This window comes from Medicago sativa, chromosome 3, assembly GCF_051527215.1.
Source record: "Medicago sativa cultivar Bolivia chromosome 3, Bolivia_mono, whole genome shotgun sequence".
Lineage (NCBI taxonomy): Eukaryota > Viridiplantae > Streptophyta > Magnoliopsida > Fabales > Fabaceae > Medicago > Medicago sativa.
In genome coordinates this window covers 96,971,972-97,093,867 of record NC_140751.1, presented here as the reverse complement: position 1 = coordinate 97,093,867, position 121,896 = coordinate 96,971,972, and the positions used below count along the sequence as shown (strand labels likewise).

Below are 121,896 nucleotides of genomic sequence, written 5' to 3'. Positions count from 1 at the left end.
AGTTTGTTGTTATCGCAGGCGGTACGATAAAACAAGAGCTGAGGATATTGAAGAATGCAAAGAATGCATATAAACTAGTAAGACACATGGGTTATTTAAATGGGGCTTTTAAATCTTAAAAATTCATAATTATTTCTTTCATTCTTCAGTGTCGACTCTCGAAGTAGCAAATGCTTGATTGTTTCTTCCTGAGCACCACATCGAATACAAGTAGCATCAACTATTTTTAATAATTGTAAGGGACCAAATTGTCTTTCTATAGTTATTGTTAGAGGTCTAATTGTCCCTTTTGCGAGGATGTTTCATGTTTCAGGTAGTAGAGACCAAGTTGTCTCTATTATTTTCTTTTCTTGTGAACTAAAAGTTAGTTTCTATTTTTCTCAATGACTAAAAATAAATTGGGTTTTTGAAGTTTTTCTTATGAACTAAAATGAGTTTTAATTCTAAACAAAATATACAATGGTCCTACCTTTGTTAAGCATCAAATCAACCAATAAATTATCATTAGTGGCTTATACAACGATTTAACTTCAAACCTACAATTTACATGAAAAAGTGAATGGTTTAATGTGTTTTGTACCCACTTTATATATCTTCACCATATACTGTGTATCTTTATAACTTCAAATTTATTTCTAAATGATGACACCAAAGAGTTTTAGTTGGCATGGCTTGGAAAGGGTTTCATAGTGATTCATGCGAAAATAACAAGTTTTTAGGCAAGTATATGTGTGTGATTAATTGTTTAGCTTTTGCAATAACTAATTTAAGCATTGCATTAATTAAATTACTTCCCAGATAGTAATTTAAAGAGGCAAATAACAGGAAAAAAAAAACTTCTCTGATGGTCTAGAATTATGCTTGGAAGGGGTTCATATTGATGTAAGCAATGGATTGATTAAAGAGTTATGCTTGAAGAGCTAAAAATGGAATTAAAAAATAAGTTTTGAATTAAAAATATAATTTTTTTACTTTTAAAATATTGAGTGCAATTTCTGAATTTACTTCTTGTGATATCAAAGGAAACCGTACCGTACACTATAAAAGAATAAAAAACTTCTCAGATAACTATCTAACTACAGTTGAAATTTGATATCTATTCATAGTTCAAACATAATTCAAGGATGAATGATTACAACTTCCAAGTGTTGATTTAATTAGTGGATGGTGTGTGATACTTTCCATATACATTTTTTTTCCCTTATTCAAAGAGCTCATGTTGTTCCATGGTGCATTTAATGTTTAAACCATATATAAATGGCTATCTTTGGTAATGAGCATCTTGTTCTGTAATATATATTCTTCTGCTTTATCTTATAGTTTAAAGATGGTCAGGTTAGCTTGCAATGCAAGCCTACTGCCAACTGTTCCATCAAACTTTGTAGTTCTTATAGTTTCCTTCATTCTTTTGTTGCATTGTAGTTCATTTTTTTCTTTTATCTTTTGATGTAAAAAAAGCTTATACATCATCACTTATATGAAAAGCGCTTATGTCACAAGCACTTAATTAAGTTGTTAGATAGAGCTTAATGAGATTTGCTAACTCAAACTTGTGAACTTTATTCAACTGCTTCATTGTGGTTTTTATAAGGTGTAAGCAACAGAGGTTTTTCTTGTGGACAATGTTGGCCAAGGCTAGCTTGGACGGAGATATTACTGCAACTGAGATGACAGGGTCAACAAATCATCATCATCTACCAGTTTCAGGTCTTGAAAATGGCCAAGAAATGGCTGACATGCACCAAGATTCCAAGAAGAACAAGGTGAAGGATCAAAGTAACAAAGCAGTACCCTTTTACAAGCTTTTCTCATTTGCAGACTCTTGGGATTATTTGTTGATGTTTGTTGGGACTGTCGGTGCTGTTGGGAATGGAGTCTCTATGCCTTTACTGACTATAGTTATTGGAGATGCTATTGATGCTTTTGGAGGAAATGTTAACACTAACCAAGTAGTTCATCTAGTTTCCAAGGTAAAAACAACTAGCTCCCCTTCAACTAGAATTGATTTTATTTTTTTGGGGAACAATTTGGATTTCAAACTCTCCTATTTTCATTTCATAATTCTACATGGTTCATTTCATGCTCAGGTGTCTCTCAAGTTTGCAATCATGGGTGCAGGCGCCTTTTTTGCAGCGTTTCTGCGTAAGCATGCCAAATTTTCTTGCGTAGTATAATTCAACTTGCTATAACTAGAAAATTATATATATAGTTCACCTTAAGATTAAAATAACAAGAGTTACTTATGCATGAAATCTTGCAGAGGTGGCATGCTGGATGGTCACCGGGGAGAGACAAGCTGCAAGAATACGGGCCTTATACCTCAAAGCAATTTTAAGGCAAGATATAAGCTTCTTTGACAGGGAAACAAACAGTGGCGAGGTTGTTGGAAGAATGTCAGGTGACACAGTTCTTATTCAAGATGCCATGGGAGAGAAGGTATTTCTATTAATGCATAATCATTTGATCTAACTATGATAACAAAATTTAAAGATAATAGCTTATTCTTCCTTTTTTGGGTGATAACTTTTCAGGTAGGAAAATTCATACAGTATGTGTCATCTTTTTTAGGAGGTTTAGTTGTGGCATTCATCAAGGGTTGGCTTCTAAGTCTTGTCCTTCTATCTTCTCTTCCTCTTCTTGTCCTCTCTGGTTCCATAATGAGCTTTGCTTTCTCAAAGATGGCATCCCGTGGACAAGCAGCATATTCTGAAGCAGCAACTATAGTAGACCGGATAATTGGTTCGATTCGAACAGTACGCCAATCTACATAAAGAACTTTTTAATGTTTTTTATTCCTTTTCATATCTTTAGCTAACAGAATTACTTGAATACGCAAGGTTGCATCATTTACTGGCGAGAAGCAAGCCATAACTCAATACAATCAATCATTAACTAAATCTTACATGATTGGACTGCAAGAGGGATTGGCTATTGGTTTAGGCCTCGGCTTGGTTCGTTTATTTGTTTATTGTAGTTATGCTTTGGCTGTATGGTTTGGAGGGAAGATGATATTAGAGAAAGGTTATACAGGAGGGGAAGTCATAAGTGTATTTTTTGCAGTACTGACAGGTTCCCTGTAAGTTAAGTTAGTTTCTGCTATATATATCATGATCATCTACACCGTGTGTCCATACATTATTACATATCTTAAAATTAATAACTTGTGGAATTCTGGTGTCTCTGATATTTATTTTTCTGTCATTGTTAGTGCGATGTGAAATTGTGTTTTCTGGCTTGCCTAATTATCTGATAGTGACTTTATAGAGACGGTCATCTCCGGTTTTTCCAAACAAAATGCACTTACATACATCACTTTTCTGAGCTAATTTTATTTTTCAGGTCTCTAGGACAGGCATCTCCGAGCTTAACTGCATTTGCTGCTGGGCAAGCTGCCGCCATTAAAATGTTTGAGACAATAAAGAGGCAGCCAAATATTGATGCTTATGACACTGCTGGTAGGCAGCTAGATGATATTTCTGGAGATATAGAACTTAGGGAAGTTTGCTTTAGTTATCCTTCAAGACCAAATGAAATGATATTCAATGCATTTTCTATTTCAATATCAAGCGGCACTACCATGGCTTTGGTAGGACACAGTGGGAGTGGGAAATCGACGGTTATTAGTTTGATAGAGAGATTTTATGATCCACAGGGTGGTGAAATTCTCATTGACAATATCAACCTCACAGAATTTCAACTGAAATGGATCAGACAAAAAATAGGCTTAGTCAGTCAGGAACCAGTTCTCTTTACTTGTAGCATTAAAGAGAACATTGCCTATGGTAAGGATGGAGCAACAGATGATGAAATCAGAGCTGCAGCAGAACTTGCTAAAGCTTCTATCTTCATTGATAAATTTCCCCATGTGAGATCTGAACATCAATTTCAAATTATACAATACTGGAGACGATTTTTTAGTATATGTTTGTTCATTACATGTTATGTACCTTTTACCTTACTAGTTCATTAAAATTATTAATTTAGGGACTTGACACGACGGTTGGTGAACATGGAGCTCAACTTTCTGGAGGCCAAAAGCAAAGAATAGCTATAGCAAGAGCAATTCTGAAAGATCCAAGAATTCTACTCCTAGATGAAGCAACAAGTGCCCTTGACGCAGAGTCTGAAAGAGTGGTACAAGAGACGCTAGAAAGAATTATGATAAATCGAACAACGATCATTGTAGCCCACCGCCTAAGCACAATAAGGAATGCTGATATCATTGCCGTTATTCACCAAGGAAAAGTAGTAGAAAAAGGTATACTGCAGTAATTTTCACTAAAGTAGTAGAAAAATGAAACTCGGTATGGCAATTTGCTTTAAAGTCGTCATTTTTCCTTGACACTTGCAATGAAGCATTCATATATCTTCTAACTGATTGTTAGGTACACATGATGAGCTCACTAATGATCCTGATGGAGCTTATAGTCAGCTCATTAGGCTGCAAGAAATTAAAAAGGATTCATCAGAACAGCATGGTGCTAATGACTCAGATAAGCTAGAAACATTTGTAGAATCTGGAAGAGAGTCAAGGCCTACCACACTAGGAGTGTCTGAATTTCTTCCTTCAGCACCAGCATCACATAAAAGTAAGACTCCAGATGTCCCATTTCTTCGCCTCGCTTATCTTAACAAGCCTGAAATCCCGGCGCTACTCATTGGGACTCTAGCAGCAGCAGTAATTGGAGCAATGCAACCTATTCTGGGACTTTTAGTCTCCAAGATGATAAATACCTTCTTTGAGCCTGCAGATGAACTTCGTAAAGATGTGAATTTTTGGGCATTAATGTTTGTGTTATTTAGTGTGGCTTCGTTCGTTTTTCAGCCATTAAGGTCCTACTTTTTTGCTGTAGCTGGTTCTAAGTTGATAAAAAGGATCCGGTTAATGTGCTTTGAGAAAATAATTCGCATGGAAGTAGGCTGGTTTGATAAAGCTGAGAATTCAAGTGGTGCACTTGGTGCAAGGCTGTCAGCCGATGCTGCTTCGATTCGAACTTTGGTTGGGGATGCACTCGGTTTGCTTGTTCAAGATATTGCCACTGTAATTACAGCCTTGGTAATTGGCTTTGAGACTAGCTGGCAGCTTTCTCTCATCATTCTTGTTTTGCTACCTCTACTATTAGTAAATGGACACGTGCAATTCAAGTCCATGCAAGGATTCAGCACGGATGCAAGGGTTTGTGTCTAAATTTATTTAGTACATATTTTGCTTTATATATTTAATTAGTATTAATCTCCATTTGACATGATGTTACTGTGCTCTATATATGTTTGACAGAAACTGTACGAGGAAGCAAGTCAAGTAGCGAATGATGCGGTCGGGAATATCAGAACAGTTTCCGCTTTCTGTGCTGAAGAGAAGGTGATGGAGTTATACCAAAAGAAATGTGTAGTACCAGTACAGACAGGAAAAAGGCAGGGTATAGTTAGTGGAGTTGGTTTTGGCTTATCAATCTTCTTTATGTTCTGTGTTTATGCATGCAGTTTTTATGCTGGAGCCCAACTTGTTAAGAATGGTGAAACCTCAATATCAGATGTTTTTCAAGTAAGTTATTGTCCAAACTTGGATGCCATGTCACATATAGAGGACAAAGTTCAGAATTGTTGTACTTATACCTTCACTCCAGAGAAGTCAAATTTAAGTTTTTTACTTATGTCAATTGTTACTTACAAAGCATAAGCTAATTCTAAAACAGATCAATATGTTTTTCAAAAAAATATATACAAAGCAACAAGGATTTTTAAGAGCTAGATTCATCACATTGTTCTAGCATCAAGCATTTAATTTCTTAATTTTCAGGTATTTTTCTCTCTCACAATGGCAGTCGTCGCAATAGCTCAATCTGGATTCATGGCTGTAGGAGCTAGTAAAGCAAAAAGTTCTGTTGCTTCTATATTTGCTATTCTTGACCAGAAATCAAAAATAGACCCCAATGATGAATCAGGAATGACATTGGGAGATGTGAAGGGAGATATTGAGTTCCATCATGTCACTTTCAAGTATCCAACTAGACCTGATGTTCATATATTCAAAGATCTTTCTTTGACCATCCATTCAGGACAGGTAACTTAAAAAAATTATATATTAGTTTAATGCATTAATTCTCACAAGAACTCACTATCAAACAATCCATCTATTGAAATTTGAAAATCAGACAGTTGCTCTAGTAGGTGAAAGTGGAAGTGGAAAGTCAACAGTGATATCATTGTTGCAAAGATTTTATGATCCAAATTCAGGTCAGATTAAACTGGATGGAACAGAAATCCAAAAGCTACAACTTAAATGGTTTAGGCAGCAAATGGGCCTGGTAACCCAGGAGCCTGTGTTGTTCAATGACACCGTGCGAGCCAACATTGCTTATGGAAAAGGTGGCAATGCAACTGAGGCTGAAATTATAGCTGCAGCAAAACTTGCAAATGCTCATAAGTTCATTAGCAGTTTGCAGCAGGTAAATACACACAATCTATGAAATACCTACGTAAATACAGACACGCCTACACAATAGTAACACTGATACGTAGACCCTTGTAATAATTTAAGAAAATTAAAGTGATTGAATGTAATGTAACCACATGTATTAGTATAGTGTCGATGTCGAGCGCTGACACATGTCAGTCACTAAACACGTCTTCGATCTGAAGTCATGTCCAGTGTCACTGTCAGTGTCATAACCTTTTTGGTTTCTCTGAAATTATTATTGGTATTGACATGTTAGTGTCATGTCTTGTGTCAATGTTTCATAGTTTGCAACAAACATGTGAATTCCAATATTTCAAATAACTAGCTATTTAAGTAGCATGACTTATGAGGTTCTGAATTGTTGAAAAACAACATATGCAGGGGTATGACACAATAGTAGGGGAGAGAGGGATTCAACTTTCTGGAGGACAGAAGCAACGTGTGGCAATTGCAAGAGCCATAGTTAAGAATCCAAGAATATTACTACTAGATGAAGCCACAAGTGCACTTGATGCTGAGTCTGAAAAAGTGGTTCATGATGCACTTGATAGATTGAGGGTGGGCAGAACCACCATTGTGGTGGCTCATAGATTATCTACCATAAAGGGTGCAAATTCAATTGCAGTGGTTAAAAATGGAGTGATTGAAGAGAAAGGAAAGCATGAAACGTTGCTCAACAAGGGTGGTACCTATGCTTCTTTAGTAGCACTGCACACGACTAGCACAACAAGGGTGGTACCTATTGCAATAGAATTTAAGTGATTTTTTTAATGAGAAATGATATTTTGACAACCACTTTTTTACAACTTTTGGACAACTTTCTCTCTCATACTCACATGATGTTGTTATTCTCTCTCTTCTTTTTTCTCTCTCCATTGTTTTTGACCAATAAGAAGTGAGAAAAACAAGGTTGTCAACAAAGTTGTCATCAAATAGATGTCAAAATATCATTACTCTTTTTTAATTAAAGATTTGAATAATTTTATGAAAAACATAAAATTATTTATACAACAGTTCAAATAAAAGGTATAATTGAAGAAAAATATACACCAAATTCAAATATTTCTTTAATATATTGGTATTGATGTAGATTACATAGAAAAAATGAATGTAACATATATTTTCTTAATCTATATTCAATTAGTTGTTTTCTTATAATTAAGTTTCGATAAAATATAAAATAAGCTTTAAAGTCTAAACCAACAAAGCTGCAGACAATATGTAAATTCTAGAGGACATTTTTGTTTTGACAAATTCTAGAGGAACATTAAAGAACTAAAGACTTTTTTTTTGTAAACATCTTAAAATTGGTTGTACATCAATTTTTCCAAAGTGACATCAAACTCAATTAATTGCGGCCAGGCTAGTTGAACTAGTCCATTAGTCATCATTAAATATAAATTTCCCCTAAAAAACAACAAAAATTTGATAGTTTAATGGGAAAAAAACCTTTAAAAAAAAGGAGAAAAATCAAAGTGCAGAATTTCTAAGTTGTGCCTTATTTTTCTTTAAGCTAGCAGCCTTGGGGTATGACGGTTCTCATTTTTTATGGTGGGATACTATTTTTGTCAGCCTTTTTCAAGGATCGTTGTAATCTCCTGAATTTTCGCTTTTGTTAGCTTTCTTTTGTTTGTCATGTTTGGGGTTTTGGCCTAATACCCCTTTTGTATTTTTTTCTTTTTTTAAATAATATTTATGAGTGTTTGGCGGAGGATGAAGGGCTCTAAAGGGTGTCAACATAGTTAGGTTGTCTTACCGTCTCTGTGATGTCATGACACTCTTGATTCAGAAAGAAAAAAAAATAGGTATATTGTATCATTGTTGAATTTAAATATACTTCATTTACGTGTTTTGGGATCTCTTAAATAAGGAAGACCATTGGATCAAATTCTTTAACTTAGAAATTTATGATTGATTTATTGAAACCTCTCCGCTAATAATATTGAGTAGTCGTCATTTAAAGCTTTTGAAGAGATATTTTTTTAAAGAGCTTTTGAAAAGATCGTAAATTCTTAACTTACTCACTCACATTTGAAGGTAAAGTTGATATGAATATAGGCATTATGTGTTTCTTAAAAAAAAAAAAAAAAAAAAAAAATAATAATAATAATAATAATAATAATAATAAGGGTTTTGTTAACCAGTGTCCTCATGTTTCGCACACGAGGCTTTCCATGTCTTCGTGTTCCTCGTCGACTGCAGGTCGTGTGCATTGGCAAAGGTCGGCCCCTGGTCGTCTCAAGTGTAATATAGATGCTTCCTTTTTGCAATCTATGAATCTTATATGCATTGGTATATGTGTGTGTAACGATGATGGAGCTTTTGTTCTAACCAAAACAATTAATTTCTCTCCTTTATGTTTTGTTCCTGATGGTGAAGTTTTATGCTTGTTTAATACTATAGAATGGTTAAGTGACATGCAGATGGACAATGTAGACTTTGTGGTGGATTCTAAAACAATCAATGACGTTTTTAACTTCAACTGACCTGATGTTTCAGAATTTGGTCATATCATATGAGGGTGCAAGAGACTCATTCATTCACAGTTCACAAACTCTCGGGTGGAGTTCAACAAGCGACAATCAAATGCTCATGTTTTAGTTAGAGAAGCGTGTTATCAGCTAGTCCTACTATTTATTTTCATATCCTGCGTTGTAGTCCTGATATTATTATTAATGAAATGCTATAAAAAAGTTCTTAAAAAAATATAAAACTACATAATTGATTGTCCTGTTTTGTCAAAAAAAAAAAAAAAGATTAGGGGAGTAAGGAAAATAATTGATTGTCCTGTTTTTTATTGCTTTTACTTATACTACTAAAATTCTGATTCACACCGTGATTTCGTAGTAAGCGGCATCAATCATGACTTAGGATCTTCAAATAAATAATTGCACAATAATTGAACTGTGGAGTCAACCTAACTTTGTTGTTTTCAAATAAGCATCGAAACATACAGTAATACAGGCAATAGCATTAGCTGATGGACAATTTTGCATTGATAGAAGTTATACGAACATAGTACTATTCAGTTACAATATCACACAATTAGTCAATGTAATTTAAAAAGGGGGTAATTTGAAGAAAACAGGCTGTCCTCTTGGGAACAAAATCCATACAAATACTACTCATCTAAGTTCCTCTGCAGCGAGAGATCGCCATTTAAATAAGTTTCAGAGCAAAAAACTTGTCACGCTCCAATTCCTATAATGCCGCCATCTAAGTTCATTGCCTATTTCAAATTTTCAAACCCTGCACATGAAAAAATACCATATTTCAGTACCTAACTAGAAAAATATTGTTGTTTTCATAAACTCTTTTAACTTTTAGTAATTTTCAATCCTCTCGTTTTCACAATTTCATTTAAACAATTAACAAGTCCACCATTCAACATTTGATTTTTCAACAACTAACCAACTTGTGATGTGGAGTAATATAATTAATAGCTCACCAAAACACAACCAACACGGAAAATAAACAATAAATTAGTATAATAAGAAAGAGAAAGTAAACCTAATGATTCATCATATCATATGAATAATAATATAACTTACTGTTGGAATTCGATGTTTATCAAGGATGAAGAAACATTTGCAATGATCTGAAAGGCAGTGGTGGAAAGAACCATGGAAGTATCATCCGATGAAGGCCTAGAAACAGAAGATTGTGCTCTATCAACAATCTTAATCTGAATAGTTTGACCAGGAATGCAAGTCCGAGGAACAGCTGCACTTATACACCTCACCTCATACAGCCTCCCACACGCTGCACCATTGTCCCATATACCTTCTCCAGCTGAACCAAACATGTTGCTCGACGGAAATTGTGACGCATCTCCCCCAAAACACGCCGTCGCTGTCTTGTCACGTTCCACAAAACACAACAAATTTGTTAATTAATTAACTGTGTCACATTTTATGAGCTACTTTATTTTCAAACATACATCATTTACCGATGTTGCATCAGTGGTAAGAACCGTTGAGTTTAGACTTTAGAGAGAAAGATGATTCTCTTTTTAAATCTAACGGTTTCTACAACTGATAATGCGCCAAACGGCAGAGGATGTGGCTATTGTTGAGGCACAGGAGGGGGGCACTTACGTAAAAAGGGAGGGCTGTAATGGGAAGCAGTGCCAACGTCAGCTTGAGAGAAGTGGATGAACAGTGTTGAGAGGAGAAGGATGATGATTAGGTATTGGAAGGAAAGATATTGAGACTTGAACATGATTGCTGCTGCATAAAGTACAAATTAACTAATTGAAGAAACTATGAGGCAAAATTAGTTTATTTATTACAGTACATACCGTTTAGCCAAAGTCAACGCAGAAAAATCTGTGGTCTGCTTCGCGCCAACCCTGTTGCCTATCAATACTGTTACATAGAGACGGATCAAATTTTATGGGTTCTATTCTATCGAGTTTCTAGAGTATTTTATGGGTTAATTGTAGAATTTTATTAAATATTCGTTGACTAATAATAGAAGTACTATATTGCTATCCTCTCGATAAAAAAAATATACTACTAGTATATTGGTATCTAAGAACAGATTCTTTTTTCTGAGAGGAAGAACAAAGTACTCTTTTTTGAAGGGGGAAGAACAAGTGCTCATTCGTATGAGGGTATATTTTTATCAACGTTGACCATTAAAAAAATCTAAAAAAGCAGTCCCTTTGTGTAATTCCAAAAACAAATTCATGGATGCCCTCGTCGGTTTGTGGCAGTGGGATCAAAATTATGGGTCCCTTCATTTGTTATTATTTCCACACTTACGAGTTACGAACAGACAGGCAAGGTCCAAATTATGGGTCTCTGATGCCGGCCACCGCCCTTGGTTGGTAGTTACTGGTTGGCATCCATTTTTTAAATTATAAATATTCAAAGCTATTATTTGACGTGATAAATTATTCAAACTTAACTTCATTTTTCTTTTCTTCTCTCTTCTAATTCTCTATCTCTTTTGATTATATATTTCATTGTTTAATGAAGAGAGTGTAACTTTAATGAAGAGAGTTTAATGAGTTTAATGAAAGATATAAACTCAAAAAACAAAACTTAATTTACTCTGGAGTTTAATGAGATGGATCTGCAAAATTAAAGAAGAATCATGAAGCGCATAGACGTACCTGATGATGTGGTCACTTCAAAACTTTATAGCACTGTGCTGTATGAAATTGAAATTGCAGTGATGAGCAGATAAATAACAATTGATCAAGAAACAAGTAACTAGTAATTAATTGAGTCTTAAGACTTGAAAAAGCAAGCAATTACTTTACATTGTCGTTTTGTTCATTTTTCATCTAATAAATTTCTACTTTCAGGTGAAATTATTGATTTGGATCGCTGGAACACTCCATTTTAAGGATAATTTTAATGTGATTGATGTGTTTTTATACCGAAAATACAAATCTTTATTCATAAGTGAAATCAGACAAAAGTAAGCGATTTTGCCAATACGGCAAGATATGTAGATAAAATGGGTTATGTTTTGTTTGCTTGCAAGAGATGGGTTGCTTGAACAATTAATGCTTGGAATCTTATCACAAATTTGGGGTGTTCTTAATATTTTTGTTTAAACTTTTATACGGGCCTGTTTCTTTATTATAAAACTAAAAAACAAAAGTGATAATTATACAAAGCACCAAGAGCATCTACAATAGTGGTTCCCTAACAAGGACTCCTTAAATGGATCTCACATGACACATTACTTATTTATAATTTTTTTAATAAAAGTATCTATTAAGGACTAAATGACTCCAATGACAATACACTAATAAGGACTCCAATGAAAAGTACTTAAATGTCCCACTATCTTTACATATTAAATAAATATAATTTATCTATTACTCATTTTTACAAGTGGGACCAAGTAGTACACATTTTATTACTCTTTTATGCAAGTGGGACCAAATAGTACACATTTTATTACTTTTTTAAACGTGGGACCCGTTACTTACCCAGGAGAGAGAAGGTCCTTATATAGTTGTCCGTTCCTTAACGGGGACTCATTTTTTCTTCATCCAATGGAGGGTCCTTAACGGGGAGTGGTCCTTGTTAAGTAAGGACCTCCCATTGGAGATGCTCTAAGTTAAACTTTTTCTATATTTTTTGTAGAAAAAATAAAAAATTAAACTTTTACTATTTGTTTACTGTAAAAAAGGTCGGTTTAATGCATTTGTATTTGTAGGTCTAAAGTGAATTTTAAATTGAGGTCTTTTAAGTGTGTTGATAAAAAAACATAAAAATTAAGAACACAAAATATGTAATTTTATTTAAGGCATGTCATACGCTAAATATGAATATCGCTCCATATCAGAGTTTGGAACATTGATTTGTCAGGTTATGAGAGTCTAACTTCTTCCGTTAGACTCAACCCCAATAGTGCAAGAATTTCTTTAACCAAAAATTTAGTTTAGTTGATAATATATGTTGAAAAATAATATATAAAATAGACATTATTTAGTAATTGTTAAACTTTGAAATAACGAAGTAATATCGAAGTAATAGCGAAGTATTATCACAAATATAAATTACTTTTTTACTTTTGCATATTTTGGATGCATACAACCTGTCTTAATATATTTTCAACAACTAACATTATACTAATAGAAATCTAAAGAAGAAGAAAAAAAAAGAATTTCATATATGTGTAACCAATAAAATAAATATTTTTTGCAACATGAACTACAAGTCTACAACTCTCCAATTAACAATCAATCGAGTTAGACACAAAAATATTTAAAGAATTTGACTTGCAAAAATATATTTAAAGCAAAAAAGATTTAGAACCCTGATTTAAGCCTTAAAAAAATTGGAAGTCTAATTCCCTTGCTTTAGTGGCTGCCACTTGTATCGATCTTTTAACAAAGATTATTTCTCACTACAGTTAGATTATAATTTCAATTGCTCAAAAAAAAAAAAAAGTTTATAATTTCAAAACGTTATTAAGTATTCACCTTTCATCCCTAAAAAAAAAGTATTAACCTTTCAAAACAAGATCTTGCTTTCTATTCTATCTAATTATTCCAAATTGTCTAATAAACAAAAATTACTTCCATATTACCAGTCACTTTTAACTTTCATAAATCATTGTTTTTCTCCATGTTTTATACTTGAACGTTTAAAAAATGGATGTACACGGTTTAGGAGAAAATCTTGTGTGATGACAACCTCAAATAAACACACACAAAAAACTATTGTAGAAGAATAAATATTTAAATGACCTGTATTTTTGAAATAACTAAATTATGTGTATTTTTATATGTGTGTTTAAATAATATTTGTTTGGAATTGTTGGAGTTGTGACAAGACAAACATTTTTCCATTTTATGTTCATTTCTCAGAAGAAGTAAAAAGTCGCGTTTATGTAGTTTTGAGGTGTATAAAATCGCAATTACATCACCAATTCATTTTTTTCCCGTGAATTACATCACCAATTCTAGTGTGAGCTAATATATGGACTTGTATTGCACTTAAATTGCAGCAATGAAAGAAATAGAAAGCAACTCTGCTAAAAAAAATGAAAATTCTGCTAAAATTCAATGGTTACTCTGTTTAAATTTATGGTGATGGTAGAGACCAAAACCTAAACGTTTATAACTTACATGGTTTATTTTAGAACAAAAAAAAGATACAATGACGAAAACAAAAAACACACAAACTTATAGGACGAGTTTATATGAATTCCATTAAACTTGCATGCATTACTCCATATAAATTTATATGAATCATATCACTTACTCTTAAAGCTTATTAGGTCTGGCTAATCACTTAACCTAATTTTTCCCTCTAATCACCATGTAATTAATTGCTAATCACTTAACCCTAAAAATATTTCCCTCTTTCAATATGTTTGAATTTGAATTTCAAATTTTGCCTTGCCATTTGTTATTTTCCCTCTAATTTGTGTGTATTTACTGAGGCTTGATTATAGCATTGTTTGTTGGAACTTGCATTGCAAAGCAAAACGTAATATGCTTTTATTTCCGTCTTTTAGAATACCCTATGCAAACCATTCAGTTTTAAACCTACTCAGCAGACCTTTGGCTATTTTCAATGCATTTATATGTATCTCTTCACCCTCACTTCCTGCTATATACGTGGAAGCCGTAATGGATTGAAACAAAACCTTTAATCTTCGTTGAATCTTCCAAACCCAACATGGCTCAAAGAAATATTGAATCTTCTAAAACCTTTCAGCTGGTTCAAGGTAATTTTCCACATATCTGGATTGAGTTTGAGGCAATTTTCTGCATATTATGAGCTGGTTTTTGGCATGTGGATTGTTGTTTTGCCGCAAAGGTTTTTCATACTGCAGCCGGTATGCAGCGGCGTTTATTCGGCCCCTGGGTTCTCAATCCGTCTTTGTTATGCAATCAAGATTAGAGATGGGTTCTGCAATGTGGTTTACTGATTGACTCGCTTTATTTTTTTATTTCATCTTGGTAGACTATTGGTGATTTTGTATCGATTGTTGACATAGTTTAGGTTGCGTTACAATTATGACCTTTTCACAATGTAATTAATAGTAAGTAGTAACATAAGGAGCGAATGTAGAATTCTTACATATCATGGAAGCAAACTAAGGCTTTCTACACTGTCATTGAAGGATTTCTTGGTGTTGTCAAAAGCATGTTTATCTTGAGTAAATGTTTAGAATCATTTGTTGATTGTAAATTTTGTAAGTCCATGTCAATTGATTGCTTTACGGTTGTAGGCTAACTAGCAAACTTATCACTTTTTTTTTCTATGCGTCAAATGGGACGAAAATGGTTGTTCATCATTTGTTCGGTACACAACCATGTGAGGACATTCACGTCTTAATTTTTCTTGGGTGGACATTGCTCTTTTGATTACTGAATAATACATTTAGTAAATGTTTTATGTTGATATCAGTGACTCATAAGTATCTATTCAACATATGAGACTTTTTATCCTTCAATTAATATATAGAAAGCATTGGAACTAAACATATAGAGTGACTCATTATTAGTAGTATTACTGTGATACACCATTATAGATAACATGTATGTGCGTCTTTCATTTAAGTACATCAGTATTAAACAGATTCCTTGAGACGTTGCAAATTCCAGTAAGTTCTAACAATGTATACTTGAATGCTGCCAAAGGGAAAAATAATCACAATTATCTTAAGCAGGCTATAAGGTTACTCCAGTATATGTACACAGTTTCGGTATAAATATAAATAAAAAACGTTACTCAACTTTTACACTTTTAGTTGGAATAGTTGGTGTGATTTACGGGGATCGGACACTGAACCTCTTTCTTATACTCATTTAACATATCAACCATTTTTTTTTGACAACATATCAACCATTTAACTACTAGATTATACCTTCTGACTTCTGAGATATATATATAATTCTTATAAATAATAATTTCCTTGCATATCAGACCCGTGCGTCGCACGGGTCAAAGATCTAGTCATACTTATATTTAATCCTAACTAACATTACAAAAATCACTTCAAACCCTAACCCCAAAGCTTTAGGCGCCAACTAATTCTGGCCCTTGGATTGATCCATACTAATCTCCACACAAGCCTACTTCATCATAGCCCTTGATATCAAGCTTTAATGGTATGCACAAATCACAACACCCATTTCAAATTCAAAATTCCCTCCCATCCTTATTACACTTAATGCCTATCCATGTTCCTTTGGTTCATTTAATGGGAGTGTATTTCCCTATACATACGTGTGTTTCCAAAGTTTTGTGCTCACATAGCTGATGATATGCGTACGTGTATACATAGTACTTTTCCTATGTCCATCTATCACATATTCGTCTTCCAGACCCTTCATATCATCATGGCTAACAACAATATCCAAGTCTTGCTATCCTACCATTCTTTGATAGGTACGATATGTGCTAGCTTAAAGTTTGCTTTGTGTATCTTGGTTTGTGTATTGCTAATACTGATGTTTGTTATTGTATACGTGACAAAACCTTTGGATCCAAGTTGTAGATGAAAATACTCCATGTAGCAAGGCGAGTGGGAAGAGATATGTTGACAGTGTGGGACCACCTAAACTGAAGTCCATCAAAACTGAGAAAGATTAGTTATATTCAAGTCGATTTTGTTTATTTTATGTTGTCGTCGCTTTCTGAACTGTTTTGAAGTCTGATTGCGTGCCTTTCATCTTTCCATTTTATCTGTTTTTTTTTGTTGCGTGTTATGATCTCCTATGGATTGATATTTCTATTGGCTATTTTGTACCTGCTATATGTACGGTACTCGGAGTCTTCCGTTGATTTACTATGGATTAACTTTTGTTCCCTTTATACTGTCTGCAATATAATTCTTATTATTATTGTCAACATGTTTTTTGCTTTATAAGCATACAATGTGCAAAGTAGTTTTGAAAAAATCTATGTATGTGTCCTACCATCAAGAACAATCTAAAGTTATATAAGAGCACTATAATAAACATTGTTACTTTGATACAAATCAGAATGAAAAGCGTGAGTTTACAGGTCAAATATTTGCTATAAAACCAACTTTGATTGAATTTCGAAGGGACGCAGAAATTGACATTTAAATGATTTGTGTTCATTTTTGAAATTGCGACAATTACCGCAATTAAGAAAGACCCTATCAATCACAAAATTGACAGCAATTGATTTTTGAAATTGCGGCGATTATTTTGTCCAATCCAGCTATAGTTAGGATCCTCAAAAGAAGTGTTTTTCATTTTGTTTACTAGTTACTTGTCGCACAGATTGATACAATGTGTTTGTTTTAATCCAGTTCGGTTTGTTTTAGTAAAATTACAATTTGTAGAAAAATTTATAGTTGTGAACATGTCAATAAAGGTTGTTATTACAATAGAGATTCTACTAACTTTTGTTACTTTGATACAAAGTAGTATGAAAAAAGCGAGTTTACGGAATCATATATGTGTCAAAATGAAATTGATTTCATAATTTTTCTTTTCGTCGCGTTTATCACTTCCTTTCCATCAGTTATACTCATATGTTATTATGTGAAATGCTTGTGATATCACCATGAAATATGCGCCTCATGTATCAGCATAATAGGTAATAATATTTTACTGCAGTTTAGATATATTGTGCAAGTTTACATAATCATTTAATAGTCAACATGAAATTGATTTCAGCATATTTCACTTCTGTTCATCTAGAATTTGCTTTCCAACATTTTTATTCATCTGTTAGTATGTGAAACACTACTGATATCACCATAAAAGATACTTCGTATATATCGGCATAATTTATAGAAATCTTTGTCGCAATTTCGATATATAATGCAAGTTTACGTCATCAATAATTTCTGAAGATTAAACTGGTTTCTTTTTCTTGCGTCTATCATTTCTGATCTCACATCTTTATACATCTGTTATTGAGTAAAACCCTGTTGATATAACCTGTGCTATGACTAAGCATTGGAAACTACTATTGAAAAAGGAAAAAGATGTTTTATGACTAAGCATAATTTAAACCACATCTTTGTCGCAATTTCGATAGATAACTACTATTGGAAAAGGAAAAAGATGAAATGGTTTTTACCACAACCTGAGGTTATAATATTAAAAGGGAGCCAACCGGAGGTTATAAGATAATATTGAAACTGCAGTTGAGGTTATAAGATAATGGGTTAGGTGCTCAACTGTATTGGTTTCTCGAAAAAAATCAACGTAAACTAACTGTTTTTGAGACATTCAATGCAAGAAGAGGATGGTTTAATATCAAGTGCCACATTAAATTATGATTGTGGTAGTGTTTACTGTATGTCTAAACTAATGTAAAAGGCATTAAATGTTTGCGCTGCACAAGGTGAATTATGGTAATCAACTTCACAGCCTTAAAAAAAAAAAAACTCCAATTTTGTCTTGAGCCAAACAAACCCGTTTTCCAATGCCCATTGTGCAGCTTGGCTTTGTTTGGCAACATAATTGGTTATGGATATACTTCATGTTTGTGAACTTGCTGTCATAAGAAACTTCCACATACCTATTGATACTTGTTATACTCGCCCAAGGAAACACCTCATGATAATATAACTATGTGTTTTTCAGATCTAAACGAAACAATTAAACTGAAAGGAACCATTATGGTGCAAAATTCTGAATAACGTTACCATTGAACCACAGCAGTGTTCCATCTCTAATATAACGCGTGCCTTTTGGTGTTTACACTGTCAAGGAACAAAGCAAGAGGCGCAAAGTTAATCAACAGAGATCCCCACTGTGTGACATCACAAATGGTATAAAAATCCTTCAACCTATCCAAATCATGTTACGAGGCTTTAACTTCTTTTTTTTTGTATACGAGATATGACTTGCTCTTCCTATTTTGCATCGCAGTGCCTTCATCTTCCGTGTTTGAACCACAGAGGCTTACACCAATCTCACCTGGAAGATATGTTATGAAGCTTCGCAGAGATTCAATGAATGGTGACCATAGTTATAATAATGGTCGATGTTCAAACTATCAGCATGTCAGCTATATGGAGTGCAACGAGAATGTAGAAGACTCTTATGTCCCTGACAATAATCACGGTATGTGTTTGCGCATTGAATTTTTTAGTACAACAATTGCGTTTATGTTATATAAATGGTAGGCTTACATTTGAAACAAATCTATATATGTTGGTAGTGGCAGAGATCAACGACATTGTTCATGACGAAACTATGTCATCTGATATTATATTTGAGTTGGATGATAATCAAGACGTGGACGTAAATTGTGACGAAAATGGAAAAATAGATGACGTGCCTAATAATGATTCTGGTATGCCTTATATAATATCGTTTCAAATAAATTAATTAGTTGATTTTGTAGTTCACAAAGATTCTAGAGTTCCGATTAAAAATGGTTGATTTTTGTTATTAATTCAAACATGACAGATGATGAAGTCGGACAAGACGTCTCAGAAATGTAGTTGAGGAAGCGCCGTCAATAGGTAGTTTGCACGTCACCAGTTTGTTTTCGATCACCTTATGGTACGATTATTTAATGAAGTGTAATTGATATGGTTTATTGAACTTTATATAATTGCAGACTATTTTGATTTGGAAGAGCCCGCATTTGTTTGTCGATGAAAATGATTTCAGATTTTTTCCTTTCGTCGCATCTATCACTTCCTTTCCATCAGTTATACTCATATGTTATTATGTGAAACACTTCTGATATCACCATGAAATATGCCCCTCATGGATCGACACAATGAAGCATAATTGGTTTATTGAACTCTATATAATTGCAAACTATTTTGATGTGGGAGAGCCCGCGTTTGTTTGTCGATGGTGTAAGGCAGTCATCTGGTATGAGGAAAGAGTCTCCAAACACCATAACACATCTATTCCAGAGTTTTCCATGTGTTGTATGCAAGGGAGAATTGAGATTGCCCCTTTTTGTAAACTGTCGCATCCTTTGCAAGATCTATATTTCAAAAAAATAGGAAAATCAAGTTCTTTCTGGAAAACATTAGATCATTTAATAGCATGTTTGCCTTTACATCAATCAGTGCAAAGATGGATAAAACAAAGAATAATGGCAGTGCTCCACCCATCTTTGTTATGAATGGAGAGAACTATCATCAAATAGGAAGTTTGCTCCCCCGTCCGTGTCAGCAACCAAAGTTCGCTCACTTAAGCAAGTTGGCATATATCTTCCATAATCAGTGTTCTCGCATGGTCAACTATATGTTGCAATCTCATGTGTTACATCAAGGGATAGTCTGAAGATATTGTTAACTGATGATAACATGGATTGCATCAACACCACTTCAAATGTAGTATATAAAGATATTTTCCAAAATTTGTGAACATATATCATATTTCCTTCAGTATATTTTTTGCCAGACTGTTTTGTTGTTTATGTATGAATCATGTTGCAATATATATCCTTTTCCATTAATTTTGACCCGTGCGATAGCACAGATACACGATCTAGTTTTGTTAATATTCATATGAGTTTCATTGAATTTATATGTAACTCATTTGAATGGATGAGATCCATGTAAATTTTATGTCACAAAATACTAGAGTGCCTTGGAAAAGACAACAAAGATTGTAAATTAAATTTGCAAATGCAAAAAAACTTATCTCCTTGCTTCTCACAAAATTTAAGTGGGACCCATCTAGATTCTTGTTTTCCCTTAGTTTTGAACATTGTTCCAAACGATGGAAATGTTCTTTCTCTCTAGCTTCACTCCTTTGGTTTTTTTGTGAACCAAACACAGTGTTAACGAAAGTTTCAGCAAGAGCGAGTGATCAAAACAGATTATGGTCAATTTGTCGTCTCATACGGTCTCTTGCGTCGTTTTCTAACAATTCGTATTGGTTGTGAATTGTGAAGTTTGAAGATTTGAGTAATGATGGGTACTGTTTGTGCTAGATACCCATTTGTGATCCCTTTCCATTCCCAAACCCTAACTCGCAGATTGGATTGCTCAATCTCCCAATTTCCCCTTTCCAGAATCACCTTGTATTCTTCTTCTTCTAGAATCTTAATTCATCGAGTATGTGCACGACCTGATATTGATGATTTCTACTGGGAGAAAGTTCCAACACCCATTCTTGACACAGTTCAAAACCCTCTTTGCTTGAAGAACCTTTCTCAGCAGGAGTTGAAACAACTAGCTGCTGAAATCCGTTTAGAGTTGTCTTCTATTTTGTCGGGCACGCAAATATTACTGAATCCTAGTATGGCTGTGGTGGACCTCACAGTTGCAATACATCATGTTTTTCATGCTCCAGTTGACAAGATATTGTGGGATGTCGGTGATCAAGTAAAATTTTCCTGCTTCTCATTTCAAATTTTGCCCTTTGTAGTGGAAAGTTATGCAGATTATTAATATTGTTCTTTTCTAAGCATTCAATGAAAAAAACAAACCAACTTGTTTGTTATTTGTCTGCAGACGTATGCACATAAGATACTTACAGGACGGAGATCGCTCATGAAGACAATAAGAAAAAAGAATGGTCTTTCTGGTTTTACTTCTCGATTCGAGAGTGAATACGATGCATTTGGTGCAGGTCATGGATGCAACAGTATATCTGCTGGACTTGGTACTTTATATTTTTCTTCCTTATTTCATAACATTATATTAGTTTCTTGGAGTTGTTCATGTTCTTTTAATTCTCATCTGATGTTCCGATCATATGTATGTGGGTTGATTAGTTGCATTTTTCATTTTCCTTCTTAAATGAACTGATGAAATTATTATAGGTGAAATCTCAAATGTTCTCAAAGTCATATGGAGTATATTTTGTTTCAGGAATGGCAGTTGCAAGGGATATTAAAGGGAGACGAGAACGTGTAGTTGCAGTTATCAGCAATTGGACAACTATGTCTGGCCAGGTCTATGAGGCAATGAGCAATGCAGGTTACTTGGACTCAAATTTGGTGGTAATTTTGAACGATAGCCGCCACTCTTTACTCCCAAAAATTGAGGAGGGCTCGAAAACCTCTGTCAATGCTCTATCTAGTACCCTTAGCAGGCTCCAATCCAGTAAATCTTTCCGAAAGTTTAGAGAAGCTGCTAAGGTATGCATCTTGTTCTCCTCCTTTGCAGAGAAAATGCAAGATATCTGTAAGTTAGCATTCAGTGTGTGTTGTTAGCAATAGCATACATGGTCGTCGTGACAATGCCACATCATTCAACTTTAAATGAACTTTCTATGAAAAGAAAGTCTGTGTGCTAAGTAAGCACTTCAAAAGGGATGCACGATAAGCATTATGAAATGATTTACTCTCTCCGTTTCAAAATGAGTGTTGCTTTAGCCAAAAAAAATTGTTTCAAAATGAATGTCGTTTTCAGTTTCCAATGCAATAATAACTTTTTCTTTTCAATTATACCCTCCAATTAATACTCTGCACGCTACTTCCAAAGTATTACTTTTAAAACTAACCAATAGTTAATAAGGATAATTTGGTAAAATAACCATTCTTTTAATCATTGCATTTCTTAATATGTGTGTAAACACCTAAAACGACACTCATTTTGAAACGGAGAGAGTAACTTTTAAGGCCTTTAAAAAATATACATTACTTTCCATTTTGATTTAATGTGGAGAATTGCTAGGGTCACACTCCCTAACACACTTTTAACACACTCCAATAAAAACTAGCCACATCATCCCTTCTTTTTATTTCTTTAACCTGCAACCGGTACAAACAACAAAGTACTTTAACCTTAAAAAAACATTATTTTTTTTTCGTTCACCATCTTCCTCCATATTTTTTTTTTGCCGATGTCCATGGTGCTAGAGACATCAACAAGATTCTCCTCCTTCAAAAATAACGGCACCATACCAAGAGGACCCATTTCTGATTTGCTTCAATTTGTGGTCCCTTGTACATCCCTTTTCAAGAAGAGCCGTGCTGATATTTCCTTCATTGAATCCATGAAAAATGTCACCATCCTCAATTTGGTACCCATGATTCCAATATACATGTTTCAATGCTCACCTTCACACCAGATTCATCTTTTTCTTTCATTTTGCAATTTCAAAAATTGATAAGAGGAGTTGTTGTTAGAAATTGAAAACGAAATTGAATTAAAATTTGAGAAGGAGGGTATTGAAATTGAGAGGGAGAATGGGGGAGAAATGGAAATGGAACGATGAAAGGAATTAGAAAATGTCAGAAAATGAAACGATGAATTAGAGATTGTCACAGTAGAAAGGGATGAAAAATAAAACTGCATTATTTTTTTTGTTAAAGTTTTGTAACTTGAACAGCCTGTAACAGGTAAAAGGAATAAAAAATAGAGGTGATGTGGCTAATTTTAATTGGAGTGTGTGAAAAGAGAGTGTTAGAGGGTGTGACCCTAGCATTTCTCTTTAATGTGACTACTCAGCTCGTCTTTGTGTGCATTAGGAAATATAAATGAATGTGCAAATCCCCCAACCCCAAAAACAGAAATGCTTGGTTGTATACAATGAAGCATGGACACGATACGAGTATCGGATACGACGCGTATCCGATACGGCGATACGTCGTTCATTGAAAAACATAGGATACAATATGTTTGAGATACGCATATAAAAAATTATATATATCATAAATATATTATTGTAATTTAAGAAAATTAAAATAAACAGACAGCTTGAAACATTTATTTATTTTTACCGAAATTGAATTGACATTTATAGAAAAAATATTTACAGCAAAATCCAAAAGAAATTGTAGTTAACGTACAATTGAACGGGCAGCTGGTTAAATGTATCAACTACAGTGGCGGATCTTGATTAAATTTTTGGGGGTGCCAAACCACTATGAAATATATATGAAACGGTTTCAGGAAATAGAAAAAATCATTACCTGGCCTAGTGGTTTAACTTGTTTGAAAGCAGCAAGGGGGTGTAGGTTCAAATCCCCACAAACATGTTTTTTTGAATAAAATATGTAAAAATGCAAGAGAAATATGTAAAAAGAAGATGGCGCGAGTGTCAAACTCGCGACCATTGGGAGATTTTTAGACTACCTTTCCACTGCGACAGCTGAAAACTAATAGATATAATACGCCTAATATAGTATATATAGAAAACCTAGGGGATGCCATGGCTCCCATGGGTCTATACTAAGATCCGCCACTGATCAACTATCAATTAAAGTAAAGAAAAACATAGCTGCAATAAGTAATGAAATCATAGAAAAATTCACTGTATCTATTAAAGGAATGAGAAGAGGTAACTAAAGGAGAGATCGGAAACTAAGGAGGGGAAAGTTTTTTATTGGAAAAAAAACTAAACAATCAGAGATGAACCAGCCGTATCAGTGGCGTATCTGAGGCATGTCGGCCGCGTATCGACGACGTATCAAAATTATTTTATTTTTTAAAAATAAATAAATAAATCGGATATTTCGTCGCTACGTATCGACAGAGTATCAGAGCGTATCGGCATATCGGATACGATATGGTAGCTATTTTGACGTATCGGTGCTTCATGGGTTGTATATCTTAAGGGTTATATTCAACTAGCGTTTCCATGTTTTATCATTCAAAATAAGTCATCTGTCTAAAAAGTAATAATGATGATCCTTATTTGGCCTCCAGTCTCTATATCGTAATGATCCCCACTTCTGCTTTGCCACAGGGTGTTACAAAACGTATTGGCAGAGGCATGCATGAATTAGCAGCTAAAGTTGATGAATATGCTCGTGGTATGATGGGTCCACCAGGTTCTACTCTATTTGAAGAGCTTGGGTTGTATTACATAGGCCCAGTGGATGGACACAATATCGAAGATCTAATAAGTGTTCTTCAAGAAGTAGCTTCTTTGGATTCAATGGGTCCTGTCTTGGTTCATGTTATAACTGATGAAAATCAGGTTGAAGAACACAATAAAAAAAGATACATAACTGACAAGCAGCAGGATGGTATTGCTTTTATTATTCTATCATAAGTGTATCATATGTTTTGTTCCATTATGTGCTATTTCTTGTTGTAGAATGGTTTATCTTGTAAATAAAATGAGATTACAGTTTAGGAGTCTACTGATTTAGTTAAAAACGAGGAACTGAACAAGACAAGAAATTTTGTTACATGTTTAAAATGGTTAAGAGATAGAACAAATGTAGAAGTGTGGTACAGAAAGAAACTCTAGGTTTTAATACTCAAGAAGATATGTGACAGCACTATGTCGCTATCTAAAACACCAAAATATTCATTTTCCTCTATATGTGTTGCAATGTTTAGCAGGACATAAACATTACACAGTAAAAAGGATGTTGAAGTAAATTTTACCTTACATTGTTTGTATTGTCTATTTACCACCAAACAATAATAATCATGATACAGAGTTGTGCTTAGACTCAATTGTTTTGGCCTACTTTTAATGTGCCTGAGTGGGCATCAAATGCGTCCTAGATTTCCCCCCTTGTTGAATTTGTTTCATGCTTAAGCCTTTCAGAAAATGAAACCAATCACTTCATTTATTGATTACCTTACAGATAAACTCTAACTCTCTATACACTAACTTACATATAAAAAACAAACCAAGCCCAATCTACTGGTTGGAGTAAACTATATGGATAAATGGATACCATTATCAAAACACCAAATTTTAGTAAAACCATTTACACTGGGTATTTTTTAAGGTTTTCTCTCAATGTTTTCTTAGGTTTTTCTCTATCCATTTAAATATTCTTCCCAAGCCTTTGTTTTTTTTACCATTTCCTGATATGAGCTGAAACCAACACTGCATTTATTTGGCTTCTTAGCTTGACTCTGGTGGATATAATTAATATTTCCTATAGGTGTAGTACCATATGCTTTTGAAACCAGGAAATTATAGCTTAGTTTCTTAAATGCTTGACTTCCTCATTATTTTGAAAATTTGAATAATATGTGATTTTCCCAATCACTTTCTAATTGGTTGTGTATGTTAACTTTTCAGAATTGGTTAGTTCTGATTTGTTAGACAATGCTGGTCGGCTTCAAACATATGGTGATTGCTTTGTGGAGAGTTTGGTAGCCGAAGCTGAGAAAGACAAAGACATTGTGGTTGTTCATGCAGGAATCACGACAGAGCCGTCACTTAAACTGTTTATGGAAAAATTTCCAGATAGGATTTTTAATGTGGGAATTGCTGAGCAACACGCTGTCACATTTGCTTCTGGTTTATCATGTGGTGGATTGAAGCCATTTTGCATTATACCTTCTTCCTTTTTACAGAGAGCCTATGACCAGGTTCATACTTATTTCAGCTTAAGCTATCATGATAACCACTATATGTAGGTAACAGACAATAAGAATTTCTCAGAGAACATCCTATCTTTTGTCAGGGCAGGTCACGAGATAAAGCTACTAAAGCCTTTTTTTAGACCCCCACTTTATAAAATTAAATTGTTAATTTTATTATGATCTTTTGCTAAAAAAAAAATAGGATCCCTCTTGTATAAATAAACTGTTAATTTTATAATGTTTTTTTTTTTTTAAAGATTGGCCTTTTATTTCCTAGTAAAGACCCCTCATTTAATTTACTGAGATTTACAATGATCCCTTTTTAAGTTTGTTTTAGGCCTAGATATATATCGGGCAGGTCCTTTTTTAGTTAAAATGAAGGAGTGCTACATATCTGATTCACGCCTTAACTGCCAAATTGTAAGCAATGAAGGGGATTGTACTTTATGAACCTTAAGGCTTCGTTTGGGGGTTTGGAGAGGAGGGAATGGCAGGACTTTGAGGGGACAGAAAGAGAGGGAATGAGATAGAAATCTTTCACCTCATGTTTTTATATTTTTATTTTTAAGAAACCCTCTAAAATCCTCCTCTAATAAATTTTTTTAGTTCCCCCAAATTTGGAGGATTTTTTTACGTGAAGAAAAATGAACTCCCCAAAGTCATCCCCTCCTAAACTCCCAAACAGACCCTAAGGAAGTATGGGAATTGAGGATATCTGGTCTGGCACTTTCATGAGAAAGTAATTAGGTATCTAAAATCAATCATTCCGTTTTATTTTAATTTGCAATATGTGAGTTGGTGGGAATGTGCCTGCCTACTTGTATGCAGAACAGAATAGATAACTCTTGCACATTACATAATGGTCAAAATAATTATGAATTCAAACATGTTACGTGTCATGTCCAGGTGGTTCACGATGTTGATCAACAGAAAGTTCCAGTGCGTTTTGTCATTACAAGTGCAGGATTGGTAGGTTCAGATGGTCCCCTCCAGTGTGGAGCATTTGATATAACGTTCATGTCATGCTTACCAAATATGATTGTCATGGCACCATCTGATGAGGCTGAACTTGTGCACATGGTGGCGACTGCTGCTCGTATCAATGATCAACCAGTTTGCTTTCGGTATCCTAGGGGTGCCTTGGTTGGGAAAGACGAAGCTATACATGATGGAATTCCAATTGAGGTAATTGACCAACGCTGTTTTCTTGATAAACTTTAGTTATGCTAACACCTATTACTTTGTAAAGGGTAAACTAATTTCAAACTTAAGTGTCTTTCATTTTTACCTTCCCCAATATTGTCATAGTATCGTATCTCCCCTCTTTAACTTAGGAGTGGTAGTAATTTATTCATACACAGATTGGAAAGGGAAGAATTCTTGTTGAAGGTAAAGATGTTGCCTTATTGGGATATGGATCAATGGTTCAGAACTGTCTAAAGGCTCATTCACTTCTTGCAAATCTTGGCATTGAGGTGACTGTTGCTGATGCAAGGTTCTGCAAACCCCTTGACATCGAGCTTCTGAGGCAGCTTTGTAAACACCATTCTTTTCTAATTACCGTTGAGGAAGGGTCTATTGGAGGATTTGGTTCCCATGTTGCTCAATTTATTGCTCTTGATGGACTTCTCGACCGAAGAATTAAGGTAATTAGTTTAAGCGTGAGAAGGTTATACCTGTTTTATGCTTTCAAGAATATTTGGGTTTTATGAATGTATTATTGGTATTATTGACATATCTTGTGTGCCAAGGCAAGACTAAATTTTGTTTTTCTTGTGTTGGAGTTTCTAATATTCTGTTTAATTTTTCTTGATCAACTCTTCCAGTGGCGACCAATTGTTTTACCAGACAGTTATATTGAACATGCATCACCAAATCAACAGCTTAACCAAGCAGGGTTGACTGGACATCACATTGCTGCCACAGCATTGAGTTTGCTGGGCCGTACTCGTGAAGCTCTATCCTTTATGTGTTTGTGAATTGTGATGAAGATGCTTCGTGTCCTTTCCGGGATGTGCATAAGAGAACCAAGAATGCAAAAGGCTTTATTAGGTTTGCTGATGTAGCTGTATTTGTAATCTTGTTTAGTTCTGATTTGCATGTCTGGTGAAAAAAGAGATCATGGGTGCCATTTTAATTGTACAGAAAAGAGTGTCAAATAGAAAGGGGTAAAAGAGCTGATATAAAGTTATAAACTGTGAATTCTAACAAATCAAAGATTTATGTTGCCAGTCTCGTAAATTGAGAATGCAATACTTGTTGAGGATGCTAACATGGGTATAATATGGATTTGTCAGCTCTTCCAACTTATTTTGCTGTGAGGTGATTGTGGGAATTCAATGTTTTTTCCTTTAATTAAAAGAAAATTGCAAGTGTTAAGGTTATTCAAATGACGTGCAATACAGCACCAAGTGATTTAGCGTGCATTTGTTTTAGTTTTAAAAAAATAGATTTGGCGTTAGAAAAATCTAGAGTTTTTTTTTAGAGAATTTAAAAAAAAATCTGAATTTTTTTGTGCTTGTTTACGATAAAAAAAAAAAAAAAGTTTTTTACTAGTTTATGTGTTGCCTCCCTGTTTTTGGAAAAAAGAAAAAAAGATTTTGAGAAAAGCTAATCCTAGTAGCTTTTTTATTTTATAGATTTTGAGAAAAGCAAATCCTAATAACTTTTTCAAAATTCATTAATTAAAAAAAGATTTAATCATAATCATCAAACTATGGACCCGTTTGTTACAGATTAAAATGAAAGTGATTTTGTCATAAAATAATTTAGAAATTATTTTATATAAATTTTATGAAAAATCGGAATTTATCATGTGTTTATTTACCCTAATAAAAATTGCTTTTTAAAAAAAAAATAATAATTTAGTTTGTTTGGATACAGCCATATAAAAGTGATTTTTGTTACAAAATTAGTTTAATCTTTTGATCTATATTTTCTCCCACCTCTAAAAAAAATATAACAAACGAGCTCTATATTTGATTTTAACCATAGTTGTTTCTAAAAGTCATGTACGTATATTTTTCTTTTTGAGGGGTAAAGTCACGTGTATCAGTGGTTCTGATTCGTCGGCAATGTATGAAATTAATCTCATTAAAAAGGAGAAATGATATTTATCTAAAAAAAGTGATATTTGTTCAACCATTTTTGTGACAACTTTTAAAACAATATTGTTTTCCTCTTCTTTTAGAATAAAAATAATAGAGTGAGAGATAAATTAAGAAAACAGTGTGAGTATCCAAACTAAAATAGTTATCCAAATTACATTTTTCAAAAAAAAAAAAAAAGCATTTCTCTTACAATTGTGAAATAGTTTTTTTTCTTATAAGAAATATGTGAAATAGTTGGCAGTGTATGGAAGTAATTTTGACTCACTTACAAGTTATTCATGAGGCTAACTTTCATCAATTGTCACGTAAATTACCCACAACTGGTTAATTTAAAAACAGAAAAAAAATTATAGTAAAAAAAACAACTTAACATAAAAAAAATCAACAGGTGCAGTGCATGTTCCTCTTTCTGCCCCAACAGGTGTAGTGTATTTATTCCTAATTTGATTAAATAAATTTATTTAGATTAAAATAGAAAAACCCCCAGTTTCCGCGTGACAGCGGACGCCAATGCGACGAATGTTTGTTTGTTTTTACCAACTCAAACCGAACTGTGCAATGCATTAGTTAATGGTGTATTAAATTTCTTTTTATTTTATTTTATTTTATGGGTCCTGCTAACCGGTACCCCGGGCACTGGTTAAACATACCATAAAAGGGAATTATTATCATAAAAGGAATCTATTTTTGACTTTATTATAAATTAATTACACAATTTCAATCCATTAATTACTATATGATTTCCTTTTTCACATCCTTAACCAGTGCCCCGGAGGCACCGGTTAGCATTTCCCTTATTTTATAAACTTGTGGTTAACAACTGCACTCATAAGTCTTGTCAAAAAGAAAAAAAACAGCACTTATAAGTATTTATTTTTTGGTGGTGGTCGGGGTTTGAATCTCGAACCTTGCATATATTATGCATTGTTCTTATCAACTGAACTAAGTTCACGAGGACACTCGTAAGTATTTATTGATGAAACATAAAACATTTTCAACTATAATATTTAATATTTTGTTGGGTAGCAAATCATTGCATATGCAATGCGATGGCAGCCAACATGTTTAAAATTGTGAACAAACACACAAGGAACAAAAAAATAAAAGATTTTATCTTTCTCACAGTTTGTAATGTGATGATTGTTCTCGCTTATAAATAATTGTTTAGATCATCTCATATTAAATATGCGTCTCTTTATAAATTTTTAGTTTTTTATGTCATTCTCAAATTCGTAAAGAAGAACAAAAAAAGTTAACAGTTTCCATATAAGAATCTCCTTTGCATACAATTCTCCTTATCTCCTCTCAACCCAAAGCGAGTTGTCTTATGTGAGTCATCATGAACAAATGACTGACGTATATGGTTGTGTGAAAGTTTCTTTAAGTCGAATAAAAATAGGAAGTTTTTTTTTTTTAAGAATTTTTATATGTTTATGATACAGTAGGCTAAAGATTGTTTGAAGAATTACAAAATATTTCAGAAACTCTTGGTTTTGATATTAATAACGTGAGAGGGAAAATATATGATAATAGATCAAACATGAGACGAAAACACCAAGCTGTACCAAAAAATAAATATAAATCCAAGAGATATACATGCGGCTGTCAATACCTTGGATACGAAAATTCTTGTACTAACTTTGTGTTAGTCAAAAAAAGATTTTTGACTAACTTTGTGTTATAGTCGAATAAAAAATTTGACACTTTGTGATATTGAAATTTTTTCTACTAAAGCTAAAGATTTTTTGGAATGCTACAATGTATTTACACCAAGCGTTGGAAACTTTTAAGAGGTAATGTAAGTGGTTTAGCCATTAAACTATTGGCACAGACATGTTGAGAAAGTAATGTGAATAGTGTGCATGGTATCAAACTCATACTTCTTCAAAAACCAGAGATGTTTTATTTCACCAGCTCGACAAGATAATGATCCAAAAATTAAAAACTGAAGTCGAATCTTTAATAATTCATGGACTTGAAAGAAATGATTTTTAGTAGCAATGGTTATTTAGTTTGAATTGTTATTTTATATTTTTAAGAAGCAAAACTATGTCTGAAGTCAACATCATAAGATCAACTAAAAAATACAACAATATAGTTCATATGGTTAATTTCGTGCTATTTATTATTATTTTATTTTATCCATTTACAACTTATTTTGTGTAAAATGACATACTATGGGAGTGATATTGAAACATGGGGTAATGTTTTGGAGTGAACTTTTGGGCTAACCCAAGTTCAACATCCCCACCGCCCCCTTCATAACACAATGAGATACATTTTTAGGAGCCTCACATCATCACCACACAGAATGTGATTCATTCCCAATCTCTCACCTACCTCATTCATTGTATTAACTTTTTTTTTTTGAAAGATCATTCATTGTATTAACTTGAGTATTGGAGTGCATGCAAGTATACCACCACCATCAGACATCATTGCTGCCGCCATGGTTTCTAGTCGAGCAACATCATTCGTTGACTTTTTCTTCCTTCAATTCATCATCATTGCGGGATTTTCTCTTTTCTTTACTTAGTCTTATTCATTAACAACATTGGCACCGTGTTGAGAGTTGAAATTTGAGGGCATTAGCCACACATATATCATTAGCCTCAATTGAGGGTTAACGGGGATATAATAAAATAATTTTATTATGTTTGCTAGGTGCGCGAATGAAACAAATGATATAATAAGTGTCTATTATCCTTAAAAAAAGAAGTGTCTATTATGACACAAATCTTACATGATACTTCTATCATGACCATGAAGGGCCTAAGTATATGTTTGGTTATGCGGCGAAAATAATTGATTTTGATTGACTTGATTATGTAAAACTGATTATGGATAAAAGCAAGTTGAGTGTATTTTTTTTTTTGGCTTTCGTACCGGTTTCCGATCCACCAAAGGTGGGCGACTAATCCGGCTCGTGCGTAGAGGCATGCGCAGTGGCCAAGCATTGTTCCCCCTGGGAATCGAACCCGGTATTCCCCAGGTACATAAATACACCGTGTATTTATGTAAAAGTGGATCTAACAAGAAATTTAAGGCTAAAATCAATTGTAGAAGCCAAAAGTCATAAACTCTAGCTTCAAGTAAAATCAATTCTACAATCAAAATTAATTTTCTTTTTAATCATCCAAACATGATAAAAACAATTCTACAACCTCTAAAATCTTTTTTCTGAGTAAGATTAATCGCTTGAGTAAGATAGGCTACACTGGACGACAAAGCTCTCTCAAGAGATCTAACGTTGCTACATTCACATAGCTGAATTCGATTTCATGGTCTCAAGTTAAACATAAGAGGTCTCTTGCCATCTTAACAACTTGCTATTAGGTCCTTTAGAATCACTTTCGACCATAAACAAAATTAGAAACAATGCATATGTTAGAAGAGTTAGGATTGTGAAGTTAGTACTTGACCATAAAAAATTATTAGAAACAATGCATATGTTAGAAGAGTTAGGATTGTGAAGTTAGTACTTAACCATAAAAAATGATTAGAAACAATGCATATGTTAGAAGAGTTAGGATTGTACTACCTAGTTGTAAATTAACTTTATGTTCATCATGATCATACGACCTACCCTTGATATAGAGTAGGAAAATGAAACGGATATCCTAAGTTTAGAATTGGACCCCACAAATCTCGGATATTCATTTTCTAATTTTTGCATGCAACCCATTGGCACCCTTCTAAACCTAAACCCTGCCTTCTCACCTCTTTGGTCTCTCTCTCTCTCCTCTCTTTCAAAACTTACCGACATCTAGAGAGAGAAGATCCCCTCCGTCATTCTCCGGGGACCCCTCCTTCTCCTCTCTCCTCTCCCACAGGGGTCCGTCTGTCTGGTCTGGTCCCACCCTTCAGGTGTAACGTATGTACATCACCCTCTCATTTTCACTTTCTATTACACCATAGTAATAATAACATTAATTTATTCATTTTTTTTTTCCTTCTCTATTATAAAGATATATCATGCTTTGATTCTTGCCCCTTCAACATTGGTGCATTTCCTTCTCCTTTTAAATGTGAGCACCCTTTTTGCATTTTTAATTACTATGATCTCATAGAAATTGACATATCTGTGTCTCTCTCATCTTTGACTGGTCCCTCATTTTCCTAGATTTGTTCCATACAATAAAACACAACTATTTTGATTCCCAATATTTCCTATATTTTAATTTTAATTTTAATGAATAAATTTTCACCGTTTTCTTTTGCTGTATACACATTAGAAATCAAATGCAATTTGAAGATCACATGCATCCAACTGTTTTAAAGTGTCAATCTTGTCCTTTTATGATTATTAATTTTTTACCTTTTTTCTGTCAATTCTCCATCAAACGCGTTTTCATTCATTATTTCTTTTCTTCTTAGTTTCTGTTTCTATACATGCAAATCCACTTCATTGTTACTATATTAGTTCCTCTCTTTACACATTACATATTCTGAGATTAATTCTTCAAATGCAAACAAAACACATTTCTCAGATTTGATATAATATCTTACAATTTCCTCCTTCAGCTGTGAGAGGAAATTAACATGGGAGCACCATTTGAGGGAATCATTCAAGATGTCAAAGGAAGAGTTAAATGCTATAAACAAGATTGGGTCTGCGCAATCTGTTCCGGCGTTAGGTAATTTAATTCATTCATTTTCATACTGTTGTGTTCATTAGCAACATTTCTGATTTATGATTGATTAATAATAATGACAGCATATTGGCTCCAACTTTCTACATATTCTTTGCTTCCGCGCTTCCTGTCATTGCTTTCGGAGAACAACTTAGTAGGGATACAGATGGAAGCTTGAGCACTGTAGAAACATTGGCATCTACTGCCATTTGTGGAATTATTCACTCAATTATAGGTGGCCAACCTTTGTTGATTTTAGGAGTTGCAGAACCAACTGTTATAATGTACACTTATCTCTACACTTTCTGCAAAAATACACCTCAACTGGGTACCAAGCTCTTTCTAGCTTGGGCTGGTTGGTAAGTTACTTTATTTCAGCATTCTTTAAATTTCTGTTTAAGGGTTTTTACATTTATTAAATCATAATCCGTATCGATCTAAAATGTTCGTATTTGTGTTGCAGGGTTTGTGTTTGGACGGCATTGATGTTAATTTTGCTTGCAATTTTCAATGCTTGCAATATTATCACTAGATTTACAAGAATTGCAGGGGAGTTATTTGGCATGCTAATCACTGTTCTTTTCTTTCAAGAGGCTATAAAGGTGTTGTTTGATTGTTTCCTCTTTCTAACAAAAATAAGAAAATACATTGTGTATTTAATTGGCAATCAACTTAACAAAAATTGTTTGAACCACAGGGACTGGTAGGCGAGTTCAGCACTCCCAAGGTTGAAAATCCTTCGTCGGAGGAATTGCAATTCCAATGGCGGTATACCAATGGATTACTTGCAGTCATTTTCTCTTTTGGGCTAATTGTCACTGCAGTTAAAAGCAGAAAAGCAAGATCATGGCGATATGGAACAAGTAAATGATTCCAAAAATCCAATACCACATTAGACCTTAAGCAATTTTTTTTTTTGGTGTGTCGTTTACACTTGATTGCCTTATCACTCCAATGATCTTTATTCTTGCATTTCAATTCAGGGAGGCTACGAGGCTTTATTGCAGATTATGGTGTTCCAGTGATGGTAGTGTTGTGGACTGCAGTATCTTATATAATGCCTGACGACGTTCCAAGTGGTGTTCCTAGAAGGCTGTTTTGTCCACTTCCCTGGGAACCTGCATCTCTTTATCACTGGACAGTAGTGAAGGTGCTGTATGTTATTATACTTCGTTACAAATTTTCAATCCAAAATGCTTTCTTTTTATACATAGTTGACTCAGCATGCTGTCAATTTTGTCCATGTAATGTATGTCTGTAGAGTATTCAAGGTGTGTCCGATGTATGACACGTGTTAATGTTCAACATTGTGAACTATTAGTCGTGATCATTTTAATTTAGGCAAGTCCTAATATCCATATAAGTCTAACAGCTTCTACAAACTGCAGGATATGTGGAAGGTACCCGTGATTTATATATTTGGGGCAATTATTCCAGCTTTGATGATAGCAGGTTTATACTTTTTCGATCATAGCGTGGCTTCTCAGATGGCACAACAGAAAGAATTCAACCTTCAAAAGCCATCTGCCTACCATTATGATGTTTTCCTACTTGGAATAATGGTCTGTTATTTTGTTTTCTTCCTAGAATTTGGATTTATGTTATTCTATGTTGATGATAAAGTTGATTGACATAATTATCTCTATGGTGAGTCTTTAGACTCTGATATGTGGTCTCCTTGGCCTTCCTCCTTCAAATGGAGTCCTTCCACAGTCTCCCATGCATACAAAGAGTTTGGCAGTTCTTAGGAGGCAGGTAAGCATCGATATATTTTGCATCAAGGCTCCTGGTTCTTAATTTCTTCTCAAATTTAAACTCAACTTAGATCCTTGTGTTGCACCATTGATTTGCAGCTGATCCGAAAGAGGGTTGTGAAAAGCGCCAAGGAATGCATGGAACAACAGAGTACCAGCTCTGAATTATATGGAAAAATGCAAGCTGTGTTCATTGAAATGGATACAGCCCCTACTGTATGTATTGTTAGGTTGATAGCTTTGTTTGTGTGTTTGTGCAACCAGACACGAGACTTGTTCAAGAGTGATACTAATACACATAGTGTTGGTTTTTAAATTATAACAGGTTAAAGAATTGGAAACTTTGAAAGAAGCTGTAATGAAATCTGATACCAAGGGTTGTGCAATGGAACCTTTTGATCCTGAGAAATACATAGATACTTATTTACCAGTCCGAGTTAATGAACAAAGAATGACCAACCTATTGCAGTCCCTCCTGATTGGTTTATCGATAATAGGCATCTCCGTTATCAAAAGGATACCTACCTCGGTTTTATGGGGATATTTTGCTTACATGGCAATTGATAGTCTTCCTGGGAATCAGTTCTGGGAAAGGATATTGCTCCTCTTCGTCACCCCAAGCCGGCGTTACAAGTAATTGAGTAACCTTGTGCCTAAACTTTTTTTTCAATGTAGAAGCTAGTGTTGTATTAATTGTTGTCATTGTCTTGTATGTTTTGGGCAGAATATTGCAAGATACACATGCCTCATTTGTGGAGACAGTACCATTCAAGACCATAGCTGGATTTACAGCCTTACAGTTGGCATATTTTCTGTTCTGTTTCGGGGTCACATGGATACCGATAGGTGGAATATTGTTTCCGCTACCATTCTTCCTTCTCATAATTCTCAGAGAACGCCTCCTTCCAAAGATATTCAAGCCTAACCATCTTCAGGAACTTGATGCTTCTGAGTATGAGGAAATTATCGGTGCTCCATCTGCAGTACGTAGTATGTCACTCAGGGTATGAAATATTACGAGTATTCATTTCTTGTTATGAGTATGTTACAGTGAGAGAGAGAGAGAGAGAGAGAGAGAGAGAGAGAGACCAAAAATATATTTAAGCATTTATTCTTTCTGTTTGTTAAGTTGTATACTCCAAGCTTTCCAACTTAGGATTTGAATTTGGTTGATCAGGATAGGGAGCCACGTGATAGTGATAATGATGGAAGCTCGGAAGATTACTATGATGCAGAGATATTGGATGAGATGACAACCAACAGGGGAGAGTTGAAACTTAGAACTGTAAGCTTCAATGATCGAAACCGCAGTAACAGCTTCAATGATCGAAACCACAGTAACAGCTTCAATGATCGAAACCACAGTAACAGCTTCAATGAAGACAGACACAATTAAGTAAGTTACTTGTGTAATCCCTCTTAAGTTTTAAGATTCATTTCAACTTACAATACATAGTTTGTATTGATTATGCTTGTGTTTTGTACTAGGGCAGATTTGACCTGGAGGTGCTGTCTGAATATTACAATTTTTTAGGATGCAGAAAAGGTTTTGATTTAATTGTATCATCCTCTGAAGAGGACTGCTGTCACGATTCTTTTGTAATCAGTTAAGCTTGAAGATGATCTTCTTTGGAACAAGAAAGGATTCAATTGGTGAAAGAGAATAATGGCAAAAAGGAACAAAGATATGGAAAAATTCATTTGAACTTTGAAATGGGTTTCAAATATATTAGTAGGAAAATTACATTGAAATATTGAGATCAATGGTCATTTCCTTCCTAAGTTGGCCATGAAGTTCACAAAAAAAGGAGTTAGGTTGAGGGGAAAAGATGGTACGAGAGTGAAAGGACAAGGAAAAAAAAAAGACGGGGGAGCAAGGAATGAGACAAATGAAGCATACTATTATTCTTCAAATTTTTTTGTTAAGAATTTTTTTTCTGTTAAAATACCATAATACCAATAAAGTTTTTTGAGAGGATAATCACTATAAAGTTAGAAGTTGATACAAATACCACACCTGAGTATTCACAAACGTCACTCACGATGTCATGCGTGTTAGACCTATCTCTAATAATATAAACCTCATCTATGTTGATTTTAAAAGAAAAGGAGTCATGGTAACCTAAAGTTTGACCCGAAAATATGTAAAGTAAGATTAAGAATGACTTCGATCAAGGATTGAACTCAAATAATATCAAAAGGATTCAAATGCAACACACAGTATTCGAGTTTATGGTTGATCTCATTTTAAGTTGTTTGTTGTTGTTACACATAACTTGCAAGGAATTTTTGTTGTAGAAGGTTATGTACCCATTTACTATTTTTTTTTTTTACACACATCAAAGACCTTCTAGTACCTTAATGCCTCGACTAAGGTTATAAACTTCAAGCTACCCAATTTACTATTTGTTCCATCATACTAGGCTAGCTAGTTTGTATTTTATAAGAAAATCATTTTTATTTTGATTCTGGTGTTTTAAGTCTCCCTCCTTACATCAATGTATCATTTTTTAATGAATATCAATCTATCATATTTGCTATTAATATTATGGACGATTTTTTTTAGAAGAACATTGACGCATTAATCATGCTAACTGCTAAGCAATGTCCCTGTAGAACTCATAGTCATGGCATAAGCTTAAAACATTTAGGTTTTTTAATTTTTTTTTCTTTTCAAATATGTTCATTTTAAATTAGTTCTAGGAACATGCGAGACTCTTGAAGTGAGCCATTGCCATAGAGAGAAGATGAAATGTTAGGCAAGGGTAATACAATTCTAGAAATAATGAAAATAATTTGTCATTTTCATTGTTTACAAAAAAATGCAAACAATTGTTATCTTTTTTGTTAGCAAATATAATTAACACAATATTGTTGAAAATAAAAATTGGAAATGTTTTACAAGTATGTGTGAAGAACAATCAAGTAATGGTCATGCGTCACTGATTGGATTAACTTACCATTCTCATCACCTAAGCTTGGTATCCAAGGATTTTGAATGAATGATCAAACTTTATACAGCTATAGAATAATAAAATAAAATCGGAAATATACAGCTATAGAATAATAAATAAAATCGGAAATACAAGCGGAAATACAAGATATCTTTGTTTTTTTGTTTTTTGGTGGTGGCCAATGGTCATACGTCACTGATTGGATTAACTTACCATTCTCATCACCTAAGCTTGGTATCCAAGGATTTTGAATGAATGATCAAACTTTATACAGCTATATACAGCTATAGAATAATAAAATAATGGTATCCAAGGATTTTGAATTTTGAATGAATGATCAAACTTTATACAGCTATATACAGCTATAGAATAATAAAATAAAATCGGAAATATACAGCTATAGAATAATAAATAAAATCGGAAATACAAGCGGAAATACTATAGAATAAGAAATATACAGCTATAGAATAATAAATAAAATCGGAAATACAAGCGGAAATACAAGATATGACAGCTATAGAATAATAAATAAAATCGGAAATACAAGCGGAAATACAAGATATGAAATACAAGATATCTTTGTTATTTTTTTTTTGGTGGTGGTCAGGGTTTGAACCCCGAACCTTGCATATATCATGCATTGTCCATGTCAACTGAGCTAAACTTTGTTTTATACAAGAGTTTTGTTTTTATTGTTTTTCTACTTTTCCTCTAGTGACTAATCTTATACTCCATCCGTTTCAAAATGAGTGTCATTTTAGGTGTTTACACACATATTAAGAAATGCAATGATTAAAAAAAAGAGAATGATTATTTTACCAAATTATCCTTATTAACTATTGGTTAGTTTTAAAAGTAATACTTTGGAAGTAGTGTGCAAGGTATTAATTGGAGGGTACAATTGAAAAGAAAAAGTTATTATTGCATTGGAAACTGAAAGTGACATTCATTTTGAAACAATTTTTTTTGGCTAAAGCAACACTCATTTTGAACGGAGGGAGTATTATTTATGTCATTTTACAAGTATGTTCCAAACTAATAGGAAACTAAGGACATTACTGCACAAAAATATGGATACACATGACAAAGAAAAGTTTGAGAATCAATTATTGTTTCCCTTTCCCTCTTCAGTCACTTGCAATAATAAGATGATCACCATCTCTTATAAGATCTATATCGTCGATTTCAGCTCCTTCTTTGGTCAAAATTTTGGTGGGTGAGAAATCAAACTTTTTGGCACCAATGTCTAGCAGTTCTTCAAGGGAATTGGGCAGAAAAGCAAGCTTTACAGCATGTTCACCTTTTTCAGGACAAATAAGTGTCACTCTAGCTACTATTCCATTCATGTTCGCAGTATTAGTGATTCTGCTTTCAGATACCCCAAGATCTTTTTTATCTGCTTAGTTAAAATAAAAAATCAACTGGTTAACCGGATAACCAAAGAAAAATAAATAAGGATTTTTTTTCGTATTTCTCAACTCAAGATGAATGATGTAAGTGATATACTACTTACCGTAATTGGCAGCAGATATCATCCCGAAAATTGAATTATGAAAGGTGTTGGCCCTTTGCCTCCGATGACTATCTAACCATGGCAACTCTTCTTGATTAGGTGGTTGTAGCATGTTATCTAGGGATCCACGAGCAGAAGGCATAATGGGTGCACTTTGAAACCTTCCGATGGACGACACATCAGGTGTACCATCTTCTGGTATTGGACTAACAGGTGCTATTTGTTTGTTTTCTTTAATGTTTTGGAATATATTTTTAATTTCGTCGTGGCCTTGATTTTCTGCCAAAGTCCTTGGAGTCCAGCCATTATCATCTTGCATATCAACTTCAGCTCCTAGGTCCAAAAGGAACTTTACCATCTCTACATTTCCGTCACTTACTGCTTTATGCAGGGCAGTGATTCCGCTCATTTCGGGTTTTGTCACATCCACACCGAGTTCTTTGAGTTCCTTAAGCAATTCAATGCTATTTTTATCAACTGCAGAGCATGCTAGATGCCCTGCATCGGCACAAAATATGTCTGCACCCTTGTCTATGAGTATTTTCTTGACAGATTCATGTCCACCGATCATTGCTTCCCATAGTGGGATATTTCCATCCAAATCTGTATAAACAAAAGCATCACAAGATGTTTTCACCAGTACTAACACAATTAAATTCATTGCATTGTATGGATAAAGTTTTTATTAAATTTGAGCGCTAAGTTTGATAAAATTGGAATGATTATTTAGGACATGGTTTGAACAAAAAAATGGTTTTAGCTGGTCAAATAAAATAGATTTTTTTGGTTACGTTCAAATAAAATAGACGAGGCTATGTTATGGAAACTCTATAACATCATATATAAATTTATATTTTAGATATAGAAAGAGCTGTTTCTAAATGCATACAACGCAATAACCTCTCGATCCCATGCTCTATGTTATGACTTATGGTCAGCACTTGTTTTTATTTTTGAAAGGTATTGTCAAACTGCATTAAGTCATTGTAGGACTGAAGAGTACCTTTGGCATTTGGATCAGCACCAAACTTTAGAAGCAGAGTTACAAAAGACTCGTTACCATTAGAAGCTGCGATATGCTGTAACATTAGAAAGTAAAGCTGTAAGCATCTAGTATTGTGTCTAATGAATCTAAACATATATGGTTATGTACGTTTGTGTATTTGTTCATGCAAGGAATGAAAATCTACAAACCAGTGCTGTTCTTCCATTACTGTCTGTTTCATTTGGATCTGAGCCCTTCTTCAGCAACCGTTGTAACAGTTGTTTGTCACTTCTGCTTGCTGCAAAGCATGTGCTGATAGGTAGATCCGTTTTACCACGAGCCAACATGGCCTCTGTTTCTACCAAAATATCATCCAACCCTGGAATATCGGAAGTTTGCAAATGCTGCAACAAAGTACGGCACATATCACGAGTAGTATATACTTTATAATCATTAGACACAACTCTTCCTTGAGTAAATATGTAGTTTGTTTTATCTGTTAAAGTGTTTTTATATCCTAATTTGAATTATAAATGCTGATAGTGATACAATTTCGATTCCTTAAGAAAACAATAGCGGAGAGATTTAATTTTTTTTTTAAGAAGCTAAATTATTACTGGAGAGAGTCGAACCTGAGACCTCAAGGAGGAGCACACTCCCAGGACCCAAGCCAATACCACCAGGACAGAGAGATTTAATTTTAGTCTTAAAACAGTAAAACTTCCCAAGAGGATCATCATAAACATTATGTTATTTTGTAGAAAATACATTATCCAGTGTTTTCTTGTCATTAATATATGAAAACATGCAAGGATAGTCAGAAAGAAAGAAGAAGAAAAAAGAGTGTTCAAAAGTAAAAACAAATGGCAATGAATTTGAGATCTAGTATCTTAGGTCTTCATCAAATGTAAGAATAGGGAAATGTGAGAAGATTCTGTGAATACAACATTATTTGAAACTAAAACAGTAAAACATGTCCAGGTATTAAAATCATTTTTGGAAGAAAACATTTAAAATTGCACAAAAAACTATATACATTTAGAAAGTTGTTCATGATTATTGTCCCATCTCCAGCACTTGAATGAAGAATATTTAGAAATGTAGCACGACTCAAGCGCAAAATTTGGCTCAATCGTTTAGTCCGGACTGTATACGGCTGCGGCCTGTAACATAGAACTCCTACTTCACCAACAAGATCTTTTGCATGTACCTTACCAACGACCTGCAATTGTAAAACACTTGTTTTGTTAATCATAGGAACAATTTAGCATAATCTTAGGAATCTGTTAGCATATTTTCAGCAAGCATGTTTATTCCAGTACTCCTGTATATATTTGGAAATCACATGTATGAAGAACAAGTTCATTCAGTCCCAAAACAAAATTCTTCCGTGTTTAAGTTATTAGACTTACATGTTCTACTCCATTCACCCGTTTGATAAGTTCCTGTTACTCAAAAGAAAAAGGAAGGTTCAGTTTGCATTTTCCCCCTATATTATAGAAAAAAGACATTTGAGAAATACAAATTGTATATACGTTCAAAGGAAAATTAATCACAACCACAATAAAATGCAGATTTTTAAATTACTTAACTTCACTTGCAACATGACTCCTTTCTTATGTTGTTATCCTCAATGTTCAAATATCACTTGAAACATATCTTATCAAAAAATAAAATGAAGTAAAAGATTAATGGGGTATAGTTTCTTACCGCGGCACCGGTGACAAAAATATAAAAGTCTGTTGGTGCTTCATTATCCAAAATCACATCTTCCTTTGGAGGAAAATACTCCGCCTTCATCTCCGTGACCTTCAAATTTCAATATGTATGCACATTAAACAATCTGTTCATAATCTAATACACAAGAACTGACAATAAGCAGACCTGCAACAAAATAAACATGTGAAGAAAGAGTATGTCTCATTTTTATTTTCTTTTTGCTCTCTCGTGAAACTTATTGATTACCAAATACCAAAAGATGCTCACTGATAACAGACCAAAGTTTTATCGCATACGATCTCAGTTTTTGTCAAACCAAATCAAAGGATAACCAAAAAGAAAATATTACCAATTGAAAAATTAGGTCTTTTGACACTCCCTTAAACAAGTATACGTTGTCCATCATTGAATAGAATAAGTAGTATGAGATACTAGATCGAATAGCTTTTGGAAGGGAATCAATAATCTCTTGTTGCTGCACTCCTTCCAAATCGGTTCGGTACTTCATGAACAAATGAGAAAGCATCTGTTCTTCCAAGTGGATAGGTATCTTATTCCGGCGGGCAAAATTTGCGGCAGCTTGTACTGTGTACCTCTGATATATCACAAATCCAAAAAGAAAATATCCAAATATTAATTAACATCACAGAAAGAAATGAAATACCAAATATAGAACTTATCACCGCAATTAAGTGCATAGTTTTCTCAGACCTGTAATACAAAGTAGGAGTTCCTGCAAAGATAAAGTTAGGAAGGTTTAAAAAAGATTGTACTCACATATTGCCTAGTTCTGCTTGTGGCATGAACAGCTAAATTTGTCATGTTTCCAATGATGTATGCAGTAAGTCCCTGATTAAAGAGTACATAGAAAATGTCAAATAGCATCTCCCTTGTATTTACAGGATGCAGATCACCATAACCAACTGTTGAAACAGTGATAATGGACCAGTATACTGATGTTACGTAGAGAGACATCGTATTCTTCTTGTCAACCGCATCAGGAACAAGCCCAAGCCACGTTGTGCTTAGGTCTTTAGAATAATTGTCGGCAAGAAAGTAGAAAATGCAGGCTCCATTATGTACTACAAATAGAGTAACCTACAGTGTAAACACAAGACAATGCTTGTTATAAACTCATTCAGCTCCACGAGGAAATTAAGTATGCAATTAACTAGTAACTGTTGTAATAGTAAATACTCACACAAATAAACTTTGAACACCGCAACCAGAAGTAGTTATAATGTCTATCCTTTTCTAATCTGAACATTGGGATATCGATGAAGAGGAGTTATTACCATGTTAACAAAAAAAAAAGCTACAAATTGCAAATTAATCGGTTAACTAGTATGTTTCACTTAAAATTAATTCTTTTGAGCAGCATTTGAGTTATGACACAAACAATCCTAAGTCAGACTTTATTTATCTCTTTGTCGAAGTTTAGATAATCAAAGTTCTTTTTCCCGAACTAATCGCACTGACCTTGCAAACATGGCACTGACTCTGCGAAGACGCCAAAGGCGAAGCATACCGAAGTAGCCATAAGTGTCGAGTCTAGGAAATAATCTGTGGGCGAGTTCATAAGGAATAGTGGAAACGAGATCAAATAGAAACCATGTTCTTAGATATCTCCTCGCAATAGGCCCATGTCTATCCACAAGCAAATACGTAGTTTTGTCATAGTAAGCAACAAAGAAGGTTAACCAAATATCAAAGAAAAATATTGTATTCACAACATTATCAGTAATTGAAAGAGGTCTCAAAGGTTCTTTCAAGAACCCGAATTCAAATGGTGACACCCATGCAGTGTAGAACACTAACACCACCAAAAACATCTGCCACCATCTGCATGCCAAAAAAGCAAGAAATTAACTTACTAATTAATAACAAAATGATTTGTTTATACGGTTTCACGCAGATATAGGAATTATATAACAAAAATTAATAACGAAGCATACCTGTAGCGACGGTCATTGGGGGAGATGGTGGTTCTACGGAGTTTGGTTCTTTTGGCTCCAAAATCGCCTAGAGGCGGAAGTGGAGCTCCGCCGGTGAGGCTGTACATGCTGCCATCATCGTGTTCCGGGAGAATTCCATCTCCATTATGATTTTCCATCATGTTCATATTTCTCTCATGATCTAAGGCATCATCATCGTTTTCATACATCATTTTTGCACACCGTAGAGATTAGTAACAATGTTTCAATGAAATTTCTTAATGTCACGATTGTACGTCTACGGTTTTTATGAAGCTAGCTAACTTTGTTCAATCATTATATGATTAATCACCATGCAACGCTAGCTTCTTTATTAATTCTCTGGAGATTGAATTTGTGTCGTATTGTATGGTGTTAATTGCTTCTTCTCCTTGACATCAATCAATGAAGCTCCACAAAATTAATCGTTGATTGATTTGTAATGATGATTTAATCGATACTTTTTTTTTTTTTTTGAAAAAATTGACCATTCATGTAATGTAACCCTTGACATTAATCAATGAAGCTCCACAAAATTAATCGTTGATTGATTTGTAATGATGGTTTAATCGATACTTTTTTTTTTTTTTTAAAAAAAAAATTGATCATTCATGTAATGTAACCAAAATATATGGGGGGAAAATATGCATTGTCTCTATAACTGCCTCAGACCCGTCTCACTTTCTTTCTATTAGGTCTATGTTTGGTTGGGCACGAGCGATTTTACTCCATAAAAATTGTGTTTGATTATTTTTTTGCAAATTAATTTTGATAGCTAAAATTGATTCTATATTAAGCTACAAATAGTAGCTTCTAGGGAAACACTTGGGTGACATAATGTCACCGTGAGTGAAATCAATTCTCTATATTGTATCTTGTGATGTTCTCTAACTGTCCTATTATTTTCCTTTTCAGTAGTGCTATATCATGCAAACAAAATCGTCCCAAACATTTCACGAATCTTAGATAATTGAATTTGTAGAAAACATCGATGGACAAAATAAAAAGGGTCATGTTGCGTGATGTTTGTGTCGTGACATTGGTGAGTATTTTTTTCAAGACAACACAACTAGCATTATCGGAAGTGTAACATTGTTTGAATGGATAAATATAGTTTACTTTTGTAAAAAAAAAAAAATTATATTCTTTGTAAAAAAAAAAAGATCTTTATTATGGGAATGATCAATCTAGGCAGGCTCATCATACCCTAAAATGGAAACCATAGATTATTGAGGAAGTCATATTCAGGTTCTGCATTTAGTTCCTATCTTTCTATTAAGGAAGTCACATTCACGTGTATACATCATGTAAACATTTTGGAAGGTCAAATTGATCGAGAAACTAAGAGCATCTATAATGCTAGAACAAAAGTTATGTTATGTTCTTCAAGCATTTTGGTGGGTCCATCATTGCCACATGGGGATTCAAGAACAACCATGTAGTTTTACTCCAATGCAAAAATATAATGTTTGTTTTTAATTTATTCTAAGTAGGTTCCTCACATCAGTGTTCTCCAATGTTCTTCAGGGAGAACCGTTCTCCAACACGGCATCCATGTCATTCCCCTCCAATGGGATAGAATATAAAAACAAGTTCTTATGGCCTCAAAGAACATATCATAGAACAACATTGGAGTTGCTCTAAGATAGAAAAACATCAAATTACATAGTACATAGCAGTTATTTTCAAAATAAGATATTTTAGCGAAACTAAAATCAAATTCCGTTGATATTATTGGACCAAAATGACAATAGGTTTGGGCGGAAACACAAAAGAAGGTTTTAATTGTGTGTGATTTGGCCTTGCGATTGAACGCGTAGGATTTAATCGAAGGGTGGAGAAAGCTGCGTCAAAATGACGCTAGAAGAAGCCTCCCTGATATTCGAAAACCCTTGAAATATATAAACCCTCGCTCACTATCTCAAGCCTTTTCCTCCAAGTGCTCATTTTTCTCTTCTCAGCAGCGCGACGAAACCAAACCACTTCATTCCATGGTACGTTTTTCTTCCCCGTCTCTAGGCTTTGCATGTCAATTGATATCTAAATTCGATTGCAATTGATTTTTTCTTTGTTCTCTAGGCTTTGCCCAATCAGCAAACCGTTGATTACCCTAGCTTCAAGCTTGTCATCGTCGGCGATGGTGGCACAGGTACCAATCGCTTTTTCTTTTTCAATTTTTTAGTTAATTTTCGAGAAATTTTGTCACATAAAACACCGATTCGCTAGGATCTCGCTTATTGATTTGGAAATTAACATTGTATGATGATTTGCAGGAAAAACAACATTCGTGAAGAGGCATCTTACTGGAGAGTTTGAGAAGAAATATGAACGTAAGTTCCGTTTTTAATTTAGGGTTATATACGCAAAATTAAGTGATTATACATGTTTTTCTTAATTAATTAGCGTGTAAGTGATTAATTAGTTGATTTGATTGGATTGTAAACAGCTACAATTGGTGTGGAAGTGCATCCATTGGATTTCTTCACAAACTGCGGCAAGATTCGCTTCTACTGCTGGGATACTGCTGGACAAGAGAAGTTTGGTGGTCTCAGAGATGGATACTAGTAAGTTTCCTCGTCATTTCATTCAATGTATTGTGCTCTCAAATTTTTTGGTAACCTGTTTAATATATGATAGCTTGCATGCGAGACTAAGTTTTTCTATCATATTGTTTTGCTGATGATAAAATGAGTTTGCACTGTGCATCTGCACTGCATGGGTGTTAACTGTTGAGTTAAATAAATAATGTAGATTTTGTTGCATGTAAAATAAGTGTAGGTTGTGTAGCTGTTTTCTAGGTCATGATACCCTTAAGTTTATCAGTATTGTGGGAGTTGCATGTCAATTACTTGCTTTTGTGTGTCGTCTTCATTTGCTTGAATATAGTTAGCTTGCTCCTGTTTATTGTGCTCTCAAGTTTGTGTGATCTTTACTTTGTTGTTAATGAAATTTAACATTTACTTATACCTAACATGAATGATCTTATTCAGTAATCTAATGCTGAAAATTCAATTATGTTTTTCATTCTTAGAATAAGTTTTTGTTAACATCTGCTTCATATACATGTTTTAGGTCGTCAGTGGTCACTGTGATCTGAAACATGTGATTTTAGTTCTTTTATCATATAAGTTTTTGTTAACATCTGCTTGCATGCTCTGAGCTTTTACACATACATATTTTGTTCTTGTCTGCATGTTTTTGGTTGTCAGCGGTCATTGCGATCTGAAACCCGTAATTTTAGTTCTTTTATCATACGTGGCAATCTTGAATCAAATTGTTCCTTGGCCTTGATGCCCTGGGATTAATCAGAACAGAGTACTGTAGTTTTGCATGTTCTTTTTGTAGTCTTTAGGTGGGGCTGAGTTATTTAGGCATGTGAGTGTTCTAGCATCAAAGAATGTAATGAAATGTAAAGTTATTTTTCAGTAGAACAGTTTGTGTAAGGCTTAGTCTGCAATGATACAAGTTCCCTTCAGTTTTGTGTGTGTGTCTGCATTGATCCCTTTCTATTTGTGTTTAACATACTGGTCTTAATTTGCAGTATCCATGGGCAGTGTGCGATTATAATGTTTGATGTTACTGCCCGACTGACTTACAAGAATGTCCCTACCTGGCACCGTGACCTTTGCCGGTATGTAATCAAGTCCTTCAAACCTTTTTAATTGTTTTGTTGTTAATGACACAATATTCACTACTAAGTTGTTTATCTTCCTGTTTTTTTTTTTTTGGCTCAATTGTTTTCAGGGTTTGTGAAAACATCCCAATTGTCCTTTGCGGCAACAAGGTTGATGTGAAAAACAGACAAGTAAAGGCAAAACAGGTTACCTTCCATAGAAAAAAGAATTTGCAGTACTATGAGATTTCAGCTAAGAGCAACTATAACTTTGAGAAGCCATTCCTTTACCTCGCTAGGAAGCTTGCAGGGTAGGTATCTTTTTTCTAGTTTCTACACAGTCAGGAACAACACATTGAACTCTATTATGCATTTCAACTAATTATTTCTAACTTGTGTCAATTTGCAGTGACCCTAACTTGCACTTTGTAGAATCTCCTGCATTGGCTCCACCAGAAGTTCAAATTGATTTGGCTGCACAACAAATGTAAGCTATCTTTCGTCAAATCCTTTTATTCTTTATCCTACAATCATTCATCATTGGCATGATAATATGTTCATTGTAGCATTGCAAAATAGTGGTTATAGTTGAAAATGATCTCCTAAAATCAAAGTCTCACAACCATCATGGATATGAGGGTTATAAATGGTAAGAGAGGGTTGTGCGGATGGATATTTATAAAAAATACAGAATTAAATTGGGAAATAATTTCGTTTTCATCATCCCTGTCTAGTGTCCATTCCTTTCCTTATCTATTTATTCCCTTTCCATTTATTTGTATGATCTCTTAGGAATATGCAACAGTATGCTGAAAGACCATATAATCCATTTAGTAATTGAATTGGAATATATTTTGAATTTCTTATGTATTTGGTGCTTTTGCAGACATGAGAATGAGCTTCAACAAGCTGCTAACCAACCACTTCCTGATGATGATGACGATGCATTCGAGTAGAATTTGTGCGAACCCACCATCATCTTGAGTGTATGCTTACTGTGTTTCGGAGGTTGTATTATTCACATTTTTGGATGTGGATTTGAGGATCTGAATTCAACCAGTATGGAATATTTTAGTTGAACTGAAAATCGTATTGTTGTTGCTGTGGGCATTAATTCTAGTATCACAGTCCTTTTTTTTACATGTTTTGCGTCTTAAAAAATACTACCATCTATGCTTTTGGTTTCATATACAATTCTTATTATCTTAGACTTATGTTAAAGTGATGTGATATTTAGTTTTAGAAGTTTTATATCTGGATACAAAAAATGTTTTCTATTCCTCTAAAAAATGTTTTTATTGTTTTACTCGACACTGTTAATCGGCTTGTTTTGGTGAAACGAAATGGTAAATGCCTAATGATGATGCTTTAGACGCCAAAACTACATCACGTTTAAATTTTTGCTTCACAATTTTGAAAGCAAAACAAAATGAAGTAATGTATTCACTTCCAATTATCTTGCATATAGTGTTTTTATTGAACTATCGAGATTTCATTAAACTATCGAGATTTTAATTAAACAAGTAATGCAGACTTAAGCTGCATAAAGGTTTTATTAAAGCCCTATTTTATTTGTCCTCGTGAGCTTAGCTCAGTTGGTATGGATAATGTACAAGGTCCGGGGTTCAAACCTCGGCCACCACAAAAAGAAAAAAAAAACCCTATTTTATTTGAATTTATGACTAGGTTACAGCCTTTCTTCATCCTTCTGCTGCTCCTACGCACGCCAATCCACCACCATCTTCTTCATTTGTTCTACTCAGCTCATAGGCCTTCAAGGCTGTGTTGCTGTCAAATCATAAAAGTCTAAACATCATAAGCTTTGTTGTGGATTGGTGTGCCATTCTTGTCAAATATGTGATCTAAAAGTCTACAATGGTGAATCTGAAAAACACATTGCGGTAATATTTATTTATTAGAAAGAAAAGGAAAAAAAAATTGCCAAAGCCAATGGTTTGTTACTAGCTTCTTCAGCCCAAGGTTATGTACTAGTATATATCATCCATGAATGGAACTAAGGGGAGCATGTATTGTGGGTCGAAGTGTCATATCAGAAGGAAACTTATCCTGTAAATAGTCTTGGTTGATTACCTTCTCTGACTGTTTCTATGGCGTTCAATCAACATCCAATTAGGAGACTACTCTTTTATTACCCATCAAATATATTTTTCCATGACAGTAACTAGTTGAGAGGATTTTCATCGAACAATAGTGCTATATCTCGCGAACAAAAACGTCCCAAACATTTCACGAATTGATTTCAATCGTTAGATAATTGAATTTGTAGAAAACATGGATGGATACAATAAAAGGGGGTCATGTTGTGGTTACACGTTTGTGTCGTGAGGTTCGTTTTTCGGGACAAACATTTTCCATAATCCAAAGCTTTTCATGGGCGTGTCGTTTCCACAATAAATATGTATAGGCTTCTCCCGTATTCCCCAATTCTCAGGTTGAGACTTCTCCGACTTAGCCTAGTAACTTCGCTTCAGCTAACAAGATTCACGCCCTGTTGATTTTTTCAATGTAATAACAAATATTAGTTGTCAATGTTGAATACCCACTTTGACCATCTTTGTTTCCACGAGGTAATCCTAGATTTCGTCTTATTTACCATTAACAAGGCTGTCCAATATGTTTGACTTCAATCTTGATTGAGAGCCCTTGCTCCAGGTGAACAAAAGCTAGGAAAGTCTCTCCATACCCATGGCAAAAAAATGGAGAAAACAAGTAAATACTATGTTTTTGCTTATTTTCTGTGGCATTTTACGAGTGATTTGTGTATCAAATGATAGAAAACAAGAGATCGATAGGAAATTTTGTGGGTATACAGTTTGGATGAGTGGTATGACATGTACATTTCTCGAACCTCGTTGCCTTTTCTAGCCTCGTAACTCAAACCTAACATTTTTGCACTCCTTATGTAACAATATGCTTCTTCAGTAATCATTTGTATTTTGGTTTGTAAAGATAACACGCGCGCACACACACACTCACAACACTACGACTAAGATAAGTGGTATGACATAAATTTCTCGAAAACTCATTGCCTTTTTCTAGCCCCGCAACTCAACTTAACATTCTTGCACTACTTTGTGTAAAAATGACAAACATGTGCACACACAACCATGACTGTGAGTTATGACGTTTGATAATCACCAATGACGGTAATGCTTGCCCAATTCTTCCTATTCTTTGTATGCATAACACAGTGTCGAGATATCAGAAATAATAAAGTGATTATATGTTGTACCAAAAAGAAAAATAAAGTGATTATAGGTGTACAACCTTAACTTTCCAAGATTCATTCAACGCCTCATTTTATTTCTATTTCTTTTTTCCTATCACGTTACTAACATAGTAACATGTAATCTTTAGCACATCATTGTCTCTATTTCTTTCTCTTTTAAGATGTAGAATTGATATTGGATATCCATAGATAATTTTACAGTAATAAAATCGTAGTAAAACTTCACGATATTTGGTTAAGATATTGCATATGATATTGAAGTGACAATTCAATTTTTAAACACTCATGATGAGAGTCACTATGGAAGAGGAAGCTCTCGTCAAACATGGTCGCATACTCCCTATGGTTACATTTATAAGCAAAAAATAATTTTTTTTAGGTACATCCAATAATTAATGTATCTAACCCATAAATGTGACCGGATACATTAATTATTACATGTACCTAAAAAATCATTTTTTACTTATAAATGTGACCGGAGTGCATATAAGTTTAGAATGTATTTAACAAAAGAGTGCTACTATTTACGACAAAGAAAATTGTCCTGAGAGTATCACGAGTTATCTTCTACAGTTAGATCTTCATTGTATTTGAATATACACATGCGACTAAAATGGAAAGAAGTTAATGGTAATGTTATTTAAATACCGTCTTGATTTTATTGCAATAGTTTTTTTTAGGGATACATAGTATTTTCCTTTAACAAAATACTATTCCGGACTCAATTATAATCAAAATGCATTAATTTGTTGTGCTTAAAAAAGTTAAGTAAATAATTTTTTTATAGTTTAATGAATAAACTCGCACACATGTGAAAAAGTTAAATTTGGGATTCAAATTCCGATCTATACATATCAATGCAATGTTCATGGATCTTTTTTTTTTTGTGGTGTTACATCGTAACAAGCAAAAAGAAAAAAAAAAAAAAAACTAACTAGCTAGATTGTCTCTTAGAAGGAGAGACTCTAAGCCAGCTGGAGGACGAGTCCAGTGAGCAGAGCAGGCGGAATAGGAAGCCTCCTTAGCCATAAAGTCAGCACAAATGTTCTGCTCCCTCAAAATATGGACTAAATTTACAGTCCCATGATGTAAGGCATCCGAGATTTCTAGCAACACAGATGCATAAACATGCAAACTTGCATTTTCCAAGTTGTGAATAAGATTCACCGCTTCTAAACAATTGCTCTCACAAATGATGCTTGTATATCCAAGATCATAACAAGTAGCAACCCCAAGTTGAATAGCACGAAGTTCCGCCAAGAGTGCATCACTGCCATTTTCAAAGTGAGTGAACCCTGCTATCCAGCTACCATCATGGCCACGAATAACTCCACCAGCTCCTAGACGGCAACTGTCTTCAAGAAAGCTGCCATTCACATTAATTTTGATGAGATCCTCAGGAGGTGGTTTCCAACGCGCTAAAATTCGATCCATAGAAGTATCAGAGCCAGGAGGTTGGCAAAAAGTAATGAGTTCGTCATGCAACGCCTGAGTCTTTCTCACCACTTCTTGAATCTGCCACGAATGTTCTTCAAAGATGCTATTATTTCTCCAACACCAGGCCTGCCACAAACCTGAAAGAAATAAGAGAGACCTAGTACCACAAGCCATTTGTTTCACCCAACCTGTGGCATCTGTTAGGGAGAAGAAATTCATGTGTCCTCCCATTCCCAAGCGTAGCCAAAGTTCCTTGGAATTAGGGCAATCACGTAAGCAGTGTAAAAGATCTTCCATAGGGGATGAACAACGGATGCAACCTAGTGTAGCTGCCATGTTGCAGTAGTGCCGACAGGCATTTGTTGGTAGAGCGTTGTGTGAACAAAGCCAAATAAAGTATTGTATCTTTGCAGAGGCTTTGAGCCCCCAAATCCATCTCATATCACAATTAGGATCCCAACCTCTTTGCTCTTGGAGAAGCCAAAAGTATCCACTTGAACAAGTATAAGTCCCACGTTGTGCAGGTTGTCAGATCCACTCATCATTTAGGCGAGTATCCAGAACCATTGGAGGTGTAATTTGTTGAATAGCTTGAACAACATCAGGTGGAATCATCGTTGTCAAGGTTTGTAAGTCCCAGCTACCATATTTGCACACATCATGTAATTTAAGATTTGTATCACTAATGTTCACAAAGTATACCAGTTTGCATAGAGGACCTAGTTTTGTCCAGTCTTCATACCAAAATGAAGTTTCACCTGTCCCTATACGCATCTTATACCCATGGGCAAAAGAGGCAATGGCTTTGGTGATCCCTTGCCAGATGATAGAAGCATTTGCTTTCTTATCCGCATTCCAAATAGATTTTTGGCCCAAATATTTGTGAGTGAGAACCTTAACCCAAAGTTTCTCCTTATGATGCACCATACTCCACAAAAGTTTCCCAAGAAGAGAGTCATTTATGATTCTAGCCTCACGGATACCAAGACCTCCGTAGCGTCTAGGGGTAGTAACGGTATGCCAATTGACATGGCTCCAAGTCCTTGATACGCCATCACCTCCCCATAGAAAGCTTCTAGAGATTTTGTCAAGTCGGTTGCACACATTAGTAGGGATATGGTGGAGTTGCATTGTATAAACTGGTATAGCCATAGTAACAGATTTCCACGATGCTAGTTTCTGATGAACTCTATCTAAGATGTCATTATACACATCTTTAGTGACTCTACCTTTTACCAAGGGAAAGCCAAGATAATGTCCTAGATCAACCACAAAGCGGATATATGAGGCCTCCTTCAGAGCACGCTTTCTATCCCCATGCACCATCTTGGAGCACATAGCTTTGGATTTCAAGGTGTTTACTTTTAGACCAGAGGCATTACAGAACTCATCTAGAGTATCCATAACAACTTGCACTTGTTCAACATTGGCTTTACAAAACAGCATAACATCATCAGCAAAAAGAATATGGGAGAGAACGGGGCCACCCTTAGATACCTGAATAGGTTCCCAAGTACCGTTGTTGACTTTGTTTTGGATGGTCAGGGAAAGCTTCTCCATACATAAGACAAACAAATAAGGAGATAGAGGATCCCCTTGACGGAGCCCTCTAGTAGGCTTGAAATTATTTGTTCGAGCACCATTCCACAAAACTGCCAAATTACTAGAGCGAACACAATCATGATCAGTGAGACTGTGGCTGGAGGAAACCCAAAATCTTTTAAGGTAATATCTAGGAACTGCCAATTCAATCGGTCATATGCCTTCTTAAGGTCAATTTTGAACACAATAGAGCCTTGTTTGGACTTGGAGTGATGCATGTGATGGACAACTTCTTGAGCCAAAATAGCATTATCTGTAGTGCCTCTCCCTGGGATGAAGCTGCCTTGGAGAGGACTAATTAAATCATTCAGAAAGGGTCTTAGACGATTCACCAACACTTCAGTAACCACTTTAAAGATAACGTTACACGGGCTGATGGGTCTAAAGTTCTTCAATCTTTGGGGATGACTCTCCTTAGGAATCAAGACCAGTAAAGTTTCAACAATCGACTCATCTATTCTACCATTGGCGAACGACATTCGCACAAGACGCCATAGATCATCCCCAATTGTTTCCCAAAAGTGTTTAAAAAATATGGGTTGAAAACCATCAGGTCCTGGTGCCTTGTATGACTTCATACTAAAAACAACCCTTCTAACCTCCTCTTTCAAGACCGGAGTAGTCAGAGAATTTTTCCCGAAATCATTCAAGCAAGGAATATTAAAGACATATAAGGAGTTTGGTGTAGTGGTGGGGTCTTCCTCAAAAAGGTCCTGATAAAATTTAACTGCTTCCATCTGAAGTACTGAATCATTTGTGCACCACTGGCCATTTTCAAGAAAAAGTCCTTGGATTTTATTACGCTTCCTTCTTACCACAGTTTGAGAATGAAAGAAACGTGTATTACGATCCCCAAGTTTCACCCAATTTTCTCTAGATTTTTGATACCAGAGAATTTCCTCATGCTTAAGAACATCAGTGTATTGTTTTTGAAGAGAAGCCTCGGTCAAGGTAAGCCAAGCTGAGTCTACTCTTTCCAACTTGAGTTGTGTCTGTTTGATTCTTTTCTCTAAATTCCTCTTCCTCCTGTTAATGTCCCCAAAGACCTCTTTATTGAAGACAGTAGCATCCAAGCGGACATGATTTAGGCTGGAAGTTACAACATGCTCTCCTTTGACCCATGCATTATACACGACATCAGGAAAGTCATCATGAGTTAGCCAAGCTGCTTGAAACCTGAATGGGCGAGTATGCCTAGCAGGAATAAACCCCTTACCTCTTAAAAGGATAGGGCGATGATCCGAGTGGTGTCTCATCAAATTTTCAACATACGCTTCAGGAAATAGATTCCGCCACTCATAATCACAAATAGCTCTATCCAATCTCTTAGCCATCTTGAAGACACCCCCCTCTTTTCTTAACCAAGTAAAGTTACTACCTGTAGCACCAAGATTAAGTAATTCACAGCTTTCCATCATAAGAGCAAACTTATCAGCTTGGTTAGATGGGAATGTGCACCCTTTAATCTCACATGACATCAAAACTTCATTAAAGTCGCCCATCAACAACCAAGGACCAGTCAAGTTTGATCTAAGGTCTTGAAGATAATTCCATAATTGTTGTCGATTAGTCATTTGGGGACTAGCGTAGACAGCGGAGCAAAACCACAAGATATTAGTATTCTTAACACAAATAGGGACTGCTTGGAAGTAAATATCCACAATTGATATATCATATGTACACCCTCTCTCCTTAAGCACCCAGATACCACCAGAATGACATGTGGCCTCGGATAAAGCACAAATATCATATCCCAAATTATTCCAAAAAATAGCCACTCTAGAAAACGGACAATGGGTTTCCATTAAAAAAATTAGTAAAGGATGGTGTTGTCTAACCAAATCCCTTAAATGACGTCGCCCTTGTGCACTTAGAGCACCTCTGACATTCCAACTCAAAATAATGAGATCTTCAAAATCCATTAAATTTTATGAGAAGGAAGTAACATACATGTTAAGACTACGTCGCTTCCATATCGACGAATGTCTCATGCATCTGACCAACATTTAACTTTTGAGCCATGTGACTCCCATGTGATCCACTATCAAACCCTTCATCGTGTATCTCTTGGTCTACCTTATCTGCAAGTGAGTTAATAACGGACCCACTCGGTCCTCCTAGGCCCATATTACACATGGGCTGAAACAAAGTTGAATTATTCATAGAAATATTCATGTCGTGTTTACCTGAGAAGTGAAGGAGAGAACCTTTATTTGCAGGTCCGTTATTGCCATGCTGGATGTTTTCATGGATCTAACAAACGAGCTACATTTACAAGAGAATGATTATTATTTTTTATTAATTTGTTATTGCTGTCAAAAATAAATTAATTAAAACACTTGGAAAAAAATAGCAGACTTAATAGGCAGAGCAAAAATCTAAGATTAAGAAATTTAAATTAATACTTCATAAATTTGCAAAACATAAAAATCGTGTGTAGAGGCATGCGCACTGGTTAAACATTGTTTCCCTAGGTACGTCATTGAAATGAGCTCTTTGCCACAGGAGTCGAAGCAACTCGGTTAAGAATGATAACATTTTGACAAGTGACTGTATGACACGAGAATATACCCCACCCCCCAAAAAAAAAAAATCCAGAAGGTTTTGGGCGAACGGGCTCCCCTACAGGTGTGTGGAGTGTGGAGCCCAATTGAAGAGACAGATTGCAAACTCGACCGAAAGACAGAAGAGCCGCGTCAGTTTCACGCTTTCAAAACTCGAAACCCTTGTAATATAAAAACCCTAATTCGTTTATTCACTTCTCACTCTTCTCATCACATCGCAACGCTCTTCTTTCGAACCACACTATGGTATGCTCTCAGTCTCATTGCGCCGATTTCACGCTATTCCTTTTGCCGTTCGATTAACAATAACAATTCATCGTGTTTTTCTTCTGCAGGCTTTGCCCAATCAGCAAACCGTTGATTACCCGAGCTTCAAGCTTGTCATCGTCGGCGATGGCGGCACTGGTACCAATCTCTTTTTTCCTTTTCCTTTATCGCTTCTTTTTTTAGTTAATTTCCGTGAAATATGTAACATAGAATCAGTGATTCGTTAGGATCTGGCATATTGATTTGGAAGTGAACTTCGGTGTAATGAATAATGATCATTTTCTTACAGGAAAGACAACATTTGTGAAGAGGCATCTTACTGGAGAATTTGAGAAGAAATATGAACGTAAGATTCATTTTAATTTAGGGTTAACAAGCATGATTATATACGGCTTATTCTTAATTAACATGCGATTAATTTATTATTTATAATCTGATTTGATTTGTGATTGTAAACAGCTACAATTGGTGTGGAAGTGCATCCATTGGATTTCTTCACAAACTGCGGCAAGATTCGCTTCTACTGCTGGGATACTGCTGGACAAGAGAAGTTTGGTGGTCTCAGAGATGGATACTAGTAAGTTTCCTCGTCATTTATTTAAATGTATCTGTGATCTCTAGTTTTTGATGGTTACCTGTTTAACCAAATTCCCTGTTCGGTTTATGTAACACTTAAATCAGATTTGTTTAGATGTATTGTGCTCTCATTTGATTGAATTTATGTATTGTGTTCTCAAGTTTTTAAGTGGTAGTTGTAGCCTGTTAAATCAAATGATCCATGTGGTTTGTATATCACTTAAATCAAATTTGAAGATTTTGAGCAGTTTTTACTTGCATGTTGTGAGCCTTCACTTCAACTATGAATTTAAAGCTTGTCTGTTTTCAGTCATTTGTTCCTTTTTTTTGTGCCAATATTACGTGGTGTGTTGCACATGAGATTGAGTTTCATTATCATAATATTGTGCTGGCCATAAATGTAGACTTTTTTTTTCGTGTTAATAAGGGTGGCTGTTTCTTGGTTATCACACCCTTGCATTTATCAGTATTTTGGGTACTACATGTCAATTGCTTGCTTTTGTAGTGGTTATATACATGTCGGTGTCTTATTTATGACATAGTAGAAATCTCCTTTGTTCTTGTTTTACTTGCTTTCGTAGTCATTTTATATGTGTCGGTGTCTTTTTGATGACATAATAGGATTCTCCTTCGGCATTGTTTGTGCTTGTTTTACTTGATATATATTGTTTTTAACCTGTTATCTTTATATTGCAGTATCCACGGGCAATGTGCTATTATAATGTTTGATGTTACTGCCCGTCTAACATACAAAAATGTTCCTACCTGGCACCGTGATCTTTGTCGGTTAGTAAATTCAGTCCTTGAAACCTTTTTTTTAACACTTTGTTTGGTTATTCAGCACCATGTTCCTTATGTTGCTTTATGGACACTTCCTATTTGGAACTGATTTTCAGGGTCTGTGAAAACATCCCAATTGTTCTTTGCGGTAACAAGGTTGATGTGAAGAACAGGCAAGTGAAGGCAAAGCAGGTTACTTTCCACAGGAAGAAAAATTTGCAGTACTATGAGATTTCAGCTAAGAGCAACTATAACTTTGAGAAGCCATTCCTTTACCTTGCTAGGAAGCTTGCAGGGTAGGTATCTTTTTTCTAGTTTCTACACAGTCAGGAACAACACATTGAACTCTATTATGCATTTCAACTAATTATTTCTAACTTTTGTCAATTTGCAGTGACCCTAACTTGCACTTTGTAGAATCTCCTGCATTGGCTCCACCAGAAGTTCAAATTGATTTGGCTGCACAACAAAGGTAAGCTATCTTTGGTCAAATCCTTTTATTCTTTATCCTACAATCATTCATTATAGGCATGATAATATGTTCATTGTAGCATTGGAAAGTAGTGGCTGTAGTTGAAAATGATCTCCTAAAATCAAAGTCTCACAACCATCATTGATATGAGGGTTATGAACAGTTTTATAAATGTTCTTTAAAAAACTCTTATCATGCACGAGCTAATATACAAACTTATTATGGTCAAAGAGCCTCATGAGTTTAAATGCTGTGTAAACTGTTTCTATAAGCTATTTTGAGAAGTTTATGAAAAGAGATTGAAAATAAATTTCTGGGGGCATATCATTAGGTATACATTATTGGTCATGTTTATAACCGTTGAACATTAATCCACGTGTTTTTTCATCATCCCTGTCCCTTCCTTTTATCCGCCTCGTTTAGGAATATGCAGTACTAGTATGCTAAAAGACCATAACATCCATTAGTTTTTTTAGGAATATCTAATAGTATGCTAAAACATTGCTTTTCTCATTCAATTGCAATGTAATTGTTTATTTTGAATTTCTCATTTAATGGTTCTTTTGCAGACATGAGAATGAGCTTCTCCAAGCTGCCAATCAACCCCTTCCTGATGACGATGATGATGCATTTGAGTAGGACCCGTGCGACTGCTATCCTTTGTCTCGAGTTGGTGCTGTTGTGTAGTATGCTATAATATTTTGTGCTTGAGGTTGAACTTTTAGCATTTTTGGTTACAGATTTGGGTATTTGAATTTTATCATCATGAGTTTGGGATGTTTTACTTTTATGTAAACCCTCACTTAATGGACGTATCAATACTCTGCCGCAGGCATTGATTTTGTTTGTTTAGTGTTGCTCTATGCCACCCATTTCACTTGAAAAAGTTTACCTGTTCTAACACATTTTACTAGTTTTATTAAGACTTAATGATATTGTGTGAAATGTGAAGAGAGAGTTCATGTTCAAGTTCAGATTTTTGAGACAGGAAACCAATCACAGACTTAGTTATGTGATTGTGTTTTACCGTTCAGGCTTAATAACTTTCAGTTTGTTAAGTTTAAAAAATTGAAAGTATTGAAGTTGAGAGGTTTTATATTTTGTAAACAACTTGCAGTTGCGGTAATGTTCCGAAGAAAGAAAAAAAATCAGAACCTTTCATCTCATTAATCTTCAACACCGCAATTTTGACGACAAATGTTAGCATTCAACTTCCTTGACAAACATACTGAAAAATTCTAAATCCTTCTCCAGCCAACCTTTTATTGAGTTAATATCCTCTTCATTTAAATGTTTGGGGCTTATAATAAAGATTTGAAATCATTTAATGTTAATGTTAGTGTAGTGTTTTACTTGTATTTTTAAAACTAGCAATGAGAAAATTGAGAGGATTCTACCATTTTTTAATCCAAACCTGTTCTCCATGTTCATATGTGTTCCATACTTTTTCCTCTTCCATTTTCTAGATGGTAGGTGCATGCACTGAGTTCATCTACAGTCACTTGAAATGAGTTTCACACACAGTAATTTCCTGAAGAATCCGTGAACTGTAAATAAATTGAACTTTTTATAAATAATATGTATTAATATGTGAATGGAGTTCTTGTAACAAATACGAGTATGTAGCTATAGTTGATGTTAGTTTTTTTTTGTTTGTTTTTTGTGGTGGTCGAGGTTTGAACCACGGACATTGCATATATTATGCATTTTTCATACCAACTGAGTTAAGTTTATGAGGACACATGTTGATGTTAGTTAAACTCACGTCATGTAGGTGCATGCGTCAATTTTGTTCACACTGTTTAAATGCACAAAAAAAAAACCAAGAGAAACCTTATTGTTAAATAACTTGGGTCAAATGAGTGTAACTAGAATGTATGAAGATGTAACAAGCAAAAAATATTTCTTTTTAAAATTTATCCTTCTACCAAAAAATAACTTGATGAACTTTACAAATTGTTTAGAAGAATTCAAGTTTAAATTAATATTTTTGTAACAATTATTGATTAATTTAATTTTCTTCAACTGAACTTTAAATTACAACAAACTTTCTCATTCTCTTTCGAAAAGAAGGAGTGAGAAAAATAATTTCAATAAACTTTTTGAAAAATTTATGGGAGATCACAAATTGGGTCAAGAACAGGGTCAAAGGGATAAAAAACTACTAATTCAGAGTCATCGAACCGACCCAACCAGCAACCAGAGTTGTATGCATTATAAACAATCATTATATATATATATATATATATATATATATATATATATATATATATATATATATATATTTGTGTGTGTGTGTGTGGCCATCCATATGCACTTTACCAATCATTCGTTAATTATCTTTTTTAAAAGTTTTCAAAGTTTATAAATATCTGTACCAGACACAAAATATTTGCTTGTATCTATACTATAGATAAAGAAAACTACTTCTTTTAGCACTTTTGGGTTGGATTTTTCTTTCCAAAAATACCCTCAATTTTTAATACAAATAACACATGTAACAAATAGATAAGAATAAATTTAAATGTAACACATGTAACAAAAAGATAAAAATAAATTTAAATATTAAAATAAATGTAACAAACACGATATGAATATATTTTTTTTTGTTTTTTTTCCCTTTATCATTTAAAAAGTGTAACAAACTAGATTAGTATATTTATACTTACTTTTTCACCATTCCAATTATACCCTTAAACAACTTTATCTATAATAAAATTGTTATTGGTGTCATTAAAAAAATAATTAGATTATATTTTTTTTGTTATATTGAATTATTGTCGGCGTCGTTGAAATAGATAATAATAATTATTTATAACTTGAAAGCAACAACCATTTATATATTTTTAACATTTAATCAAAATCAAAATTACATAAAAAAACACCGTTCACAATTTTAAAATGTTAACGTAAAAAAAGAGCGGAAAGACGGGCACTCACGTGCCAGTCTTTTCGCTAGTTTATAATAAGAGAAGTGATTGGAGAACACAAAAGCGGACACAATATGTTGTGCTTGGGGACAGCTTTTGCTCTCTTTTAATAGTTTTCACATGCATTGATTTCCGTGATGGGTGTTTTGAGTTGTTGTCGCACATGGTGTCAGAAAAATTTGTGTTCCAATGCCAAACCTTTTATCATAAGCACTCTCTTCTATCTTATTTATAAAAGACATTTATGTCAATAAAAGTTGATGTATCTAATTTAGAATTTGGATAAAATACATCAACTTTTGTTCACCTAAGTATCTCGAATAAATGGAACGAGAGGGAGTATAACTTTCACTACATATTATGCTTTGTTAATCAAGAATATTATAAAACACAAATTGTACCGAATAAACTATAAACTAATCTATATATATATATATATATATATATATATATATATATATATATATATATATATATATATAATAAAGGTTTATGCCATTTGGACTCATTAGGATTAGAGAAGGCTCCAACGAGCAAGATACTACATACAGATCACCTACTAAAAAAGTCATCGCATTAATAGCAGAAATTAAACCCATAACCTTATAAGTAAATCAACTTCTTAACAATTGAATCACTCAAATTATAAACTACTCTATTTCCAGTCCCAACTTCAAACTTTTAAAAAAACAAAACCACAACCTTCGTGTGTGGCAAACATGTAAGTGTTTGTATTTCTAAAAAAAAAAAAAAAACATATCAAGTCTATGTTTGAAGTAGTGGTGAGTTTAACAAAGTCACGTCTTAAATTTGTTTAAACTTCAAAGCGTAGATACTTTAAAATTTAAACTAGACTCTTGACCCGTGCTACCGCACGGGTCTTTTCAAGAAGAAGTTAAACGAATAAGTCGCAACAATGTAAACATATATAGTTTAATAGAAGTCATATAAAAATTAAAAAATAAAATGAATTGAAAATTGATTTCATCGGTTATGACCATTATTTGATGGTGAAATGTCAAAAATTTAAAATTACAAAACAGGTTGACACTATTAAAAATTACAAAAGAAATTAATAGAGATAAATGTTGCAATAAAAATAAAAATCTTCATAACATTTGAATCTTACCAAAACATCTATTTACTTTTAGCAGATCCAAAAACATACTCCCTCGGTCACATTTATAAGCAAAAATGCACTTTTTAGGTTCATTGAATAAATAATGAATTTGGTCTATATATTGACCAAATACATTAAGTATTGAATGAATCTAAAAAGTGATTTTTTGCTTATAAATGTGACCAGATGGAGTGATTTATTGAGCTTATTTGTTTGCTTTTTGATAACAAAAGTTAGGAAAATATTTTTTTAAAAGGAAAATTAACACACATGTTAGCATGATCTCGAAAATCAAAATAAGTAGAACTATAACTAATAATTAAGACCCGTTAACTATAAAAAACCACATATTTTACTGATATTAACTAAAATTTGAAGTAAAATTGGTGATGTCCTTTTTTCAGTTTACAATAGGATCCCTTTAAACAACCATTTATAGGTGGTATGGTACCCATGTACTTTTTTGGATGATGACTAAACCGATTGTTAGAGATTCCACATTGAGGCTTAAAGTCAATTATATAATCCAGAAGAATAATTATTTATATATAAGTTTAAATATATGTATTAAGTTTAGAGATATATACAAAGAATTTCCCATTTTTTTACCATTAAACAATAGAATTTTCCATTTCAGAGTCTCAACAATAATAATGTGGAGTGGCTTAAACTTTCTATTTTTTGGTCATTGCTACTATCTTTCTTCCATTGAGAATCATGCTATGAGTATCCTATTTCTTTTCTCTTTCTGAAAAGCTTTTTGGTTACATTCTCTTTCTGAAATGCTACAAAATGAATCTGTCAATGTGAAAGAAAAAAATTAATACCAGTAAAAAAGAAACAGCTTTAACTTGTACTCCCTCCGTTTCAAAATGAGTGTCGCTTTGGCCAAAATAATTTGTTTCAAAATGAGTGTCGCTTTACATTTCCAATACAACTTTAATTTTTTTCTTCCAACTTTACCCTCTCCAATTTTTCTCTCACACAATTTTCAATGCAACTTTAAGTTTGTTTTTTTTCTTATAAAGTAAGGGTAGTTTAGTAAAAGTGTTATGTCTAATGATTATTTCATTCCATTCCTTAATTTGTGTGCAATTGGCTAAAACGACACTCATTTTGAAACGGAGAGAGTAAGAAACAACAACACAATGATACATGTACACATCTCATATTCCCTAACACACTACAAGAAACATTACATTTTGCCAGGGGCAAAATCCCTGGGAAAAGGACAGAATCCCTGGCAATCTGGACGTTTGTGAGGGAATTTCCCAGGGGCACAAGCACTCGCAAAAGCGCTCGTCGCTAACCCTTTGCCAGGGGTTACACCCCTGGGAAAAAAACGAGGGCCTAAACCCCTGGTAAACGGCCTGGTATTTTCCCTGACATAATCCCTGGCATTTTCCCTCACTTTATTCTGCAACTCTCTGACTCTGACTGCCATGACTGACTGACGACTGATTGATGGGAAGTCAAGTCAGTTCGAAAAAAACCAGGGACATGCGAGGGGTTTAACCCCTGGCAAACGTCCATATTATTTTTTTTAAAAAAATGTTTTATATATAAAAAATATTTTTTTATTAATTAACTAAATATTTTAAAAATAATTTTAATTAATAAAATGCATTTAAATTAATTAAAAAATCGATTTTTTTTAGAAGTTGTTTTTTAAATACAATTAATTGTTTAAAAAATCATTTTTTTAATAAAATATAATTTTAAAAATATTTAAAATTATATTTTAAAACACAATTAAATGCATACAAATAAAGCAACATAACACATACAATATTGTATTGTTTTATTTTATAAATTGATAAAATATAATAATAGATTATAATTTATTAAAAAAACAGATTTTAACATAATTTTAATTTTAGAAATAAAACTGGTTTTTAATACACTATTTTAAAAAAATGTTCTCCAACAATAAAAATTTTTAGTATATTATTTTTTATGAAGTATTTTTATTTTAAAACCAGTTTTTAAAATTAGAAAAATTTAAAAAAAAACAGATTTTTAACAAACAGATTTTATTACACAAACTTAAACAGATTTTAAAATTTTAACAAACAGATTTCATTTTAAAAAAATTCAGATTTTTTTACTATGCAAATTTTAAAACAGATTTTGGCTAATTTAATTTTTTTTTAAAACCAGTTTTATTAAATTAACAATTTTCTGTAGTAATTAAAAAACATGCATTTTTTAAAAACCGATTTTGGAAAATAAAGGAAATTCCGAATTATTTATTTCTATATAACATTCTATATAGTTTTCTTTATTTAGTTAAATTTCGAATTAAAAAAAGAAAAAAAAACGTTTATACATTTATATATTTAAATTCAGAATTAAAAAAAGGAAAAAAAGTGTATTCTTTAATTATACAATTTTAAAAGTAATTTTCTTTAATTTAAATTAAATTAACAGTATTATTATTTTTTTCTTTAATTATACATTAAATAATTTTTAAAATTTATTTTAACAAATAAAAAACTGATCTTGGAAATCCAAAGAAGAACAAATTTACTAACTTGTTGAAGCTTGATATGAGAGAAGAACAAATCCAGAGAGCAAGCTTAGCAAGGATCCACAGGAGGAGGCAAATACTTGAACACTGATGCAATAAAATAATTTATATATCAGTAAGTAGTAAAAAATAAAAACACAAATAAAATAAAAGAATAGATTTTTACCAAATTAGAAAGTTTCTTGATGTTGAATAAGAGTAGAGTGTAGAAGTGAGTAGAAGTGTATGAAGAAGATTGAGTTGTATAAATTTTTCTAAGTTTGAAATATGGGCACAAGGTTACGTTGGTTTTTATAGAAGCAAATAATGCCAGGGGTATTCCCAGGGGCTGCCCCTCACAAATGGCAATCAACACATAGTTGTTTCTAGGTGCAGATAGGTGCAGAATGGTAGGAAAAAAACCAGGGATTTGTGCAATATCCCAGGGGTTTAACCCCTGGCATGACAACTTTTGCAGAAGCTTTTCAGGCTCATGTCAAGTCAACAGAGAAATTGCAGAGATTTATCACCTTTTTGTCCATCCCAGGGGCTTTCCCTGGCATATTCCCTCGGTTTTTGCCTGACAGCCACCTACTTTAGTCACTTCAAGCCTGCATGCAACAGATTTTTGAATTTCAATTTCCCTCCTTGCAATAAGTGAGGGGTTTTGCGAGGGCAAACCCTTGTGTTATATGCCAGGTGTTGTCCTTGGCATTTTCCCTGGCAAATTTCCCAGGGGTTCCAAACCCCTGTCAAAATCCCTGGCAAAATGTCATATTTCTTGTAGTGACACTTATTCAACACCCTATTTTATCTTTATGATCAAAAGTTTATGCATAAAAAAACAACAAAAGATTCATATTCATCCAATAAAACACACTTAAGCTTTTTTTGCAAAAAAAAAAAAAGATTCATATATTTCAAATGAGGATTAGTGCTATTACATATAGTTTTTTGGCTCCCCAGTTCCATTATATTGGGGAAAAATGTTGTGGAATATACAAAGAACTTAGATATCAAGGACTAAAGCTAATATTATTTCAAAAATAAAAAGGACTAAAACTAATATGCCCTTCTCAATGTCAGAGTCATGAGTGATCACTCTATTTATAGGTTGATGGGATAAATTAAAGGTGAAATCCTATTTATAATTTTATATAGTTCGGATGGCTTCAAATAACACAATATACCCAACTTTTTGTCTCTGCATCAAAAGGCTCTGAAGTATTATCCTACTTATCAATCATTGTTGAAGAATTTTTTTGGTAAAAATCCCCCAAAAAGATTATTAAAGTGTTTCTAATCAAACCCATAAAATAAAATGAAAAATGAAAATGAAAGATGATTCAACTTACATAATTTGTAGAGGAGGGAATTTGGATGAATATTAAAGACAATACACACTTGAATCTGCAATAGTGAGGAGGGACAACATCAATGTAATTGTAGCCCAAACCATGTTGTCGATGAAGAACAGTCCTAAAACTCACTATTCCAAAGCAAATTAAGAAAACAATTTGTACCTCAAACGAATCAATAATCCATTTTGGCCATTCAGATACACATTAAGAAAAAGGTCAACAATTGAAGATAAACCAACTATCCTCAAAAGAAAAGGAATTGCACATGAATAAAAATGATGAGAGAAAATTACCTCAATGACAAAATATTCAAGACAACGGCGAGGTAAACAGGAGGAGCAGCGCTGGTACAACCTTCAGAAACTGAGTGATACAGAAAACAGGAAATTAAAGATCATCCTTGCTGCTCCTTGAGTAGGCCTTCTAGCGCCCTGCATAAAAAGAGAATAACGAATTGTTACCACATTGATTCAAGTCCAGCACAGGAAGAAAAACGACACCATTGCATTCTTACATCCCTAACATGAAACTGAATGCAAATCCTTTTGTATTGAAGTCGTAATTCATTCACAATTTTGTCAAAATCAGTGACTGGATTTAGATTCAAAGGAGCTGCACAAAAAAACACCAAGCAACTGATTAGAACCAAATATATTCAATGAAACATGATTAGATTGATTAGAACAAAAATTGTATGGAAATCCATTAAGATTAATTGTACCACAAAGGTATGTGCACGCCACTATTTATATCGGACTCATAGACAGAATGAATTTGAATCATGGTGACATGTGTACACAATGAATTGGGGAGTTGGAGAGACTTCTCGTGGAATACAAATTCACTTGTTGCATGGAGAGATATGGAAGGCCACATTAAATGTTTAATGGATCAGTGGGTAGTTGGCAGGAATGACCGAAATTAATGCAAGAAAATTTTGTTAATTTTGGAGCGATCTGTATTGTCAAAAAAATAGGAGTGGATATGCAACAGATAAATGGGAGTGGAATTTGTTAAGAAGGACTGTAGCGACAGATAAGAGTAGATATGCAACAGATTTGTTGTTTTTATTGTTAATAATATTTTGTTAATAGGAGTGGATAGGAACAATTTGTTAATAGGAGTGATTTTTATTTTTATGTTTGTCTGTTTAGTAGGAAACGATTAGGAACAATACGATTTTTGGCTTGCAAAAAAATAGGGTTAATAGGGTTAAACAAATCGGAATTAAGCTTTAGGGTTAAAACAGTAAATTTCAGCAATAGGGTTTAGGTTAAAATTAGAGCTAAAATAAGCTTTCGGGTTAACTTTTATAGATAAATAGATAGATTAGGGTAGAAAATATTTGCTTCATAAAAAAAAGGCAGGAGGATAGGAATAAAATTGGTGCGGTGCATTTTTTTAGATGGAATTTGTTATGTTAAATAATTGCAAACCTAAAAGTGTAGAAAATATTTGCTTAAAAAAAAAGAAGGATATGAATAAAAAAAAAAGGAGGATAGGAATTCAAAAAAAAAAAATAATAAGGATTCGGCCGGCCAAAAGGAGGATAGGAATAAAAAAAAAAGGAGGATAGGAATTAAAAAAAAATAAGGATTCGAAAAAAAAGGAGGATAGGAATTCAAAAAAAAATAATAAGGATTCGGATGGCCAAAATTATAGCAAACTTGATAACAAAATTCGGCTGGCATTAATTAAGTAAGATAATCAATGACTAAAATTGAATGACGCCTAAATGTGCAAGATCCAATGGCTCAGAAAAGTGGAGGGAGAAATGGGGGAAAATATTAGGGTTAGAAATAACTTTAGAGGTTAAGCTTTATTATATAAGATAAGATGTTCTTGCCAAACTCATTGGCAATTTAAACATTCATATTTGACAAACCGCTTTACAATTTTGTATATAATTAGGAGCAAATTGAGAAGTAATTGCACGCGGTGACATTAAAATGGAGAAATCATATTTATACGATTATTTTGGAATAATTTTTGGACAACTCTCTCATACATTCATTGTATTTATACTTACTTACTGTCATATGAACTCTTATATAAAAAGAGTTGATGCCAACATTGAAAGACTATTTTAACGTTAAAGATTATTTTGACTAAGAAAATGCACAAAACTATTTTTAAACTTCGATACATTGAAAGATCATTGTGGCTATTTTTAGATGCAAAATGAGTATTATCCCAAATGATTAAAGAAAATATATATAAAAAAAAAGAGGATAAAAACATATTTAATTTTAAGTTTAAATAATTTGATAGGTAAAAATATTCAAACGGGTCTATGTGTGGTGTGGGTCTCGGTAAGTTTTGAATTAACGGGAGCGAAAGTAACGGTCCTTACTTAAGAAGACGCTGTGAGTACTGAATGAATCAGAGGGTAGAGAGAGCTGCGTCAGTTGAACGCATTGGTGCCAGCTAGCTACTTTCAAAACTTGAATTTGAAACTTTTTTTTTTCCTTCCTATAAATACCACTCTCCTTTCATTCTTCCATCACACACACTGAACACAACACAACACAACGCAACCTAACCTAACCTAGCACCACTTCAATCAATCAATTCCCCTTCATAATGGTACTATTCATTCTCTCTTCTCTTTCTCCGATTTTTTGCAGCTTCGTTCTGTTATTCGATTCGGATTGATCTTGATTTGTTTTCTGTTGCAGGCTTTGCCTAATCAGCAAACCGTTGATTATCCTAGTTTCAAGCTTGTTATCGTCGGTGACGGTGGCACTGGTAAACCGTTTTTTCTTCTTTTTATCACATCGATTCACTCAAAAAAGTTTTTTTTTAACATAATTGATTATCAACATTTGCAGGTAAGACAACTTTCGTCAAGAGGCATCTTACTGGAGAGTTCGAGAAGAAATATGAACGTATGATTCATTTTCTAATTTCACTTTAATTTAGGGTATATAATCATGATTATATACTTGTTATTCTTAATTTTTTATTTGATTTGACTGTAAACAGCTACAATTGGTGTGGAAGTGCATCCATTGGATTTCTTCACAAACTGCGGCAAGATTCGCTTCTACTGCTGGGATACTGCTGGACAAGAGAAGTTTGGTGGCCTTAGAGATGGATACTAGTAAGTTTCCTCTCCATTTGGTTGAATATAGTTAGCTCGCTCATGTTTAATTGTGCTCTCAAATTTTTTGTCTGATCTTTTGGTAATCTGGTTAGCAAATTCATTGTCACGCATGATATCTTCAGTCACTTAATGCTGATCACTCGAATGCGTTATTTCTAACTCTTAAAAATCAATTTGATTTTACCTCTGCTGTTTGCATGTTGTTAACTTAGATTTTACACATACAGTTTTAGTTGTTGTTGGTTGTCTCTATTCAGACTACCTGTATCCTGTAAAGATTTGGAACATGAGATTTTAGTTCTTGGCCTCGATGTCGTGTTGTTAATCACTTCAGTGTACTGTAGTTTTGCATGTCCTTTGTGTGTCTTTATTCCTGTGCTGTTGAGTTAGTATTCCCTTAAGAGCGAATTTTTGCATTGAAGAATGTAATCAAGTATATATTTTTTTTCCTTAGAACAGTTTGTCCAAGGCTTTTATTAGTCTTTTTTGATACACACTTTTATTTGTACGCATTGATCCCTTTCGAATTGCTTTTAACATGCTTCGCCTTATTTTGCAGTATCCATGGGCAGTGTGCTATTATAATGTTTGATGTTACAGCCCGACTGACATACAAGAATGTCCCTACCTGGCACCGTGACCTTTGCCGGTATGTAAATCAAGAGTCCTTGAAACTTTTTTAATTGTTTTGTTGCTAAACACCTAGTATCCATCACCAACTTGGTTATCTTACTGTTTGGTGATTTTGTGTACAATTGTTTTCAGGGTTTGTGAAAACATCCCGATTGTTCTCTGTGGTAATAAGGTTGATGTGAAGAACAGACAAGTAAAGGCAAAGCAGGTTACCTTCCACAGGAAAAAGAATTTGCAGTACTATGAGATTTCAGCTAAGAGCAACTATAACTTTGAGAAGCCTTTCCTTTACCTTGCCAGGAAACTTGCAGGGTAGGTGTCGGTTTTCTAGTTTCTTTCTCTACTGTCAGGAAGAACACGTTTAACTTTTAGTCATTTCAACTAATTGTTTCTAACTTGTCCATAATTGCAGGGATCCTAACTTGCACTTTGTAGAATCTCCTGCATTGGCTCCACCAGAAGTTCAAATTGATTTAGCTGCACAACAAGTGTAAGATATCTTTCTTCAAATCCTTTTATTCTTTATCCTACAGTCATTCATCATTGGCATGATAAAATATGTTGCTTGTAGCATTGCAAAATAGTGGTTGTAGTTGAAAATGATCTCCTAAAATCAAATCATGGATATCAGGGTTAAAAACAGTTTTATTAATAAACTCCTTCATACACAAGAGCTAATATTATTATAGTTAAAGAGCCTTATGAGTTTAAATGCCGTGTATGCTCTGTGTAAACTGTTTCTATAAGCTATTTTGAGAAGTTTATGAAAAGAGATTGAAAATAAATTTCTGGGGGCATATCATTAGTTATACATCATTGGCCATGTTTATAACCGTTGAACATTAATCCACGTGTTTTTAAGTTCAAATATGCTCTTCAAGTTACCACCATAGTGTTTTTAGATTTGTGTAGGTGATGGGAAGAGATTGCATGGGAATGGTTATTTGTAAAAATAAAATTCAAACATTGAGAAATAATTTCATTTTCATCATCCCTGTCCCTTCCTTTCCTTGTCTATGCAATACTAAATGCTAAAAGACTATAACTTCCATTAGTTTTTTAGGAATATCTAATAGTATGCTAAAACATTGCTTTTCTCATTCAATTGCAATGTAATTGTTTATTTTGAATTTTGAATTTCTCATTTATTGGTTCTTTTGCAGACATGAGAATGAGCTTCTCCAAGCTGCTAATCAACCCCTTCCTGATGACGATGATGATGCTTTTGAGTAAAGCTTCTGGTGTCTGTGGACTATCTTCTTGAGTGTATGCTTACTGTGTGTTTCAGAGGTTGTACTATTCATATTTTTGGATGTGGATTTGAGGATCTGAATTCAACCAGTATGAAATGTTTTACTTGAATTGAAAAATTTATTGTTATTGCCGTGGGCATTAACTTCAGCATCACAGTCCTATTTATTTCTTTTTACTTGTTTTGCGCTTTATAAGATACCCTATATGAGTTTGTTTCATACAATTCTTATTTCTTAGTCTGCGAGATCTACTATTTCTTTTTACTTACTCACGTCTTTCTCCGCTTGTTATGAATCATCTGATCCTAGTCTGTTGCCATTGCTGTGATTGTCCATACCCAAAATTGAAACAAGCTCCTTGCTTGGTAACAACCCGAAGGAAAAGAATGTAATTTCTATTGTTGTGTACATGAACTTAGTGTGCTCGATTCAATTCATCAAGACAATAGTCTTTCCGTTTTAATTTTCACGACTGTTACCGGATAATGTGTATCACTCAAACCTTGATATTATAAACCAAATTGATGTGTTTGACTATCAGGCTCAACAAAGTAAGATATTATTAACATACCAACATTTAACAGTACATATTGGTTCTCTAGCTTAAGCGGATTGCACTTGCCTCGCATAATATCACAGAAAGAAAAAATATTAACTGCGGATGGTTCAATATGATTTACATTAATATATGAAAGAGAGAAAGAAAAAATAGTTGAATTGGTTTATGTGTCACAATTGGGATTCACTAATGTCACAATTGGTTTATCTTCAATACAAGGGAGGCTGTTAGGCCAAACTACAGTTGAACATGATGAGGCATTGGCTACATCCTACCATGTCTGCAGGCCAATCAGCTACCTAGTTTGCCCGCCTATGAGAAACAATTATGTCAATCCTTCATCATAAGACGTTTAATGAGGGAGACAATAGAAATGTGTTGACGGACGCCCCTTAAACTGGCACTAATATTTAAATAAGAGAGAAAAGTGTTATAATACACATTCATGTTCCTACTTTCAACTAGGTACCAATTGTACACCTTATCTACTACCCCCATGAAAATGGAACTATGGTGCTGTCAAATAATTGAACGAGTTTACATGACATCAAATTTACTTGATTATGAAATTTGTGGATCAAATATTGGCAGCATATATACAGACAGCTCTTTAAGATATGTCTGTGTTCTTCTAAAGCTTTTCAAGAAATCATTCCGAAATAGTTGAATTATAAACAAACAGAAGTTTCGTATCAAAATTCGTAGACAAGCAGTGATTTTTTTTTTTTCTGCAGTCGAATAGAAGGCCGAGTCTCTTGTTTAGGAGAGGGTGAAATGTTCATCTCCTCCAATCCATACAACTGGCAACTCCTTTGACGACTGAACTCTTCCAACCTGTGTGCTAATATTAGCAACTGTATCCTCTAATTTCAACCATAATTGGTGCTGATGCTAAGAACCCCAACCCCAGCATCTCATAATGAATGACACTCAAGTTTCTTGAACTACTTCACTTCCATAACCGATCTCCAATTATGACGGAGAGAAGATGAAATATTAGCTAGGTGTTTCATTTGTGAAAATAATTAAAACAACTTTTTGGCATTTTAACTATTTCCAAAGAAATACATCCAATTTTTTGTGAGGAGTATATTATCTCTTTAGGAAGTAAAATTAACACGAATGTAAAATATAAAAATGGGGAATGTTTTCACAGGGTCGTCTCCAAGTTTCAAAACAAGCGTTTTCATTTGATTATTCAATTATTTGAGAATCACAAAACGTAAGAAATATGATACCTCTGTCTAAAAGACTTTTTATGGAAGTGTTCAATTAGGATTTTAAAATACTTTTCATATTATGGCTATGACCCGCAAAATAAAAATGAATTAATAATCTCCTCTACACATCCTTGAGAAGTGTGAATGAGATGATAAAAAGGACTAATAAAATTGTAAAAAGATAGAAAAAAAAATTCCCTTGATCAATTTTATACTCATTTAAAACTTGAAAAATACCAAAATATCTCTAACGGCAGTTAAATGTCATTCGTCTCTAACAATAGTTCACTACCCTTTCTTCTCCACTCCATTCCCCTTTGCAGGAAGCATCTGTAAAGATAACGCCAACAGTTGGCCTTTCAAAAGAATATGAGGCAAATGGAATGCTGGGATTTTTTAACAACAACATCTACAATTCAAAAATGGAATGCAGAGATTTGATATTACTTTTTTTTTTTTTGGAATGATGAGTACAAAGAATCCAAAAAGTAATATTGTCACCACCATTGCTGGAACTTAATTGACGATGACACACAACATTTAGATAATCACTTGAAAGGGAGAGAGAACAATTGGAATAAAATTTGTGTTATTGATGGTTATGATATGATTACTTCTTACAACTCAACACACATACCATGTATTTATACTAGTACTAAGTCTATCACACACTCCTTCCACTTCCATCTTTCAAAAAAAGTCTATCATACACTAACCAACTAACTAACTCGTACTATCCATAACCAGGTTAACTAACAAGTAACAACCACTAAACTAACTAAATTAACCCAAACTAATAACAAATTAATTAACTCTAATTAGATATTACCAAACTAACACGACTATTAACACTAAACTGAATTAGATCCAACAAAATTACCAAACTAACACAACTATTAACACTAAACTGAATCACATCCAACAAAATCGTCATATGTCCACATTGCTGCAACAGTCGCGACCGCCTTGCGACTTAGTTTCAACCACTGTTAATAGTTGGATGATTGTTTTTACATTTTTTTTCCCTTTTTTGTTAATATCTTAGTTTGATCAATCCAGCGGATTGGAATGGTGTTGTAGAGCTTGCTGTAGAAATATTTGTTGTTGAGGAACTAAATCTGAAATAATTAGTGTGCGTGGTGATAGAGAAGGTACAAACACGAGCCAGTGTTTCGGCTGAGGTGCAGTGTCAAAAAGCTTTCACAATGACAGTGGCACAGGGACCGTGTTTTATTCATGGCTAGCGGCCTCTGAAATCCAAAAGATGCAATACGATACCAATATGATATTAGATAATTTTGACTACGATATGGCTAAAATATATTAACAACTTTCTTAAAATAAAACTCATACAACTTTCTTAAAATAAAACTCATACATGTGAAATACCTGTAACGAATATTCATTGTTCATTCTTCATTTACATATACTTCATCCGATCTCAATTACAAGCAAAAAATCACTGTTTAGATTTAATGAATAACAGATGTATCAATATGCACCCTCTACAAGCATAAATCACCTACTAATTCTCCAGGTTACTGACAAATACTCTAAACTCCCGAAATGGTGTTCCCCCCCGAGTGGTAGTGCGTAGTTGTTAATTGTTATGGAATACTGTACCCTAATTTGCACCAAAGAAATGAAAAGAGTCCCACATCACTCACGGCGCACATGAAAGAGTTTGAGATCTTTAAATAAAGAGGAAGTGCTTCTTGCAATACTGAGTTTTTCTGGAGAGAAGAGAAGGAATTTTTTTTTAGGTGGACCAAATGGCTTTTAATAACCAAAGTGAATTCAACAGTTAAGGAAGTTTTTTAAGAACTAATGTTTTGGTAGCCAAAGCTATTATCAAGTTTGGTTCTCGGGTTACCCGATGCATCAGACCGGTCCAGCTATGACAAATTCAAAAATAGTACAGTAAGATAACATGGTTCCACTATCTCAATATAAGTTACTTTAAGTTAAGTTTGTATAAGAAAAAGAAAGAATTACTCTCCAAAATCAACATTCACTAGTGTGGGAAATATAAATTACAAGAACAGAAAAAAGATATGGTTAATAAATATCATGATATACTAGAAAAAACGAATTATACTTCGTTGGTGTTGAAAAACGACATTGAAAACTAACATTGTTGGTTGAGCTATCACAGCAATACTCTAAAATGTGGATTATACACAACTGCCAAGAAACTCATATTCCGCTAAGATGACAATGAACTTGAATACACAACATTAGCAGTAAACACAAACTTTAAAGGAATGGAATCAAAAATACTGAAGAGCTAACACTAACATTTTGAACTACAATGTGTGCATAAAAGTTGCTTGTTCGAATCATCTACTGCAATACTTTGTTTCCATGAGCGTTTCATTAACAACGTCAAAGATTGATTAGCTGAGCAGTAATAAGAGTAAGCAACACTTCACATAAATACACAGTGGGACAAATCGATATGCATCATAATTATTTGTTGGTATCATCTTTCCACATACTTCTTTTCCACAGGCCTTTTGATATCAAAGTTCAAAACTTGATTAGCTCAGCAGTAGTCACGGTAAAATAGTCAGAAACATAGTCAACAGCAAGGATGACCTAAATGAAATTCATAATTTTTCGAAAAAATGCATTGAACCAAATTGTATGGCTAATTAAGCTTTCGAATTGCCAAAGACGAGGTAGTGCAATATCAAGCCTACATGCTAGCATTACAAAAACATTGACAACTAAAAACCATGTCTCTGCTAAGGTATGCTGCAAGGCTAGTACAGTATCAACCCAATTAATTCAAAATTAGTAGATGTACCCATAAACCCCAACATCATATAAACAACAAAATCAATTAGACACAAAAAAACAATAAAAAGAATCTACCCTCAACAAGATCAATGATTAAAACTATGCTCTATCTCAAAACAGTAAATTAAAGTTCAAGCTTGGATTTTTTCCAATTTAGGGGCCTGATTGATACCGGAAGGTAACTATATAGAGATTCAGCGTTATTTGGTTTGCTAACATTTGAGTAATATGGAAAGGCTGTAACGAAACAACATTTAGGAACAACAATGGATCTGCATAAGACATTCAACTACTGTCTTAGAAGTGGTCAAATAGCAAAGTGCTTGGTTTTAATTATCCTATCAATCAATGGATTTTATACCCAGAGTTACTTAGGAGTTTCTAATAGCAGATTGGGGTAGGGTTGTGCTGTCCTGAGATAATCAAGATATCTGTTTTATTTTATTTTTGACTGTGCATCTTAATGAATTCAATCTTGGAGTAGCTGTGGGTATTAGGTGCTTCATAGTTGAGTCTCTATTGCCGTCGTTCAGCTCTATCCGACTTATGTTAATCTGCTTATTTTAGTTTTGCATCTCTGTTGCAGTTTATTAGCAGAGGGGTTATTGTTGTTAAGTTTCAGGACGTAGGGATTCGAAATTGCAATGGGGTTGGTTGTTTTGCAATCTGGACCTGCTTTGTACTTGGCATACCTTACGCCCTTTTCTCATCAATAAACTTTAATTTTGGCATTTAAAAAAAATCTAACCCAGAATTAACACCTATTGTAAGACTCGGGCATAACTTGCTTTTCAACTGGTGGGATAGGGTATTCAAGTCCCATAAGATAATCCACACATGTCATGCAAATAATTAAATGCATAAATAAAATAGACTACCATTATCTGAATAGTGCTTTAGAAGATCATCCATATGAGGGCTGTGCCTGCAGCTTTTAAGCAAGTTCATGTTTTGTTCTGGCCATGGCATGGCAAGTGTGAGTTCTAAGCACACCTGAGATATCCAATACTATTGGAAAGCATATAAACAATCACAACAAACAGAGGTCAGAAATTTCTCATCTCTGAAATAATTATTGGTAGAAGTTACCAATCAATTTGCAGAGAGAACAAGAGGCAAACCTAGCATCATATTTAGCCATTGAAAGCAAGGCATGCAAGCCTCCTACACTGGCCCTGGAAAATGATTTTGATTCTCGTCAATAAAAATTAATAATCAATGGTTGAAAAAATAAAGTCGACTGAATAATACTAAGCAATATTTTAGATCAAGTTGTAAAGCAGTAACTATAATACATGAAGTTGTTCATCACAACTTGGCAATTAAATGTTACATAGCATCAAAAAGTAATTGAATAAACAATCAAATGAATCTCTCATATCTCTTTGAAGGTATGGAAGCTCATCTTATATATTGGGCATTGTAACCTGATATGCTCATATTGAGTGCGGCATCATAATTTCTAGAACAAACTGAATAGTAAAACCTTAATCTTGTTCAGAACCTAATAATGCTACTGTACATGGGTTTTCAAAAATGGAAAATTGAATGGCAACCTCCCCTATGTAAACATTCTAAAAATTCTGACCAGAAAAAACCAAATTCTTTATCCCCATCAAATGTTCATCGTTTGAGATATTGAGTGAAATACGAAGATTAGTCAATAATTCCTCTTTTTCCCAACTTAAAGGACCGGAAGCATACATCACCGCTAAGGTACAGAGATAAGCATTCAACTCTAACCTATGAATTCTTTCTGCTACAGCCTCTTTAGAGAGGTCTTCAACATCTAGTGATTCTGCAACAATGCAAAGGGTATCGTCATCACTTTGGCAAGGACCAGCAAACATATCACTTTGAATTTCATCGAAATCTTCAACATATTCTGCATCACTGCAAAGGGAATCGTCATCTTCAGGACCTGCTAACGTATTATTAAAAGAATTATTTGCACTGTCACCTATAACACTACAGCTGCCAACTGAACTCAGATTACTATAAGAATAACCTGGTTCTTCAATGGTTTCAGCAACGTGCGTTGTAACAGCGCTAAGTTTCTCCTTCCTCGATTCATACAATTGATTTGTACAATTAGTGACGGAATAATGCATATATTTTTCACCCATATTATTATTATGTGGGTAAGCAATAGCATCTACCTTTTCCATCATCGCAACAGCCCTCTTTTTCCTCGGATATTCGTCGAAACGAGATGAGCCATGAAGCGACACTCTTTTCATCATCTTTTCCGGATAAACTATGCCGATACCTGATTCAAGCACAAGAAATTGGAATGAGTTTCTATTAAAAATAATTTCATCAAATTAATTCTATAATTGCCACCACGACAGAAAATTAAAAATAAAAAAAAAAATAATCATATGCTACTTTAACAGATACAATACGAATGGGAAAACAAATAAAAATTGCAAAAATCGTGAATTCATAAAAGTAAATAGAACGAATCAAAAAAAAAAAAAGTGAAATCAATTAAAGTTTATAAGAATATTGATGCTACTGACCTTTGTCGACGACGATTGCCGGTTTGATTAAGCTTAAATCTTCGGATTTTTACTAATTCGAAAGGAATGAGTCTTGAATCGCCGAGCGAATTATGATTTAGGGTTACCGGAATTTCAAGAAAGTGAATAACAGAATAATTCGGTTCAGAATCAACGGGAAATATATACTATACTGTAATAACTATGGGCCGTTTCGTGTATATTCAGGCCCGTTTTGTCGTTAGAGACATGCTTAAATAAATAAAATATCAATTACGTAAAATAAATAAATAAAATATCAATTTTAAATTCCGAAACTATATCTTTTTATAGATAAATAAATAACATATTATTATATTTCCCCTAAAAAAACATATTATTTTTCTTCTAATACATCATAATTTGGGTATTTGACTTCTATTGTGTGCTTTAAGGTATCCACATTGCTTATGTCGATTGGTTTCACTATAAAGTTAATCCTCGAGTTGACAACGAAATATATGAGAATGGGTCAAGAATCGAACTGTTTTTCCTTGTGCGATATTAGTTTTGTATTATATATTTTACGTAAACCAGCTAATTGTATGTACATATCTAGTGCAGTATATATTTCACGTAAACCGACTAATGGTATATACATATCTAGTGATGATGAAAGGTTTACAACAAATTGATGCCTAACAAAGAGACACTTAAAGGTGTCCTAGGTGCAATAATCAATTAGAATTTATAATGCATATGATGGGTGGTTATGAAATTGCTATGAAGTTATGCAATAAAGTCACTAAACAAGACTATTGGAGCAAATTTTGTAGTCTTGGAAGCTCTGTTTAACTGGAATTTTACTGCAATAGATATTGGAGTGGGAGATGTTGATTGGTTTACTACTTTTTACGGTGGCAATTGATGTTGTTTGGAGGGAAGAAATCAACTCATCTTCTCAAAAAAAATATGTATTGATGATCATCTTTGGGTCAAAATTAATCAAAACTCTCAATTGATTGATAAAGAATTGCTTCATTATTCAGAGTTAATTGAGGATCACAGAAGACTAAAGGACATTGGTTGGTCTCCTCCTCCTCCAAATATGTTTAAGGTCAATGTGGATGGATCTTATAACATAAATTATGATATTTCAGCTTGAGGTTGTCTAATACAAGACGTTAAATATCATCTAATCAAAGAATTTGTCTGTAATCTGGGAGGTTGTACTGATTCCATGATGAACTGTGTACGATTATGATCAGAGTCAAATGCACTCGTGAAATTAATCTTCAGATTATTATTTTCAAAATTGATTATGATGTTGATACTAGTATGATCCATGTCCGTACAACAAGATCGAAAAACTTAAAATCGCAATTGAAATCGAAGGATTTTACTTAATTAGTTTTATAAGATCGAAAGGGAATATAGCAAGAATATTTATCTCGATCAATCACATTTTTTTCGAAGCAAACTCTCACACATACCATCTTATTCTTACTAGTTGGGGCATGAAAGTCACTTTAACTATTGAGACTTTTAAATTAGTTTTTCCTTTTTTAGGCATTTTAACTCATAAGGATAAATTGCCTTGTCTAATTGCTTAATTTCTCGCATCTTTTATAAATAAATAAAAAATGAAATTTTTATTTTAGAGTGAGATATTAACCATATTTTTAAATATATAGCTCAGATGTACTCGTGAGTTCAACTCAATTGATATGGACAATACATAAAATATGCAAGGTTTAGAGTTCAAACCGTGACCGCCACAAAAAATAATAATACATAGCTCAGATTAAAACCTACATTATGGAGTAAGACAATGTTCTCACGTGCATAAACCAAATTCAACCCCGATTTGTTAAAAAAAAAACTTTGCTAAACCTAGTGAAGGCCACGAGAACTGTTATCAATGATTCGCATACCAACTGACTAATCCAGTTATGATAACATTGATAAAAAAAAAAAAAAATGGAAAGACAATGTTCTCATGTGCATAAACCAAATTCAACCCTTTGTTAAAAAAAAAAAAAAAAAAAACTTTGCTAAACCATGAAGGCCACAAGAACTATTATCAATGATTCGCATATTTACCAACTGACTAATCGAATTATGATAACATTGATAAAAACATTAAGTTTTTTTTTTTTAAACATAACTCAAAGTTCAAAAGTACTTAGTCGAGTATAAAAAGATGGCTCGATTATTATTTCACAAATTCTGAAATTACACTCTCCAACACCATCTATGATTCTCTGGTAAACTAACACTATTAAGTATTTTTGTATTCTTATAGCATGGCCCTTTCTAGAAGTTTTTTTTTAAGAAACCAAATAAACCCATCGAAGATCTTTTTTGAAAGATAACAAATAACATTGTCAAGACACCAATTTAAACAACACAGTTGAATTCATAGAAAGAAGAAATTATGAATTATTTTCTAAAATTACTTTTTATTATCCGTATGAATAATATAAATTACCAAGAATTGAAGAAGAAAAAATAGAGCGGTGCATGGTCAAAAGTATAATAAGAATTATACGAAAAAAAATAAAGTATAATAGAAAAACAAAATAAATATTTCATTGATATTGTATAAAATTATATCTTGATTCATATCAATAAAAATCAAGAGGTGGAAAAATTCCAAAATATAAAATAGACAGCAAATAAAGTTTTTTTTTAAGCAATATTTTATATTGTATCTCATAGCTCTTTGAAGGTATGGAAACCACCTTATAATATCTTCTTGTATATCCTTATTTATTTATTAAATAAATTTTGTTACGTCTGCAACAACTTAACCTAATTTTTTCCCGCTCATTTGCTTTATTAGGTTTGCAATTATTTAACCTAACAAATTTCATCTAAAAAAATGCATTGCACATCAATTTCATTCCTATCCACTTGCTTTTTTTTTGAAGAAAATATTTTCTACCATATCAATGATCTTGCAGGTTAAAGATTATTTGTTGATTATTTTAGCCCTAATTTTAACCTAAACCCTAATGTTTGGATTTACTGTTTTAACCCTAATGTTGTTTTAACCCTAATGCTTATTTTCAAATATAACATTATCTGCTTCTTACTTTTTCTCCTTGATCTTAAACAACTTCTCTTCTTATATATCTTCTTATATATAAAAGTTAACCCGAGTAATTATTTTAGCCCTAATTTTAACCTAAGCCCTAATGCTTGGATTTACTGTTTTAACCCTAATGCTTATTTTCAAATATAACCTTATCTGCTTCTTACTCTTTCTCCTTGATCTTAAACAACTTCTCTTCTTATCTTCTTATATATAAAAGTTAACACGGGTGATTATTTTAGCCCTAATTTTAACCTAAACCCTAATTCTTGGATTTACTATTTTAACCCTAATGCTTATTTTCAAATATAATCTTATCTGCTTCTTACTCTTTCTCCTTGATCTTAAACAACTTCTCTTCTTATATATCTTCTTATCTTCTTATATATAAAAGTTAACCTGGGTGATTATTTTAGCCCTAAACCCTAATGCTTGGATTTACTGTTTTAACCCTAATGCTTATTTTCAAATATAACCTTATTTGCTTCTTACTCTTTCTCCTTGATCTTAAACAACTTCTTCCTACTCTTTCTCTTAATTCTACTCACCAACACTCTATAATTGCTTGATGAATGTTTAGCAGTCCTATTAGTATTAACCGATACTGATTTCTATTTTTAATTTCTATTTTTAATTTTCGTTACAAACATTACAAACAGATTATAAGACAAGGGTTTCACACATATATGCTAAAATGTCACTACAATTTGTTTAATTCTTTTATTTCCAATACTGTCAACAATAGTAATTTGTTTTTTACGGTATGTATATATGCTAATTCCCTTTCTTTTCTTTTTTTTTTAAACAAACTACTAACGTAACCAAACACGAGACTCCTTCACATCAGAATTACTTCCTCTCCTCTTACTTGCACTTATTCTTCACTGGTTTCTTTCAATCCCTTTCAATATTTTGTAGGTCCTTTGGTGAAAAACCCTGAGACTCAAATACAGATCATATATCGTTGAATATGACATTGATGTTGTATGTGTTTGCTGCGAAATATACCTATTCTTAATTATTTGCATTCTATTTTATCAATGTTTGTACTGTTTCAATTTTATCAACGTTTGTGATGTTTTTGTTTGTTATTTATCAAGTTTGAAGTATTGGTCGACAGAGTAAACGGAGCATTTTTCCTCACAAAGGGATGGAAAGAAATTCGTGACTTTTACGGAATCAGTCTTGGTGCCTGGATTACCTTGGTTTTTGTGGGTGACGGGCAATTTGATATACTATTGACTGATAGGTTTCACAAGAGTATCCCCTACCCCGTTTTTGATCCCCCTATGCATTTCCTTCTTGACAAGATGAATCTGCAAGCAACTTTCGATGACTATCTCCCCCCAATAACATCTCTTCTCGCTTAGTCTGGATGGTGTTGCGCCAGACAATTCAAATGTTCAGATGGTAACTATTACATTAATCTTTCGTGAGTCCGTAAAGGTTTAATCCGTAACACATTTGATGAAATTGTTTGTCGCAAATGTCTGCAGGATGTACCAGAGGTTGAGGACTCATGCAGCAATACATGTGTGGTTGAAACACCAACCATCAAAACAGGTGCTAAGAGGTCCTATAATAGCATTGACTCTGTGGCTGTTGATGATGGTGAAGCTGGCCAGGCGTTGGCCACAAAACCTACCAGATTTGTTCGTGTCAAAATTGAGCCTAAGGACGACAAAGATGTTTAGCTTGCTCGAATGCTGTAGCCGTTTGCTTTGTTATCGAATTCCTTCAATCTGCATAAATCAGACATTTAATAATCCGTGTTTGGTTCAGTCTTTGAAAAATGTTGGTGTCTACCTACTGTCTCCTGTTTTTTCACATGGATAATTGTATGTCGCAATATCGAGGGTTACTTCAAGGGATGGTTTAAAGATGTTGATCAATGATGAGGACGGCCAAGATACTGATGTGACATCAAATGTGGTCTACATAGAAGTTTTCCGTAATGTTCACTTTGTTTTGTAGTATTGTTGTTATTGCATATTGGTACTATTTTTATGTTGACAGACGTTGGATTTTCTTTTCTTCAATAAACTATGTCATTAAATTTATATGTTATGTTGCCGTAACAGGGTCGATGTCGTGGAAATTGTTTAATATGGTACATTACAAAGGTTTCTGGCAATTTATTTTATGAATTGAATTATACTATTTTTTCGATTCAAGTAAAATGTTTACTTTCATATTTGCGTAATATTTGTTCTTACGTATGATCCGTGCGTTAGCACAGATGGTCTAGTTGAAGGAAAAAAAAAAGCAGCAAATAAGATCTCAAAATCCTAAAAAGGGATATATAAAATAAAAAGCACCGTAATTTGATAATTAATATGTTCATATTGAGTGTGGCATCATAATTTCTAGAACAGAATGAATAGTAAAAATATAATCTTGTTCAGAACCAAATAACTTCAAAATTAAAAACTCCGACCAGACGAAACTAGGTTCTTTATCCCCTTCAAATGTTCATCAATTGAGATATTGAGCAAAAGACGAAGATTAGTCAATACTTCTTCTTTTTTCCAAGTTAAAGGACCAGCAGCATACATTGCTTGTAAGGTACGTAGATAAGCATCCAATTCTAACCTACGGGTTCTCTCTGCTACAACCTCTTCTGACAAGTATTCAACATCCAATATTTCTACATCACTGCAAAGGGTATCTTTATCACTTTGACAAGGACTTGTCAACATCTTGTATCTGTTTGAAATCAAATTCTTGATCAACTTCACGACTCTAGACTTGGTTGGTCCCTGGATCAAGCAAAAGCAAATATAACAAGGGTACGCAAGAAGATTTGTGTGTGTTTGCAACCCAACCCAAATATTTCAACCATTAATAATTTTCATAACAATAAAATAGCATATTAGCCACCCCCTGGAGCTGCTGAAAGAGATGACATGAACGAAAACAGTAGAAAGTACAATGGATCATGAAGAGAAGGAGATAACAAATTAAAACTCACAAAAGTAAATACAACGACTACTGAAAGAGATGACATAAAAACAGTTGAAAATAAATAAATTGTGAAGAAGATCGGTGCAACTGACCTTTATCGACAATGTTTTTCGGTTGATAAAAACTTATAATCGTTGGATTAGTCGCTTAGGTGTGAGTATTAGGGTTTGCACGAAGCAAAAAATAAATACTATAACCTACGTCTCATGGGCCTCTAGTGTAGTATATTCAAGCCCGTTTATTAGCATTTACTCTAAGAAATATATAAATAAATTTGTAATCTTTTTTTTTTTTTGGTCTTAGATAGTGGTAATCCACCGAAAATAAACTCACACACAATTTTTTTTTTTGGTCTTAGATAGTGGTAATCCACCGAAAATAAACTCACACACAAGTGGTAATCCACCGAAAATAAACTCACACAATTTTTTTTTTTTGGTCTATTTTGGTCTTAGATAGTGGTAATCCACCGAAAATAAACTCACACACAACTGTGAGGTCCTGGATTCGAACCCGAGTCACGACGTCCGGCCTTGCAATTTCGGCATTTGCCAATTGAGCTAGGACTTCTAGACAAATAAATTTGTAATCTATTTTATCCTTCAAAAAAAAATTGTAATCTATTTTGAGGAAAAATAAATTTTTAATCTTTAATATTCCCAATTGAAGTTTAGACGTAAAAAAATTATTATATACATATTTTACAAAAAACGTGGTGTTTTAGTTATTATATAGCCCTCGTAAAAAAAATATTATTATATTAAAGGACTAGATTATGTTGTTATTTGGACTAAATTTTTAGGGTTCATTTGATGATCAATATCAGGTAGACATGATGAGAATAACCTAGTTGGATAAAAATTTGTCATATTTTGTGTTAAGTGTGTACCCGATAAGAAATTAAATAACATATAAACAATTATTTTCCTTCAAAAAAAAATATTAACAATTATTTTGATGGTACTTTAAGTCTAACCATTTTCTAATAAACAAGCAACGAGAGAGAATTGATGAGCTTCGCAACTCTTTAAATGATGGTAGCAATTCCCAATCGGAAAGTATGCAGAAAAATCTCGCTTCTTTACTCTTGCAAGAAGAAACTTATTGGTGTCAACGTTCGAAAATCTTTTGGTTAGCGGATGGCGACAAAAATAGTAAATTTTTCCATTCATCCGCCACAACAAGGAAAAGGAAGAATACAATTAAGAAACTGCGTGACTATTCAGGCAACTTGGTCACATCACATGATGATCTTTGTGCCCTTGTTCGTGACTACTTCTGTAACACCCCGTTTTCCCAACGTAAAAATTTCATAATTAAAAATCAGAGTAATTCAACTTTAAACGGAATGCTACACTTCTTAAAAAAATTCATAAACTGAATAAATAACAATTTATTCTTCAAAGATGCTACACAAGCAATTGTTGATTGTGACGATGTGATTTCTCATAAAAAGATGCGCTCTTGGGGATAGTTTATTATGACGGAACGAAAGAGTTTAGGTTATTAAAATTCCTCAAACATGACAAAATTAAAGGCTGAACCGACAAAATTAAAGAAGAAAGAAGACGTGGCATAAACAATAACCATGGTTTTATGTAAACGGTTCTTGGCTAAAAAGACACAACTTAATCAAATTGGTCAAAAGTCTTTCAAAATCAAATATGAGAGGATAGCAACTTTCGTTGGATTTGCACGATTTCATGTTTCGTGCATGTGTGCATTTTCCTTTTGAATAATTCAAAATCGGAAAGGCACAACATTATTGATCTCGCCCATGATTGAATCTTTGCCATAAGTGTATAGTCGAATCCTTTCAATAAAAAAAGTCAAGTCACAATTGGTTTTAACAGAATGGAAAGAAAGAAAAAAAAAAAGCACGTGTAAAATGGTGTATAAGAGAGGGAAAGGCGCGAAAAGCACGATGACATATTCTTCTCTGTCTGTTCTCATCTCTAGATTCTCTTTAATTCTCTGTTTCCTTACTGTACTCATTCTAGCTTATACAGTTATGAAACTTATCTTACTTCAACAATTCAATAAAGCAGTTCTAGGGATTCCACACAAAGATCATCTGATTGTCAGTTCTAGGTACTCATTCTAGCTTATACAGTTATGAAACTTATCTACAACAAAGCAACAGCTATCTAGTACTTATTGTCAGTTGAGCGTGAACATGTCCAATACCTTATACGACATTGTCTGGTGACATAAGTGACGCACACCAAGACTCTGGAATACTTTGTACATTGTACTAAGGATTAAACACCATATGACTTGTTCACTATTTGTACATTGTACTAAGAATTAAACACCATTAGTACAATGCATTATTATATGAAGGGGCCGGGGTTCGAACCCCGGACACCACACTTATTCACCTTATAAGGTGAATTCTAACCACCAGCTACCTGACCCAAAAAGAAAAAAACACCATATGACTTGTTCACTACTTGACGTGAGTGAAGCATAAGATAAAAGTGGTACAATGAAGCATTTGGAGTTGCATCCCACAATCTTGGTTTTTTTCTCTCCTTATAATTAAACTAGATCGTCTATCCGTGCTGCCGCACGGGTCATATACAGTTAAAAACATAACTTGAATAGATATAAAATACCCACAAATTCTTTGACAAAACAATACAATTGAGTTAATGTGAGTTTGAAAAATTACGTTGACTCCGCCATAGGATACCTTAGAAATACATTATCTCAATAAGGCACTTAGTAATACTAAATGTATGCCTTTCACACCAAAGAATATAACATAATACATTTACAATGTCATTAGATTGACTTCCAATACATATATTGACCGATGGGTCTTGAAACAATTATTTTATATAAATCTGCTCACCTAGCTCCCAATTCACCTGCCGACATTCAAAAAAATACAGTTTGAGAAGCATGAGTGTTTATATTAACATATATAAGTAAACATTTAAATGTTTCATCCTGAAATATGCCTATTAAACTCGAACATACCAATGAACGTTATGTGTTTCAAGTGAACAAACGGATTGAGCAGCATGTATCGCAGATCAGTGGGTCGGTAATGTCACCTGGTTTCATATGTACGAAGCGTACATGGCTAATAACATCACATACAGACTGAATTCTCCGGCACAAATACAAGAACAAACAAAGGAATCACTCACAGTACAATATCATTATACTATATACAATTCTGTTAAATCTCAAGTCACAATTTAGCTATCTCCATGCAAAAGTAGCATCTCAGCCACAACAGCAAAACTGATTTTATTTCACACTAAAACTACACATTGCAGAAAAATTCTTTATATACCACATTTGATGTAGTGTTGGTGTAATTACCCTCTTCATCAATCAATGGAATTTTCAGTCTGTTTCTTGATGTAATTATAAATACCAGCATGATAATATAAAGATAATAGAAGATTCACTTTGATAAAAATAACATGATAAACATTGATCCACGTCTTTTTTTTTTGAAATAATCCACATCCTTTCTTGTATTACAAAAAAAAAAAGCATTGATCCACATCAATGATATGATGATAGGAGTCATTTTTTTATGTTTTGGATCAAGTTAAAGATATATTCAATTTCTTCTATAGACTCTATTGGAATGATATAAGATGTGTTCATGAATGTAAGAGAAGTATTGAATATGAAGTAAGAATGGAGATTTATGCTACTTGGAGAATTGGAATATTTATTTTTTAGGCAAGAAAACTCATCATTTCATTAAGAATAAAATCATGAATACAATTTGGTACAATCTCATAAACTTGAGGATTAGTTGTGTATCCACTCAAGCCACTACATCAACTTGCCTCATAGTAAGCTCTACCACAGAGTTTGTAAATACAGTTCAACTCAGATAAATCAGGTGTTGTGGGATGTGGAATTAACATGATCATCTACTATCGTAAAATCTAACTCCAAAACGATGTTATCAGTATTCAACTTGTTGCGGATTCGTTGTGAAAAACTCACACCAATAACAACTTGATGTGTGGAGCAAGGGATAATTAAGCAACCAAAATCAAAGTGTATGGAACAATTAACACAAGCCAAAAGTAGAAAACAACAGCGAGAGAAAAAGGAAGAGGGAACACAAAGAATTTGTTGACCCAGTTCGGTCCAAATTGACCTAGTCTGGGGGAGAGAGCAGCCCTCCGTTCCACTATATGATGAGTAACGTTACAAAGAGGTATTGAGTTACAAGAATCAGTCTCCCGCCTAATTCTACCCAAATCCCAGCCTCTTCCCGTAACCAAGAGACTCAATCCTAATAGTGTTTCCCAAGGTGAATCAACCTTCAAACCCTAGTTTGTTGCCAAGAGACAAACTCTATACAAACCCTAGTTTTGTTGTTGCCTTTCTAAACCCTTGTTTCAGCCCCTCTATCTCTCTTAAAGTAGTCTGATACAAGGCCTATAGTGTTTCCCAAGGTGAATCAACCTTCAAACCCTAGTTTGTTGCCAAGAGACAAACTCTATACAAACCCTAGTTTTGTTGTTGCCTTTCTAAACCCTTGATTCAGCCCCTCTATCTCTCTTAAAGTAGTCTGATACAAGGCCTATATTTATAGTAAAAGTTTTGCTTAAAATTTGGAACAAATCTGCACTGAAAATACGTTTTCTTTATTTCCTTCAGCGTACCATCGTGCCACGTTACGATTCCATCGTGGCACGATTTTTCCAGTGCTTGCATCAGGATCTGCTTTCAACCCATCGTGGCACGTTGCTTCTGCAGAATCCTGATTTTAAGTTAACTCTCACAATTCTCCACCTTGACTTCAAATCAGTGATGATGCCAAACCATCAACCACCATTGCTGCTCTTTCCCTTGTTCCCACTACACCAAGTAGCTCCACAATTTTACACCCTAACTTCTTCAATCATCGGAATGCCTTCCGCCCCTTTGAAGATCCTTATGTCCAAACTACTCAAGGAATTTTAAGTAGTTCCACAAGTACACACCTTAACCTCTTCAGCCATCGGAATGTCTTCCGCCTTCTCGAAGATCCTTGTATCCAAACTACACTAGGAATTTCAGGTAGTTCTACAAGACTACACCATACCTCTTTAATACGAGACATCTCCCGCTTCCTTGAAGATCACCTTGCATCCAATCACCCTTGGACTTTTAGGGTAATTCCACAAGCTGTGCTATACATTCTTCAACCTCCGGAATGCCTTCTGTCTTCATGAAGAAATCCCTTGCTCACCACTAGAGCATAGCACCCAAGGTCCTCCATAGTCGTACCACTCCCGGTGTGTTCAACTCCACCTAAAGCTGAGCTTCCAACCTCTCAACTAGCAAATGAGTACATCCCACTATGTCTTCAACCTTGAACCTCCACCTCAACCGGTAGATCATGAGTATTCTTACCACCGCCTCTCCAGGCTGATGTTGAGTGTTTAACGTCTCTCCAGACGACCACCGCTCTACCAGGCATCACCCCCAAGGTGAGAAACATCACCTTCATCCTCCAAACAGCACACCATCAAAGCACCTGCATCCTCATAACCCTCAGAGACAATTTGTACGGAATTATCATTAATCTCCGGACAATCCTTCTTGAAGTGACCCATCTTGTTACACTTAAAGCATTTAAACTTTGTCTTGTTACTACTCTTTCCCCGGTTACCTCTACCTCCACCATTCCCTCTTGAAACACTTGGGCCTTCCCCGTTTTCATCAACTCTCAAGTCCTTCGACTTAGTCAACTCCTTGGTTCTCAAAGCTGCTTGAACTTCTTCCAAGGTAACAGTGTCTTCTTTTCCATAGAGCATGGTATCTTTAAACGATTCAAAAGATCTAGGTAGAGCACACAACAAGAGTATAGCTTTATCTTCATCCTCAAGATTCACCTCAATATTCTCCAAGTCATCAAGGATTTTGTTGAACTCCGTAAGTTGCTCCATGATGGCCTTTGACTCCACCATCTTGAATGAGTAGAGTTGTTGCTTTAGGAATTGCCGATGAGCCAAAGACTTTGTCATATACAAAGATTCCAACTTTGCCCACATCGATGCCGCGGTTGGTTCCTTTGCTACTTATCTCAAGACTTTATCCCCGAGGCACAAGACAATGGCACTCCTGGCCTTGTCCACCATCTCGGTCTTCTCCGCTCGTGTCATGGTGACCGGTAACGAACCTTCACCCTTCAAAGCTTTCTCACACTTTTGTTGTATCAACACCGCTTCCATCTTTACCTTTCATAACCCAAAATCGTTATCTCCGGTAAACTTCTCAATATCCCACTTCAAACCCATGGTACTTGATTATCCTTTGACCCTTCCCCCACGGTGGGCGCCAATTGTTGCGGATTCGTTGTGAAAAACTCACACCAATAACAACTTGATGTGTGGAGCAAGGGATAATTAAGCAACCAAATTCAAAGTGTATGGAACAATTAACACAAGCCAAAAGTAGAAAACAACAGCGAGAGAAAAAGGAAAAGAGAACACAAAGAATTTGTTGACCCAGTTCGGTCCAAATTGACCTAGTCTGGGGGAGAGAGCAGCCCTTTGTTCCACTATATGATGAGTAACGTTACAAAGAGGTATTGAGTTACAAGAATCAGTCTCCCGCCTAATTCTACCCAAATCCCAGCCTCTTCCCGTAACCAAGAGACTCAATCCTAATAGTGTTTCCCAAGGTGAATCAACCTTCAAACCCTAGTTTGTTGCCAAGAGACAAACTCTATACAAACCCTAGTTTTGTTGTTGCCTTTCTAAACCCTTGTTTCAGCCCCTCTATCTCTCTTAAAGTAGTCTGATACAAGACCTATATTTATAGTAAAAGTTTTGCTTAAAATTTGGAACAAATCTGCACTGAAAATACGTTTTCTTTATTTCCTTCAACGTACCATCGTGCCACATTACGATTCCATCGTGGCACGATTTTTCCAGTGCTTGCATCAGGATCTGCTTTCAACCCATCGTGGCACGTTGCTTCTGCAGAATCCTGATTTTAAGTTAACTCTCACACAACTCATGAATCTGCTTTATAGCATAGTATAAACCATATGCTTCCCCTTTCGTTACACTTATTTTGGATTGGAGTCTAATAGATTTAACTTGAAGAAAATTACCATACACATCACGAAAATTACCATGATTGCAAGTTATGGCTCTATAGCAGCACCACTTACTAAGCTCCACATGTGATAATGATGCTGCAGATTTGAAGAATACATCGTTGAAATCATCTGTCTGCAACCGAACAGCCTCCATTGTGCATTTTTGTGCCCGTGTTGCTGCCATATTGATGTAGAAACATGACTGTCCATAAATAGATACTGAACAAAAGAAAACAAAAGACTTCTTCAATTTTTTGGTGAATTAGGACAGATATAAAACAGATGCACACTTTCAAAACTTTTAGGTGATGCATATCTTTAAAAGCAGAGAGCAATATGAATATGAATGAATCCTAACACATTAGTAATGCACTACATTCAGAAAACATTTGTTAGCATGTGGGAAGGAGGCTTATCAAATATCATACTTTCACCAAGAGTACATATTAGAACTAACTTAAAATTAATTCAATGGAGTAAGAGATCATAATGACTTATCATAACTATACCTGTCCATAAATTATGATAGTAACAATTCCAAAATAGTTCAATGAAAAAAGGAATTGAAGAAAATTGTGAGCAGCAAAGCATGAATGATTGTAGTTTCCCCATAAATGTAAATGAAGAGGACTACGCCAAACGATAAAGTGGGGAATCGAGAGTCATAAGCATTGAAAGAGTAGATAATCAACAACCTAATATTTTGAAAGTGAACAGATTTGTTATTCATTAAAATGTTTAGAAGTCAGTCAATTATCCATTTCTAGAGATCTTTAACTGCAAACTTTTATATGAACACTTGAGTTTTAAAATACTTTACAGAATAAATTGTTCCTATTGTGTATTGAATTAGAAATTTAAATTCTATAGAAATCAAACACAATAACTACAAATAAGTCTACCTAAATTTGATAAAATGAGTGTAAGGGAATAAGAATTAAAATGATCTATCAAACACTTAGAATGAAAAGTGGCTTTCTTAAAAGGGAATGATATGTAACTGATATTTTTTTTTAATCAACAAATATTATTCTCGATAGGTTTGTGTAAGACACACTAACCCGTGGTAAAACCAAGAAAAACGAATACAAACTCGGCACCGTATATATGCGGATCACCTTAACAACAAACAAAAAAACAAACACCAAAAACCTTTAAATAACCACAAAGAGGCACCCCCTAAAGAACTGCATATTTCCACACAAAAAATGAGGCTAAGGTATACATTAAATAGGATACCAGTGAGCTAAAAAACATCATCTAGACCTATAAAACACAACACAAACACATACCCCTGCCTCATGATTCACGAAGAAAAAAAAAAACAAAGGACAAATGCTAGGCATAAAACAAAAGTGCAGCACCCAAAAGCACAAACAACACTACGGTTCCTAATGACAGTAATCATAAACCTGCTACCTAAAAACCAGCAGCCTCATGTAGCCAACCTTGAGGCACCAAAACAAACATGCTGCCCCTCGAGGGCACACCGCAAAAGACAGAAACCACTTCGACAAAGTCTACTGAAACTACCACTATTTTCTCAAGAGACAATTGTTCGGGGTTCCAACACCATTCATAGTACAAACAATGGTAGATGCACTATATGCACACAAAGCAGACATAGAAACTGCAACAGCAAAAACTCTTGCCCAAACCACAACAATGCAATGAAAGGCGTAGAAATAGTCATGAAATTTTTTGTCGATGCACTTTGAATCAGCCATCACATATTAGAGCACACAACATGACCAAATCAAAGCGCTTAATTACCAAAACAAATCTTTCGCATGGAATATGTATTCAATTCTCACATCAATATAGCAACAATGAGTCAAATAGACTTCTACAAAAAGAAAAAGATAAAAATTTAAAACATTCTTAAATGAACTAATTGACACACATTCTGCTTCCAAACAATGCCCTTCACTTCTGTAAAAAAAAAAAAAACAATGTCCTTCAGAGCAAAGATACGAAGAAGGAGCAAGCGAAGGAAACTGTAAAGTTAAAAAGTTGTTGACATGTGATCAAAATCATTGAGTATTTACCATGATTTACAAATTAACAATAGCTTGTATACAATGTCTTATAATTTGACAAAAAGAATATTCTGGAAACAAAAAGAAACAAACCTGTTTTTACAAAGACAGCCCCAAACAATTTCTCAATCTAATGAGGAATGTTATTTATAAGATCTGAAAAGAAAGAAAAAATAACAAATCAGCAAGAACAGACAAAACCAAACAAACATAAATGATTCGGCTGCTCTCAAGAATGATATGATACGATATGAGTAGCAGATCTAAGCGTTACCTCAACTTTCGAATCCGAATCGTCGTCGAAATGCTCAGCAATTACATCATTCATTGGAGAAGGGTAACCCATCATCATCATAACAGGTTTGCCTCGTTGTAGCTGCCGCAACTCATAACTATGGACCAACCGCTGAGTTCACCACCACCACCTTGGAAAAAACGCTTGTCCTAGCAACATCTTTCTCTAGTAACATTGATAGAATGTGATGAATAATTATTTTCGGCAGGCTTGATAATCGATCTTCCTCAAGCTCCATCTATGTTCTGAAATCAACAACTTATGAATTGTGTTAAATAAGTCATATTTCATATTCTCAATGTATGTGAATCAAAACAGTTTATTAAGGTTAGTTAGAAAGGGCTAAAGCGAATCAATTTACTTTTACTTGGATGGATCAAAGAGAGATTAAGAACAAAATTCAATCACTGATTTTCCATATCCAAAACTAAAACCTTTTGAAAGAATTTAGTATCCCTGAAAACTATTCACACTTGACCACTAAACACAAAGAACACCAACTGAGAAACACAAATGCAGTCACCACGACACATACTTAATCAAAATGGGATTGGAAACAAACATAATTAGCAAATAAACTATGCTGATTTTTGTAAATCAATTATCACTATAAGAAAGATGAATTTCTAGTTTGAGAGATAATATTGCACGATGAATGATAGTGCTAATGGCGGAAACAGGTAAACTCTAATTGCTTTAACAAACCAGAAGTAGCAAATAGAAGCAGTAATCAATATGGTTAAGCTGAAGTATTAAAAGAAGCTCATTGATGTATGAACTGTGGCAAATGAGAAGTAGGTGATCTCAGAATATTATTTGAGCAATCAAATGTGATCCAAATGCTACCAAATTAAACACTATGAATCCCAACATACCTATACACATATACACAATTTTAGATTTGAAAGAAACATCACAAAAATTTTACATAGAGTTATTAGTCTAATGGATTTTAAAAAGTAAGAATGGCCGAACTAAGAATCCCTTAAGTTCTCATTGTTATTGAGAGAATATATAATATGTTAGTACAAAAAATTAAAAAAATTTAATATAGAGTTATTTTAAAACCCTCAATCAGATAACAGAGAGTTTAAAACCCAACACCAACATTCAAAATTATGGTAATTTTTTAACAGTACAGTAGGCCAGTAGTTTAATTCATACAATTTCAATACTAAGAATCATGAAGGTGCTCAAGTTGCAACCAGAAGCAATATAAATAGGAAGAAGAAGAAAAAATGTCGTTGTGTGTAATCTAGAAATGACGTGAATATGCAAAATAAAAATGGAAAACAAACAGATAAAATGATTATAAAATGAAAGCTATGAACGCAAATCGACAACGATGAGAAGTAATATTGTTACCTGCTGCAATCTGTGCTGGAGGTAAAAAACCGAATTTTTCACTTTCGTGCGGTATTTGAGAAGAGAAGTGAGAAACCCCTTTTTGCTTCTCTGTGTCTGTATCAGGTTCGCTCGTTGTTACCGACTCGTTGAGGTTTCCTAGCTATTACATCGTGATAGGTTGCCATGGATTGTTCCGACGCATTCTCATATAGGAAGGATTAGCGTTTGTGTTTCAGTATAGGAAGGATTCAAAATTGAACCTTTTTGACTCAGTGATGGAGGAGAATAAAAAAAAATGGGGTGAGAATCTGAAATAGCTAATGGTGAAGGACGGTTGAGAATCGTTAATCCATCAGAAGGACTGGAAAAGTTGTCGTTGGTGGCGACGCCGGTGGTTTGGAAGATCGGCAGTTCCGTTTGAGCGTCGGTAGGTGGTGTGAAGAAGCCGAAACAGTTTTGGATGAAGAGGAGGCAGTGAAGGAGTGTGTTTGGGTGGAGTGTGAAGAAGAGGGAAATTATCATTTGAAATAAGCAACATAGATTAATCTAACGGCTGGAACGATTTGGAGCCAAAAAATTAGGATTAGGGTTAGGGAATTAGGGTAAGCATGTTTGCTAGGATTATATATAAAGGATGGCCAAAACCAAGATCTTCAGCTATATGTTTAGCTTGCATAAATAAATCAATTAATTCCTTTATTTGTCAAAATAGTCGGTTAATTACCTATTGTCAACTGATTAGTTGTTTGAAACAATAATATAATTTATATTGCATATAAAAAAATTATATTTTTTTAATAATAGATACATATGTGCACATGCAACTTCTTAGCTAGTTAAAGAAAAATATGAAACACACCTAACATAAACATAGTTGCAAATTATATCAAAAAACAATAAAATAATTCTAAATTACAAAATATTGGAAAGATAAAACAACCAATAACGAACACTTCGACAGCGAACCGTGACTGGCGACACACTTGACAAGCCAACCAAGCATGAACAAACTCCCTGTAAATCTGCATCAAATTCGTAACATACAGTTTGGAGTTGATTGGCAAACCCCCCAAGTAGCAACTTAGACAAACGCATACATTGTTGGTTGTGCTATAACAGCTACACCCTAAAACGATTAAACACAACTACAAAGAAACTCATATTCAACTAAGATGACAATGAACTTGAATAGACAACATTAGCTGTAAAGGAAACTTGAAACGAACAAAATAAAAGGTAACGGAAGAGTTATTGAACTGCAACATGTACATAAAGTTGGTTGTTCAAATCACCTTCTGAAATACTTTGTTTCCGCATGCCTTCCGATAACGAAGTCAAAGCTTGATTAGCTCCGCAGTAATCCGATAACGCATCATACTTATTTGTTGTTATCATCTTAACAAATAATTTCTTTCCACGAGCATTTTGATACTAGAGTCAAAACTTGATTATCTCATCGATGATCACAGTAGAATAATCAGAAACAAAGTCAACATCCAGAATGGCCAAAATGAACTTCATAATATCTTTTGAAAAAATGCATAGCTAATTAAGCTTTCGAATTGCCAAGATGAGGTTGTACATCAATATCAAGGCTATATGTTAGCATTACAAAAAATTGACAGTTAAAAAGCATGTATCTGTTATGGTAAGTTGCAAGATTAGCAAAATGTATCAGCCCAATTAATTCGAAATCAGTAGATGTACCCAGAAACTCTAACACCCTATAAACAACAAAATCTATTAGATACAAAATCAATAAAATGAATCTATCCTGGACGAGATCAATATTAAAACTATGCTCTATCTATCTCAAAGCAGTCAATTCATGTTCAAAGTGTTTTTCATGAAGAAGAAAAAAATACACACACAATAAAGGCAATGAGTATTTAAATCAAGATATAATGGCACACTGTGAATGTGTGACATTGAATACTAAAGGAAAGTCGGTGGGGGTTGAAGGTGCTCGGAACAAACCCAAAAGAAGAGTGGAGGGCACAACAAAAACGGCCATAAAACCTTAACAAATCTTTGCGGATCGTGGAGAACAAAGGCAAAGTGAGGGTAAGTAGAGTACATGTTGTACCAAGGACAAGGCTCCGCCGAATAATAGGGAGACCATGTGTCCAGACATAGCAACACCCTAATATTAACACCTTGTAACACTATGGCATAACTTGCTTTTCAACTATGGGGATAGAGTATTCAAGTCTCGTGCAGACAGTCCACGCAAGGCATGCAAACAAATAAATACATAAATAAAATAGACTACCATTTTGCGAATAATGCTTCAGAAGATCATCCATACAAGGGCTGTGCCTGCAGCTTTTAAGCAAGTTCATGTTCTGGCACATGACATGGCAAGTGTGAGCTCTAAGCACACCTCAGATATACAATATATTTGGAAAGCACATAAACAAGCATAAGAGGTCAGAATTTTCTTATCTCTGAGATTATTATTGGTAAATGTCACCAATTATTTTGCAGAGAGAAAACGAGGCAAACCTAGCATCATATTTAGCCATTGGAAGCAAGGCATGCAAGCCTCCGACACTGGCCCTGAAAATGATTTTTGATTCATCAATAAAAATCAATAATCAAATGGTGGAAAAATTTCATACTATAAAATAGACAGCAAATAAAATTCGTTGAAATAATATTAAACAGTATTTTAGATTGATGTGTACTGTAATAACCATAATACATGACGGTGTTCATCATTGTTTGGCAATTAAATGATATACATAGCATCAGAAAGCAACTGAATAAACAATCGGATGAATTTCTCATAGCACTTTTAAGGTATGGAAGCTCACAACTTATAATATTGTAAAGAAAAAAAAAAGGACAACAAATAAGATCCAAAAAAGGATATATAAGATAAAAGTGTTGTAGCTTGATAATTGATATGTACATATTGAGTGTGGTGTCATAATTTCTAGAACAGAATGAATAGGAGAAAATGATGGATCAGAAAAATGTTATCTTGTTCAGAACCTAATAATGATGTACATGGGTTATCAAAAATGAAAAATTGTATAGAAATCTCCCCCAAGTAAACATTTAAAAATTGCGACTAGATGAAACTAAGTTCTTTATCCCCATCAAATGTTCATCATTTGAGATATTTAGTGAAATACGAAGATTAGTCAATAATTCTTCTTTTTCCCAACTTAAAGGACCAGAAGCATACATTGCGCCTAAGGTACGGTGATATGCAATCAATTCTAACCTATGGATTCTTTCTACTACAACCTGTTTTGGAAAAAAGGTGCACCCTTCGTCCACATCTTCAGCATCTATAGATTCTGCATGATCACTGCAAAAGGTATCTTCGTCACTTCGGCAAGGACCTGCTAACATATCACCATAAAATCCACCCACATCTTTAACATCTAGAGATTCTGCATCACTGCGAAGGGAAACGTCATCTTGGCAAGGACCTGCTAATGTATCACCAAAAAATTCATTTGCGCTACCACTTATTACACTACAGCTGCCAACTGAACTCATATTACTACAAGAAAAAGCTGGTTCTTGAATGGTTTCAGGAAAGTGTGTTTTAATATTACAAGGTTTCTCCTTCCTCGTTTCATTAGTGAAGGAATAATGCATATATTTTTCACCCATAGTATTCTGTGGGTAAGCAATAGCATCTACCTTTTCCAGCAATGGAGCAGTGGACACTGCTTTGAATCTTCTAGACTCGCCCATAATCACAACAGCGCTCCTCTTTCTAGGATAATCCCCAACATGAGAGGACACACTTTTCAATGTTGAAGGTAGACAGCTAGCATCCAATCCAGGTGAACAAACATTCTTAGCTTGCTGAACTTCGGGCATCGTCTTATAGTTGTTTGAAATCAAATTCCGGCTAAACTTCACGACTCTAGACTTTGCTGGTCCCTGGATCAAACACAAGCAAATGTAATAAGGAAAAGACACAGCAAAATTTTCAAATTAACAGTAGAAAAAAAAAATCATCTCAATTCCCAAGTAACAATGATACTAACTTGATGCATAAAACAATAAGATATATTATACCACTAAAAAACTGCTAGTTTGGATTAAATATTTGGAATACATTCTTTTTATAAGCAATAAAAATTACCTTGGGACTTATGATCCATTGACCATTTTGCCATGATTGGCATATCCTCGTGAGAATTTTGTGGACCTTCAGCTCCATGCAAGATCCATGCACCCTTACCAAGTAGAACTCTTCAGTCATGTCCGTCAATACAGTAGCTTCTTTCCAACAGCCAGCATCCCAAACCTCCACGGTATCATTACATTCCCAACTCCCAATATTTTCAATAGCAGGGGGGCATGGTCTGATGAACTTCCTTGGAACTCTGTTTGAAAGAGGCTTTGCGGTCACGCTAGGATAGTCGTATTCAACGATGTAAGAGTGCCCATTACCAGAAATAATACGGGCACCATGCCATTCGACTCCATGTTCCTGGGTATTGACAAGGATCTCCACTTTACTTCCTTTTACTAATCTCATGGTTACTAGTTACTACTTCAATTAAAACTCAAACCTGTTGCATGGCAAACACAAAACTTATAATTATTAACGGTTAAACAAAACTTTCAATGACATTGTCAGCGATTAAAAAACAATCATATCTTGTCAAAAAATGAGTATTAATGAAAACCTATGAAGTATGATGAAGCACCAACACAACGGACAGATGCTGATCATGACATTAACACCGACACCGATGGAAATTAGAGAAAATGAAATAATTGAGTGTAATCACAGGTGTCGTCTGTGTAGTATCCACATCGGACACAGAACATGTCTTCAATTCGGTCCAGTGGAGCAAAAAACACGATGGCGATGGCAACACAGATCAAAAAGAACACACAAAACAATTACACACTTAAGCACAGTTTATCAGATATCATATTAAAGCTTATGCTATAATAACAAGCACAACAACAATGATGATTAGAAATTCAAAATCGCTACATTAAGAATAGGAAAATGAATCAAAATTTAACGGACAATGAAGAGAGGGAAAGAACAAAATTAAAATTCACAAAGGTAGATAGAATGAGTAAAATCAAATAAAGTTGGAAGAAGATTGATGCTGCTGACCTTTTCCGACGATTGCCGGTTTGATTAAGCCTAAACTCTTCGGATCAGTCGCTTCGCGGAGGGTATTTTCCAGATGAACGAGAATTGAATCAAAAAGCAAATTAAGATTTAGGGTTACCTAAATTCAAAGATGGAAGATATAACAGAATGTGCTTGCTTCAAGGGGAAATCAATATTCTGTCTCTATATAGCTTTTGAGGGAATATTCTAAAAAATAGTTAGATATTATAATATTCTCAATTGTTGATGTCATGATGTAACCAAAAAAGGAAAATTGTTGATGTCATCTGACATCTTTGTAGCGTAGATAGTTTTATAAACTCCCTGAATTTTAAAGTTAACATGGCCGTAATAAAATAAAAACGTATTTTTTTTAAAAGAATAATGTTTTATTTAAAAATTTTAAAAGATAAATACAATGTCGTATATATGCGATACATTCAAAGGTGAAAATCACTACCGTATACATGAGGAACCTCAAACCATCCTCCCAAAAAAACATCCACCTAACACCAAAAGCAAGATGACTCAATTCTAATAGGCCTAAAACAACAGAAGAGAAAAAAGAAATCAAATCAGGGAAGAAGAAAAGGAAAGTCCGATGGAGTGATGATGATGGAACGCGTGGTATCAGAGAGAAAGAGAATAAGATTTTTTTTTTAAATGAGGTAGCACTTAGTAGTACTACTGAGCTATAATTTTTTTTAGGCCCGATTTCATTGAGCTCCTTACACACCCCAAGGTCCGGCCCTGACATAGGACATACCAAGAGTTAATAGATTTTGGTCGTAAAATAAAGGAATGATCACAAATTAGTTCTTCCAATAAACTTAGAAATTAAAAAAAAGAAGTGTGGTATAATAAAAATTTGTATGTGTAGTTTGTTAAGATGTTTGTGCTATATAGAAAAAAATATTTAAATAAAAAATAATAATTGTCAAGATGTTGATGGCAGGTGTGCATAATAAACATAAACAAAAATTAAATAAATTCTCAAAAAAAATACATTGATCTAAATTATGTAAAAATTAAAATAGACATTAATTACCCATACTGAAAAATATTAAATATTGATAAAAAAATACATTAATTGGAAAAACACTGCTTTTGGTTTTGTCTTTGTAATTGTTATCTTTGTAATATTTTAGTCCTAACAATCCTTATGCTATTATTGTGTGTGTTTACTATATTATCTTTGTTGGTCTTTTTTCAAATAAGAAAATATCGGTGACAGTTTTACACATGTAAGTAAAAGAATCAAGATCAAGTTGTTTGTTCAGCCATAATAATTTCTAAATGTTGTGATTTATATTACTATTACTATGCGTGAGTATGAATTGAGTTTATGTTTAGTTAATGTTCAAATGAATATAAGAGATTAGGGTGTGTTTGATGGTCAGGATAGGGAGACAGGATATGATACATTAATCATATCCTGCTTAAATCTAATTTTTGATGCACCAAAGGGATAGGATAAAATAAACCATTTTCCTATCCTATCCTGACTTTCCTTTGTAATTTCTATCCTGAGTATAGGCTGGGTTAGAAATTATCCTGATGGGATTAGAAGATCATTCCTTATTTATTATCCTGATATTCTGCCATTTTTAAAATATTGTCATTTTTAAAATAATGATAGCATGTATTTTCTATTATAATTAATAACATTCCATTTTTATAATATTTAATTAATTTTGAGAGCAATTTTTTCATTTAATTATAATGATATCATGTTTGTTATCATGTGCGCATCAAACACATGATAGGATTAATGTTTATCATGTCCTTATCATATCATATCTCTATCCAACTTTATATCATATCCTGCCTCTATCTTATCCTGACCATCAAACGAGTCCTAAGGTTATGCATAAGAAGTAGAAACTACGTGAGGTTTAGTAGGAATCCACTTGGACAAGTAGGTCTTGTGTCAAATTTTTTTCCCTTCGGTTGGATAGGTAAAGGCTTATCTGGACTCAAGCTTGGACTCTTCAATAGTATATGTCAAGATTAATTTTAAAGATCCTGTTTATATCAACATGATTTTATTTTTTTTATGTATATATTGAGAATTGTACCTTGCATTTTGTTTAAGGCAAGGATTTAAACTTCTATGTAATTATACTCAATAGCTTTGTATTATCCGCTGTCAAATAATAACACCATGTTTAATATTCCAGAAACTTATATCAGGGTGTTTTATATCTTAATTACTAAAGCTTAATCCTTCAAGCTTTTGTTGCCCTAATATTTTTCTCCCATTTTTCCCTCCACTTTTCTGAGCCATTGGATCTTGCACATTTAGGCGCCATTCAATTTTAGTCATTGATCATCTTACTTAATGTCAGCCGAATTTTGTTATCAAGTTTGCTATAATTTTGGTCAGCCGAATCCTTATTTAACCTAACAAATTTCATTCCTATCCTCCTTTTTTTTAATCAAATATTTTCTACACTTTTAGGTTTGCAATTATTTAACATAACAAATTCCATCTAAAAAAATGCATCGCACCAATTTTATTCCTATCATCTTGCCTTTTTTTTATGAAGCAAATATTTTCTACCCTAACTTACTAAAGCTTAACCCCTCAGGCTATTGTTGCCCTAATATTTTCCCCACATTTTTCCCTCCACTTTTCTGAGCCATTGGATCTTGCACATTTAGGCGCCGTTCAATTTTAGCCATTGATCATCTTACTTAATGCCAGCCGAATTTTGTTATCAAGTTTGCTATAATTTTGGCCAGCCGAATCCTTATTTTTTAACCTAACAAATTTCATTTCTATCCTCCTTTTTTTTTAATCAAATATTTTCTACACTTTTAGGTTTGCAATTATTTAACATAACAAATTCCATCTAAAAAAATGCATCGCACCAATTTTATTCCTATCCTCTTGCCTTTTTTTTTTATGAAGCAAATATTTTTCTACCCTAACTTACTAAAGTTTAACCCCTCAAGCTATTGTTGCCCTAATATTTTCCCCACATTTTTCCCTCCACTTTTCTGAGCCATTGGATCTTGCACATTTAGGCGCCATTCAATTTTAGCCATTGATCATCTTCCTTAATGCCAGCCGAATTTTTTTTATCAAGTTTGCTATAATTTTGGCCAGCCGAATCCTTATTTTTTAACCTAACAAATTTCATTCCTATCCTCCTTTTTTTTTAATTAAATATTTTCTACACTTTTAGGTTTGCAATTATTTAACATAACAAGATTATGAGCAGGGGCGGACCTGAGCAAGGCAGGGTGTGGCAATAGCCACACCAGCCCAGGCCCAGCCCATATCTTTTTTTTTTTTATACAAAGCCAATCTTAAATAATATATATCTTCTATTTCGCAACATTAATAATTCAACAGCCGTGGCTTGGTGGCGTGGGTTTTGAGTACAAACCTGAATGTTGAATGTCCCAAGTTCAACTCTCACTTTCTCTGCATTTTTTTCCTGAATGCTGAATGTCCCAAGTTCAACTCTCACTTTCTCTGCATTTTTTTCTTAATTTTTATCAAGTTCAACTCTCCTCTCGTTTGCAATTTTCTTAATTTTTTCAGATAATAATATAAATTATATATGAATATATATTAAGATTTTATTTTGCAACTTATATCATGCATTATCTAATCTATAAAATAAAGGGAAGACCCATTTTTGGATTGAGATTTTTTACTCCGAATTTATTTAAATTATTTTATCATTTTTATGATGTCATTTAAATTATAATTGAAAAGTTAAAGTCACTAAAATTTAAACAACTTTACTACACAAGGAACAAAATGATTGACGATTTGTTACAAATGTTATTATTTGTATAATTTATTTCGTCGAAATTTTAGTCATACTTCTTTCAAAAAAAAAATTAGCCCCACTAATAATTTAATCCCAGATCCGCCCCTGATTATGAGAAGTGAAATGTAAAACGAGGAAACCATGTTTCCAATAACTTTTTTTTTTAAGGATTGTTTTCAATTACTTGAAAGCAACAAGGGAATCATTATCTTGTGAATTAAGAATTGTGAAACGATACAGAATCTTTACAAAAAACAAAAAAAATGAAAGATTAAAATTTAAGAATGAAGGTTGTCGAAGGAGAGAGAAAGAAAGAGTACAAAACCCTCACCATAGCAATTATTATCAATTAATCACGGCCATTAATTACTATTAAAAGATGGGTCTTGTTAACGATTACCTCCGAGACACTCTTTAAGCATGCTAATTTAAGTAATTATTCTTTTAAAATGTAAAAGTTTTCAATTTCCAATGCACTAATTACACAAACTTTTATAAAAATTTACTATTTAAGGTCCTTAACCAGTGTCCCGGGGGCACTAGTTAACATTTCCCTTAAAATAAAGGGTCATGATTTGGAGTAACTCTCTACACTTACTCTTGGAGTCAATGGATATATATATATATATATATATATATATATATATATATATATATATATGAGAAATAATAAAATTGGTGTTTGGCAAACCTGAAGAAGGAAAAATGTTAGATAAAAAGAAAGTTTGGGGATTCTGCCTGTGCTCAAAATATGTAAATATGTGATTAACGAAAATTTATTTATTTATAGTTAATTTTGTCAAAAAAAATTTATTTTTAGTTAACATTTGCATTAGAATATGTTGCTAAAAGATAACATAATAAATAATCGAACCTTTTTTTTATAAAAAAAAACTAATCGAACCTTTTTTTTCCTCAAACATAAAAACTAATTGAATGATATAATGCCAAAAGATTAGTAATAACTAATTGAAGCTTATTTTCCTAAAAACAAGTAAACAAATTGGAGTCTTTTAATCAAAAAATAAGACCGTATATGTAAATGAATGATATAATGCCAAAAGATTAGTAATAACTAATTGAAGCTTCTTTTCCTAAAAACAAGTAAACAAATTGGAGTCTTTTAATCATAAAATAAGATCGTATATGTAAACTTTGTTGAAGGTATTATGTGTAGTTTGTTGAAATATTTATGCTATATAAAATATTAGAAATTCAATAAAAATTTAAAGAAAATACTAAGTGCATAAGATCAAAAGTTTGTTAAGATATTTATGTTAAATAAAATATTGGTTTTTAAAAATAGAAAAAATAATAAAAATATTGAGAATGAATATGGAAGTGACACGTGGCATAAAAAAACCTTACTTTATATATATACTATTGATTGATTGATTACTTATCGTAAAAGGGACACGTAGCAAAGGTTCAACGCCATTTGCTTCCATCTTAGCTAAGACTATTTGCATATTGACTCCCTTTGCGAAAAACATGATATGGGAAAATATTTCAATCTTTCACCATAAAGTCTCGAATAGACTCCAAAAGGTTGACATAATGATGAAATCTATTAGTTTTAATAGTCATTAACTGCACCACATGCAAAAAGTTTGAAAAACATAATTTCCTTATGATACCCGCTTGCCACCATAACTTAATGCCAACCAACAGAGCTTTAATATCAACATGAAACACATTCAAAATGGTTACACTACCATATAATGCAAAATGGAAAGAACCCTCGTAGTTCGTAACCACGCCATCAAAGCCCGCTTTACAAGAGTTTTTAAGAGAACCGCCATCGAAATTCAGACCATGATATTTGCATCACCATGTTGTCAACAAACCCCACGAGTTGGACGAGGGCCATGCAAGGATTTGCTAAACCAAGCGATCGACTCGTAATTTGCAACTGAGTTTGAACTGCAGCTACTGTCGAGTCTGTTATAGGTTGGTGTTGATCACATACAACGTTATTTTTAGAACACTAAATGTTCCACATAATTAACGTGAGTATAATGCTTAAATCTCTTACGAAAACCTTCACCACTCTACAAAGTTATCAAGATCAATATTCAAGCAATCAGACAAGGGATCCGCAAATAATAAATCTTAATTACTAAAGCGTAACCCTTCAAGCTTTTGTTGCCCTAATATTTTCCCCCCATTTTTCCCTCCACTTTTCTGAGCCATTGGATCTTGCACATTTAGGCGCCATTCAATTTTAGTCATTGATCATCTTACTTAATGCCAGCCGAATTTTGTTATCAAGTTTGCTATAATTTTGGCCAGCCGAATCCTTATTTTTTAACCTAACAAATTTCATTCATATCCTCCTTTTTTTTTTAATCAAATATTTTCGACACTTTTAGGTTTGCAATTATTTAACATAACAAATTCTATCTAAAAAAATGCATCGCACCAATTTTATTCCTATCCTCTTGCCTTTTTTTTTTATGAAGCAAATATTTTCTAACCTAACTTACTAAAGCTTAACCCCTCAAGCTATTGTTGCCCTAATATTTTCCCCACATTTTTCCCTCCACTTTTTTGAGCCATTGGATCTTGCACATTTAGGCGCCGTTCAATTTTAGCCATTGATCATCTTACTTAATGCCAGCCGAATTTTGTTATCAAGTTTGCTATAATTTTGGCCAGCCGAATCCTTATTTTTTAACCTAACAAATTTCATTCCTATCCTCCTTTTTTTTTAATCAAATATTTTCTACACTTTTAGGTTTGCAATTATTTAACATAACAAATTCCATCTAAAAAAATGCATCGCACCAATTTTATTCCTATCCTCTTGCCTTTTTTTTTTATGAAGCAAATATTTTCTACCCTAACTTACTAAAGTTTAACCCCTCAAGCTATTGTTGCCCTAATATTTTCCCCACATTTTTCCCTCCACTTTTCTGAGCCATTGGATCTTGCACATTTAGGCGCCATTCAATTTTAGCCATTGATCATCTTCCTTAATGCCAGCCGATTTTTTTTTATCAAGTTTGCTATAATTTTGGCCAGCCGAATCCTTATTTTTTAACCTAACAAATTTCATTCCTATCCTCCTTTTTTTTTTAATCAAATATTTTCTACACTTTTAGGTTTGCAATTATTTAACATAACAAGATTATGAGAAGTGAAATGTAAAACGAGGAAACCATGTTTCCAATAACTTTTAATTTAAGGATTGTTTCCAATTACTTGAAAGCAACAAGGGAATCATTATCTTGTGAATTAAGAATTGTGAAACGATACAGAATCTTTACAAAAAACAAAAAAAATGAAAGATTAAAATTTAAGAATGAAGGTTGTCGAAGGAGAGAGAGAAAGAAAGAGTACAAAACCCTCACCATAGCAATTATTATCAATTAATCACGGCCATTAATTACTATTAAAATAAGGATCTTGTTAACGATTGCCTCCGAGACACTCTTTAAGCATGCTAATTTAAGTAATTATTCTTTTAAAATGTAAAAGTTTTCAATTTCCAATGCACTAATTACACAAACTTTTATAAAAATTTACTATTTAAGGTCCTTAACCAGTGTCCCGGAGGCACTAGTTAACATTTCCCTTAAAATAAAGGGCCATGATTTGGAGTAACTCTCTACACTTACTCTTGGAGTCAATGGATGTATATATATATATATATATATATATATATATATATATATGAGAAATAATAAAATTGGTGTTTGGCAAACCTGAAGAAGGAAAAATGTTAGATAAAAAGAAAGTTTGGGGATTCTGCCTGTGCTCAAAATATGTAAATATGTGATTAACGAAAATTTATTTATTTATAGTTAATTTTGTCAAAAAAAATTTATTTTTAGTTAACATTTGCATTAGAATATGTTGCTAAAAGATAACATAATAAATAATCGAACCTTTTTTTTATAAAAAAAAACTAATCGAACCTTTTTTTTCCTCAAACATAAAAACTAATTGAATGATATAATGCCAAAAGATTAGTAATAACTAATTGAAGCTTATTTTCCTAAAAACAAGTAAACAAATTGGAGTCTTTTAATCAAAAAATAAGACCGTATATGTAAATGAATGATATAATGCCAAAAGATTAGTAATAACTAATTGAAGCTTCTTTTCCTAAAAACAAGTAAACAAATTGGAGTCTTTTAATCATAAAATAAGATCGTATATGTAAACTTTGTTGAAGGTATTATGTGTAGTTTGTTGAAATATTTATGCTATATAAAATATTAGAAATTCAATAAAAATTTAAAGAAAATACTAAGTGCATAAGATCAAAAGTTTGTTAAGATATTTATGTTAAATAAAATATTGGTTTTTAAAAATAGAAAAAATAATAAAAATATTGAGAATGAATATGGAAGTGACACGTGGCATAAAAAAACCTTACTTTATATATATACTATTGATTGATTGATTACTTATCGTAAAAGGGACACGTAGCAAAGGTTCAACGCCATTTGCTTCCATCTTAGCTAAGACTATTTGCATATTGACTCCCTTTGCGAAAAACATGATATGGGAAAATATTTCAATCTTTCACCATAAAGTCTCGAATAGACTCCAAAAGGTTGACATAATGATGAAATCTATTAGTTTTAATAGTCATTAACTGCACCACATGCAAAAAGTTTGAAAAACATAATTTCCTTATGATACCCGCTTGCCACCATAACTTAATGCCAACCAACAGAGCTTTAATATCAACATGAAACACATTCAAAATGGTTACACTACCATATAATGCAAAATGGAAAGAACCCTCGTAGTTCGTAACCACGCCATCAAAGCCCGCTTTACAAGAGTTTTTAAGAGAACCGCCATCGAAATTCAGACCATGATATTTGCATCACCATGTTGTCAACAAACCCCACGAGTTGGACGAGGGCCATGCAAGGATTTGCTAAACCAAGCGATCGACTCGTAATTTGCAGCTGAGTTTGAACTGCAGCTACTGTCGAGTCTGTTATAGGTTGGTGTTGATCACATACAACGTTATTTTTAGAACACTAAATGTTCCACATAATTAACGTGAGTATAATGCTTAAATCTCTTACGAAAACCTTCACCACTCTACAAAGTTATCAAGATCAATATTCAAGCAATCAGACAAGGGATCCGCAAATAATAAATCTTAATTACTAAAGCGTAACCCTTCAAGCTTTTGTTGCCCTAATATTTTCCCCCCATTTTTCCCTCCACTTTTCTGAGCCATTGGATCTTGCACATTTAGGCGCCATTCAATTTTAGTCATTGATCATCTTACTTAATGCCAGCCGAATTTTGTTATCAAGTTTGCTATAATTTTGGCCAGCCGAATCCTTATTTTTTAACCTAACAAATTTCATTCATATCCTCCTTTTTTTTTTAATCAAATATTTTCGACACTTTTAGGTTTGCAATTATTTAACATAACAAATTCTATCTAAAAAAATGCATCGCACCAATTTTATTCCTATCCTCTTGCCTTTTTTTTTTTATGAAGCAAATATTTTCTAACCTAACTTACTAAAGCTTAACCCCTCAAGCTATTGTTGCCCTAATATTTTCCCCACATTTTTCCCTCCACTTTTTTGAGCCATTGGATCTTGCACATTTAGGCGCCGTTCAATTTTAGCCATTGATCATCTTACTTAATGCCAGCCGAATTTTGTTATCAAGTTTGCTATAATTTTGGCCAGCCGAATCCTTATTTTTTAACCTAACAAATTTCATTCCTATCCTCCTTTTTTTTTAATCAAATATTTTCTACACTTTTAGGTTTGCAATTATTTAACATAACAAATTCCATCTAAAAAAATGCATCGCACCAATTTTATTCCTATCCTCTTGCCTTTTTTTTTTATGAAGCAAATATTTTCTACCCTAACTTACTAAAGTTTAACCCCTCAAGCTATTGTTGCCCTAATATTTTCCCCACATTTTTCCCTCCACTTTTCTGAGCCATTGGATCTTGCACATTTAGGCGCCATTCAATTTTAGCCATTGATCATCTTCCTTAATGCCAGCCGATTTTTTTTTATCAAGTTTGCTATAATTTTGGCCAGCCGAATCCTTATTTTTTAACCTAACAAATTTCATTCCTATCCTCCTTTTTTTTTTAATCAAATATTTTCTACACTTTTAGGTTTGCAATTATTTAACATAACAAGATTATGAGAAGTGAAATGTAAAACGAGGAAACCATGTTTCCAATAACTTTTAATTTAAGGATTGTTTCCAATTACTTGAAAGCAACAAGGGAATCATTATCTTGTGAATTAAGAATTGTGAAACGATACAGAATCTTTACAAAAAACAAAAAAAATGAAAGATTAAAATTTAAGAATGAAGGTTGTCGAAGGAGAGAGAGAAAGAAAGAGTACAAAACCCTCACCATAGCAATTATTATCAATTAATCACGGCCATTAATTACTATTAAAATAAGGATCTTGTTAACGATTGCCTCCGAGACACTCTTTAAGCATGCTAATTTAAGTAATTATTCTTTTAAAATGTAAAAGTTTTCAATTTCCAATGCACTAATTACACAAACTTTTATAAAAATTTACTATTTAAGGTCCTTAACCAGTGTCCCGGAGGCACTAGTTAACATTTCCCTTAAAATAAAGGGCCATGATTTGGAGTAACTCTCTACACTTACTCTTGGAGTCAATGGATGTATATATATATATATATATATATATATATATGAGAAATAATAAAATTGGTGTTTGGCAAACCTGAAGAAGGAAAAATGTTAGATAAAAAGAAAGTTTGGGGATTCTGCCTGTGCTCAAAATATGTAAATATGTGATTAACGAAAATTTATTTATTTATAGTTAATTTTGTCAAAAAAAATTTATTTTTAGTTAAGATTTGCATTAGAATATGTTGCTAAAAGATAACATAATAAATAATCGAACCTTTTTTTTATAAAAAAAACTAATCAAACCTTTTTTTTCCTCAAACATAAAAACTAATTGAATGATATAATGCCAAAAGATTAGTAATAACTAATTGAAGCTTCTTTTCCTAAAAACAAGTAAACAAATATAAAAACTAATTGAATGATATAATGCCAAAAGATTAGTAATAACTAATTGAAGCTTCTTTTCCTAAAAACAAGTAAACAAATTGGAGTCTTTTAATCATAAAATAAGATCGTATATGTAAACTTTGTTGAAGGTATTATGTGTAGTTTGTTGAGATATTTATGCTATATAAAATATTAGAAATTCAATAAAAATTTAAAGAAAATACTGAGTGCATAAGATCAAAAGTTTGTTAAGATATTTATGTTAAATAAAATATTGGTTTTTAAAAATAGAAAAAAAATAAAAATATTGAGAATGAATATGGAAGTGACACGTGGCATAAAAAAACCTTACTTTATATATATACTATTGATTGATTGATTACTTATCGTAAAAGGGACACGTAGCAAAGGTTCAACGCCATTTGCTTCCATCTTAGCTAAGACTATTTGCACATTGACTCCCTTTGCGAAAAACATGATATGGGAAAATATTTCAATCTTTCACCATAAAGTCTCGAATAGACTCCAAAAGGTTGACATAATGACGAAATCTATTAGTTTTAATAGTCACTAACTGCACCACATGCAAAAAGTTTGAAAAACATAATTTCCTTATGAAACCCGCTTGCCACCATAACTTAATGCCAACCAACAGAGCTTTAATATCAACATGAAACACATTCAAAATGGTTACACTACCATATAATGCAAAATGGAAAGAACCCTCGTAGTTCGTAACCACGCCATCAAAGCCCGCTTTACAAGAGTTTGTAAGAGAACCGCCATCGACATTCAGACCATGATATTTGCATCACCATGTTGTCAACAAACCCCACGAGTTGGACGAGGGCCATGCAAGGATTTGCTAAACCAAGCGATCGACTCGTAATTTGCAGCTGAGTTTGAACTGCAGCTACTGTCGAGTCTGTTATAGGTTGGTGTTGATCACATACAACATTATTTTTAGAACACTAAATGTTCCACATAATTAACGAGAGTATAATGCTTAAATCTCTTACGAAAACCTTCACCACTCTACAAAGTTATCAAGATCAATATTCAAGCAAACATACAAGGGATCCGCAAATAATAAATATCTATAAACATACGAGTTATTTATAATCGAACATAAATATAAAGATAATACTTAATGAAATGTTATAAACTACTTAATGAAATGTTATAAGCGTCCTCTACAAAAACGCGATATGCATTTTCACCTAAAAAACACTACTCCATAGACAAACAACAAATTACCAACCAACTTACAGTATTACACTTTGTGAAAGAAGCGAGATGAGATTCTATTGCAAACCAATCCAAGCCCAATCCATTTGGTTCGGAAACGGCCCTTAAAACCCTAAACATCAAATCTCACCCACTGCACTGCCATTTTGCCCCTGCATCACAAAGTAGTTAGAGTCGCACTCAACTCAACCCCGCCGTTAAAACCACTGGAAAACGCTGCCGGACTTATTCGTCGTAGGAAGGAATCCCGCCGGTAACTGTAAGAATATCCACTCTTTCCTTTTCTTTATCCTTTTCTTCCAGATTTTCCTTCGCTTCTCATCGTGCGGCACCGTAGCGCGCGCGAGGATGCGATTACAGTGCGTCTGCAGAACGCAACCACCACGATCCCGCAATCAAGCGGTGCACAGAGCGTGGCGTTGGATGAACGATGTTCTTATTTTTTATATATGTATCAATTATTGCTATCTATTTATTTTAAATTATCTGTTTCAAGTTGTTCATGTTATTTATACTTGTATATTTTATTTCTCTATGTTTATTAGATTTGTTATTGCATTTTGTTTAAGTACTTGTTCTATTTTCTGTTAATTTTTGTGAACCTGTGTTTTAAGTATTTCGTTTAAATAAATATAAATAAATCTTGTGTTCTATTTAAACTAGAAGCTACATTGATTGTTGAATTTGTTAGGAGAGAGTCAGAATGCAATTGCCAGAATGATACACGCACAAAGTCACGTGATGATTTTAAGTGAAATCATCTAAGCCCTTGGATTAATTAAAATGAACGGACATGATTTACTTAAACTAGAAGCGACATCGAGTGTGGAATTTGTTAGGAGAGAGTTGAACGAAATTGCGAGAATGTTGCACGCATGAAGCCACCTGATGATTTTAAGTAAAATCATCGAAGCCCTTAGATTAATTAGAATGAATGGATTTATTTAAACTAGAAGCGACATTGATTGTGGAATTTGTTAGGAGAGAGTTGAACGCAATTGCCAGAATGATCACGCACGTAATCACGTGATGATTTTAAGTGAAATAATCCAAGCCCTTAAATTAATTTAAATGAATGGATAGGATTTGGTGTCAAAATAAACCTTGACACTCAACGAATCCTGACTCATTGATGATAACTCTGGTACATTATGGCGTATTGTATTCTGCTGTTTTAATATTTGTATCTCGGTCCCAATTGTATTGTACTGGTTTCCCATGCCATATTTCCGCTTTCTTGCTGATACATTTTATATGCGTAACTATAATTGCACTGTTTTAAATTTGACTAGTAAGATGAAGGCTACGCCTAAGAAAAAGAATCCGCTGGTGTTTATGGATGTATCTATTGATGGGGATCCCGTTAAAAGAATGGTCTTTGAGGTACGTTATATTCTTTCTATATATTATTTGAGCTGTAGTTATTGTAGTATACAACCTAATGTGTGATCATCGTGCTGTCACAGCTTTTCCATGATGTTGCTCCCAAGACTGCAGAAAATTTCCGTGCATTATGTACAGGTATTTTAAATTTTAATTTGTTTGCTGACCATTCCTTTTTGCTTTCAAAAGTTGCCTTTTCTTCCATCCCAGTCTTGTACTATCCAAGCAGACAGGTTTTTGGACATGTTTATGTACTATCCATCCATGCAAATATTGTTTATGCTTTTGGTTGCAAGTTGGTCTTCACTTGCAATTTGTCTACCTATTGAACGGTGCACTTATCCTCCCCCACCTTTCTGTGATTGATTGTTTTCAGGAGAGAGAGGTATCAGTTCAAATACTGGAAAATTGCTTCACTACAAGGGTTCTTTCTTCCATCATATTATGAAAGGCTCCATCGTGAAGGTATGTTGTTTTATCTGGTCCTAAATCTAAATTTTTCGACAGTATTTCTATATATGCCCTTTCATTGTGGTTGAACATGGCTTAGCAGTGGTTTCCCATTACCCTTGTTTATGCTGTAGGATACACAGGGCTGATGGTCACAACTGCTTTTCTTGTGATATAGTTTTAAGGTTGTACTTACAATGTTGTTTGTTGCACTTGCAAAGTTGTACATTGAACTTACAAAACTGTCCATCATCATACTCTAATAAGCTTCTTGGTGCTCCAACCCAGTCTGTATGCATTATTGTACTGTTATTATGTGTACTAACTGATGTTTTTACTTTTATACAGGGTGGTGATTTTGTCAATCGTAATGGTACGTATTTTATCATTATTATTATATTGCATCCATTACTAGTTTGCTGTCCATTTTTTGATGGTTGCAATTTAATACAATATATGTAGTCACTTCCTTTGTGTTTTTATTATTTGATCATTCAGTTGTCCGAGTTGCAAGCCTTGTTCCATTTGCATGTTTCCTGTGACGATGGTAATTTCTTTTCTAAGTCAATTGGGAACATCTTTAACACAGTTCCTTTACTTGAACACAAACTGGCCTGTAACTGAGTAGGGCTATTATAAATTTTTGATTTGATTTAGAAATTTGGATTAGTTTTGATATTGGTAATATTAATGTCTCTTAAATATGTTGATTTATTTATAATCTGAGTTTTGTGCTCCATACTTTTATATTTTTGAAAGCATTTCCAGTTGATTAAATACCAAATCTTTTGGGTGTTTCGTAAATTTTACTGTCATGGCTTAGTCTAGGTTAAAGTGTATTCTTTTTTATTTCCCTTGATTTGTTGTTTTCTTTTTCCTGTGTCCATTAATTTTCAACTCGTCTATGCACTGCATTTTCAGGGACTGGTGGAGAAAGCATATATGGTTCAAACTTTCCTGGTAGGAATAATACGTTCTTCACCCAACATCATACTAGAAAGTGCTGCTTTTGCTATTTCTATCTCAACATTAACGTGGTTTGTATTTTTGGTTTATTTTAGACGAGTCACCTAGGCTAAAGCATGATGGCCCTGGGCTTTTGTCAATGGCAATTGCTGACCGTGATAAGCTTGGTTCTCATTTTATTATCACTTTGAAAGCTGATCACCATCTTGACAGGTTTGCTATTCTAATATTTTTTGGTGGCATTTTACTTCTTTCTCGGATTTTATATTTTGTTTGTGAGGACAATGTAAGATAAATCGCCTGATTGTGCTGCTGTGGGGCAATTTTGCAGGAAATATATAGTCTTTGGGAGGCTTGTTGAAGGGCTTAAGGTATTGAAGAAAATCGAAGATGTTGGTGATGATGAAGGGCATCCAACTGTAACTGTTAAAATTATTAACTGTGGTGAATATAATGAGGGTATGGATTGCTTAGGTCATTTTGAATAATACAGTTCTACTCCTAATATGAATTCCAATTAACCTACATTCCGAAAATTCAGTCTCCAACTCTTTAATTGCACAGTTTTTTTTTTTTTTTTTTTGTTTTTATTTTCCCTCTTCAATTGAAGGTGCTCTATTCTTTACCATTCTTTATTTTTCAATATATTATTAACCCCTTCATTTGAATATTCATATTTTCAGATGGGAAGAAGGTAAATAAATCAAAAACAGGAAAGGATGGAGCCTGTGAAGGCAATAATCTTGAAACACGGAGGAAGGGAAAGCTCAAGAGGTCTTCAAAAGACAGAAGGAAAAGGAAAAGATACCACTCATCTGAATCAGAGAGTTCTTCAGATTCAGACATGGAATCTTCGGAAACTGATAGTGATTCTGACTCAGATATGTCCTCATCATCTGATATAAGTTCATCTAGTGATGACAGGCGAAGAAAGAGAAAGAGATCCAAGAAAGATAAATATAAACGTGGAAAAAGAAGAGATAAACGCCGTGACAAAAGGCGAAGAAGACGGGATAAAAGATCGAAGCGCAGATCAAAAAGGTATTGAATACTTAGCATTGATTAAACCTTCTGTTATTATGTACAGATTCCAGATTTCAGTAATTTATCTTTCTAGTGATGAATGTATTTTCATGCATGGTAATACACAATGGTAGAGGTAGGTTATTTCCGATGTAGTGCATATTTATACGAATTTCTCAGCCTTTAGTTATATGAGTATGGTTGTTGCTCTATGTATTTTTCTGTACCAATTCTCTTGTCATGTACTTTGTATGCATTGAATGGTCTATTGTGGAGATTCTTTATTCGGTTTTTTACATTTTCTTGTGAATGATATTTTCCATGCATTTTTAACAGTTAGAATTCTTTGATGGTTCAAAGTGTATGAATTTGATCTCTGATTTTAACTATCCTCCTTTCAATTTACAATCTTGGGTGCCTGGTTGATTAGTGCGATGGTCATTTTAATTTGCGGTGCATTCAGGAAATTTTAATAAAATATTTTGTAAATTTGCACATTGTCACACATTTAACTAGTCATACTTAGAACTCATTTGCCTAAAAAAAACTAGTCATGCTTAAGGACACATCTTTTCAAGGTCTCATACTGCAGGTCATATTTTTTTGGGAATCTGGCAGTGATTCAGAATGGTAGAGGTATTTTTCCCATGCTGTGCATATTTATACAAATTTCTCAGCCTTTAATTATATGAAATTGGTTGTTGCCATATGTATTTTTCTGTACCAATTCTCTTGGCGTTTACTTCGTATGCATTGAATAATCTACTGCAGAGATTCCTTATTCAGTTTTTTACTTTTTCATGTGAATGATGTTTCCCTTGCATTTTTTACAGTTAGAATTTTTTGATGGTTTGAAGTGATGATTTTGATCTCTGCTTTTAACTATCCTCCTTTCAATTACCATTTTGTATGCCTGGTTGATTAATTTGTTGTACATTTTCACACATTTAACTTGTCATATTTGCCAAAAAAACTAGCCATGCTTAAAATACATCTTTTCAAGGTCTCAAACTGAATGTCATACTTTTTCAGGGAATCTGGCAGTGATTCGGATAGCGAGAGTAGCAGTAGCTCTGATGATGAAAGTCTTGATACTCAACAGGAAGAGCTGAAGCGAAAAGATCGTTATCAGAAAAAAGGTATATTTCGAAGTAATTTAATTGTTTTTCCACATAAATCTCTCTGTGACCTGTAATTTTCTTTCAATAAAACAAACTGTTGAATACATCTCCTAAATGTTTTTCTTTTTGGTTGAGTTTAATTCTTTGAATATATGCGTAACATTTTTCTCTCCTTTTTTATGTCCAGCTGAACTGAAGTCTCCCTCACTTGTGGAGAAAGATGCACCCACCATTCATCATAGAAAGGAAGAGGCGGGTATGCCAGCGAGCAATGAAAAAACTGTAAAGGAAAATGGAGAGCGGCATAGCAATGGTACTGGAGCTGCCTATAGATCTGACAGAAGTGAAGAGAGGCAGCCTGACGTGATGGATGTTCATTTGGGCAAATCTAGGTCCACTTCCCTCTCTTGTCACACCTTAGTTATTTATTCTGCTTACCATTTCTTTCACTTATAAAAAATTAATGAGCAGGAGTCGAAGCACAAGCCCTAAGCGACCCATGAGTAAGAGTATGAGTATTAGTCCTAGGAGGAGTAGGAGCAAGAGCCGGAGCATTACTCCAAAAAGAAGATTGAGAAAAAGTCCAAGTGTCAGTAGAAGCCCTCCTCGTCTATCAAGGAGGAGTTTGAGCAGTAGTCCTGTCAGAAGCATGGACAGGAGTCCTGTTAGGAGCATCGGCAGGAGTCCTGTTAGAAGCATTGACAGGAGTCCTAGGAGAAGCATCGGAAGGAGCCCGGTGAGGGGCAGGAAGGGGAGAAAGGTCAGTAGAAGTCCTGTGATAACTCGTCCTCTTAAAAGTGTCAGCAGGAGCCCTGTAAGATCCCGCCGGAGCAGGAGTTCTCCCAGAGTATCATCACGAAAGAGCGTAAGTCGCAGTCCAGTTAGATCACCTGCAAGAAGCTTAAGCAGAAGCCCTGTAAGAGTGTCAAGAAAGAGCATAAGTCGCAGTCCAGTTAGAGCGCCTGCAAGAAGCTTAAGCAGAAGCCCTGTAAGAGTGTCAAGAAAAAACATAAGTCGCAGTCCATTAAGGAAGAGCTTAAGTCGCAGTCCAGTTAGATCGCCTGCAAGAAGCTTAAGCAGAAGCCCTGTAAGAGTGTCAAGAAAGAGCATAAGTCGCAGTCCAGTTAGAGCGCCTGCAAGAAGCTTAAGCAGAAGCCCTGTAAGAGTGTCAAGAAAGAGCATAAGTCGCAGTCCAGTTAGATCACCTGCAAGAAGCTTAAGCAGAAGCTCTGGTAGGGTCCCCTCAAAGAGAAGCATTAGCCGAAGTCCTGTCAGGGCACCCAGTAGAAACAATCGCCGCAGTTATTCTAGGAGTCCTAGCCCTGTACGTAGGAGAAGAACACCTCGTGGGGGTAGTTTGTCTAGAAGTGCTTCACCTGATGCTTCGCCAAAGCGTATCAGAAGGGGAAGAGGTTTCAGTGAACGATACTCCTATGCAAGAAGGTATAGAACCCCTTCCCGGTCTCCTGTGAGGTCATACCGATACAATGGAAGAATTGATCGTGACAGGTAAAGTTATATGCAACAAATTTGTTACCTTTCTGCTGGTATTTAGATTTTATAGTTGAATGATGGACTGAGCATTCTGTCCGCAGATATTCAAGTTACAGAAGGTATTCCCCTAGGCGTTTCAGAAGTCCACCACGGGGAAGAACTCCTCCAAGGTTTTTTTTTTCCTCTTTACTTATGACAATTACTTTTGTGTGTGTGTATTATTTAGTTTTTTTTTTTTTTGCTGCATAACTTATGTGGTTATGCCATTGTTAGTTCCTTGAACCATATTTTTAATTATTGATAGCAGTTGAGTCCATATAATTATTTGGAATATACTTAGGTACCGAAGGAGAAGCCGATCACCATCTGTTTCGCCCAGCCCACGCTACCGAGCTCGAAGATATAGCAGAAGCCGCAGCCCAGTTCGCATTCGCTCCCCAGTTCGGAGCACTTCCCCCGATCGATCTCGCCCCTCTCCTTGTGTAGAAAGGCATTCTTCGTACTCCCGGTGCAGGAGTCCAGTGAAATCTAGGTCTTCTGTAGAATCACCATCTCCACGAAAAGCAAGTAGAGACAGGTCAGCTTCATCATCCAGAAGCCCAGATGGAAAGAGAGGCTTGGTCTCATACGGCGATGGTTCTCCTGACTCGGGCCAAAGGTGAAATTCTTGGTCCCCTATGGTTTTGGGTACTGTTGTCATCTTTTGTGAGCTTGGCTTCAATTTTGGAACTTCACCTTCTGCTTTGCTTAATGCTGGAATTTGTGGATGCCAATATGCCTTGTTTTATTTCTTTGTAGACAGCAATGACATGTTAAAGATTCTAATGCTAGAATAAATAAGACAGTACTTGTGAAATTAGGATATGTCCCTGGTGGTAGAGTTATTGCGGTATTTGGTGGAACTGGAGTTAAGGAAAACTCGTATTTTGTTGCCTGCCATGTCCTCGGTAGCACAATCATTTGAGTTGAATTTATAAAATTTTGAAAACGCTATTAGATTTGATCTATAATGCTCCTCTGAAAATTTGAAATCAACTTCCCCTGCCTATACAGTTTGTTTTTTTGAATTTGCAGTGTATTTTTACCGAAATCTAAATATTAACCGGCTTTGCTTGCTTAAAATTTACTTTAATTTGACTTGCGCATTAATATTTTTTCATTACTAGACTAAATTTGGATTTAAAAAATTGATCCTGTAGAAAATTGAAGGTTAGTGTATCATGAGTCATGATGGACTAAATTTAATTTAATTTCATTTCATCACTTATAAAAACTTAAGTATTTGAATCATCATGGAAAGTACTTTTGTTATTTAATTATTGGGAAATGTTAAATAGTGCCCCCGGGGCACTGGTTAAGAAAAACTAATATAGAAACTTTGCATTGGGAATTGGTGAAAAGTATAATGTTCAACTTTATGAAAGTCAAAAAGTTGTTGTTTTTAATGAAAAATTTCTATTTTTACTTCCTTAACCAGTGCCCCGGGGGCACTGGTTAACAAGACCCTTAATTATTTAACTGTTGCTAAGCTGAGGGGAAGAGAGATGGACTAAAGATCCAAAGAGTCGGACAAAGATCCTAAATAGCGTAGCAGTTTCCAATGCTAATAAAACATTGTAACTATCAAAACCCCTTTGTTTTGTAAAGAAAACCCATTTGCGTTCTTGTTTTAGCCTTTGCCTAATTCATATCAGCAAAGATATAAAATTTAAGCTTAAGCTAATTAAACACTCCACAACTGTTGTTGAAATGTCGGTATCATCATCATCATCATCATCATCATCATCTCGTGTTTTTGACACCATTAATGAATGTCTCATACTGGTACAATCAAATTCTCATGAAACTCAGGAGAAAGGTCTTCAAACATTGGCTGCTGTCACCAAGGTAAGTCCCCAGAACAGAACTTTGCTAGCTCAGATAGATGGAGCAATCTCAACATTAGCCACACTCACAAATGCTTCCTCCTCCATTATCCAAACCCTTTCCTTGTTGGTCCTCTTTAACCTTTCACTCAACCCTGATCTAAAGCAATCTCTTGCAGATATGGAAACCATTTATCACCTCAATTCTCTCATTAACTCATCATCATGTTCCATTGATTCATGCAAACTTGCCTCCTCATTGATTTGTAGTTTGGCCATGTTTGATAAAAACAAGGCCAAATTTGGGGTAGC

General features: G+C 33.9%; 12 protein-coding genes, 1 long non-coding RNA gene and 1 pseudogene across 54 annotated transcripts in view; 9 read left to right on the top strand and 5 right to left on the bottom strand.

Annotated features, from left to right (window-relative positions):
- Positions 1-1,506: 1,506 nt before the first annotated feature.
- On the top strand, positions 1,507-7,218 carry LOC146942529 (ABC transporter B family member 11-like; annotated as a pseudogene). Its single transcript, XR_015032757.1, has 12 exons — positions 1,507-1,970; positions 2,088-2,142; positions 2,261-2,436; positions 2,532-2,753; positions 2,838-3,076; positions 3,340-3,865; positions 3,985-4,258; positions 4,386-5,176; positions 5,279-5,545; positions 5,801-6,064; positions 6,156-6,449; positions 6,842-7,218. The product of XR_015032757.1 is annotated as an ABC transporter B family member 11-like (transcript).
- Positions 7,219-9,433: 2,215 nt separating this feature from the next.
- Positions 9,434-11,997, bottom strand: LOC146942528 (EG45-like domain containing protein 2). Of its 11 annotated transcripts, none has more exons than XM_085756551.1 (6): positions 11,725-11,900; positions 11,580-11,617; positions 10,761-10,827; positions 10,558-10,689; positions 10,012-10,312; positions 9,434-9,709 (listed from the first exon to the last, which is right to left on the bottom strand). In XM_085756551.1, the coding sequence occupies exons 4-6, from the start codon at positions 10,679-10,681 to the stop codon at positions 9,703-9,705; spliced, it is 432 nt and encodes a 143-aa protein (XP_085612677.1). In that variant the 5' UTR covers positions 10,682-10,689; positions 10,761-10,827; positions 11,580-11,617; positions 11,725-11,900; the 3' UTR covers positions 9,434-9,702. The 11 variants fall into 11 exon arrangements, with proteins under 11 accessions (XP_085612677.1, XP_085612676.1, XP_085612674.1 ...); XM_085756550.1 differs by having other exon boundaries at positions 10,558-10,686; XM_085756548.1 differs by having other exon boundaries at positions 10,558-10,686; positions 11,730-11,814.
- Positions 11,998-20,621: 8,624 nt separating this feature from the next.
- On the top strand, positions 20,622-28,372 carry DXPS3 (1-deoxy-D-xylulose 5-phosphate synthase 3). The gene is made up of 8 exons (XM_085756545.1): positions 20,622-21,229; positions 21,359-21,509; positions 21,719-21,987; positions 24,543-24,825; positions 25,845-26,137; positions 27,038-27,316; positions 27,493-27,777; positions 27,958-28,372. Exons 1-8 carry the CDS (start codon positions 20,813-20,815, stop codon positions 28,108-28,110), a joined length of 2,130 nt encoding a protein of 709 aa, XP_085612671.1. The 5' UTR covers positions 20,622-20,812; the 3' UTR covers positions 28,111-28,372.
- Positions 28,373-32,753: 4,381 nt separating this feature from the next.
- On the top strand, positions 32,754-37,638 carry LOC146942526 (putative boron transporter 7). 6 transcript variants are annotated; one of them, XM_085756540.1, is made up of 14 exons: positions 32,937-33,115; positions 33,210-33,269; positions 33,766-33,878; positions 33,959-34,234; positions 34,339-34,477; positions 34,573-34,738; positions 34,859-35,025; positions 35,264-35,437; positions 35,535-35,630; positions 35,729-35,845; positions 35,955-36,262; positions 36,354-36,633; positions 36,807-37,025; positions 37,123-37,638. In XM_085756540.1, the coding sequence occupies exons 3-13, from the start codon at positions 33,784-33,786 to the stop codon at positions 37,023-37,025; spliced, it is 2,037 nt and encodes a 678-aa protein (XP_085612666.1). In that variant the 5' UTR covers positions 32,937-33,115; positions 33,210-33,269; positions 33,766-33,783; the 3' UTR covers positions 37,123-37,638. The 6 variants fall into 6 exon arrangements, with proteins under 6 accessions (XP_085612665.1, XP_085612668.1, XP_085612666.1 ...); XM_085756544.1 differs by having other exon boundaries at positions 32,942-33,115; positions 37,118-37,638; XM_085756539.1 differs by lacking the exon at positions 33,210-33,269 and having other exon boundaries at positions 32,754-33,115.
- A 1,927-nt stretch (positions 37,639-39,565) lies between these two features.
- LOC146942524 (potassium channel AKT1-like) lies at positions 39,566-45,186 on the bottom strand. The gene is made up of 12 exons (XM_085756537.1): positions 44,756-45,186; positions 44,280-44,642; positions 44,002-44,059; positions 43,578-43,898; positions 43,150-43,395; positions 42,792-42,890; positions 42,494-42,526; positions 42,118-42,303; positions 41,291-41,485; positions 41,100-41,175; positions 40,097-40,699; positions 39,566-39,979 (listed from the first exon to the last, which is right to left on the bottom strand). The coding sequence occupies exons 1-12, from the start codon at positions 44,965-44,967 to the stop codon at positions 39,711-39,713; spliced, it is 2,661 nt and encodes an 886-aa protein (XP_085612663.1). The 5' UTR covers positions 44,968-45,186; the 3' UTR covers positions 39,566-39,710.
- Positions 40,184-41,248, top strand: LOC146942525 (uncharacterized). Its single transcript, XR_015032756.1, has 2 exons — positions 40,184-40,309; positions 41,057-41,248. It is a non-coding gene; the product is annotated as an uncharacterized LOC146942525 (long non-coding RNA).
- A 1,524-nt stretch (positions 45,187-46,710) lies between the features above and the next one.
- On the top strand, positions 46,711-49,600 carry LOC146942523 (GTP-binding nuclear protein Ran1). Its single transcript, XM_085756534.1, has 8 exons — positions 46,711-46,767; positions 46,853-46,922; positions 47,047-47,103; positions 47,220-47,337; positions 48,315-48,404; positions 48,518-48,697; positions 48,796-48,873; positions 49,273-49,600. The coding sequence occupies exons 1-8, from the start codon at positions 46,765-46,767 to the stop codon at positions 49,340-49,342; spliced, it is 666 nt and encodes a 221-aa protein (XP_085612660.1). The 5' UTR covers positions 46,711-46,764; the 3' UTR covers positions 49,343-49,600.
- Positions 49,601-53,601: 4,001 nt separating this feature from the next.
- On the bottom strand, positions 53,602-56,909 carry LOC146942522 (uncharacterized). Its single transcript, XM_085750042.1, has 4 exons — positions 56,862-56,909; positions 56,639-56,814; positions 54,738-56,454; positions 53,602-54,624 (listed from the first exon to the last, which is right to left on the bottom strand). The coding sequence occupies exons 1-4, from the start codon at positions 56,907-56,909 to the stop codon at positions 53,602-53,604; spliced, it is 2,964 nt and encodes a 987-aa protein (XP_085606168.1).
- Positions 56,910-57,439: 530 nt separating this feature from the next.
- Positions 57,440-60,220, top strand: LOC146942521 (GTP-binding nuclear protein Ran/TC4). Its single transcript, XM_085756535.1, has 8 exons — positions 57,440-57,485; positions 57,575-57,644; positions 57,796-57,852; positions 57,966-58,083; positions 58,779-58,868; positions 58,979-59,158; positions 59,257-59,334; positions 59,904-60,220. Exons 1-8 carry the CDS (start codon positions 57,483-57,485, stop codon positions 59,971-59,973), a joined length of 666 nt encoding a protein of 221 aa, XP_085612661.1. The 5' UTR covers positions 57,440-57,482; the 3' UTR covers positions 59,974-60,220.
- A 9,539-nt stretch (positions 60,221-69,759) lies between these two features.
- Positions 69,760-72,394, top strand: LOC146942520 (GTP-binding nuclear protein Ran/TC4-like). The gene is made up of 8 exons (XM_085756536.1): positions 69,760-69,840; positions 69,933-70,002; positions 70,086-70,142; positions 70,240-70,357; positions 70,920-71,009; positions 71,126-71,305; positions 71,406-71,483; positions 72,157-72,394. Exons 1-8 carry the CDS (start codon positions 69,838-69,840, stop codon positions 72,224-72,226), a joined length of 666 nt encoding a protein of 221 aa, XP_085612662.1. The 5' UTR covers positions 69,760-69,837; the 3' UTR covers positions 72,227-72,394.
- A 2,203-nt stretch (positions 72,395-74,597) lies between these two features.
- Positions 74,598-79,485, bottom strand: LOC146942519 (uncharacterized). 12 transcript variants are annotated; one of them, XR_015032754.1, is made up of 7 exons: positions 79,350-79,485; positions 78,836-79,096; positions 78,571-78,748; positions 77,949-78,002; positions 77,706-77,835; positions 75,415-75,920; positions 74,598-75,275 (listed from the first exon to the last, which is right to left on the bottom strand). XR_015032754.1 is itself a non-coding variant. In XM_085756533.1 (6 exons), exons 2-6 carry the CDS (start codon positions 79,068-79,070, stop codon positions 77,811-77,813), a joined length of 393 nt encoding a protein of 130 aa, XP_085612659.1. In that variant the 5' UTR covers positions 79,071-79,096; positions 79,350-79,485; the 3' UTR covers positions 76,081-77,810. The 12 variants fall into 12 exon arrangements, 8 of the variants coding, with proteins under 8 accessions (XP_085612659.1, XP_085612654.1, XP_085612655.1 ...); XR_015032755.1 differs by lacking the exon at positions 75,415-75,920; XR_015032752.1 differs by lacking the exons at positions 74,598-75,275; positions 75,415-75,920 and adding an exon at positions 76,081-76,538 and having other exon boundaries at positions 78,571-78,751.
- A 17,387-nt stretch (positions 79,486-96,872) lies between these two features.
- Positions 96,873-101,393, bottom strand: LOC146942518 (uncharacterized). Of its 11 annotated transcripts, none has more exons than XR_015032750.1 (6): positions 101,235-101,393; positions 100,239-100,671; positions 99,360-100,033; positions 98,633-98,686; positions 98,401-98,472; positions 96,873-97,479 (listed from the first exon to the last, which is right to left on the bottom strand). XR_015032750.1 is itself a non-coding variant. In XM_085756519.1 (5 exons), the coding sequence occupies exons 2-5, from the start codon at positions 100,635-100,637 to the stop codon at positions 98,466-98,468; spliced, it is 1,134 nt and encodes a 377-aa protein (XP_085612645.1). In that variant the 5' UTR covers positions 100,638-100,671; positions 101,235-101,393; the 3' UTR covers positions 96,873-98,465. The 11 variants fall into 11 exon arrangements, 8 of the variants coding, with proteins under 8 accessions (XP_085612645.1, XP_085612648.1, XP_085612650.1 ...); XR_015032751.1 differs by having other exon boundaries at positions 99,380-100,033; XR_015032749.1 differs by having other exon boundaries at positions 96,873-97,149; positions 97,420-98,686.
- A 12,025-nt stretch (positions 101,394-113,418) lies between these two features.
- LOC146942517 (Cyclophilin-like peptidyl-prolyl cis-trans isomerase family protein) lies at positions 113,419-120,729 on the top strand. 5 transcript variants are annotated; one of them, XM_085756515.1, is made up of 15 exons: positions 113,419-113,541; positions 114,575-114,665; positions 114,749-114,803; positions 115,042-115,130; positions 115,464-115,488; positions 115,630-115,662; positions 116,037-116,075; positions 116,177-116,294; positions 116,413-116,540; positions 116,765-117,122; positions 118,137-118,243; positions 118,413-118,617; positions 118,697-119,734; positions 119,821-119,889; positions 120,060-120,729. In XM_085756515.1, exons 2-15 carry the CDS (start codon positions 114,579-114,581, stop codon positions 120,379-120,381), a joined length of 2,673 nt encoding a protein of 890 aa, XP_085612641.1. In that variant the 5' UTR covers positions 113,419-113,541; positions 114,575-114,578; the 3' UTR covers positions 120,382-120,729. The 5 variants fall into 5 exon arrangements, with proteins under 5 accessions (XP_085612641.1, XP_085612638.1, XP_085612637.1 ...); XM_085756512.1 differs by having other exon boundaries at positions 115,614-115,662; XM_085756511.1 differs by lacking the exon at positions 115,630-115,662.
- Positions 120,730-121,468: 739 nt separating this feature from the next.
- Positions 121,469-121,896, top strand: part of LOC146942516 (uncharacterized) — a 963-nt gene continuing 535 nt past the window's right edge. Inside the window, exon 1 of the mRNA XM_085750041.1 lies at positions 121,469-121,896. This exon is cut by the window's right edge and continues 535 nt beyond it. Within this exon, the coding sequence (XP_085606167.1) occupies positions 121,469-121,896 (428 nt within the window).

What these genes read in the sequence shown, in the direction of transcription:
- LOC146942528 (XM_085756546.1), bottom strand. Translation starts at nt 10,681, where the DNA reads ATGTTCAAGTCTCAATATCTTTCCTTCCAATACCTAATCATCATCCTT. An exon ending in TTACAGCCCTCCCTTTTTAC is followed by an intron (nt 10,313 to 10,557) that starts GTAAGTGCCCCC and finishes GTGACAAGACAG; the next exon opens with CGACGGCGTGTTTTGGGGGA.
- DXPS3 (XM_085756545.1), top strand. Translation starts at nt 20,813, where the DNA reads ATGATGGGTACTGTTTGTGCTAGATACCCATTTGTGATCCCTTTCCAT. An exon ending in AACTGACAAGCAGCAGGATG is followed by an intron (nt 24,826 to 25,844) that starts GTATTGCTTTTA and finishes TTAACTTTTCAG; the next exon opens with AATTGGTTAGTTCTGATTTG. An exon ending in TACAGAGAGCCTATGACCAG is followed by an intron (nt 26,138 to 27,037) that starts GTTCATACTTAT and finishes TGTCATGTCCAG; the next exon opens with GTGGTTCACGATGTTGATCA.
- LOC146942526 (XM_085756539.1), top strand. Translation starts at nt 33,784, where the DNA reads ATGGGAGCACCATTTGAGGGAATCATTCAAGATGTCAAAGGAAGAGTT. An exon ending in TTTCTAGCTTGGGCTGGTTG is followed by an intron (nt 34,235 to 34,338) that starts GTAAGTTACTTT and finishes TTTGTGTTGCAG; the next exon opens with GGTTTGTGTTTGGACGGCAT. An exon ending in TCTTTCAAGAGGCTATAAAG is followed by an intron (nt 34,478 to 34,572) that starts GTGTTGTTTGAT and finishes TTTGAACCACAG; the next exon opens with GGACTGGTAGGCGAGTTCAG.
- LOC146942524 (XM_085756537.1), bottom strand. Translation starts at nt 44,967, where the DNA reads ATGATGTATGAAAACGATGATGATGCCTTAGATCATGAGAGAAATATG. An exon ending in GGGTGAATGGAGTAGAACAT is followed by an intron (nt 42,304 to 42,493) that starts GTAAGTCTAATA and finishes TTACAATTGCAG; the next exon opens with GTCGTTGGTAAGGTACATGC. An exon ending in GATATCTGCTGCCAATTACG is followed by an intron (nt 39,980 to 40,096) that starts GTAAGTAGTATA and finishes TTAACTAAGCAG; the next exon opens with ATAAAAAAGATCTTGGGGTA.
- LOC146942523 (XM_085756534.1), top strand. An exon ending in GTTTGAGAAGAAATATGAAC is followed by an intron (nt 47,104 to 47,219) that starts GTAAGTTCCGTT and finishes GATTGTAAACAG; the next exon opens with CTACAATTGGTGTGGAAGTG. An exon ending in GGTCTCAGAGATGGATACTA is followed by an intron (nt 47,338 to 48,314) that starts GTAAGTTTCCTC and finishes CTTAATTTGCAG; the next exon opens with TATCCATGGGCAGTGTGCGA.
- LOC146942522 (XM_085750042.1), bottom strand. Translation starts at nt 56,909, where the DNA reads ATGGCAATAACGGACCTGCAAATAAAGGTTCTCTCCTTCACTTCTCAG. An exon ending in TTCTCTCCTTCACTTCTCAG is followed by an intron (nt 56,815 to 56,861) that starts GTAAACACGACA and finishes ACTTTGTTTCAG; the next exon opens with CCCATGTGTAATATGGGCCT. An exon ending in TTCGTCGATATGGAAGCGAC is followed by an intron (nt 56,455 to 56,638) that starts GTAGTCTTAACA and finishes TCCGTTTTCTAG; the next exon opens with AGTGGCTATTTTTTGGAATA.
- LOC146942521 (XM_085756535.1), top strand. An exon ending in ATTTGAGAAGAAATATGAAC is followed by an intron (nt 57,853 to 57,965) that starts GTAAGATTCATT and finishes GATTGTAAACAG; the next exon opens with CTACAATTGGTGTGGAAGTG. An exon ending in GATTTGGCTGCACAACAAAG is followed by an intron (nt 59,335 to 59,903) that starts GTAAGCTATCTT and finishes GTTCTTTTGCAG; the next exon opens with ACATGAGAATGAGCTTCTCC.
- LOC146942520 (XM_085756536.1), top strand. An exon ending in GGCCTTAGAGATGGATACTA is followed by an intron (nt 70,358 to 70,919) that starts GTAAGTTTCCTC and finishes CTTATTTTGCAG; the next exon opens with TATCCATGGGCAGTGTGCTA. An exon ending in TGGCACCGTGACCTTTGCCG is followed by an intron (nt 71,010 to 71,125) that starts GTATGTAAATCA and finishes AATTGTTTTCAG; the next exon opens with GGTTTGTGAAAACATCCCGA.
- LOC146942519 (XM_085756525.1), bottom strand. Translation starts at nt 79,070, where the DNA reads ATGATGAAAAGAGTGTCGCTTCATGGCTCATCTCGTTTCGACGAATAT.
- LOC146942518 (XM_085756517.1), bottom strand. Translation starts at nt 100,637, where the DNA reads ATGAGATTAGTAAAAGGAAGTAAAGTGGAGATCCTTGTCAATACCCAG. An exon ending in AATGGATCATAAGTCCCAAG is followed by an intron (nt 100,034 to 100,238) that starts GTAATTTTTATT and finishes TGTTTGATCCAG; the next exon opens with GGACCAGCAAAGTCTAGAGT.
- LOC146942517 (XM_085756515.1), top strand. Translation starts at nt 114,579, where the DNA reads ATGAAGGCTACGCCTAAGAAAAAGAATCCGCTGGTGTTTATGGATGTA. An exon ending in TGAAAGGCTCCATCGTGAAG is followed by an intron (nt 115,131 to 115,463) that starts GTATGTTGTTTT and finishes ACTTTTATACAG; the next exon opens with GGTGGTGATTTTGTCAATCG. An exon ending in AGATCGTTATCAGAAAAAAG is followed by an intron (nt 118,244 to 118,412) that starts GTATATTTCGAA and finishes TTTTATGTCCAG; the next exon opens with CTGAACTGAAGTCTCCCTCA.